The sequence below is a fragment of the Spermophilus citellus genome (assembly GCF_964194105.1).
Source record: "Spermophilus citellus genome assembly, chromosome: 16".
NCBI classification, from domain to species: domain Eukaryota; kingdom Metazoa; phylum Chordata; class Mammalia; order Rodentia; family Sciuridae; genus Spermophilus; species Spermophilus citellus.
The window spans coordinates 73,828,873-73,970,158 of record NC_138196.1 but is presented as its reverse complement, the minus strand read 5'-3'; the positions used below and the strand labels follow the sequence as shown (position 1 = coordinate 73,970,158).

Genomic DNA, 141,286 nt, shown 5'->3' with positions numbered 1-141,286 from the left:
CAGCCTCGCATCTGGGCACACTTTTTATTTTGGAAAATTTGGCGCGTAGAGACATTCCTATCGGGAACTCCTCCTCTGGCTTAGTTTGTTGGGCTGCTGTAATAAAAATGCCTCACACTGGGTGGCTGGGATGACGAACATTCATTTCTCCCATTTTGGAGACTGGGAGGCCCACGATCAAGGCGCTGGCAGGTTTGGTGTCTGGCGAGGGCCTGGTTTTTGATCCATGGATGGCTGTCTTTCTGCTGTGTCCTAAAGGGAGAAAAGGGGCAAGAGAGCTCTCTGGGGCCTCAGTGTAGCCCCTCCCCAGTGTGTCCTCCTTAGCAGGAAATGGAGCAGTTTAGAAACATCCCAGAAAGCAGAGAGAGGCAGCCCACCAGCCCCTCTGTGCCCACCCCTGGCCACACTGGTTCCAGGTCATAGCTCCAAGGAGGAGCCCTGGGAGGGGGTGATGGTGGTGAGCGGGTAGGAGAGGAGCCCAGAGGCTCCCCTGGCTTAGACTCAGAGCTTATTTTGGCTGCTGGGGTCAGGGTCTGGAGATCTGGTGGCCCATGCAATCCTGGAGAAGAAAACTGAGATTTCTAGCTCTCCCTTGGGGACACTTGGCTCCCAGGCAATGCTGAGACAAGGTTGCAAAAGCAGGTCTTTCCCTTCTTAATTTTTTTTCCCCTCCATAGTGACTGTTTTTGTAGATGCCTGTAGTCACTCTGGTAGTCTCTCTATCCAGGGCTTACTCTGTGGTTGGGAAGCGCTGTTCGGGGACATCGGCATCCTCTGGGGTGGGGAGTGACACTTAGGGGCTCAGAGCACTCCTGGAGCTACCATCCACTCAGTCCCTCTGGTCTGAAGCCTGTGCTTGGTTTGTGAGACCCAAATGAGAACTTGTGTCTCTGAGTTCTCAGTCCCTCTTCTGGCTGCCTAAAGGTGGTGGCCACTGGGTGGGAGAGGGAGAGATGGACAAGGAGGTGATGATAATAGCTGGTGATGCAGGATCTGCCAACACAGGATGGAAAGGTCATTCAGCAAGCTGTGTTGACTGTTCCTGAATCATTCAGTCCTGGAGAACAAGCTCATGGGGTGACATGCCTGGCAGGAGCACCATGGGGGCAGGGTGAGAGTTGGAGGTTTTGACCACGAGGCTAGAGACAGAGAATTCCCCTTCCATTGTGACCATTATGGATTGGGAGGATTGGACACTCAGCAGAAACAGGGCACAATCCTGCTGCCACAGTTTGTTTTCCGTTGTTATAACTGAATGCCACAGACTGGGTAGTTTATAAAGAACAGAGGTTTATTTCTCTCAGGGTTCTGGCTGGGAAGTGCAATGGTAAGGTACTGGCATCTGTGAGGGCTCTCACTGCACCATAGCATGGTGAGACAGAGCCACTGTGCAAGCTTGGGTCTCTCTTCTTTTAAAGCCACAAATGTGATCATGGGGGCCCCACCTCATGACCTCATCTAACCCTAGTTACCTCCCAGAGGCCCCCCTTCAAATATTACCAACATGTGAAATTTGAGGGATAAATTTCCAGTGCATGAACTTTTGGGGGACACCTCCACACCATAGCACCTGCCCTCTGAGGTTTATAATTTAGTGGCACATACACACAGATACACAGAAAAACAAAGACACATGCAAAGGGACAATTAAGCCCCTGGACACCGTGAGTACAACTGAGGTGGGAGCAAAGGAAGACGGTTTCCTCGTGGAGGTGGATGTGTTTTCATCCTATCCTTTGAAGCTTGCAGGAAAAGCATCTCAGGCAGGGGAACTGCATGAACAGAGGTGTGGAGACTTACAGGAGCCTTCTTTGTTCAGGGGACCCTGAGGAAGGCCTGTCTGCCCAGGATCGTGCAGAGTCTAGCACAGCAGAGAGCCCACCCTGGAAGGTGAGGGCAGGCAGAACGGGCTGCCTTTGCATCTGGGGGAGACACTGGGGGGCCAGTGCTCCATGCTTGTTAGTCCAGGCCTCCAGGGGTCAGTTCTGAATAACCAATCAGGTCTGGGCTGGGAGCCAGTGTGGAACGGGGACCAGGGCACTGCAGGGACCCTGCGTGAACTATCAGATGCTCTTTTCCCTTCTCCTGAACCTGAGATGCCTCTTCCCACCTTCAGTGCTTGATAGCACCTTTCCCAGTCTGCCCCACTCATGAAATAGGGATTATGGCATGGTACCGCTGAGGGCTGTCATGCAGATTAAGTGAGGGCATCTCACTTCTGAGCATGGGGCCCTGCATTCAGGGGACCCCTGTGACTGAGAGCTCTTCTTTGCAGTCTCCTTGTTTCTTCTTAGCTTCCTCAAAGCTCAGCACCACCACTGGCTCAGGAATGATGCTTCTCTGTGCTCCAACCCATCCTGGGCACACTTGTGACAGCACTAGGAAGGGACACCAACATGGCTAGTTGAGATTTGTCCCCTGGTTGATGGGGAGCTCCTCACAGCGTCAGGAGCTGTGGCTTCATCGTTTCCCCAACACTTAGCGCCTGGCTCATAGGGCAGGCTCCAAAGGCTTCTGAAAGAAAGAATGAAAATGCGTAAGTGCTTCGTAAATTGGAAAGAATTTACAAAAGTTATTTAATATGCTTCTCCAGAGAGTGAGCCTTGGGCTAACACTTAATGAAGTAAACAGAGCTGGATTTCAAGGTGAAGGCCAGATTGGAGCGAGGCCTGTGGGGGTGGTTTGGGGAGGTGGGGGGCCACACCTGCCTCATCCTCTCCTTGGAAGCCCCTCTGCAGCCAGCTGCCGGGGCTCCCCCAGCCCTGCGGTGACTCAGCCCTGTAGCAGCAACCCCATCATCTTCTTTTCATGGAAAATTTGCCGTCCCCCAGCCCCCAAAATTGTTTTTCTGATTATAAAATCAATCATGGGCAAAATGCTCAAACTTCGAACAGCCAAGAAGTGTTTAACATGAAATGTGAAAATTCCCTCCTCACGCATCCTCACGCCCAATGAGACAGTCGCTATCAGTGGATGTCCTTACAGATGTTTTTCCTGATGCATGCGCTGACTTACTTCTTTCCTTTATTTATTTGTTTTTCAAAGGCAGAGCTGCAATTTCCTTACATCACCTAGCAACACATTATGGACATTGTTATTTTTTAAGTCTATACCACATTCTTTTTCATGGCCGTGGTGCTCTGTGGAGGGAGAAGGCATCACTCACTTAACCAGCTCCATTGATGGGCCTCGGCACTGTGCGGAATGGAAATTGCATTTTGAAGGAGGTCTGTGTGCTGACTGCGATGCTGGCTGTAATGAAGGAAAGATTCCAAGCACTGCGCTAAGAATCTCTCTTTCCTTCCTTCTTGTGTCTCCTTCTCCCTTCAATGTGACGGCAAAATGTCCTATCCCCGAGCCCCCTGTGCCCTGGACTCAAGCACTGCCCTGTCCCTGTCCACTTCGTCCAGCCCACCAGCCTGGAGTCTGACCTCCTTGTTCGTGGTGGGATCTGACTACCCACCTACCTGGCTCAGACCTTCTTGTTTGCTCAGCTTGGAGTTTGGCAGCGGAGGGTCTTGACACATTGGAGCTTTGGGGAGGGCCTGAGTTAGGGCAAACAGTGGAAGAGAGGAGGAGGCGGGAGGGAGGTGGTGGTTTGCAGGAATGATAGTGATCAGAGTGCAGGTCATCCCAGGAGGGGGGCAGTCAGAGAGGACAGCTGTTTGTCATGGCATTTGTCATTTGGGAAATTCGATGAAACAAACAAGGCCTCATGCTCTAGTGACTATGAATATTCATGAGGCGCTCTCCCCTAGGAGCAGCTGGGAATTCCTCCAGGCCCCGTTCTGGAGTCTGGGAGGCGAAGGGTGGATGTGGTCTTTCTCATTCTGCCTTTTCTCTCCCGTCTTCCTCTGGTCCTTCTGACCCTGGGAAAGTGGCAGAGGGAGAACCAGGGGGCCAAAGCCTGGGATCCCCCGTTGGTGGGTTTTGGTCCAATTCTCTGGGCCTTGAATTCTGCCCCATGTCTTTCTCTTCCTCCATGTTAACTCATGACCAAGGCCACGTCCAGGGAAGAGGCTGAGGCAGAAGCAGGGAGCTGGATGGAAGCTTAGATATGGTTTGGATTGGGTGGGGAAACTGAGGCCAAGAGCATCGTTGACCGGTCATGTCAGATGGCAACTGCGTGACAGAATTGGAGCTGAACTCAGGCGATTGCGTGGGAACCCTGACGGCTTACCTCTCTGATCCAGAGTAGTGTGTTCCCTGGGCCCCCATTTCAGAGCCTGTACTTGGGTCTAAGTCACTTTCTTCTTGGAGTCTGCCCCAGGCACCATGGCCCCTTTTGCTTCCTGGACCATGCAGTCCTTCATGGCTAAAATGTTCCTGCTACACTGGACCCAGATGTCCTCAATGGGTTATGTAACTTTCCAAGGGGCACCTGTTTCCTGAACTTTAGGGCAGGGGCTGTGTCTTCTGCATCCAGCGGAGGTGTCTGGGGATCTCCTTTCCAAACCCAGACCGGGGCCTGGTTACTATCATTGTCATATAGGGACCACAGAAAAGGATGAGCGAGGACCGTCTCGGCCAGCATAGCCAGGCAGAACATTGGGTGTGGATTGAGTGAGAATCAGACGCAGAGAAGAAAGGACTTGCAGAGGTCATTTCTGGGCCAATAGATTTTAGAATTTTTTTTACAGTCACTAAACTTGTTTTTCAAATGAAAACTTACCCAAGGCCTTACAAATAAATCAGACGAAAGTGCCCTAGTACAGGGTGATGAGGGGCCTGGAGAGACTTACTGAGTTCCATCCTGGCTCCTCAGTAACAACCTAAACATGTGGCTCCCAAACCATGTTGTCCCCAGCTCACTTATTACACAGATAAAGGAAAGAGGCTCAGACAGGATAGGATTTGCTTGCAGTCAATAAATTACTTAGTGACTGGCGTGGTACCGCTTGTAGGAACAGAAGAATTGGAAATGGGATCTTATGTGCTCTGTTGGGAGTTCTGTTTTTCATGTCCCTGAGTCTTTCCGTGCCCCTTGGCTAAGTTCCCAGGTCAGCCAGGCCGGTGGGTCTCCATTCCCCTCTACTACCCTCCACAGCCTTTTTGAATGTAGTAGGCTCCACCTCTTTTCTCTGCTGAGGTTTTTAAGGTGGGGTGGCAGAGGATGGGTTTTTCTGAGCTAGGTGGGCACAGTGGAATGGAGGAGGAGAGAGAGAAGGTTCCAAGTGGAGTCTTCTCTGGACAACAGTGCCCGGCCTCTGGACGTTGTCTGTTCAGGATGAGGGGTGGGGAGGGGCAGGGCGGGTCCTGCAGCTGCCTCATCTCCTTGAGGGGCGGGGAAGGAGCTCCAAGCCTCTGCAGACTTCACTGGGACCATTAGTGCCGCTGAGGACGGTGGGCCTGGCCTGTCTTGTGGCCATTCTATTATGCTCTTAGCGGGCTTCTGTGGCCATTTATAGGACCAGACCTGCAGTTTACTCTCTATCCCTGCTTTCTATCCCTCCCATGTCTTTGATGGCTCTTTCCAGAAAGGGCCCTTTGAAGCCTCTCCCAGCTGCTCCCCACCTTTCAGGGGTTTGGGGGGATTCCAGCTTATGCTTGGAGATGAAAATCAGTGAAAAGGAGAATGTGAAGCTGGAGAATGAGGGGAGGAAGGGCGTACATGGGCTCTTGAGGGAGGATTTGCATTCAGCTTTAGCTGGGCCTCTGGCATCTGTTGAGACCCAAGAAGGTGGACAGAGCTGGCTCAGCGGAGACTGAGGGCTACAGGAGTCCTGGCTCTGCCCCTGCTTCCTGTGTCAGCCTGGGAAAGTTGCCCAGAGCCCTTCAGTGCCTCAGTTTTCCCATCTGGAAGAAGGGTGGTATTTTCAGCTTCTTCTCCTGCCTTGCCTGTCCACCCCCGGAGGGTGACTTGTTCTTTATAATTAGACCACAGGGGCCTGAACAAAGCAAGGTGTGTTCGCATCCCCTGGAGCAAAGGGGAGGGTATAACCACATGGTGGGGGAGGCCCCTTCCCCTCCCAGGGAAGTTGCCCTGAGATGGGCACTGGGTTGGCCTGGAGAAGCTGTTGTTGCCGTGGCCTTTGAACATGGAGGCAGGTGGAGAGGACCCAGAGCCTTTGGCATCCAGAGTAAGAATATGAGGCTGCATGCGGTTGCCTAAGCGGGTGCACTCCCAAGCCCCCTGCAGCTGGGTGAGGATGCCAGCAGGGAGGGTGCAGCCCCTTTCAGAGCCCTGGCCTTGGTGGTCAGTAGCCCTTGCCATTCAGGGATTGCCTTCTCACACACTTTCCCAAGGTGTCCTCCAGCAGAGGCTCCTGTGCATCAGGACGTGGCATTGAACATCATCTAGCATCCACGGACCGCACCCCTGCAAACAAAAAGTCATTTTGTTTCTATAGAAACTGAATTTCTAGAATCATCCAGCTGCACAATACTGCATGCCATTTCTTCTCCCTTAACCTTAGTTTCTTTATCTGTGAATCGGGAGGGTGGAAGTGATGAGAGGTTGGACCTCATTATCGCCGAGGATGCTGTGGTTCAGCACTGATATTTCAAGTCTCTGGATATCCTTGCTGAAGTGGCCCTCTCCTGCTCTGACAGTGCAGCAGCTTCCTACCCACTAATTTCCAAGGCAGCCCCACCAGCTCCTCTTTTCTAAGATGCTGCTGAAATACTGCTAGTAGCTGATCATGTTTCCTGGAATGGTGACTCACCCTGCTGTATAGATTGTCATTGCCCTTCAAGTGGCCCCTGAGAACAGTTGGAGATGTCATACTTCTATTGTCCACTTCCCAATCATCATCCATCCACCCACTCATCCATCCACTCATCTATACATCCTTCTACTATCTAACCGCTCATCTATCCACCCCTCCATCCATCCATCCATCCATGCATCTACTCATCCATCTACCCACCCACCCACCCATATAGTCATCCATCCATCTATTTCTCCATCTGTCCACCCATTCATCCATCCTCTCATCCATCCATCATTCCACTTATCTATCTATTCACTCATCTAGCCATTCATTCCTCCATCCATGCATTCCTCCTCCATCCATCTACTTATCCATCCATCCACCCATATAGTCATCCATCCACTCACCCAACCACTCACATATTCATTCACTTACCCATCCATCCGTCCATCCGTCCATCCACCCACCTATCCACTCATCCACCTTATATGGTTATTTGAAGTGTCCATAATGAACCAAGTGCTCTTCTAGGTAGTAGATATACAGAGCGAGGAAGGCAACACTGCACCATAAAAGAATTACTGGGGCTGGGGTTATAGCTCAGTGGCAGAGCGCTGTCCTCTCACACATGAGGCACTGGGTTCGATCCTCAGCACCACATAAAAAAGAACTACTTGCCAAGAGTTTTTGAATGGGCAAGATACAGCCACTGTAATACAAAGCACAACAGATTTGAGTTAGCCCAAGATTTGATTTCTGCCTCTGCCACTCACTTAATAATTAACTGTAATCTTGTGAGAGTTACTCAACCTCTCTGAATCTCTTTCTTCATTTGCAAAGTGGAGATAAAAATACAGGGCGCATTAAAGGTGAAACCAAATCTCAATAAATGTTATTCTTTCTCTCCATAAGAGGTACAAAAACATGGTATGGCAGTATAGGTTAGGGAAGAGTTCTGAGGCTGGGGAATCTCAAGGAAGAGCTCTAAGAGTAGCTGACCCGGGAGACAGGAGGTGGTGGGAGAGGGATTCCAGGGTGAGCCACAATGGGGGAGTGCCGGGTGTCCTGTACTTTGCACCTTGAGGAGAAGGGCGAGGTCGGGAAGGTGTGTGGAGTGCTAATGGAGGCAAAATGGAGGCCATTGGAGCTAGGTGGGGAGGGCATTGGCTTCTGAGCTCAGGAAGGAGCTCAGTTTGGGAGGCTGTGGGGTTTTTGAGCAGGACACATGGGCCATTGGCTCCTGGGGCTGAGCTAGACTTCCTGGGTGACTAAGCCACAAGGTTCCTTTTGGAACCATAAAGGAGGACCTGATGCTGAGATGGCTGTGAGAGGACCCCATTCAACGCCAGCCCTCCTGAGTGACCTCAGCGCATCCTGTAATTCTTGGAGTTTAAGGGTCCTTGTCTGTAATAGCAGGGGCCCTGATATAGTGGGCCTTCCTGCTTTGGGTCCCTTTTTAAGTGTCTTGTCTCCAGTCTCTTTTCGTGCCTGCCCCTGCCTGCCTGCCCTCCTCCCTCCATACCTCTCCCCACAGAGTGGAGACACCATCCATTGCTGTCTCTGAACCTCCTTCCCTCTCCCTGAGCATCCCAGATTTGCTGTTAGGAAACTCCGCCCGTGAAGGTGAGCTGGCCCCGCCTCCCTTCAGGCTTCCCACACAGCTGTTTATGAGCTGGGATGGGCACCTTCTCCTTTGCCCACAGAGGGCAGGGAGGCTCTGGGCCTGGCCGTGCCAGAAGGTACCCAGCAACCCCTAAGGTGGGGGTTGTCCCTGCCTGAAGCCCTCTGAACCCTGCAGTGTGTAGCCAAGAAGGGTGGGGGAGCTCCTTGAGACAGTAGGACAGATGTTCGGTGGTCCCCACCAGAAACCTGTCCCCTGCTCCTGGAGAGAGTTTGGTCTGACTGGCAGAGGCTTCTGGGCTGGTGCCTGCAGCTGAGAATGTCTGTAGGGGTTTGGGATGGGCACCCAAAGGCAACAGGAGATGAGTGTCCATTTGCCACCCCCAACCCTGGACAGAGCGTGCCACATGGCCAGGATGGGCCTGCCGAGAAGTCTGGAGGACTCTGTCCATGGTGGATAATGAAAGCTCACAGCAAGGGACTACCTGCCTTTCCCCCCTATGTCCCTCTTGCTACATCTGGGGCCCCCATTAAATGATGTCACTCCCGGCAGAGGCCATGCCTTCAATGTGACATTTTCCTCTACTTCTGTGGAGATTCAGCTTCACCAGTGGCAGGCTGGGAGTTGGAGAGGCCTGTGCAGATGCAAGAGGGAGTGCCAGGTGTCCCAGGGACAGGGGACCAGACCAGGCAAGGTCAAGAAGACACAGCCCCATGACCACATCCTTGTCTGCAGCCCCAGGAAGCCTGTTCTTACTGGGCTGGGACAGGTTCCCCTGTGGCTGGCCCAGGAAAGGTCCTGCTCATGGCCATGAGACCAGCCTCACCGGGGTCCACCTTCTGGTTCCTTCTTTCTAGCTGGGTTGCTTGGGCAGGTGGCTGATCCTCCAGCCTCTTTCTCCAGCTGTAAATGGGAGCAACCTCATCAACCCCATCAGGGTGCAGTGAAGACCCAGTGGCAGTATTAGAAGAGTGACTGTCACACAGTGGGATCAAGGAAAAGGGGGCTACTGTCCTGTGGAAGAGGGCTTCAGGCTGACGTTCCGTGAAGCTCCTATCATCCTGCCCATTCCTTGGGCTGCGGATCAGTCTAGCTTTCTTACTAAGCTTCTTCTTATCTCCTCTCTGTTCCCCTCATCTCACTCGTCTCTGTATCTCTGGCTGCTGTCATCTGTTATCTTCTTGTCTATCTGGCTCCCATCTCAGGCTCTCTTCTGGTCTCCACCCTTCCCCACCCCCATTCCCCTCCTCCCTCCTCCCCCTGGCTACCCCCTTGCCATCTGTCTGGCCAACACCCGGTGCTGTGGTTCTCTGCTCCCGCCCATCACCACACCTTGGACCCCAGGGTTTCCTGGACAAGGCTGCCTGCCCATCTCCCTTCCCTCCTCTCTCTTCCCACAACCCTGTTCGGAGCCCTTTCCCAGTACCCTCACCCCACCTGCACCCCGGGTCGCTGGGTGGCTGTGGAGTGCAGCAATGCAGGCAGATGGGGGTGGAACGCAGTCTCCCGAGGCGAGGGTCGGGACTGCTAATTCCCCGGCTCTGGGTGGAGGATGCGGAGGCCTCATTCAATTATGTCACATCCACTCAGCCGCTCCACCCAGATGATGCAGAGCAGCCCGCCCGCCCTTGCCTGCCAGGACCTAATGGAGAGAGATCTCCTCCAGCCTGGCCGACCACAGGGTCCTCCTGGAACAGGACTGGGCCCAGCCTGTCTGGCCTTGGGGTTCTTGACCAGCTGTGATTCGCTCTTCACTCTAATTACATCCAGCAGTTGGCCCCTGAGCTTCTCCCTCTTTCCTTAATCACTGTGGAATTGGATCTCGGTGGCCCTCATTCCCTTGCTGCCCCCTCCCCACTTGGCTACTGCCTCAGGAGCCAGACTGGTCCTGCCTCTCCTGGGAGGCCCAAGGGCGAGTGGACCAGGGAGGTGACCAGAGGGACACAAGAGTTGGAACCCAGGCCAAGGCTGCTTTTCCCTCTGGGGATGGGAGGGGTGGAGTCTTCCCACTCTAGCTGTGCCACCTGCCACATTCCCGAGGAGCCCCAAGCCCCTTCCCCTTCCTCAGAGTGCTTAGGCTGGGGAAACAAGGCAGCAGAGCCGAGCAATCACATGCAGCCCCGGCCACAGGGAGAGAGGACCGAGGTGGGGGTCAGATGCCCACACAGCACACGCCTACTGGGAGTTTGTTGGAGGGCGGCTTCTGTCATGCACATGGCCATTCAGTCCTCACCGATCCGCGAGGAAGGGGTTGTCTATGTTTTCAGGTGGGAAACTGAGGCCCAGAGACATCAAGAGGCTCAAGCAGCTGGTAAGTGACAGAACCCGTTCCCAGAGTCTTGGCCCAAGCCTCTCCTTCTCCACGGGCTCTCGGGGAGGGTGTGGTCAGGGACGGTCCCTGGCAGAGGAGTCCGGGAGAGCTTCAGGTGGCTGGAGCGAAGTTTAGAAAGGAATGGGGACATTGAGAGGGGCAGGGTGAGAAGGCTGCCACCAGGGTACACTGAGGGACATGGGAAATGCACCTGTGGAGCTCACAGCAGAGTCTGGTCCTAATTCAGTAGAGGGGACCGCCGCAGGAGAATGACCAGGAGAAGGGTACAGTGGGGTGACTTCAGCTAGGCTGAAGTCCTGACACCCAGGACCTGGGAATGTGACCTTATTTGGAAATGGGGTCTTTGCAGATGGAATGAAGAATTTCAAGATGAGCTCCTACTGGGTTTAGGGTGGGCCCTGAATCCATGACTGATACCTTTATATGAAAAAGGAGAGGGAGAACTGATGGGGGGCGGGAAGACAGCCATGTGGAATGGTGGCAGTGATTGGGTGATGCAGCCCAAGGAATGCTGGGAGCTACCTGAAGCAGGAAGGGTCAAGGAAGGATCGTCCCCTGGAGTCTCTTGAGGACACTCAGCCCAGCCCACATCTTGAGGTCAGACCTCTGGCCTCCACAACTGAGGAAGAACACATTCCTGTTGTTCTCAGGCATCGAGTTGGGGATGATTTGTTATGGCAGCCACAGGGAACTCATACATGCAGGAATTCATGTGTTCAGCCCAGGGAAAGTGAGAGCAGGGAGGCCGGGGGGAGCTGCTATCTCAAGGGAAGCCTGGGCCCCACTCTCTGAAGACCCCAGTGCCTCCTGGGCTTCCGCACACACGACTCATGGCAGAAGGACTGGCCCGGGAGAACTCATTCTCTCGCTCTTTGCCATTGGCCAGGGAGGATGTGTGCATCCCAGAGTGAGGGCCCTGAGTATCCGTGGGAGCCATTGTTAGGCCAAAGAGAAAGCAGACCCTACTTCATTGTGTGGAGCAGATATACGGGACACACCACCCCTGGAGAACAGACCCTGCTAGAAATATGCTATGGTTTGCATAAGTCCTGAGTGTGTCCCCCAGAGATTCACTGTTGGACATTTGGTCTCCAGTGGAGTGACGTGAAGAGGTAGGACCTAGCAGGAGGACAATGGCAGTTCTGCCCTTGGAGGGGAGTGATGACATTTTCCTTGCGAAACCCCAGTCTTTTGACTTTCTGTGTCATAGGATCTCTTCATTTTACACATTCTCTCATCATTGTGATGCCATCTGCCATGAAGTTCTCTCTAGAGCTGAGCTGGGGCTGGCACTGCCATTTGAACCTTCAGAACTGTGAACTAAATAAACCTCTTTTCTTTACAAAGTACCCAGCCTCCGATATTTTGTTATAGTAATAGAAAAGGGACTAACACAAAACATAAACCTGTTCTATTTGGGACTTTGCTGATTTGGTGAATGGTGGCTCCATGACAAAATATTAAAAGGAAGGAAGGCTGTTTCAGGATGAGAGCATAGGAAGACAATTTCCTTTCTCCTAGTAGTCATCCTGTGAGACCACTTCCTAAATGTAAAACCTATGCTTTGAATACAGTAGGGTTTTGCTCCAGGTGAGAGATTTGCAGGCCCTGATAGAATAATTAATCCAGGGCGGCTGTTCTGTAATAATTGGCTGACTTCCTAGTCTCACCCCATCTCCACTGGCCCCAAATGACAAATGGGACTCATGTCTGCAAGTATGAAGATGAGTGTCCCTGAGTGAAGTCATTTCCAGCTTGAACCTAAAGAGCAGAACTAAACCAGGTAAGTGTGGGTTCTGTTTCAAGAGCTTATGGCGAATTGCGAGATCTTGGTGAATGGACGACAGGGCACGAGGCCTGGACGTGTCTGGGAGTTAAGGGAAATTTCCTTAAAACGGGTCAGGAGTGCAGAGCTCTAGGGCTGAGCTATTCTCCAAGCCTCCTCCTCTGGAGGCTGGGTGTGCAGGCAGTGGGGGGGGGGGCAAGTGGAAATGTACACCAAGGCGGGGGGACGGGAGTGGGGAGGCTTTCACTTGACCACAGGCCTCCATGCCCGGAAGGTTCCTCTCTCCTCCCTGCTGGTCCCAGCTCTGTTTGCCGGTGGCTTTTTCCTCAGCCATCCTCTCTTGCCACAGCCTCTCCCTGCCCGTCCCTCCCTGCCAGCCGGTTAGAGGGAGGCAGACAATTGCCAGGGCCTGAGGCCTCTTCTTGCTCCTGGTGAGTTCTTCAAGGAAATACTGCACTGAGAGCAGCCTCTGTCGCTCTTTTCTTCTTGGTGGCTCTTTCTCCTTGCTGAACTCCTTCATCTTCAGCTGGGACACACACAAAGCTGACTCTGTGTGTGGGTGTGTGTGTGTGTGTGTGCACAGCTGTGTCCATGCACTCATGAGCTTTGGGCCATCGTCCTTCCTCTTGCCACGTGCTCTTTTTTATTTATTTATTTATGTATTTATTTATTTAATTTTTTTCCCCTGAAGGGTTTTTTTTTTATTTTTTTTATTGGTTGTTCACAACATTACAAAGCTCTTGACATATCATATTTCATACATTAGATTGAAGTGGGTTATGAACCCCCAATTTTACCCCAAATGCAGATTGCAGAATCACGTCGGTTACACATCCACAATTTTACATAATGCCCTATTAGTAATTGTTGTATTCTGCTACCTTTCCTATCCCCTACTATCCCCCTTCCCCTCCCCTCCCATCTTCTCTCTCTACTCCATCTACTGTAATTCATTTCTCTCCTTGTTTATTTTCCCATTCCCCTCACAACCTCTTATATGTAATTTTGTATAGCAATGAGGGTCTCCCTTCATTTCCATGCAATTTCCCTTTTCTCTCCCTTTCCCTCCCATCTGATGTCTCTGTTTAATGTTAATCTTTTCTTCCTGCTCTTCCTCCCTGCTCTGTTCATAGTTGCTCTCATTATATCAAAGAAGACATTTGGTACTTGTTTTTTAGGGATTGGCTAGCTTCACTAAGCATAATCTGCTCTAGTGCCATCCATTTCCCTGCAAATTCTATGATTTTGTCATTTTTTATTGCTGCATAGTACTTCATTGTGTATAGATACCACATTTTTTTATCCATTCATCTATTGAAGGGCATCTGGGTTGGTTCCACAGTCTAGCTATTGTGAATTGTGCTGCTATGAACATCGATGTGGCAGTATCCCTGTAGCATGCTCTTTTAAGGTCTTCAGGGAATAGTCCGAGAAGGGCAATAGCAGGGTTGAATGGTGGTTCCATTCCCAGCTTTCCCAGGAATCTCCAAACTGCTTTCCAAATTGGCCGCACCAATTTGCAGTCCTACCAGCAATGTACAAGTGTACCCTTTTCTCCACATCCTCGCCAGCACTTGTTGTTGTTTGACTTCATAGTGGCTGCCAATCTTACTGGAGTGAGATGGTATCTTAGGGTGGTTTTGATTTGCATTTCTCTGACTACTAGAGATGGTGAGCATTTTTTCATGTACTTGTTGATTGATTGTATATCCTCCTCTGAGAAGTGTCTGTTCTGGTCCTTGGCCCATTTGTTGATTGGGTTATTTGTTATCTTATTGTCTAATTTTTTGAGTTCTTTGTATACTCTGGATATTAGGGCTCTATCTGAAGTGTGAGGAGTAAAAATTTGTTCCCAGGATGTAGGCTCCCTATTTACCTCTCTTATTGTTTCTCTTGCTGAGAAAAAACTTTTTAGTTTAAATAAGTCCCATTTGTTGATTCTTGTTATTAACTCTTGTGCTATGGGTGTCCTATTAAGGAATTTGGAGCCCGACCCCACAATATGTAGATCGGAGCCAACTTTTTCTTCTATCAGACGCAGAGTCTCTGATTTGATATCAAGCTCCTTGATCCATTTTGAGTTAATTTTTGTGCATGGTGAGAGAAAGGGATTCAGTTTCATTTTGTTGCATATGGATTTCCAGTTTTCCCAACACCATTTGTTGAAGATGCTATCCTTCCTCCATTGCATGCTTTTAGCCCCTTTATCAAATATAAGATAGTTGTAACTTTGTGGATTAGTCTCTGTGTCCTCTATTCTATACCATTGGTCCACCCACCTGTTTTGGTACCAGTACCATGCTGTTTTTGTCAATATTGCTCTGTAATATAGTTTGAAATCTGGTATCACTATACCGCCTGATTCACACTTCCTGTTTAGAATTGCTTTTGCTATTCTGGGTCTTTTATTTTTCCATATGAATTTCATGATTGCTTTATCTATTTCTACAAGAAATGCTGTTGGGATTTTGATTGGCATTGCATTAAACCTATAGAGAACTTTGGGTAATATCGCCATTTTGATGATGTTAGTTCTGCCTATCCATGAACAGGGTATATTTTTCCATCTTCTAAGATCTTCTTCTACTTCTCTCTTTAGGGTTCTGTAGTTTTCATTGTATAAATCTTTCACCTCTTTTGTTAGGTTGATTCCCAAGTATTTTATTTTTTTTGAGGATATTGTGAATGGAGTGTTTTTCCTCATTTCCGTTTCAGAAGTTTTGTCGCTGATATACAGAAATGCCTTTGATTTATGCGTGTTGATTTTATATCCTGCCACTTTGCTGAATTCATTTATTAGTTCTAGTAGTTTCTTTGTAGACCCTTTTGGGTCTTCTAGGTATAGAATCATGTCATCTGCAAATAGTGATAATTTAAGTTCTTCTTTTCCTATTTTTATGCCTTTAATTTCTTTCGTCTGTCTAATTGCTCTGGCCAGTGTTTCGAGAACTATATTGAATAGAAGTGGTGATAGAGGGCATCCCTGTCTTGTTCCAGATTTTAGAGGGAATGCCTTTAACTTTTGTCCATTCAGAATGATGCTAGCCTGAGGCTTAGCATAGATAGCTTTTACAATGTCAAGGTAAGTTCCTGTTATCCCTAGTTTTTCTAATGATTTGAACATAAAGGGATGCTGTACTTTGTCGAATGCTTTCTCTGCATCTATCGAGATGATCATATGGTTCTTATCTTTAAGTCTATTGATGTGGTGAATAACATTTATTGATTTCCGTATATTGAACCATCCTTGCATCCCAGGGATGAATCCTACTTGGTCATGGTGCACAACTGTTTTGATGTGTTTTTGTATTCGATTCGCCAGAATTTTATTGAGGATTTTTGCATCTAGGTTCATCAGAGATATTGGTCTGTAGTTTTCTTTCTTTGAGGTGTCTTTGTCTGGTTTCAGAATCAGGGTGATGTTGGCCTCATAGAATGAATTTGGAAGAGCTCCCTCTTTTTCTATTTCCTGAAATAACTTGAAAAGTATTGGTATTAATTCTTCTTTAAAGGTTTTGTAAAACTCCGCTGTATACCCATCCGGTCCTGGGCTTTTCTTGGTTGGTAGTCTTTTGATGGCTTCTTCAATTTCATCCATTGATATTGGTCTGTTCAAATTGTGTGTATCCTCCTGACTCAGTCTGGGCAAATCATATGACTTAAGAAATTTATCGATGTCTTCACTATCTTCTATTTTATTGGAATATAGGTTTTCAAAATAATTTCTAATTGTCTTCTGTATTTCTGTAGCATCTGTTGTGATATTGCCTTTTTCATCCTGTATGTTAGTAATTTGAGTTCTCTCTCTTCTTCTCTTCGTTAGCATGGCTAAAGGTCTGTCGATCTTATTTATTTTTTCGAAGAACCAACTTTTAGTTTTGTTAATTTTTTCAATAGTTTCTTTTGTTTCAATTTCATTGATTTCCGCTCTGATTTTAATTATTTCTTGCCTTCTGCTACATTTGCTGTTGTTTTGCTCTTCCTTTTCTAGGGCTTTGAGATGAAGTGTGAGCTCATTTATTTGTTGGTTTTTTCTTTTTTTGAGGAATGACCACCAGGCGATGAATTTTCCTCTTAAAACTGCTTTCATTGTGTCCCATAGATTCCGATATGTTGTGTCTGTATTTTCATTTATCTCTAAGAATTTTTTGATTTCCTCCTTTATGTCTTCTGTAACCCATTGATCATTCAGTAACATATTGTTCATTTTCCATATGATGTAGGATTTTTCCTTCCTTCTTTTATCATTGATTTCCAGTTTCATTCCATTATGATCAGATAAAATGCAAGGTATTATCTCCACCCCTTTATATTTACTGAGGGTTGCCCTATGGCATAATATATGGTCTATTTTTGAGAAGGATCCATGTGCTGCTGAGAAAAAAGTATATCCATTTGATGATGGTTGATATATTCTATATATGTCAGTTAAGTCTAGGTTATTGATTGTGATATTGAGTTCTATAGTTTCTTTATTCAACTTTTGTTTGGAGGATCTGTCCAATGGTGAGAGAGGTGTGTTGAAGTCACCCATAATTATTGTGTTGTGGTCTATTTGATTCTCGAACTTGAGGAGAATTTGTTTTATGAATGTCGCCGCACCATTATTTGGTGCATAAATATTGATAATTGTTATGTCTTGTTGGTGAATGGTTCCTTTTAACAGTATATAATGTCCTTCTTTATCCCTTTTGATTAACTTAGTCTTGAAGTCGATTTTATTCGATATGAGGATGGCCACCCCTGCTTGCTTACGAGGACCGTGTGCATGGTATATTTTTTCCCATCCTTTCACCTTCAGCCTGTGTATGTCTTTTCTAATCAGATGTGTCTCCTGGAGGCAGCATATTGTTGGATTTGTTTTTTTAATCCATGATACCAGCCTATGTCGCTTTATTGGAGAGTTTAAGCCATTAACATTCAGAGTTACTATTGATATATGGTTTGTACTTCCATCCATGTTTGATTATTTATCCTTTTTAAAAAAAATTTAGTTTGTTTCTCCATGATTATCTTTCCCCTCGCCCTCTGTCTTTACCGAGGCACTTCCTACTGATGGTTTTGGTTATTGTTTTTCATTTCTTCCTCGTGTAGTGTTTTGCTCAAAATGCTTTGCAATGCTGGTTTTCTGGCTGCAAATTCTTTTAACTTTTGTTTATCATGAAAGATTTTTATTTTGTTGTCATACCTGAAGCTTAATTTTGCTGGATACAGAATTCTTGGTTGGCATCCATTGTCTTTCAGTGTTTGAAATACATTGTTCCATGACCTTCTTGCTTTCAGTGTCTGTGATGAAAAATCCTTTGTTAACCTTATTGATTTACCCCTGAATGTAATCTGCCTCCTTTCTCTTGTAGCTTTTAATATTTTCTCTTTGTTCTGTATATTGGATATCTTCATAACAATGTGTCTTGGCGTTGGTCTACTGTAATTTTGTGTGCTCAGTGTCCTGTATGCATCTTCAATTTGTATATCTGTTTCCTTTTTTATTTCTGGAAAGTTTTCTGTAATTATTTCATTCAGCAGGTTACTCATTCCCTTGGTTTGAATCTCTGTACCTTCTTCTATCCCGATGACTTGTAAGTTTGTCTTTTTTATGTTATCCCATAACTCTTGGATGTTTTTCTCGTGATTTTTTACCAGCCTTTCTGAGTTGGCTAGACTGTTTTCAAGATGATATATTTTGTCTTCATTATCTGTCGTTCTGGCTTCTATTTGCTCCACTCTGTTAGTGGTACTCTCAATTGAGTTTTTAATTTGGTTTATCGTTTCCTTCATTTCTAGAATTATTATTTGATTATTTTTTATAATCTCTATCTCCTGATAAAGATGCTTAACTTCTTCTTTTATCTGTTTATGTAATTCATTCTCAATGTGTTCTTTTGCTGCTTGAATTTGCTGTCTTGTATCCTCTTTAAGGTTCCATTCCATCTGTCTAAGGTGTTCCTTGAGTTCTTTATATGACCATTTTTCTGATGACTCTAGGTCCTCCTGAATATTTAGGCTGTCCTGCATTGTTTGTACTCCTTTTCTTCCTTGCTTTCTGAAGCTGCTCATGTTACTTCTTGTTCTGTTTGACTGATGAGTTACTGTTTACTTCTATAAATTTATTAGATGCTTGGGAGGAAAGGTATTAGAAGGGAAGGGAAGAAGTCACTAAGGAGAATGAGCGTAAGCAGGTAGAATTCAAGGAAGGGGGGATAAGATAATTGAAAAGAAATGAAAAGAGAAAAGAATTTGCTTGCCCTCAGGTAGCCACGCCCCCGGTAGCTGGTGCAAGAGACCTCAGCTGTCAGCCTTGGTGGGAGCGGTAGTCCCGCGCCACCTCTGATTCCCTGGGTCTGGCTATCGTGCTCACGGGAGAGCTGGGAGGGGCCCTTACGGGAGAGCTGGGAGGGGCCCTTAAGGTTTCCCCGTTGTGTGGAGAGGGAAGGCTAGGGAATTACACACCTGTAGCCGCAGGTTTCAATGAAGTTATCTCCTCCGTAGCAGTCTGATGACGTCAGTTCTCTGCCCCATTTAGATTTGTGCCCAGGTGACCTTCCCCTTAATGTGGCATGATGGTCCAGGGGCCCAGGTCCTGGCCTCACCTTTCCAGGGTCGTTCCCTTAATCCCCCGCATCTCACTTAGCACTCTGGGACACTGTATGTTGTGAGGGTCCTGCTCTCCAGGAGATGCCACAATGATCCTGTGCTTACTGTAAGCCTCCTTCCTAGTCTCTGTCTCCTGGTTTTCCTTCTTGTCTGGTCCTCCTCTGCTCAGGCTCTTCAGGGCCCTCTGCCTCTCAGGGGCTCTGGCCCAGCATCGTCTGGCAGTTTTCCTCCTCAGTGTATCCCTGAGGCTCATTCCTCCGACCTGTCCATACTCAGAGCCCTGACAGCTGCATGCAGGTCTCAGTCCCTGCTGTGCTTCCTATTCCCAGTGCTGACTCTTTGGGCCTGTCACTGCCAGACCCCACACTCAGCCTTGAGTGAACAGAATGTGAGGTTACTGGATTTCTGCTCAGGTCCTCTGTCCACCCAGGGTGTCTCATTCAAGGCTCATTTCTTTGGCTTAAATGCAAATACCCCTGGGAGTGGTCCCATGCAAAGCCATGATCAGTAGTGGTGTCTGGAAGAACACAGAGAAAATTAGCTAGATTTACCCACCTACAACGTAGGCACATTTCACAACACTAGGCTGTATGTATCCCATAAGTGCATACATTTTTAATTTGTCAATTAAAAAATAACAAATAGGAAAAAAAATCAGAAGGGCTTTGTAGGTGAAAATGAGAGGCGTTTAAGTTGCTGCTTGAGTTCAGAATTAGGAAAGTGAGGAGTGACTCTTGAGGAATCTGTGGCAAGCGGGTTTGTCCAGGGTAGAGTGCGGCAAAATTTTCTAAAAAGCCAGACAGTGAGTGGAGCATCAGCAGTAAAAGACGATCTGTATTGGTCTTTGTGGACCATGTGGTCTCTGTCACAATCATTCAATTCTATTGCTGGACTGCAAAAGCATACACAATGGACTGAGTTGTGTCACCCCAAATTTATATGCTGCAGTCCTGATCCTCAGAATCTCAGAGTGTGCCTCTATGTGGAGACAGGGCCTTTAATGAGTAATTAAGTTTAAATGTGGTCACTGTGCTGGACCCTAATTCAATGTGACTTGTGTCCTTATAAGAAGAGAAGATCAGGACACGAACACACACAGAGGTAAGGCTGCATGAGGACACAGGGAGAAGATGGCCACCTACAAGCCAAGGACAGAGGCCGCAGAAGAAACCAGCTTGGCCAGCTTCTTGATCCTGGACATTCAGCCTCTAGAACTGTGAGAGAATACGTTCTATTGTTTAAGTTGCCCTGTCTGTGGCATTTTGTTATGGCAGCCCAAAGACATAGAAAAGAAAGAAAGAAAAGAAAAAGAAAGAGAAACCACAACAAGAAAAAACCAGGTGGCTGAGTTCCAATCAAACTTTACTTATGAACATTGAAGTTTGAATTTTGCATTATTTTCACATGTCACACAATATTATTATTTTTTGGCCATTTAAAAATTCAAAAAGCCATCCTTAGCTTGTGGGCTGCGCAAGACTGGTGGCCAGAGACACTTGGCCTGTGGGCTGTAGCCTCTGACCTGGCCTGGGACATGGTGTGGCTGGGGAAGGAGAGAGGGAGGGGGGAAGGAAGGGAAAGAAAGCCTCGCAGCTCCTTGGACAGACTCAGTGCAGACTCTAGAAAAGGCCCTGGGTGGGGTGGGGTGGTGTGGGGGTGGCCAAGAGGAACCCCAGCTTTGGACGGCAAGGAACCCATCACACCCTGGCCGTGCAAGTGTCTGAGGGCCTGAGGGGACCAGGGGAGGGCGGGAGAGGGCGGACCGGGTTCTGCTTCCCTCCTTGTATTTCTCCCAGCGGTGGTGAGTGGAGCCCCAGGGGCAGAGGGGTGGTGGCAGGGGGTGGCTGTTGATGCCTTTGGTGACAGGAGATAAATGAATCTATCCCAGAGAGCAGCTCCTTTTCTAGTACTGTAGCAGCTCAGCTCTTGACTTCACTGCCTTGGGGTTTTAATTAAATGTCAAATATAATTTAGGGCTGCAGCGATGATGGGTGTGTGAGCACCGAGTCCGACGCCTCATCTTCATGGGTCTCCCTGGGACCTACCTAATTTGGGGGTGTTTAGTTGATCGCTCTTTATTTGAAAGCCATATGAGAAAATATTTGGTTTCCCCTCTCCTCTCATCCTTGGTTTTTTTTACAACACCCCAAAACTTGTGCATATATGTTATATATAAAGAAAGATTCAGATTGGGACCTGGATAATCTGGGACCTACAGAAATAGCCTACATTTTGGTCTGCAGTCTTTCTTCCCGAGTCAGGTTTAGGGTGGCTAATGGCCACCCTTTTGGCCACAGGATGGCTAGTCCAGCTCTGGGCATCATAGTTGCATAGAACCCATGTTCTCTAGGGCTGGGGATGTGGCTCAAGCGGTAGCGCGCTCGTCTGGCATGCGTGCGGCCCGGGTTCGATCCTCAGCACCACATACCAACAAAGATGTTGTGTCCGCGGAGAACTAAGAAATAAATATTAAAAAATTCTCTCTCTCTCTCTCTCTCTCTCTCTCTCTCCCCTCTCTCACTCTCTCTTAAAAAAAAAAAAAAAAAACGAACCCATGTTCTCTGCTCAGCGTTTGGGGGCGGAGGGCCTTGATCAAGCCATCCCTGCAGCATCTCCTGCACATTTCTGGAAGTGAGGAGGAGGGAGCGCAGGACAAGTCTCCTGGGTGTCAGAGGGTCAGTCACAGGTAAAGTTCCACAGTGTCATGGTTTACACCGAGGACAGAGAAGGTCACTTCCTCATGAATCCCAGTTTATGGCTGAGCATGAAACACCCCCAACATTTCTGAATGGCAGTTGATGAAGCCCAGCAGATCATGTGAAAATAATTAGGGTAACTTTGTTTCAATTCAAGCCAACAAGTCTTTCAGGGCAGCTCCATTGGAAGCTACAGATGCTACAGAACACCACTGGGTCCTACTCACCAGATGTCATCTGTGTCTTTAATGGGGTCTTTCCTTTATATCATGGATACAATTATTTTCCAAACACAAATACGATCATCTTACTTCCTTGTTGAAAGCTCTGCAAACCTCTCCTCTGAACTTTTCACGATGGAGTGGCCTTCTCTATTCTGTTCTCAGCCTTCCTGGGAAGGCTCCCCCGGTCCCCACCCCAGGATGCACACTGTCCCCTCTGCCACATGGAGCCTCTCGCTGTCCAAGGTACAATTTAGGGCACGAATGTCCGTCTGCCTGGACTCTCCCTGGTGGGTTGGTAAGGAATGTGTTGGGCTGCAAGGAGAGGACACTGCAGTCAGCAGAGCTTAAACCCCTAGGGCCTCCTGTACCCTGTGTGATAGGGAGGCAGGCAGCCGCCAGGTGTGGCTTGGCCGTTCAGGAATGGGCCAGAATTCCAGATACTCTGCACCCGATTCCACCCTCTCTGCTGAGCTTAGCTTGTTGGCTTCCTGTTCTTGTGCTCCACCCCTAATGGCCACAGGATGGCTAGTCCAGCTCTGGGCATCATAGCTGCCCTCAAACAGGATCAAAGGGAGGACGGTAGCAAATCCACCTGCTCGTCTGCTCAGGGAGCAAATGCTGCTCCAGAGCCCTGCCTTCAGCACGTGTCCTCTTACTCCCCTGGGTGGGGACCTGCCCGCTGTCAGGCACAGGAGAGGCGGGGAAACCTGCGTGGTGGTGCGTGGGCATAGGGTTTCATAACTGGCACAGACCAGTCCTGGAGGATCACCTGGCTGAGCACCGGGTAAGAAGTGACCTGAATGGTCAGCAGGGAAGAGAGGGGTGATGCGGGTCATGAGAGGCAAGGGACAGTCTCCAGTGTATTTCTTGTCCATCCTAAAACTCCTGCTTGCCTTCAGCATCTGGCCCCAATTGGGCCACATCTAGGGAGCATTTTGGGGCCTCCTAGGTAGCTGGGCTGACCTCCCCAATGCCCTAGGACATTCTGTTGCTTCTTCAATTGGGACCTCCTTACCTTGGCATGGGAAGGGCAGGGACAGCCCCTGGTGGCCGAGGCTGAGACAGTAGCTCTCTGCCCCTTCCCCTCAGACCTGATCCTCACTGAAAACTGTGCTCTGGGAGCTTCGCTGCCACCTTTTGCATCTCTGTCCCTGAGGGATTCTCTGGAAGTTTCTCTGCCTTCATGAGCCAGTGCAGCAGGCTGGAAGGGCAGAGAGATGAATCCCTCGGGAGCAGCCTCCCCCAGTGCTGACGGGAGCCGGTTCATAAGCCCCTCAGCTCCCCAACCCTGAGGTGGGGCTCTTTTTGTGGTGTGCTTTATCCCAGAGTGGCTCTGTGGATTCAGCATCCTCTGACGGTAGCTAGTTTGACAAAGCACACCTCCTGGGCCCCTGCCTGTCTGCCATGCTGGTGTTCCCTGCAGCCCCGTGCACTCGGCTCTGAGGAACTGCTTCTAGGGACACCTAACCTGGGGCAGGGCCTCCCTGGAGTGGTGGTATCAGTATCAGGCTGACCATCATCTCGGAAAGGGGAAAGGTAAGTGGAGGGGTTAGAATATGAGCAGGGAGGGGTGGAGCTGGGAATGGCAGGCTGGGGTACCAGAAGTTCCTGCAAAATGGAAAGGTTGCTCTGCCTCATGCTCCTTTGAAAAGAGCAGCCTTGGGGTCCTTGCATATCCCCTGGGGGCTGCATAATCACTGTTGGGTTCATGGTGGGCTCTAGAGATCAGAGGGTCCTTGCTGTAGAGCAGGCCACCGGAAGTCCTGTGGAAGGACCAGTGGAGAGGCGAGGTTCATGCTCAGAGTCAGTCAGAGATAAGTACAAGGCCGTGCTGTGGTGGAGATGCTTACTTCTCGCCAAACAGCAAGACGAGCCTCTGAGGTTGCCATCCTCCTTGCAGTTAGTGGCAGCTATGTGACCGGGCTGACTACCTTGAAGCCGCATATGTCATCCATGCGTGCACGAAGCAGGGAGTGCGACATGGTGCAAGTAGTCCAGATTTCTGATCCACTGCGTGGAGGACAGAAGCCCTGGAGAGTCACAGTCCCACAGCAGAGGTAGGAAGTAAACCAGTGGGGAGCCAGGGAGAGTTTGATTTCTCTTTTGTTATTTCACAAATAACAAAATTTGATTTTTCTTTCGTTATTGTAGCCTAATCCGTACCACCCGTTCATCAATACTTACATTTAAAATTTTTTTTTGTCGTTGTAAATGGATAGCATACCTTTATTTTATTCATTTATTTTTTGTGGTGCTAAGGATCGAATTCAGTGCCTCACACATGCTAGGCAAGTGCCACTGAGCTACAGCCTCAGCCTAATACTTAATTTAAAAAATTTTTTTTGTAGTTGTAGATGGACAGCATGCCTTTATTTTATTGGTTTCATTTTTATGTGGTGCTAAGGATCGAACCCAGTGCCTCACACATAGTAGGCCAGTGCTCTGCCTCTGAGATACAGCCCCAGCCCCAATACTTACTTTTGAACGCTTGCTATTTGGTTCCATGTGCCAGGGACTGAGGTATGCAGAGAAGCCCAGGCCCTGCCCTTGTTCACTTACTGACTCCTTTCCCCTGCCAAATTGTGGGTGTTCTGACAAGGTATCTCCAACTCCAGCTTTCTCCCCCAGGCAGCTGGGCTCCCACCGGCCTCTCTTTGGTGGAGACACTAGGCAGTTTATACGTTCATGGTACTGTTTGGGACAGAGGCACTAATATGCAGTGTTTTCCAACTCAGTTAGGAATATGTTTTATATCCCATCAGTATGCAACACATGGATATGTATATGTGCTGCTTAGAATCAATATTTATCACTGGTGATATATTCCAATATTTTATATTCCATTTTATTAAAGAATGTTCATCATGACCCACCAAATTGATTTCCGTGACCTTCTAGTGATATACAACCTGCAGTTTGAAAATGACCCACATGGACAAGAGGGACATTCAGGAATTAGAGAGCAGAAGTAAATATCGTGGGCTTTAGATGGTCCAAGGAGGCTTCCAGGAGGAAAAGGCTCTTGAACACCCACCTGGAGGAGGGGTAGGGGCTGGATCAGTAAAGGAAAGTCATGGAGAGAAGACTATGGGCAAGGCTGTGGAGGACAAGCCTAGAGGTTGAGGGGTACGGTCAGCCTCTCTGTTGGGAGAACAAGTGGGGGATTTGATGGGGAATGTGGAAACAGGTTGGCTCGTGGTGTGGCTCTCATGCTGGGAACGGTATGGACTCTGACCAATCAGAACATGCACCCTGCTCCCAGGAGTGATGCTACCAGTATCAGGCTGACCATCATCTTGGAAAGGGGAAAGGTAAGTGGAGGGGTTTGAATATGAGCAGGGAGGGGTGGAGCTGGGAGTGGCAAGCTTGGGTACCAGAAGTTTCTGCAAAATGGAAAGGTTGCTCTGCCTCATGCTCCTTTGAAAAGAGAAGCCGTGCAGTCTTCGCATATCCCGTGGGGGCTGCGTAATCACTTCTGGGTCAATGACGGGCTGCATATAGGACGCCGATGGTCTGGTAAGGTTGTGATAGAGCTGAAAACTTGTTACCTAGAGGCATCCCTGCTGCCACATCCCTGCTGCACGGTGCGTGACTCTTGTGCTAGTGGTGACGCTGGTGCCAACAAACCTGGGCTGCTAGTCTTATAGGAGGACTGCAATCACGATTAGACACAGTGCATGTATTTGATAATGATAATAAATGACTATGTGACTGGCTTGTGTATTTACTACTCTATGATTTTTATGGTTATTTGGAGTGTTCGCCTACTTATTAAAAAAAAAACTTTACTGTAAAATAATATCATGTGACGCCAGCAGCAGCCTCGCGGGGGGTCTCCTGTTTATCACATCTTGTGATTGCATCAGGTACAGCGACTGACTCGGGCACGTGGGTTTGTGGGAGCACACTCTACGGTGCTCAGGCGGGGATGAAATGGCCCACGACGCACTCGTCAGACGTGTCCCTGTTAGTAAGCCACGCATCGCTGTCATTCCACCCCCCCAAGACTCTGTGCAGCTCATGCCCATGGTCCTGCAGGCTGAAGCCCAGGAGAGTGGCAGGACTCAGCACAGAGACCCACTGTGCAGGAGGGGTTGCTCAGGCAGACGACAGCCTGCCCAGCCATCTATGCCCAGCACAATCAGACCAGGGGCAAGAGGGGCATGGGTCCAGCTCCTGTACCAGGAGTTTCAGAATCAAATAAAGGAGGAATCACAACACCTACCACCCTGGGGATTCAACTGTGAGCGTATGCTGAGGAGCAGGAGCAATGGCCCTGGACGTGGAGAGTGTTTTATGGGCATAAGCACAGTCTTGGGGGGCTGTAGAGAGCACTTTCCTCCCAATTTTCCTGAGAAAGGATATTTTTGTTGTTGTTTAAATAACACAAATGTAATAGAAATGTCCAAAGTCATGATTTCAGCAATGAAATCTCTAGAACTTAACTCGGGTTTTCTTAGTTTTACGACAGTATAAAAATAATACATTTTTCATCAAGAGAGAAATAAAAACAATAATAAAAATCTAACATTTATTGTATGCTGATTATATACCAGAAGCTGTACTAGGTACTTTGCATCTCATTTAATTCTCACAGCCATCCCGTGTAGTGCATCCTATTATCATCCTCTTTTGCAAAGAAAAACAATGAGGGAAGTTGGTATAACTCAACTGACAATGACATTCCAATTGTTCTACCACATGGAGAGAACTACCATTACAGCCTATAAGAAAGCAATGCCACTCCTCCTCACAAACACTGTGGTGCTGTTTCCAAGTCCACAAAGGCAAGGCATTATGAGACTAGCCCTTCTTCTTCCCCTGTATTATCAGCTTTTCATTACTATAATGAAATACCTGACACAGGATACTTATGAAGAAAAGAGGTTTATTTAGCTTACAATTTTGGATATTCAAAGTTCAAGATCTGAGCTGGGCACTGTGGGGTGCATTTGTAATCCTAGCTGCCTGGGAGGCTGAGGTGGGAGGATCACTCGAGCCCAGGAGTTTGAGATCAACCTGTGCAGCACAGCAAGGTCACATCTCAAAAAAAAAAAAAAAAAAAAAAAGGAAAATAAAAAGTTCAAGATGGACTTTTGGTGAGGGTGGTGAAGGTGGTGGGGTGGTGAGTATGGGCATTCCTTGAACTAGGAAGCAGAGGGAAGAGGAGAGGCCAGACTTGCTGCTTCTTCTTCTTCTTCTTCTTCTTCTTCTTCTTCTTCTTCTTCTTCTTCTTCTTTTTTTTTTGACACTGGGGTCGGACCCAGGGTCTGGTGCATGCTAGACAAGTGCTTTACTACTAAGCCCAGACTGGCCTTGAACTTGCAATCCTCCTGTCTCAGCCTCCCAAACTGTTGGGATTCTAGGTGTGTAACCCTGTGTATAGAAAGTCTTGCTCCTTTGATAATCACTCTCTCTTGAGCACTAACAAGAGCCTTAATCCATTTTGGGGGGTGCATGGCCCCAATGACCCCAGGGTCTTCCACTAAGCCCCACCTCTTAAAGTTTCTACCACTTCTCAATACTGCCACTCCGGGGACCAAGCCTTTTACACATAGTCCCTTGAGAGACATTCAAGCCATATCCTTACCATAGCACCCCTATTGCCACCTTGTGTAGGGCTGAGTCTTTCCCGCTAGTATGGCCATCTTCTTCTCCTTGTGCACATTTCCTGTACCTTGATTTGTTGCTGCCAAAGCCTTTTGCCTTTTCAAGAGCTGAGTAGGAGTGTGGTGTATGGAGCTAGTGCTCAGAAGCAAAATAATCCTGTGACTTTCTGTCTTGGTTCATCTTCCATTGCTATAACAGGACACCCAACACTAGGCAATTTATAAAAAAAAAAAAAAAAAAAGAGAGGCTTATTTTGGCTCGCTGTTCTGAAGGCTGGGAAGTCCAACAGTCTGGTGCCAGTGTGTGCTCAGTTCTGGTGAAGGCCTCCTGTGCTTCATCTCATGGCAGAAAGTGGAAGGGCCAGTGGGACCTGGCTGTGGGACAGTTTGGCTGAACTTGAGCAAGTTACTCCTGTTTTTGGAGTCTCAGTTTCTGCCTGCGTGGAATTGACAGGTCTGGATGGCAGTGAGTCCTCCCAGTTCCAATATTGTCTCTGACCTAGTCCCCAGTCTCATAAGTCCTGGAGGAAATGCTTCCCTGCTGGAGACCAACCCTGTGGGGCTCAACTTGAAATTCCAAGAACTGGATTTCCAAGATGCCTGCCTTCCCAGGGGTCTCTTATTTGTGGCTAGGGAAGGATGAGCCCTGGGCTGCCTGAGGCCTGGCGTGGACAGGAGAGAGGGGCAGGAAGGAAAGGGGGAAGGCCCCTTCGGGGGAGGGCAGAAGGACCTTGGAGCTGGAGCTGGTCATCAGCCCAGAGATGGGTTGGGACGAGCTCTGGCATGTGGCTCTCCTCAGCATAATTACTGTAATTCCGAGAAGACCCACGTCTAAGCCTGGGAGTCCTCTGTGGAAGATGGTGTCTCCGCAGTGTCCGCAGACAAGGACATTAGTAAGCTGGCCGTCAGCGCTCCGTCACTTGCCATGTAGGGAGGGCTGCACTGACAGATGGAGGTGAGCTGGCCGCGCAGGTCAGAGCTGGCCAACACCCTGCCCATGTGCCCAGCTCCCCTTGTCCTGCAGACCCAGCATAGTCACAGGGACAGAGCCATGAAGATGTCTGTTACCTCTAGGGAGAGGGTGGAGTGGTGGGGAGAGAGGGGACACCAATTCTGAGAGAGGCAAAAAAGGATGGGAAAGAGCCAGGGATGGTGCCTTTGGCTGTCCTTGTGCTGGGTAGCGCGTCCGTGTTAGAGGGGCTTCTGAGGGCCCTCTCTGGGGGTGCCAGGGTGTGTGTGTGAGATTATGATGGTGAGTAAGAGGACAGCTGGCAGGGCCTAGGGAAGCCTGCCCTCCACTTAAGACTCTTGCCCACACATCACTGCTAGCCTGGTACCACCCTGAGTCTGGAAGTGATTACCCAGGAACTTCTGTGTTGATTCTTGGCAAAGTGCCAACGCAGATGACTGAAACTGATGATTTGCGAGTTCTTGGAAAAGAAAGGTGATTGCTAGAAGCCAGCATGAGTTCACTTAGAACAAAGCAGATCAACCGACCCCCCTTTTGTCTCTTTGATAACTCTTTGATTGGTAAATCAGTGTAACTGGGCACTTCTGCTCAGCAGGGCTGCTGGGGGTGGTGACCCTTCTCTTGCTATGATTCACCTGCATGTGGGAATCAGGCACCACAGGGCAGCGTGGCTGAGCATCCCTTCCTAAGGTCTCTGTTTTTATTCTAGACTTGCACAGGAGAAGGGGGTCCTGTGAGTCTAGGGACTGGTCCCCATCCCCACTGGATGACTGCAGCAGAGGCCAGCAGGCAGGAAAGGACAGCATGCTCCTGACTGCGGAGAAAGGGAGTCATCACAAGGGCCAGGCCAGTAGGGGTGCCACCCAGTTCTAGGTGTTAGCCACCTAGCCTTAGGGGAAATGTTATAAACTTCTATTTCTTTTTCTTTTTTTGGCCACATCCTTAGCCCTTTTTTTGTATTTTATTTAGAGACAGGGTCTTGCTGAGTTGCTGAGGCTGCCTTTGAACTCTCAAACCTTTTGCCTCAAACTCTGAGCTTCTGGGATAACAGGTATATGCCACTGTGCCCAGCAAAAAAAAAAAAAAAATTTGGTACCGGGGACTGAACCCAGGAGCATGTAAACACTGAACCACATCCCCAGCCCTTTTGTAATATTTTATCTAGAGACAAGGTCTCAATTGAGTAGCTGAGTACCTCACTAAGTTGCTGAGGCTGGCTTCAAACTCGCAATCCTCCTGCCTGAGCCTCAGCAGCTGCTGGGATTACACGCATGTGCCACTGTGCCCGGGTGCTACAAACTTTTGATTAAAGGACAAGCACTCTGTGGCAAGGCCCATCAGCAAGGCTAGTTTCTGAGTTTCTGCTTCCTTTGCAGGGAGTAACCAGCCAGCTCCAGGGAGGGTTGAGGTTTAAATGAGTGAGTACAATCTCTGGATTCTTAAGGATATCTGGGAATTAGATCCTTAGTGAAATGCATGGGGACTCAAAGCCACTGTAGCTCGGATATGAGGAAAGGTGACCTCTTTATACTTAGAGGCTGATGAGACCTGGTGATTGGGGTTGGCCAGTCATGAGCAGGCAGTGTAAAACCACTCTTTGCAGCCTTGTGAATAAATGGAAAAATGAAGTCCGGGTGGCAGTGTACCCGGGTGGACTAAGAGCCACTGAAATTGTTCTCTCTAAAGGGGGAAACCCACCTCCCACCCCTCAGTCGTTACCATTGAGAAGGAACCCCCATAGTGTGCCACAGAACTCTGTCCTAACCCTGTCCAGCAATTTCATCCATGACGTGGATGAAGACACAGAGAACAGGATTATTAAATTTTAAGATGACAGTTAGAAGGGATAATTGAGGTCCAGAGAGATAGCTGAGGGTTCGAAAACATCCTGACAAGCTGAGATGATGCCTCTAACAAACAAGATGAAATGTAACAGGGACCAATATTAAGCCCTATATTTAGGTAATAAAAATGAATTATGTAGGTTCAGGATGGGGGAAACATGACTTGGAAGAATTTCAAATTAAAATTCTGCGTCGGGTTGCGTGGAGCCTAGACTGCCTGATGGGGGAAGCAGAGAGCAAACTGCTTTATCCTATGCAGGAGGGCAGTGGACCAGGCAGGTGGGCAGCAGAGGTCTTGGGGTCTGACCGAAACAATGAAGAGTTTGGGGGGGGGCCCAAAATGGGCAGATGAGGACTGAGTCATGGCACATGCCAGGTATGTGGGTTGTCGGCATCCACGGGAGGCTGGGCTCCCTGTATCCTGGGTCACTCTGTCCCAGGCTGCCTGCTTTGGTCATTTCTCAGCTGGCATATGCCTAGTCTGTAAGCTGGTTCTTAAGGGCCAAAGCTCAGTGGGTCAGAGACCAGAAATAACAGCACGATAGAGGTGGGAAACAGATGAGTGACAGCTAGGGGTAAAGGATGGTGAAGAGGTGGTGGGGGGCCTTTGTGGTGATAGAGCCGTTTGGGATCTTGATTTCAGTGGAGGTTACATGAGTCTGTACAGGCGGAAATGGCAGAACTACATACCCATGTGCAACATGGATTTCCTGTTTTCTACTATAGTATAGTTACATAAATTGTAACTATTCAGGGAATCTGATCAAAGGGTCTATGAGGCGCTCTGGGCTATTTTTATAACTTCCTTTGAATCTGTATATATTTTAAAGTTTAATTAAAAACAAAACAAAGCTAAGGCCTCCTCTGCAATGAGTGTGGTGTGGGGGCAGATCTCTTTTTACTTCTGGGGAACACCAGCTGTTAGGACAGCCTGGGGGAGGGAGAGGGAGAGGATTTGTAGGCAGGAGGGCCCTAGGGTCCCAGGCTTTTGAAGAGCATGTGACAAAAGGTCTAAGACATTGGGAACTATGAAGATTAAGCAAGAGGGCTGGGGTGGTGACTCAGTGGTGGAGCACTTGCCTGGCATATGTGAGGCACTGCGTTCAATTCTTGGCACTGCATATTAAAAAAAAAAAAAAGATTAAGCAAGAAGAAGACAAGAGCTCTTCCCAAGTTGACCTTGAGGACCCCCAGTGGATAGCAAGAAGACCCTCCCCCCAACTCTAAGCATGAGTTCGTGCAGCACGCTGGTGGGACCAGCCTTGTGCCTCACAGGGAGGCCAGTTCTTGCTTCTTTTCAGAGGTGGGAGGCGTGAGGCAGAAAGCACTGAGGGACACTGCCAGATGGGCCCCTAGAGGGACCCTGTTGCCCTCCAAGGGGGTGGCTGTGCCTGCCTGCCATGCTCTGGCTCAGCCAGTAGTGCTCTTCTCTCTGCATTTCCTGGGTTCCCCAGGGGCCAGCCATGGGCCTGTTTCCAAAACCAGTGCAACGTGAGACTGGATTTTGTGGACAGCACAGAAGGGTTAAGTGCTTTCACAAGGCAATGGGGAGGCGGTTCCTTTCCAGATGTGCGGACCGGAAGCCAGCCAGTTTTCCAAGTTTCTTTTCTCTCAGGGTTGCAGGAGGTCTTGGCCGGGTCCCCTCAGCCCTGGCTCCAGGACATGTGATTCACTTGTGCCTCAGTGCACCTCTCAGCTCATTCCCAGGGGCTCCCTTTCCTGAAGCTCCCTTCTCCTCTTTCAGAGTCCCTGAGAACTCAAGCTGTGCATCTGACATCCCTGCAATAGCCACTGGCTTGGTCAAGTGGCACAGTCCACCGCTGCAAAGGCATTCATCTGGACCTTAGCTGCTGCCTCCGTCCTGCTCAGAACAAGTCTCTGAGTGATGGCTCCTTTGACACCTTCATTTCCTTCATCCTAGCTGGGACCTGCCATGTTCCTGCTCTCCTAGGGACCAGTTCTTTTGCACCCTGGGCAGGACAAGCAGCTGGTGCCAAGTGGTTGTAGAGTTTGATATAATCTGAAACAAATATGCAGGAAGGGAGCCGAAGGACTTGAAGAGATTGGGGAATCGTAGGGAGCTGGAGCCTCAATTAGGGAGGAGGGGGTGGACCACACCCCAGCTAGAGACTTGGCAGGGAGGGAGGGGAGGAGGATTATATGTAGTGGGTCACTTCCACTCCCCACGTCCAGTGATGTGGATGTGTCTGAGGATGTGTCTGGCTTTGGGACACCTGTGTTCATCAGAGGAGAGCACAGAAATGAGGCAGTGGTGGTACAGATGTGGGAGGGGTGGGAACCATCACGAATTCTCATTGCATCAAACTGGTGAGAAACTGTGACTTGTTTGTTCTGCAGCCTATTTCTGATCCTATTGGGGGATGATCAGATAGGGTAACAGATGTGGCCCAGTTGTGCCCAGGACTCAGGGGAAGCAGCACGCTGTCCCCTCGTGCAACGTGAAGCTGCTGGCTGAGGAATGCAGGAGGGCCACATTTGCTGGTCCTTTCTCTCTCCCATGGGTGTCTCTGGACTTCCCTAGAAGACACTGCAAAGCAGCTGTTCACAGGGATGAAAAGCTCAAGAGCCATTTGTGACCAGAAAGCCATGTCAACATCTGGGTAACCAACAGGGAAATGAAGAAGGGGGCATGGTAGGGCCCACTCGGGGAGTGCATCTCTCACTTGAAATCATTGATTAAAATTGTTCAAAATATGATCGTCTGCTGAAGGAGGCGCAGCTGCAGTGGAAACGGTGTTTCTTTTCCTCCTGCTCTCAGAAGGGGTCTTTCCTGGCTCAGTTCCTCAGGGTACCTCCTCCCCCGCCCACTGAATCTGGAAACAAAGAGGAGAGAGTGTGGAGTGTAGGACGCTGAGCACCCTTGCCCCATGCTGGACAGATGCTGGATCTTTCTCTCTTCCTTTACTCATCTGCCAAATGGGTATAAGGTTCTCCTTATCTACGGTGAAGCCTTGCCCTGAGGGTGAAGTGAGATAGTGTATTCTTACAGTTCACACCCTGCTTCATTCCACAGTGTATTTGAGGCAGGTTCTAAAAATAAAAAGATAAAAATAAATACTATGTGAAATGATTTTGCAATTGTACTCTAGGAACATTTTTCTTATTGTCACTCATAAAGGTGTGGAAATATATTTCCAGACGTATCTTCAGTTTAATCTTGGCCTTCCGGGCCCTAACTGAACAGCTGACCTGGTAGGGGATGTCAGGACCTGAGGTTGGCCCTTCACTGGGCCCTCGGGCTGGTTTTGTCTCAGAGGATTTGGGTGGCTCAGTCCTGACTCTCAGGCTGCTCTGGGTAGAGGCTCTGGATTCTCCCTGATAAGTAATGTCCAACTTCCTGGTGACTGTCTCCTCTCTGCCTGGCCCATGCTGAATGAAGAAAACCTCGGAGTCTCTCCTACAGGGGATCCCAAGGAAGGTCCTAGGAGGGTAAGACCTGTATCTGGTTAGCTTGACTTGGAGAGTTGACTAACTCCTTCTTATTTCAATTCTTGGTCCGTAAGCTGGACATTAAGACACCTCCTCTTCCTCCCTCACAGCAATCCTGAGAGGATAAAATGAGACTGTGCTCTGATAGGAAAAATTGCTATGCAAATGCAAGAAATCATCATCTCTATTCAGTGCAGCTCGAAAGTGATTTCAAAAATAACAGAGCCATTAGGATTGGGAAGCAGCTATGACCAAGAGGGTTTGCCTTAAATACTCCACAGAGTTTTTCAGGGGTCTATGCAGAACTGGGAGCCCAGGCCACCAAGAGGAGCCATTCTAACAGAGGAAATGGAATTCCTGTCAACTCCAGAGCATTTATTGACTATGAAATATGTGCCCAGCACAGAGATCAGTGTTGTAGGGTGAAAGGTTGTTGTGGGCTGAATCACGTACCTCAGATTCACAGGACTTAAACTAGGTATGTCAAGATGTGACCCACTATATTTGGAGATAAGGTCTTTAAAGAAGTGATTCAGTTAAAATGAAATGGTTAGGGTGGACCCTAAATCAATGTGACTGGTGTCCTTATAAGAAGAGGAAATTTGGACACACACAGACACCAGGGATACACATGCAGACGAAAGACCATGTGAGGACACAACAAAGAGGCAGCATCTGCTAGCCAAGAAAAGAGGCCTCAGGAGACACCAATCCAGCTGATACCCTGATCTCAATCTTCCAGACTGTGAGAAAATAAATTTCTGTTGTTTAAGCCATCAGGCTTGTGATATTTTGTTATGGCAGCTTGAGCAAACTCATACAAATTTATATAGAGAGGTAGAGTTATTCCTTAATTCCATTTATAACTACGTATGAGCTGGGCACTATGTTAGTATAGGAGACTCAAGGTAAATGACAAAGATGTAGTTTCTGCTCTCAGGAAGCTTAAAGTCTGATGGGGACAGCTGCCTTTGTGATGGGGAGATGGGACCAACACTCTGAGAAAATAGGGTGGCATCACATTATATGTCATACATAATATGAGATAACTTCATATTAAACTGACTAGTGCTGACTTCAAGTGGTGGAAGGTCAGAGAAAAATGAAAATAGGAGGAAACGAAAGAGACGGGTTTGAAGAGTGGAATAGATCAGAGGGGATGAAGATCCGGGCTGCAGGGCAGTTTAGGTCCAACACGAAGAGAGGGCTGCATGGAAGGTGCCCATTCCCTGGGGGCCCAGCTGTGCTCCAGGGGACCAGCCCTGACAGGCTTCCCCCCAAAGGGAGCTGCCACCCTCTCGCTCTTGCTCTAGAGCCACTGGGGCTTGGCCGGCCCTTCTGCGGTTATTTGCTGCCATTTCTCCAGGCAGATGGGGACTGCTGGCTGTTCATCAAGTTAGCAATTAACAAGTAATTCATTAGGCGCCTAATGAACAAATTATTAACCTGGCAAGCCATGTCCAGCCACCGACTGGAGGGAGAAATGGCTATTAATAAGGTCTTGGAGTGGCAGCTGTGGTTTAGTGGTTAAGGTGCTGGGCAGAGTGACAGGAGATGTGGGCTCTGGACTCGAGGGCCGAGTTGCTTTCCCTCTCCAGGCCTGATTTCACTACTCATGAAGTGGGGGTAATAAAACCCAATTAGTGGGCAAATTAAGTGTCAGAAACCGTCTGCATGAATGTAGGGCATTGGATTATATAAACCCTAAGGCTGCTTGGTCCTAACTTTCACGACTGCTCCTCAAGCCACTGTGTGTCGTGCCGGCACTGCCACCATAATGCCCTAATTGGTCAGTACAGTCGACCCTCCGAATCCACGGGTTCTGCGTCTGCAGTGACACCCAACCCAGAATAAAAATATATATATATTTGAAAAAACCCATTGTGTCTGTGAATTTGTGCAGACATTTTTCTTGTCATTATTCCTTAGAAATACAGTGTCACAACTCCTTACACGACATTTGCATGGCATTAGGCGTTGTAAGTCATCTAGAGCTGACTTCAAGCATGCAGAGGGAGCTGTATAGGTTCTAGGCAAACGTGCCATATTCTATAAGGCCCTTGAGCATCCTTGGACTTTTGGTATCCACAGAGGTCCTGGACCCAATTCTTTACAGATATCGAGGGACAACTGTATGCATACAGTACCTCAGGTACACCTGGATCCTGTGCAGTACGGGGAAGATGTGGTAATGTGTCCCCTGCTCTCATGGAACTTACGATTTGGTTGAGGATATCAGATGTTCACACACAGCAAACTAACTAGAGCGTACAGCAATTTAGAGTAGGGCTGAGAACTATAAAATTTCATGGGAGAAAAGAGAAGCGTCTACTGGGATAAAGGGGAGGGGTCTCATAGGAAGGCAGGGACTTACAGCATGACTTCATTGTGTTTTTCTGACTATAAAAATAACACGTGCTCCTTCCCCCAGATCTGCAAGTAGAGAGAATTGGGAAGAAGAAGGGAAAGCTAATCCGTCATCTCATCACCCTCAGATAGCTGCTGTTGGCATTTTCATGTGCATCTGGAGGGGTTTTGACAGGCAGAGAGACCGCGGAGGCTGTTCCAGGTGGAGGAAAAGCCATAGGTGAAGGGTCTGCCGGGGGAGGGGAGGATGTGTGATGGATGCTCTGGGGGACAGACGCGTGGACTGGGAAGACTGGAGCCAGGCTCCCTGAGCATAATGGATGGAGGCTGGCATAGAGGGGAAAGGGCTGGGAGGGGAAGCCGAGGCTAGACTGCAGGAGTGGAAGGGGGTGGACGGAGGGGCTGAGCCCCAAAGTCCAGCCAGCAAGCCAGACCCTCCACTCTTCGATAACACCCGTGACGCAACGGGACGTCCTGCTGTAGATGTCCCACTTAGGAGAGACACTGCAGAAGCCTCCACAGGAAAAAGGAACGTGAGGCTGTGGCAGAGTTCCCAAAGAGAGCGTGGCAACGGAGGAGGCCAAGAGGGCCCCCTTCTAGTTGTTGGCGGGGACCATGTCAGGTGTGTTAGCAAGACCTCAGGTGACCAGGGATCGTGTCCTGTTTTGTCCCCCAACCAGCAGGTGTGACCTCCCTTCAGACCCTTGTCTCATCCCTGGGGAGTGTTGGATCCACATCTATATTTTTGGTCATATAATAGCAGAGGAGTTTTAGCTGACCAAAGCTCTGTTGTGTAGGATCATGAAAGGAGAGAATAGGTATTTCTAGATCTGTGTCTTAGAGATGAGAAGTTGAGGTTCAGGGAGTCGAAGTGACAAAGTAAGGCTGAGAATACAGATCTTGGGACTGTAAATTGTGTGTGTGTGTGTGTGTGCGCGCGCATGAGTATGTGTGTGAGAGAGAGATGTGTGTGTGTGTGTGTGTGAGAGAGAGAGAGAGAGAGAGAGAGAGAGAGAAGAGAGAGATTGATTGATTAGTGAGCCCATTCAGCTCTGGGAAGCAGTATAGCTTGGTGGTAAAGTGAATGGTTTTTTGGAGATGGGGTAAGTTGTATGTTCAATCTTCTGCTCTACTGTTTTACTTATTGAAGAATATGAAAAACCATTGCACCTTTTCTTTATCTCCCTGGGCTATTGCAAGGTTTAAATGAGATATTATGGGTGGTGTGGGTCTAGTACATAGTCCATGTTCAGTTAATGTTGATTATTATTATTTTTGTGTTAATTCTACGCTCATTGGAGTCTCAGAAATAACTTGAGTCTTGTGGTTTACCTCAGTTCTGTTCTATGGCCAGTGACTTTGGAGTTAGGGAGAATTCATGTCCAGTCCTGGGCTACAGAGTTTGCTTGATCTCGAGGGAGCCAGATGCAGAGTCCCCTAATGGACCCTCTAATTAGTCAAATGCCCAAGTTTTTCAGGATGAAGAGTCCTTCTTTGGTCCCTGTGACAGAGAAGTTGAGACTCACCAGACAGTCCATCTGTTTCCCCACATCGGCCAGTCCTGGTGTTTTTAGACAGGACCATGTAATTGGTTCACACCAATGGGTTGTGGGTGAAGATGACCCGTATCACTTTTGGCCAACTCTCTGTCTTCCAGCTTTCTCTATTTTTGGTTCAACAACTGAGGAGGCTTGTGTTCCAGGTGCAGGAGCTTCAAGATGCTGCTGCACAAGTCAGCCTTGATCCCCGAGTGACTGTATGGGTCAGAGGCCCCTGCCAATTACACTGAACATGGTGCATGAAGAAGAAAAAAAAATTTGCAGAATTTATCCTCTGAGACTTTGCAGTTGTTTGTTGCTGTAGCAAGAAACCCAACTTAGCCTAGCTTAACTAACACAGCCCATTTTGGTTGGCCAAAGTCTAACATTTTACATGAATACCTTGAATTGCTTGCCACAGCTTAGCATAGAGTAGGTTCACAATCCTCACCTTTTTTCATCCTTAGAGAATTATGTATATGGAAATGGCCCCTGATAAATGGACTTGGGCCAGTGTTCTTTCTTTATGAAATGACATCTCAAATCCTCATTTTTACACCTACCCATTATATAGTCCATCCCTCTCCCCCACCACACCCTAATTCAATCACGGTAACTCACAAATTCCATTGCACTTATTTGCTCATGTATTTGTGTCCCCTGCCAAGCTGTAGCACCACCCTCCTGCCTTACTGAAGACAGAGGCAATGTCTCGCAGGTGTTGTGTCTCTATTTCAGAGCCTAGAGCCTAGTAAGTGTTCAATACACTGCTCCTTCAAACAAAGGGAAGGAGCCGAAGGACAGGGAAGAAGGGAAGGAAGGTTGAACTTGAACTCTGAAAGGATGGGACTCTGAAGGGGGCTCCTGGGGTGGGAACCTCCCAGAACCCCTGTCAGCAAGCGCAGCATCAGCGTGCTCTCCTGCTCCCCACTCCTGGCTGACCCTGGGGGCTGGGTGGGAGACTTTTCTCCTTCTCTGGGTCTGAGGTGGATGGGATGGAGTATCTGGTGTGGAAGGCGTGGCGAGGGCAGTGAGGGACATCTTGGAAAGAAAAGCCTGCTTTTCTCTCACAGAAGCAGAGATCCAGACCTGGAGAGGACTGGGGATCCATGGAACCAGCCCCTGGAAATGGATTAGATGAACTTGCATGCCCACTCCAAGTGACTGGCTGTGGCTGCCCGGGGCTCGTCACTGAGAGGTCCTAGCTGCGATCAATGAGCAATCTGTGCCTTGGGTAGGGGTGGGAGTGGCACGTGAGTGCCACAGATGAGGCTTCTCAGACCTCATTTGAATCCCTTTCTCCTGGTGCCTGATTTCCCCGGTAGGGAAACCATTACCTGGCATTAAGGCCCATGTCTCTTTAAAACGCGGATGTGTCAGAGAGAAGTAATAAGAAGGTACTGAAGAATTCAATAATTGATTGAGATTGATTACCAAAAAGAGACCATTATCAGTTTTTCTGGTTCTGGAGTACACAGTGCACTGGCAAGTCAAACTAGATTATTATTTCACTCAGGGTCTGTTTGCCAGACCATCTTCCAAGGCTGCAGCTGACCCAGAGGAGATGGGAGAGCGATCCATGTGGTGGAAGGTCAGTGGGAAACTTGAGGTAGCCTCCCCCAACCACCAAAGTGTCCCCTGCCATGGGGACTCTGGGGGACCAGGAAGTATGGAGGTGCTGACCTCTGTGGTGGGCACCAGATCAGCTCTACTCCTTCCTCTGTTTGTAAACAGCCCTCAGTCCCCACCTCTGTCCAGTGCTGTGGTCGTTCTGTCCATAGAGAGGGGCGGCTCCTTGTTGGGGTGGGAGGGCCCCATGTTCTCGCACTGTGGCCAGTTATCCATGGGCTGTCCCTCCCTCACCCACTTCATCCGGTGGCCTGGGGGTAGAACTGAGCTTGATGCTCCTTTGTTGCCTCTTCAGACTAAAATATTATCGGGGTCACTGGGCCATAGTGGGGTGGGGGTCGGGGATTACACTGCTAACAAGTAAGAACAAGGCAGTTCATTGTGTCAATCAGGAATTCTAAAGAGTCTGACTCCTGTTAATGTGCTAAATCTTTATAGAATTAGACTTTAAAGTTAAGAGCATAAGCCAATCTAGTTTGAATTAAAAGAACTTAAATGGCAAAAAAAAAAAAAAAATCCTCTGGTCAGATTTATCAGTTTTTCCTAAGAGGAATAGAATGGGCGAAGGTGAAACTATTTATTATAAGGGTCAGTAGGACCCCAGGAAGTCCAGGAGCAGGGGATGAGTAATGGGAACTAGGCCAGGGGTCCCGGGCCCACATCCCTCTGCTAATGTCATATTGGGTGAGAGGCACGGCTTGCTTTATTCACTCATCGAACACTTACTGAGCACTTAGGTAGCAGCCTCCAAGTACATGATGATGATGAAGATGTGGGTTCCATCTTCTAGAGCTTTGGGTTGAGTGAGGGGTATGGGATATGAGGAGTGCTAAGGGGTCTCACCCATGAAGAGGGAATGTTCCATGTTCCTCTTTACCATGCAGCTGCAAATCACTAAGGCAGCTATGTCAAGTAGTTTAGTGAGTCTGGGGCACTCATTCCTAAAACAGATGGTGAGGGGTGGTCTCCAGAACTCACCCTGAGCTGTGGGCTGCCTAAGAAACCCACAACAGTCATTGGCACAGTGGGGAATCTCAGACACTTCAAAGTGCTGTCATGTTCAGTATCTCATTTGATCACCCTGTTCCGGGGTGAGGTTGGAAGGGTAGAGAATTACTCTCTCGGAGACCTAAGGTCACATGGTTGGCTGGTGGCGGAGCTGGCAGCTAGAACCCAAGTCTACTTTCCTGGCTCATTCCGTGGAACGAATTGGATGGAAGATGAATCGCAGGAGTTTGGATGGAGCACAGAGGACAGAGATTCCAACAGTACACATCTCTTTCTCCCTCCCTGCTCTTTCCCTCCCCACCACCTCTTCTTGCAACTGGGAAATCCTTACTAAGGGCAGATCATGGCACTGTGCTACCCCCAAACAGTACCAAGCTCTTCCCTGGCTTGGCAGCAAGTCCAGAGCAAAGCTGGAACTCAAGCCCTAGTCTGGGCCTCTCGCCACAATGCCACACTTGCTGGTTAGGGTGTTGTCTTAGGAGCCAGGCAGCGAGAATATAAAAGGATGGAGTCACTCCAGAGCAAATGCTTATCTTCTTGGGGTGGCTGGGAGGACTGCAGAATGAGGAGTGCAGGAACCCCTTCCCTCATAGGGAGAGGAGACTCCCCCATTTTGGAGTAGGGAGCAGCAGGTGCCTTTCCTCCATGGATGCCCACCTGGGGCCCACCATGTGAATACAGTGACTTGGACTGGGAGTGGGAGGGGATAGGAGCAGGCCTCTGTCTGCCCTGCTGAAAGCAGATGGCATCCACACCCGGCCAGCACCTGGGGAGGTTGGCCGATAGCTGTCTGCCCCAGGGTGCATGCAATCTGAGGAAATTCTGGGATACTCACCCCCGTGACAGATTTTTGGAGGTGTTTGTAATTGTCTCCATGGAAGATTCCTTCCAGCCCTAAGAGTCTAGGGCAGATGATGGTCAAAATTCTACCATTAGTGATTCATTCTTTCAGGTTAAACTTTGCCCCTCCCCCGGATTTCCTACTCTGATGAGAGTGACCAGACAGCAGGAAAGCGCTTGGACCCAGAGACCGCAGGGTAAGGTGAGAAAGTTCTGAATGATGGGAAAGGAAGACTCCAGAGCAAGAGGTCAGGGTGATGGGGCAGGCATTGCAGGTAAGTGTGCTCATTTGGCCAACTCCACCTTGGGCCCAGGGAAGGCACAACCGTTTAGAGACACTGGTCCCTTTTTCTGTTCAAAACCCCTCATGAGCAGCCTTCCAGGCCTGGAGATGGACAGTCCATCTCAGACCAGGCACTGATAGTCCACCCACCTTCCAGGGCCGGCTAAATAAAGACATGGCCTCAGTGGGGGGCTGCTGGGCCTGAGAGCTCTCCTGGGAGGTGCCAGGCAGCGGGAGCCTTCTCCCTGCAGCTTGGCAGAAGCAGTCCCTGCCCCTCTCCCTTGGTTCTTCTTGACCTTGAGTAACCTGGCAGATGGCCAGTGCCAAGAGCTGGGGAGGGTGTGTGTGCTCAGGAGAGAGGCCGTGGGGTTGTACCAGGCAGCTGGGGGCTGCCAAGCACACACTGGCACCAGGACAAGGCTGGGCGTGGTCAGAACGGTGCCAACCACAGATGGAGCAATGTGGTCAGGCAGTGGGGGAGGCTAGGCCATGAGCTGAGCTAGTGTAGGCTTACAATAGTGTGACAGAAGGGCCATTTAGCAGCTCAACCCTGCTGCTGTGGGGAGGTGTGAAGGGACAGGTGAGGTCTGGGATTGTGGTCCTCTCTAGAAGTCTGGGATGTCTGGTGAAAGAGAGATTCAGAACAATACCTCTTCCCATGCCCCAAACAACCTTGGGTGCCTTCTCCCTGCCCACCACAGCTCCCTGGTGTGGGCACTGCAGCCGGGTGGATGCTTCCTGCCCTCTTCATCTTCCCTTTCCACTTCCAGGAGGGGTGCAGGAAGCTCACTGGCCCAGTAAGGATCCTTTTTGAGTCCTGGCTCTGCCATTTGCTGGTCCTAACACGACCATGGCCATCTTTGAGCCTGAGTTTGTTCACTTAGAAGGGAAGCTACTGTGGTCACAACTTCCTGCTGGGGATCTTGTGAGGACACGAGACGGTGAAGGTGAGCTTTGTGCAGCTGTGGGGTGCTGTACTCACCTCAGGTGGTATTGATGGCTTTCTGTCCAGCTGCTTCCCATCTGTATCCCTCTCCTCCCCTCTAAGCTGCTTCCTCCTCTTCTAATGGGCTACCCTGGAGCTTAGGGGCTCCCCAGGATGGGTGGGGCTGCAAAGATGTCTCTGGGGCCCTGGGGAGAGGCTTAGTAAAGCCAGATACCCCACCTCCTGCCTGTGCCTCCATCTAAAGGGGATGCTGAAGCACTGAGAACATTGACCAAAATCAATTAGAGAAATCAATGCCCCTGAGTGCCGCGTGCATTTCTTCCCTTCTCACCCTGTCTCACCCCCTGCCCCACCCCAGCAGCTCTGTTCACTCTTTGGGAATCAGATAGATTAGTTAAATCCTTGCTGATCTCCATTCCCACACTAGCTTGCTCTTTCTGAACTGGCCTCAAGGATTAAAAGTGGTCCTGTGTCAAGGAAATGATGGCAAGAGAGCCATTAGAGGGAGACAAGAACCTGGAAATGGTCTGGGAAAGTCCAGGATGCTGCAGGCCTGGGCTGCAGAGCTGGGCAATGTGAAGCTGGGCCATGCACACAGGACCCCTTCTGGTCTCCAGACTTGAACTCTAAGGATGAGGCCAGAAAAAGCCAAAAGGAGAGAGAAAGAAAGGAATTTTGATTCTCAGGAGTTTTTCACCCCGTTGCTAGACAGGGCTGGAAGGCAGGGGTCATCTCAGATGTTCTTAAGGCAGATGTGAAATGGACAGGCCTGGAGAGCTGTCACTTTGCTTATTTACATGTAGTGCGGAACTGACCAATGCAGGAGGTTCGATCTCGACTGCCTGAGTTTGAATCCTAATTTGACTGTTTAGAATATGACCTTAGGTGAGTTAAATCACTTCTCTTGACTCTGTTTTCTCATGTATAAAATGGGTATGTCATACCTAGTTCCCATCTTGTTATAAGAATTAAAGGAGGATCTACATGTATTTTGCCACAATTTTGGCTATTTATTTTTCCCAGTGGCAAAGCCTCAACTGTCAGGGCTGGTCTTTCTATCCTGGCCTGGTCCTTATATGAACTGAAGGGCCGTTTTCCTCCCCTCTTCTCCGTGTTCAGTCGTTAGCGACACCCTGCTGGTTCATCTTTCAATGCAGTGCCTCTAACAGGCATCTCTTCCTGTCCATGCTCATTGCTGCCTCCTGTTTGGGGGCCTCATTACCTCAGGCTTGGACTGTTACAATCAACTCCCAACTGATCTCTGGTCTCCATCCTTCACAAGACTGTCAGACTCATCTTGGCAAAACCATTTCACTCATTTGCTCAAAGCACCTTCCTTGACTCCTGGTGGCCCAAGTCTGAAGCCTGCAGTGCTTGGTCCCCCACTGTGCATCTCAGGTGGACCTTCCAGATGTTCTCCCACTAGGCTTTTCCTACATGTGCCCTTGGCTCTTCCCAACTATGGGATGTTCCTCAAACCTTCCTCCCCACGGTTGCCTTGGTGAGGCAGTACCCTTGCCTGGAATGTCCTCATGCTCTGCTAAATTCCACTCATGCTTCCAGGTCCAGAGTGAACCCACTTCCCACAGCAGCAAGTTTTGGGTTGCTCACTTTCTTTTCGTGGGTGCATGATTTAACTCCATCAATAGATGCTTCCGTGGCAAGGGCACCCTGTCCCTATTCCCTACAGCCTTTGGCGTCATGCTGAGCACAGAGAAGACGTTCAATAAATTTGTGCTAGTTGACTGGTGGTGGGATGCCCTGGGTCGGGCTGCTGTCCCATGGCTATGGACACCTCTCCCTTACCAGCTTTGTGGTTCCTGATGGCTTCTCAGGACGGTAAGACACTGTTTTCTTTTCATTCTTGAATTTTATCTCTGGGGCAAGGGAACTCACAGCCTTCTTCTTTCCAATAAAGTAAATACAGTGATGAGATTCCGGTCACTGAGCAGGTGGCTACACTGTAAGGTCAACACATGTCTACACATGTGTGGGTGTTCAGGGGTGGGCTATACCCTTTCCCCCGAGTGGAGCGGCTGGGCTGGGCTTATACTTGCTGAAGGAGGGATGCAGGTAAGGAGGGTGTGTGAGGTATCCTCAGGGCTTATGTTGTCATCTCTTGAGGAACAATGTCCTTCCCCCATGACTCCTTCTTGTAAGAGCTCCTTCTATCTTCTAGCAACTTCTTCTTTTTTTTTTTTTAAATTTCTCTTGAACCCTGGCTGTTTTTTATTGCCTGTCAAAGGTCCCTCTTTCTCCCAGACCCCCTGAAGAAAGGGTGAATGAACATCTGTGAAGAATTCTACTAGCTGCTTTGTGTTCAGTGTCTCTTTTGATTTCATCAAGGTTGGTGTTCTTTTTTAAAAAATATTTATTTTTTAGTTGTAGTTGGACACAATACCTTTATTCTATTTATTTTTTTATGTGGTGCTGAGGATCAAACCCAGGGCCTCGCACGTGCTAGGCGATCTCTCTACCACTGACCCACAACCCCAGCCCAAGGTTGTTGTTTTTAAAAACCCCATTTTGTAGATGAGATAACTGAGGTTCAGAAAAGTTCAGGAGGTGGCTCTTACACATAGGAGATGCTCAGGAAATAATGGTGTGATACACGGACTATACCATATCTAAAAGCAGCTCAGGTTGAGGACTGGGGTTGGCAGAGGGTGTGAGACCCCTGAGCAGACAGAAGGGAGGAGGGAGTCCAAGGCCAGAGTGCCACAGACAGAGTGGTCCTGAGTTCCTGAAGGGTCCCAGCTACTACCCCCTGCTACCAGAGTCCCCCTGTGTCTGTCCCCATAGGAACTCTGGACGCCACCCCTGGGTGTCCATTGCTGCTGTCTCAGCCCACTTCACTGGAAGTGGCGGGCAGAACCCTCATGTCCTTCAGAGTTTTCCTCCTTATACTTAGCTGGGAGACACATAAACGCATGCACACACATACATACAAACACACACATATGTGTACATGATTTTACTTTCTTTTAAATATATAGTTTTCCCCCATCCAGGGGGAAACAGAGAGAGAGAGAGATGCTGAACTGTAATTTTGGAGTCTGGAGGGTGTCTAAGAAATGCCAGTGTGGCATACAAATGGATGTTGGAGGCGGTGACTGGAACTCCTGAAGGCCTCGGAAAGTAGGGATGGGAGGAAGTACTTTTTAGCTCCCAGCCTGTGGTCCAAGGCTCCCCGGCTGTGTGACTCCTGTCACTTTTCATCATTTTACCTGCACTTGTCTGAAACCAGTTCCTTAAGTTCCCTGATGTTTTGGAAGGAAGCTAGGAGACCTTGTCAGGTGCTAAGTCATTTCCTAGAACTTGAGCAGCTTGAGGATTGACGGGGAATCTTTAAGGGCCTCCAGTTCCGGAGGCCCTCTGCCTGTACCCTCCACTACCCCGCTAGAGAGGCGTCTGTAGGAGACACTACTCACTGGCAAGGGAGACGATGCAAGGTCGAGGGCCATTGCCCCACAATAGGCCAAATGAAAGGGGCATTCGGAGGAGACCAGCACCCTGCGCTCCGGGGAAGTCGCATTCCCGCCTAAATCCACAAGATGGAAGTTGCTCCCTCTAGCTTTCCCACTAGCTAAGGCTGCTGCTTTCGTGGGTGACCCCTCCCTTCGCGCAAAGTCGAGTCTAGCATTTTTTTTTTAATATGCCTTCACTGGCACTCCCAAATACACCTTAGATGCAGTCCAGATCCGGTTTTGGGCAGCGCAGAAAGTTTACGAGGCACTACACATACCCCACCCCAGCATCTCGCTTCTGCGCGCACGGAGCTGCTAGCAAGGAATGTGCGCGCGGAAGCCCAGGGACTCGGGGCAGCTCTAACACAGCTGAGGGTGTGTCAGGAGGCAGTGTGAAACTGGGGTGCCCGGGGTGTGTGGGTGTGTGCTCCCGTGCGCGCCACGGCGTGTGCACCGTGTGTCTGCAGCCCCGCCGCCTCTCCCCGTCTGGTCTTGCCGGAACATGTCAGCAGCCTCACTTCTTCAACCCTTTCCCAGCCAGACGCTTTCTTTTCGGTGCTTCTGGGCGTTTATTGTAAATTCCGTGACTAAAACACGCCGGTGAGCCCGGTCCACCGACAGATGGATTAATCAGTTGGCCCCTTCCCGGCTGGGGGATGGGGTCCCCAACCGGAGCCTCGGGAGCCGGGAGCTGCCAGCCGTTTCGGGACCAGCTCCCGGGAGTCCGGCGGGCCGAGTGCGGGGGGCGGTGGCCGCGGAACCTGGAGCGGAGCCCCTGCCCGGGTTGGTCTCCGGGCGCTCCCGCTGCGGTGGGATGCGAATCCCCGCCCGATTCTTTCGGCGCCGTTTGGGCAGGTTCTCAGGCCTCGGTGGAGGCGGCCAGGGCGCCCAGGCACCGCAGCCTTTTCCCGGTTCCGGAGGAGGGGAGACCAACGGGGAAAGGGACGTCTCGAAGGGCTGAGAAGCTGGGGCGTGCGGGGTACAAGCGCCGCGGTGTGCGGGGAAAGTTCTCGAGCTCCGCGTGGAAAGCACACGTGTATGGGCGCGCGGGGCTAGGCTGGGCAGACACGCTGCACCGGGGCTCCCCGGCTTGGGGCGCTGGCGCGGGAGGGCGTCCTTCTGTTCCTTTGCACCACCTGGTAGACGCTCCGCTTTGGCTGCCCGCATAGAGGGACACATCAGCCCGCGGAGGGAGGAGCCCCCTTCCCGACCAGACCGCTTGGCCGGGGTTTTTCTGGCGCCCTGCCCTCAGGCCTCCGGGATGGCTCGGCGTCCCGGACCCGCGCCCTCCCACTTCGCTCAGCCTCCACAGGCCTCCGCGACCCGGCGGCCGAGGGTCCGGGGACAGTGGCAGTGGCAGTGGGGGTTGGAGGGCGAGCCCGCCCGCGGCGGGAGGGGGCTCTGCGGGTAGAGGAGGAGGGCTTGGAGCTTCGGTGGGTTTGAGCAGGAGCTGTCGCCCAGGGAGCCGGCCAGTTTCCGGCCAAGGCAGCAGGTCAGTCCGGGGAAGGGCGGGCGGCTGAGCAAAGGGAGACAGCGGCGGAGCTCTCCCCTCGGCCAGCGTTCCTCGGCGCCAACGCCACCGCCGTGTCGCCGCCGCCGCTGCAGAGTGTCGCTGCTCCGCCGCGCTCCCGCGCCCAGCGCCGCCAGCCGCCTGGGAGCCCAAGCGCCGAGCCCCGGGCGGAGGAGAGGGGCGCGGGCGCGAGAGCCGCGGCGAGGGAGCCGCGAAGGGGGAGGGGGCGGGCGGAGGGAGGAGCAGGGAGAGAGGGAGAAGGGAGGGAGAGAGGAGAGCGAGGGAGAGCTGGAGAGAGCGAGAGCAAAGAGCGAGAGCGAGGGAGAGGAGAGGAGAGGGAGGGAAAGGAAAGACACACGCACGCAGAGACACACGGCCACTGGAATTCCATTAGAAAAAAAGTGAGCCGAGAAAGGGGTAGCGGGAGAAGATTTTTTTGAATCTTTTCTTCGTCTTGGTGCGAAAGAAGCGACTCGGCTCTTCTGTCCTCGAAGCTCCGACTGGATCGTTCCTGGGCACTCACACCCGTCGGTGGATTTCTTTCCTATTTGCATTTATTCTGACTCCCTCCCTCGCCGCTTCCTACCAGCCCTCCACTCTCGAATCGCCTCGCCCCCACCTCTCCAGTCCCCTCTTGGGAAGCGCAGGGGAATTGGACCCGCGGGGACTCGCGCCTTCCCGGACGAGCGGAGGGGAGGGCTGACCTCAGGACCTGGCTGTTGGCTTATAAAGCGGCCAGACTCATTGCTACGTGTGTGTTTGATTTCGGTGGGCAAAGGGGGCGTCAAGAGGCAGCCCACCGCCCGCCTCCCACCCCACCCCCTCCAGCCAGAGGCGAGAATCGCAAGACTCTGGATCCTCATCGGGCGGACTAGCTGGGATCTCCGCATTGGATTTGGGGCTGATTATCACTGCTTGGCTAGTATTATTTTATTTCATTTTTGTTTTTTTTTTCCACCCAAGGGAGAAAGACAAAAAAAAAAAAAACTGTGGGATTTATTTAACATGATCTTGGCAAACGCCTTCTGCCTCTTCTTCTTTTTAGGTGAGTACCTGCGGGCGGCGAGCCTGGGGGGGCAGCGCGAGGCCGCGCATTCGGGCGCCGGAGAGAAGCCGGGGAGGGGGGCGGGCGAGCGGGGCGCCACGGGAGACTGGCGGAGAGAGCGCGCCGCGGGGCGAGCCCGGCCCGGGCACCAGCGAACCGGCAGGCTGGGCGGCGTGGACGCGGGCGGAGGGACCCCAGCCACCGCTGACTGCAAGGGGGGATTGGGAAGGAGACTTAGAACATCCAAACCATCCCCATCCATATTCACTCTCGCATGCCGTGATGGCACTCATTTCCCTCACAATAATGGGTTCAAATTGCAGCAACTTAAGAAAAAAAAAATAATTCCAACTCTTGATCTGGAAGAGAGCAGGGAGAGGAGAGGCTGGTGGCTGAGAGAAAGAGACAGAAATGCCAGTTTCACCTTTCCAGATCTGCTCCCGAAGTGGAGGGTCAGGGTTTCTGCTGGAGCTCCCAGTTGGACATCTATGGGGAGCCCTGGCAGTCACTCCCCACCTGCCAATCAAGCTCTGCAAATGCACCCTACCTCCTCAGCCCTGAAACACTTTGCAAGTTTCTCCTTATCCTTTGCCCAGACCCCAGTCAGAAGGGTGGGTGGGAGCAGAGGATAGTGAGAGCCCTAAGGCCTCCCCTGCTGCACCTCTGGGGCTCAGGGCCCAGTGGCTGGGGAGAGAGGGAGGGAGGGAGGAGGCCAAAGTTTGCTTCTTCAGATGAAGAAGGTAAGGGGTGGGGATGTGGGGGAGGGAAGAAAAGGCATCTGAACAAAGACCACTGTTTATTTTGTAAGCCCCATCCCTCCAGGACAGGAGGACAGACTGCCTGGATCCCCACCCCAATCCCAGCAGTTTCTTTCCCACATCTCTGCCCCTTTTATGCCATGTGAAATCTCAGCTGCTGGGGTAACTGGTCTAAAGAAGGCCATTTCTGGGTGCAGTGGAGGAAAAGAAGGTGTTTGCAAGGCCAAGTGCTCATCAGGAGTCCTAGGCAGGGCTGCGGGTCAGGGATGTGTGCTCCATGGAGAGCCTGGTGTGTGTGTGTGTGTGTGTGTGTGTGTGTGAGAGAGAGAGAGAGAGAGAGAGAGAGAGAGAGAGAGTGTGTGTGTGTGGACATAGGGGCACATTTCGGCCTCAGTGTGTTGTTCCAGTCACACTGCTTGCTGTGTGGGAGTGGGAGCCAGGCTGCCTTGGTGGGGTCATGGGTGTGCCCTTTCCCTCCAGCACGAGGGCTCTGGGAAGGCCCAGATTGGAAGGTAGATGCTGGTTACAGAGAGATGTGTGAGGCCCAAGAAGTGCCTTATAAATTGGGATTGGGCTTTGGAGTCAATGGGAGTAATGTTGGCTGGGTCAAGGCAGGAGTTCCCCAGGGGGCTGGCACTGCCCTGGGGTGTGGCCCTTACTGTCTGCCTCCCTAAGCCTGTGGTGACTTCTCTCTGGGGTGGGAGGGGCAGAGCAAGGAAGCGGGGAAGGTGCTCGGGCCCATTGCCATCCTGCAGTCCTTCCTGGCAATCCTTTGGAAGTGGACTCTCATTCTGAAGGGACTGTTATAAAACCTGACCTTTTCTCCCATTGCTGGTTTGAAAACACAGCTTTCTGGGGCTTAGAATGATCAGGGCGAAGAAGAAAAGAAAATTGTATTTCGGTCAAAACAGCCAGATTGCCTGCTGCTGAGCTGTGCACCCCCAGGCCACAGAGCTCCCAGGTGTGGGCACCTTCTGAAGGCTGGTGGTGGAGGAGAGCAACCCTCTCCAGGCCCAAACCCCTATGTGTGTCCCCAGCTGAGGAAGCTGAAGAGTCAGCTCTCGTCTCCTTCCCAGAAGTGGCATTAGGGATCCTGCTCACAGTGGGTGTGTGTGTGTGAAGGTGTGTGTGGTTTATAGGCAGAGGTGCCCAGCAGGTGTCTGCAACCTAGGCACTGAGTGGGAGGGTTCAAGACCAGGAGGGGAGAAGGTGGTCACCATCTCCCTGGGTCACAGCCCTTCAGTTTTCTATCCCTTGAGGAGTCCTCTTCCAAAGCTGGGCTGAGGGCTTAGCTGAGTAGCCTCAGGATATTGAGGGGCTCCCAAAAGGATGGGCTGGGGTGGTGGTAAGGACACTTTAGCCTTAGGGTCCTTTTCCTGGCAAGAAGATTGTAGTTGGGGATTGGTTGGAAATTGTGCTCAGGGCAGAGGGTTTTCAGAAACTTGACTTAGTAGGCAGTTTAGGCTGAGGATGTGCTGAAGGGTGCTCCTGGAGCAAGGGCCCAAGGATCTGTGTGAGGTCTGGGGCAGAGGCCTGTGGTGGAGAGGGAGGCCTTTTTTTGCCCAGCCATGCTAACCTCCTGTGCTGGTATAGAGGGAGACAGTGTGATAAGGAGAGTGGTTGGGGAGGGGTGGCCAGAGGCTCACTCCTGAGTGGCATTCAGCACACATCTGGCTCTTTGGGGGGACATTGAATTTAGGAGGTCAGTTGTGTGGTCTCTTGATCCCCCCCATGTTTCTGGAAGCTGCTCCACATGTCTCTTGATGGATCCCACTTTCCCCCATCTAGGGTTTAGAGACATCCCCAGGATACCTCTGCCCTTTCTTCTCCTAAGATTCCTGGTGGAAGGTTCTGGGTGGCCCCAATTCCCTTCTCTGGCTGGGCTTGGTTGGTTCTGGGGGTCGTGAAGAATAAGGGACAGTTGGTGAAAGGATCAGTCCTTTGCAGAATGTGCCCCTGCCCCCATCCCAGGGGCCCTTGCTTTTGGAATGGGAACCTCCCGAGGATTGTGTAGAGACCATTCACTGTGGCTTGTGGCCCCACATGCAGGACAGGTGGGGTGCGTGTTCTTAGTGGCCCAGTTCCTGAGACTAATATATTGATTTTTAAGCCTGCTGCGGATTCTGAGCTGACTGAAGGCTGAGGATACCAGGACGCCCCTTTCTTAGTACCCCTGGGGCGGTGTAGTCAGGTGAAAGATGAACCACCCACGGGAACACTGGGGAAAAGTCAGTGGAGATCCCAGGCCAGGAGGGGGCAGCAGGTGCAGGTGGTGGTGGTGGGGTTGGCTCAGCTGCTCCTGGTGGCCCAGAGGCACCCGGGTCCCGCTCAAGGATGTAGGAATCTGCTGAAGCTGAGAAGGAAAGATGCCACCTCAGCTGGTGTGGAGGACACGTCTCTAGCTGGTGCCTGGGCTGATCCCGCTGCTGTACCTCCCACTCTGCACTGGCTTCTGTTAGGTTCTTGTCTCAGTGTGGCCACAGCTCTTCCGTTTCTGGGGCTGAGGTGTGGTCAGTGTGAGAAGGAAGCATCTTTTGCTCGGGTCCCTGAGGCCTTCTGCAGCCCTGCCTGCCCCTGTTCCTCTCCTCCACTGTCTCCTTATGGGGTAGGCCTCCTGATCCTGGTCCTCTGGGAGTGATTCCTTTTCCCTCTTGGCTCTGGGGAGTGACAGGCTTGCTGTGCAGTGATCTGCCTCTAGGTGTCGCTGTCCCCCTGCAATAGCTCCCCCCTGAGCAGGGCCTCCTAGGGGGAAGGCTGGAAGAGTGGCTGCTTTGGGCAGGGAGGGGGGATTATGCAGTATTCTGAGGGGGGGGGTAATGACCCAGGATTTTATTATATTTTGGGGTGGAAAGGAGTGGAGAAGCCTCCAAAATTATTCTTTGGGCCTTGGAAAAAGCAGTGGTGGCTCTGACCATGGTATAGGGCTTTTCTGGGGCAGAGTCTGGAGTTAGGGGCTTAGCAAGGACAGGGAGGTGGGAAGATGTCCACAAATGGAGGGAACCATTTTGGAAGCTTGGTTTTGAAAGGGACAGGCCAGCCTCTCCCTGCCTGTTACCTCTAAATCTTCTTCCCCAGTTTCCTCCCATATGAGGGCACTGGGGATAGGGACAGAGGGTGGACTGATGGGTGGTGGTTCAGTTTTGGAGAAGCAAGGCTCAATCTGCCAGTCAGGGCCTGAAGGAGGGAAGTTCCATCCTTTTTTCAATTGATTTATTATTTGGATTTTGAAAGGAAGACAAAAAAAAAAAAGAAGTGGAGAGGGCTTCAGGGGAGTGAGGAGAGGAGAGGAAAGAAAGGCAAGAGAGAGAGAAGGAGGTGAGAAAGCCAGGTACTCCAAGAGAGAAGGTGATGAGGCTGCGAGGAGGCAGAGAGCAAGAGAAGCAGAGTTGGAGGTGGGAGAGGCAGGTGCAGGGCTGGGGAACGGAGGGGTGGTTGCTTCTTGGCTCACCTAGCCTGTTCTTTTGGAGGGGTTGGGTGGATATTGATAGTGTCAGGGAGGTTTTCAGACCTCCGTCTGGTTGGAAGTTGGACTAGAAGCCTTGGGGCGCTGGGTCCAAAGGGGGTGCTCTTCCTTGGACAGCCTCCACCACAGGGTTAGTTAGGCTGGTCTATTCTCGCTTCTCACAAAGTCTAGCAACTCAGAGTGAGGAGACTAGTATTAGAGGGGCCGTTCCTACCTCTTTGCGTGATCTGGAGTTGGCGTCTCCCTTCTTGGGCCTCAGTTTCCCTAGAGTAAGATGGGGGTGGTGAACCACAGAGTGTGGATAAGGCCCCGAGAGGTTCTGAGAGTCATGACTTTCTGGTACTTTCCAGGCTTAGCACAGTGCTTGGATGGGCCTGTGGCTAGAAGTTTGTAGGGGTCCTGGGTGAAGTTCAGGTGAAATTCCTCTGCACCCCAAAAAGCTCAGGTGGTGACAGTCTCTCTGGACCTGTGGCGTCTTGGACTGCCTTTGGTCCTGAGCCTGGCTCCCAGGCCCAGGGCCTGTGCTGAGGACGAACACAGTGCCCATCCTGGAACCAGGGAGAATGATGGCCTGAAACCCTTGGGTCTGAGGAGGGCTGTTCCGCTGAGTTGGCCTTGGTGTGCTTTGGTGTAGATGGGCCAGCGGTCCCCAGGAGGGCCCAAGTCCAGGCCTGCATGTCGAGTCAGAGATTGTGGTGGCCTTCATTCATGCTTGTCTTCCCTCCCCACCAACTAGACGAGACCCTCCGCTCTTTGGCCAGCCCTTCCTCCCTGCAGGGCCCCGAGCTCCACGGCTGGCGCCCCCCAGTGGACTGTGTCCGGGCCAATGAGCTGTGTGCGGCGGAATCCAACTGCAGCTCCCGCTACCGCACGCTGCGGCAGTGCCTGGCCGGCCGGGACCGCAACACCATGCTGGCCAACCGGGAGTGCCAGGCGGCCCTGGAGGTCTTGCAGGAGAGCCCGCTCTACGACTGCCGCTGCAAGCGCGGCATGAAGAAGGAGCTGCAGTGCCTGCAGATCTACTGGAGCATCCACCTGGGGCTGACCGAAGGTGAGGCCCTGGGCCCCAGGGAGGGCGTGTGGTGGGCCAGGGACTCGGGGGCTTGGTGAAGGACCAGTGGGCCCACCCTATGTCTGCCCACCAGCAGAGCGGAGACCTCAGAGGAAGTAGGCACCCCACTTAGGAGGGCAAGGGTGCCAGCGGAGGAGGAGGTGGAAGAGAATGGGGAGCTGGAGGGACAGAGGAAGGGCAGGAGGGGGACTCAAGCAAGGACAGTGTGCAGTGGCCCCTTTTTAGTGAGAAGTTGAGGCAAGAGGTGCCAAGATGAAGAAGTGACAGCCAGGAGAGGGGCACGGTGAGTCACATGTTGCTGGCCTGCCACTTTCCAGTCACCTCCCCTGCTGCTAGGCCCAGAGCCTTGCTCCCAGGAGGTTTGGCCTTCGTGGGGCTTCTGGACCTCATGGCCACTTGCACACCTTCTCCAGGTCTCCAGGCAGGTGTGGGTAGCAGGCCCTATGTTCCTTGGCAAGACTGCTGGAGGCAGAACCTGAGAGCCCCCCCTCAGTGACACCCCTTATTTGCTCCATACTTGAATGTGAGGAAGTTGCATGTGTTTTAGGGGGCGGGTTTGACTGGAATTTAATTTATTGATTCAGCAGTATACGGAAGAACACTGGAGATTTACTGCCTGCTGGGTGTGGGAATCATGGAGAGAGCTGGTGTGGCCTCCGCCTTCACCGAGCTCATGGTCAGGGGTGGGGGGCTTCTGTGTCGGGAAGTCACAGGGTGCAGTGGTAGCACCTTGGAGGCCATCTCTATTACAAAATCTAAAGGGCCTCCTGGGAGAGGCAGCCTCCAAGCGGAGAATGAAGAGTGCGTCAGGGTTACACAGGGGAAGGTGTAGGAGGAGTGGGGTGGGTGGGTGGAGGGAGCAGCACCGGCAGGACCCCTATGAGGGTCTGCACCCCATGCAGAACTGACGTGATGGGACAAGGTAGAGGGGGGCATGGGGAGGGTGGGGAGAAGGAGGGGCAGGGAGCACGAGATCTGATAGATCTGGGGCAGCAGGGGACCCCACAAGGTTTGGAGGAAGACTGCTGGATGAACAGGTCTGTGCTTCTGTGGTTTTGGTGAGGAGAGTCACCAAAGGTTTGGTAAGGGCTGTTCAGGAGCCATAGGAGACACAGGCCAGGAATAATGTGAGGGGAGCGCCACAGCGGCAAGAAAGGGGAGGAGGGAGGCAGAGCTTTTCAGAAGGTGGAATCAACAGGTCTGGCGACCGATTGCCCTTGAGAGGGGGAGGGAAGAGAGAACTCGAGGGGGTACCTGGTTTCCGGTCTTGGCCAACTGGGTGGGTGATGGGCTCCTCAGAAGCAAAGGACTTGAGTGAGAGGAGGGCGGTGGGGGTGGTGAGATTATTTGGGGCACGTGTCTCTCTCGTTGGCCATCCCCCACACAGGCAGAGGCGGTGGGGCTGGAGAGAGACTTAGGAGGGGGCATCAGCCTCCGGCACTCACTGGAACCCAGGGAGTAGGGGCAAGCATGGTGGGAGGAGGGCAGTGGCAGAGTCCTGAGGCCGTTGGCCCACTGACTTTCAAAGAAGGGAACTCTTCAAGGGCGGGCAATTGAGAAGGCTCAGGGGAGAAGTCAGAGGACCAGTGGGAAGGCATGCAGGGGCTCATTGTCAGAAGGAAGGACTGTCAACAGTGGATCATACTTTAGGTCAGGTGGGTGCATTGTCTCTGCCACCCTTGGGGTAGGTTCTTAGGTGGATGCTGCAGGCAGGAGCCTGGTTAGCTCATGGATGGGAACAGGGGTGGACAACCTTTTTCAGATTTTTGGTGTATTTATACCTCTGTACCTGTGTATGTGTACATATACAAGTACATACATTTTAAAGATAGGTGGAGAGGGTGGAATTTAAATTTTGGGTAGGACTGCAGTTGTGGAGACAGGAGGGTCTCCCCAAAGGGTGCAGAGGGTTGGCCCAGGGCCAGGAATTAGCCTTAGCTCTGGAAGGAGCTCCCTCTGGGTTCAGGAAGAGAAGGAGGATTCCAGGTGCAGGTGTGGTGGCTAGAGAAAAAGGGATCCCTGAGTGGCCTCTAAGAGGGCTCAGGTGTACTCTGAACACTGGAATAGGAAGTGCATACAGCTATGAATAATATCACTGTCATTAACAACAGAATAATTCCTCATGCATCGGCGGCCACTTCTCCCTAGCAACCTCCATCCCTGGAACTAGAGGAAGCAAAGAGGGACTGCTGACCTATGGCACGTCCCCTTTGTGCATGAGACAAGGAACTGTTTGCCCAGAGCCCGACTCTGGAAGGAAGACTCCTGGCTCTGGAACAGTAGAGTGGCTTTGCTTCTTGTTTTCTTGCTGGCAGCCTTGACTTTCAACCTAGAGGACAGTGGGCAGCTGGTTGGGTGGACGTGCTGGGGTTGCAGAGTGGACAGAGGAGGGGAAGCCCTACTGCTGGAAGAGCATGGGGACCTCCTGGTGCTTTTAGCACATAAGCCCTGCTCGTCTCAGGGGCTCTTTTGGACTTCAGCGCCTTTACAGGCTTTGGAGGCCAGTGCTTTTGGAGCCTGGAGAGGGAGGCATTCCTCGTGTCGTGAGAGTGGTGGGCGCCATGCTGGCGCACTGCCCTTGGTGCTGCTGTGGGGTCTTCAGGACCCTTTAGACCTGGGAATGTCTCACTGCAGGTGGCCGTCTCTGGTTCTGGACCTTGAGGTAGTGATTTTGTTCATTTACTCAATGACTGTCTGTCAAGTACCTACTGTGTGCCTCACAGGATGGTGGCCCTGCAGGAGCTGTGGCTCCTGTCCTGTGTCCACCCTGACAGATTTTCCTTTGGACTCATCCAGGAAAGCACCTCCAACTTGTCCCCTTCCTCAGAAGCCTGCCTCCTCTCCCCAGGGGGTGTCACCTCCTTTTGGGTCTCCGGGCTAGATATCATTCTGGGCGAGGTTGACAGGGGAAGCCAAGAGGCCTTTGAATATGTCATTCACATGTCCCTCTGAGTGACAGAATCTACCTGAGAGTCAACTGTTCCCAGCTGGGGTAGAGAGGTTTCCCTGGGGAAGCTTCAAGAACCTCTTCCCTGCTCCTTAGGAACACTTAGTCTCCTGCTTGCTTGGGCCTGGGCTGAGGGGAGGGCAAGACTCTCCTAGAGAGGGGAGGTGTGTGTGTAGGTTGTATTTCCTTCTGATTCCAGTGGATTCCGGGCTTCTGGGCCGTGTGGATGGGTGGAGCCCCAGGCCTTTGCTCTGCCTTTTCCCTCTACCTGGGCTGAGCTCGCGGTACCTGGCCAAGGCCCTCAGCCTGTGGGGACAGCTGGCGGTGGCAGTGGAGGAAGGGGAGCAGGTTGTGGCAGGCATGTGGCCTCTGAAGGGATGGCCTCAGAGCTCCCGGAGTCTGAACTGCAGAGGGCCTGGACATGGCTTGGGCCACCCCTTGATTGGCAGCCACAGTGAGGTGGGCGTGGAACCCAGGTTTGGACCCAGGGTCCCTGGCCCTTCTCCAGGTCTTTTCCCACTGCTCTGGGGGAGATGGCATGGCCTGCTGCCTCTTTCCTCTCTGTCATTACCACCTCCAGTGTTTACACAGTGGGGCTGTCCCTGTTGGTGGCGTGGGAGTTTGAAACCAGGTTCTTGCCTTTTCCAAAGGCAATACTGAGATCCAAGGTGTCGTCGGATCCTTTGATCGTGAAGAGCAGAGGGCTCTTCCAGGTGTCTGTTCCCAGGATCTGACATCGGTGGCCCAGGCCTGGGATTTCCCACTGGTGCATTCTGCTGTGGGAACAGGCGACTTAAATGAATGGACTTGAAGAAGATGGCCCTCCAAACTGGACCTGGGGAGGCCGTTTCTCTCAGGGATGCCCTTTAGTCAAGGCTGCTGGTTGACCTGTCCCCAGGTGGGGAGAGCACACCATCAGTGCTAGCTAAGGGCCACTGGTCTCAGTCACACTGTCATTTTGGAGGCTGTGTGCATGGTGGTGACGCCCTTGGCTTCTGGAGCCACCTACCTGTGTTTGAAGCCTGGATCTGCTGCTTACCAGCTGCATGGCATTAGCAACCTTGGGCAAGTTGCTGGATGCCTGTGTCCCTTGTTCCTTGTCAGTGCAATAGAGGGGACAATAGTACCTAGCTCACAGAGTAGTGAAGAGGAGGGAGTGAGTGAAGGTGTGGAAAGCACATTCTGGGGAGTGGCATGTGGGAGGCACAGTGACTTTAATTATAAAAGGGACTCCTGAGCTCTTGTTGGCCTCAGTACACAACCATGGCTGCCGGCCCCTCCACTGGGAGTTCCCTGGGTGGGGGAGGACATGGAGATCATGCAGGCTGCTGATAGGCTGAAAGCCCAGCGGGTGGGGACTGGACAGGGTCCATGGAGAGCAAGCTGACTGGATAGGGTCAGGCAGTGATTCCAGAGGAAACCCACTGCCCATGCTAGTGTTGTCCAGCATGCGGGGTGCTCCTCTGGGGGAGCTGCAGGGCAGAGGCTGCTTCACCGGGAGGGGGGGTGCTTCCTCCTTGTGCTGGGCCCTGTGCCCTCTCCTGGGAGCCTGGGGACTCAGCAGTGGCTCTCTACACGGGGCGAGCTGCACCTCCAGTCCTGGCCTCAGAGTGGCCTCCTCCTATAGGACCATTCCCAGGCCCCTCTTCTGGGTGGGTATGCCTCCCTGTAGGTGGCCTCTGGATGCTGCCCCACCTGGGCTCTCCATGGGCAGGGGTGCCTGCCTGTGGCATTGGGCCAGGTGGGGGGGCAGTGTGTGAGCTGTGGGCTGCCCCTACCTGCTGCCCCTCACCGCACGCACAGTCTGAATGAGTGTGCATCGATTTCTCCTCCCTGCCCAGGCCTCCTGAGGGTATTTCCTTCCTGAGAGGCACTGGCAGAGGCTGCAGGATTCCCGTGAGGTGGTGGGGTCTCCGGGGCAGCCCGGTGCCATTTATCTCCTGGCATGTCTTCCTCCTGAGCTCTCTGCACCCTGAAGCCTGAGGAAAGGTCTGAGGAGGTGGCAGGTGGTGGTGGGGAGGGGAATCAAGCTGACAGGAGCAGGGAGTCAGGCCTCCCTCCCAACAACCTTCAGCCCCTCCAGCCAGATGCTTCTGATGACCTCAGGGGAAGCAAAGAGGAAATTCTGTCCTCCTGAGTGACTTGGACAGAACCACAGTGAGGGCCAAGAGACTGGATTCTAGTTGTAGCTCTGCCATAAGAAGCTGTGTGACCTCAGGCAGTTGGTTTTGCCTCTCTGGGCCACCCCAGAACCCTCTCTTGTGAAATGAGGAAGTGGTACTGAACCATTGGCTTCAGATTTTATGATTTGTGCTTGGCCTTCTGGGGATCATTGTCTGACTTCCTTTGTCCTTCTTTCCAGTGCATTTGGAAGTCCTTCAGAGAGGGCTGGCTGTGAGGGGAGATCACAGGAGAGAAGTGCCGGGCAGTGCTACCTGCCTGCTCTGGGGGAGGGTCCACCCTTGGAGAGAAATAATATGCCCACTGACACGTTGAAGGCTTCATTTCTAACTGGCCTGCATGGCCCTTTTCACTCAGGGAGGGCTGCCGGTCTCTCCAGTTCCACTAGCCCTCACGGTGGAATGTCCTTGGACAGAGTTTAGGCACCGGAAGTGCTGTGGACAGGAGCACCCTGGGTCTGATGCTGTTCTCTCTTCCAGGTGAGGAGTTCTACGAAGCCTCACCCTACGAGCCAGTGACCTCCCGCCTCTCGGACATCTTCAGGCTTGCTTCAATCTTCTCAGGTAAGTGGCCCTTGCTGGGAGGTGGCCCTGGAGCTCTGGGCCTGGATGTAGGGGCCTTGGGCTCCCCTGGCTGTGTTCCTCCTCAGCATGTCCCTTACTGTCCCTGAGCCTGGATTCCTGGTCTGTAAAGAAGGCTCACCTCCCTCGCTGGTGGTCTGGAGGGGAGATTTGAGGATCTTGCCTAGCATGGTGGCTGCCACGGGCAGGTCTTGAATCTGAATCCTGATGTCACTCTCCTATTTTGTCACCTGTTGCGCCTTGGTTCCTTCACTCCAATTTTCTGCTTTGGAGCTCTTCTCCTTGATTAAGTTGCTACACCTCTCTGTGCCTCAGTCTCCTACCTGGTTGGACTGTGTTGACGTCTGAGTTAGTGAGGACTGGAAAGTGCTCACGTGCTGCAGGGCTTGTGTGAGCATTTAGGAGCTGTTAGGTTGGTACAAGTTAAGCATCCTTAATCCCCAAATCCCAAATCCCAAATCTGAAATGCTCCCAAATCCAAAATTTTTTGAGGACTGACATGATACCACTGTGGAAAATTTTACACCTGTCCTCTTGGGCTGGGTCTCAAAGTATAAGCACACTATAAACAGTGCATACAGTTACTCTCAGGCTGTATGTATAGATACGTATGAAACGAAAGTGAATTTTGTGTTTGGGTCCCATTCCCAAGACATCTCATTACATAGATGAAAACATTCCAGAATCCAAACAAGGATCTGATAGCCAAGCACTTCTGGCACTACGCATTTCAGATAAGGGAGACTCACCCATATTATTGAGGTCTGGTCTGTTCTGGGTTTTCCCTCCCTGAGGCCTCTGTGGCCCCTGGGCTGTCCCCCACCCCATGCTGCCCTGGGGAGTGAGATCCCATGTTGGGTCTAGCTTTGCATCCCAGGCCAGGCCCAGAGCCGGATGAGCTTCATGGTTCCTTCTTGGCCTCGTGAACACCTGGGCCCAGGGCAGCCTGCCCTGCTCAGGCACTGAGAGGGGACTTCTATTTTGGAGCTGCTTTTGGGGGAGGTGCCTCTTCCAAGAGCCATTGTGCTTGGATGGCCAGCACAGGGCTTGTTCTCAGGGGTTTCTGAGGGTCTCTGGGAGCTGCAGGCCTCAGGTCTCACAGGAGCTTCTGTAGCTGTCTTTGAAGTCTTCTGAGGTTCTTATCTCTCTAAACCAGGGTTCTCAACAGTAGCACAGTCAACACTTTGGCCTGACTTCTGTCCTGTGTGCTGGATGTCTAGCATCTTCCCTGGTCTCTACTCACTCAATACAGTAATATCCTCAAGTTGTGGCAACCAAAAACATCTCCAGACATTGCAAATGTCCTGAGGTGGGGACCAGTTACTGCTCCACACTGTGAGCAGAGGACTGTCCACTGGGATCCTAAACCCTTCAAATGAAGAACTTTCTAGGATAATGTTTCTCAACCCCCTTCCCACATATGACTTCCCTAAGGAGAAAAGCTGATTCTCCCTAGCTAGAGAAATTAAGTACCAAGAAGAAAAATTTTGTCACAGAAGATTGAATTTTGGATGACCACAAACCACTATAATATCTACTTTTTTTTTTTTTGTCTACCCAAGAACAAACCTTGCTTCCTTGAGGTGACAGCCTCTCCCATTGAGAATGCCTGGTCATTGAGAATGATAGAGATGGGGAAGGTATGCATGTCCTTGGGAGAAACTCTGGACCCGTGTGAGAAGTGAGGCACTGGCCTCTATGTTAGTCAGCTCTCCATTGCTTTATCGAATACCTGAGATAATCAGCTTATAAAGAGAAAAGGTTTACTTTGCCTGAGAGTTTTCATTCCATGGTTGGTTAGCCCTGTTGCGTTGAGCCTGTGGTGGCATATCATGGCAGGAGTATGTGGCAGAACAAAGCTACTCACTTTGTGACAGAGGTAAAATTGAGGAAGTGCCTGGATTCCCACAGTCTCCTTCCAGGGCATTCCCCCAGGGCCCTAAAGACCTAAAGATGTCCCTCCTAAGTTTCTACTGCCTCCCACTAGTGTCAAGCTTGGGACCCAGCCTTCTACACATGGGCCTTTGGTGACATTTGAAATTCAAACTGGAGTAGCCAGAGAGTGGGCCTTGGCAGTGCTGGGACGTGGTAGGGAATGGAATGGAGACCTCAAAGCTGGTCAGTTACATGGAGCGCTCTGCCCTCGACTCCCACCATCATAGCCTCCCAGTGGGGTCCCAGCATCAGCTTCCATCTTGGTCTGCCTGTGGGTACTGTGATAGCTCTGTGCTGTCTTGCCCATCCCACATGGACAACGTGATGGACTGACGGAGGTCCTTCTGAGTGACATTCTGAGTCTCCTGATTAGCTTTGAATAGGAATCCACCTTGGGTTGGTCCTTTGGGGATTGTTGGCATATATATGCTGTGGTGGGGGTACCCTGGTTACCCCAAAGGCTCTCAGGTTCCCCTTACCTGTTGCTCAGGTGCCAGCTGAATACCACCGTGTGGGCAGGTGCTGTTGGGTTTACTCCTGTAAGTAAACAACTTTGGCTCCCGGAGTACAGGAGCTCGAGGTCCTCAACCTCACCCCGGCCCCTGCGGCTTCCCGACTCAACACTGCAGTGTCTTCCTGGTAAAGGAAGTCTTCCTGGAGTGAAGGTGACGCTCTTGGATGAGGGTGCTGCCTGGACAAACGAGGGATGTGCACTCAGGGACTCAGCTTCCTGGCACTTGTTGCCCAGAGATAACGGCCCCACGAGCTCTGGGCCTCTGTGCTCTGGGACCACTCCCCACCACGAGGCCCGGGTTTTGGGAACGGTGATGATCTCTGCTCTCTGCCCCTGTTGATTCTACGGGACCCATAGCAGTCCTAGAGTTGGGTCTGTGGGTGGCTCTGTGTGGGGAGACTTGGGCACAGCTGGGAGGGGAGGCCCTGCCACCAGGAAACTAAGCAGCCCATTGTGGGGAGCACAGAGAAGGGGGATCAGGAGCCAGGAGGCTGGATTGCAGCTCAGTTTCTGCCCCACCTCACCTGGGCAGCCTTGGGCATGTCACTTCCTGGCTCTAGACCTCACGTTTCCTTTCTGGTGATGGAGACGTGAGCTTAGAGCAGTGCTTTCCACACTTGTCTCTTGAAGGCATAAAGAAAATGGCAGAGTGGTTGGGTGTGCAGACCAGCTCAGAGCTCCGGCCCTCATGGCCCCTGTCTGGCTCCCTCTGGGCCGAGAGATCAGTATCTGGACATGGAACACACAGACGGGGGTCTTGCCTGGGTGACTTAAGACCTTGTACTGCTGCTTTGGATGTGTGAAGCTACACCTGTGGGATTGCAGGGGACCCATCAGGAAGCTCCTGCTGCCTGTAGTCGACTGAGTACTGCCCCCTACTGTCTCTGTGTGGAGAGGTTGGGGGAGGCAAGGTGGAGTCTGTGGTCTCCTCTGAGCTCTGTTACCCGCAGCTGGACACCAGGGATGGGGGCTGTTGTCTCTTTGGGGCCCAATTGCCTATATCTCTTCATCTTCTCCTATCTTCAATTTGGGGCCATGTTTGGGGGCCTCCTGGAGTGTGTCCTTCTTCACCTCTCATCTTCTTTCTCTTTGGGGATTCTTGGAAAGTCCTACTGGGATTCTTTTGGTAAGGAGCTGCCAGGATTCCTGCAATGCCCTTTGCTGCCAGACACCCAGGGCCTTCCCCTCCTCTCTGCCTAATGCCCACCTGGCAGGCCCTGGGTTCAGACATGGGTTAGCTAGTCCTGAGGCCAAGGTCAGGAAGGACAGTCTGGCTGTGTCCTGACTCACAGTGACAGCGATGTTGGAAGCAAACTCATGTCCTGCCCTCAACTTAAACATGGGAAGGGAGATTTCATGGACAAGAAGTGAGGTTCTTGAGAACATGATCTAGAGCGTTAAATGTGGCACCTGGTACATGGGAACAGGAGCTAGACAGTCCTGGGTGTGAACCCTGGCTTGGCCACTTAGGGGTATGTTAGTCAGCTTTCTGTTGCTGTGACAAAATACCTGAGATAAACAACTTGTGTGGAGGAAAAGTTTATTTTGGCTCCCAGAGGTTTTAGTCCATGATCTCCTGGCCCCTTTGCTTTGGGGCTTGTGGTGAGGCAGAGTGTCACAGTGGAGTTGTGTGGTAGATCAGACGTGCCCACCCCATGGTGGCTGGGTAGCAAAAAAAGAGGAAAGGGCTGGGGTCCTGATGTCCCCTTCAAGGGCACCCCCAGTGGCCTCACTTCCTTCCACGAGGCTCCTTCTCCTAAAGGTTCCATGACTTCCTAATAGTGCCACAGGCTGGTGACCAAGCCTTCAACATTTGAGCCTTTGGAGGACATTTAAGATCCATACTGTGGCAGGACATGTGCTCTTGGGCCTTGCTGTGGCCTTTCTCACCAGGGGTGCCTACATTGTGTGATGGGCGTGTGCCCCTCCCTAGGGACAGGGCTGGTAGAGGGCGCTCACTGAGAATGGATGCGGCAACGAGCCCGCTGTGTGTTGGAATCTGAACTGGGCTCCACAGCGGTCATGCTGTCAGCTGCATGTGTGCCGTAGAGGTGGGAGATGAGTGACCCTCCTCAACTCCTGTCCTCAGGCTGACCCTGTGACTGACCCTTTGCATATAGCTGGGGAGGCAGGAGAGGGTGGAACAAGGCAGAGAAAAAATAAGAGATCCTCAGGCAGAGGAGGTCACCCTGGGAGAAGTCCTGCAAAGGTGACCTGGAGCCAGCAGGGGGTGTGGACCTCTGAGGGGTGCCAGGCTGGGGGCATCCAGTGCCTTGGCATCTGATCCCAACCTTGCTCAAGGCACAGGTGTGGAGCACATGGATGGAGTACCTTTTTGTTTTCTTTCTGTAGTTGGAAGGGAACTGAGGGATCAGGTAGGCCCAACCCTTCACCTGATGGTAAACTGAAGCCCAGAGAGATGGGACAGATGTAGGTGAGGTTTAATACCCGGTTGCTTGGCGCATACCTTAGGCAAGTGATTCACCTCTGTGCCCCACTTTCCTCTTGCCCAGCACAGGGGTGGCAGACACACCTGTCTTTGAGGGTTTAGGTGAGGACTAAATGAGATAATGTGGGTAAGTGCTTGACCCAGTGCTGGGCATTTGCAGGAAAGGTATGTTAGCTACTTAAACGTTATCATGGGATGATTTCTCCAAAGTCAGTGGCAGATGGTGGCAGGGCTGGCCTGGAACCTGGCATTTGGGAAATGGCTGCAAGCTTCTTGGTGATATATGCTGACTTCAACTTCAGGTTAGTTCTTGGTGGAGGTGACTGGGTGATTTTTAGAGGACAGTAGTCCTCCAGGGTCTGGGGGAATCTCAAGCAGGGATAACCTTGTTGTGACTGGGTGTGGACAGAGGCTAGTGCGAGGCTTGAGCTTGGTGGCCTTTTGTAGATTGAGCTGGAAGACTGGGCAGGGTCTACCTTGACTGGCCAGCAAACCTGAGTTGGGCCATGTTGCTTGGATGGAGTCACGGGAGGGCAGGTACATTCCTGCTGGAGGTTCCAGTGATCTCTTTTTGGGGGGTTCAAGAGAGAAGGGAGCTAGTCTTTCAGTCCTGCCCCTTGCCAAGGAGACTTGCATGTGGTCCTCTAAGAAGTGAGCACCACCCTCTGTCCTGTGCCATGGTGTGGTGTCCTCCCTCCTGGTGTTCACTCCTGGGCATTGTGGCATGCGTGTGACTGTGGTGCGACTCTGTCTGGGGTGTGCAGTCTTCTCTGTATCTCTTGAGTGTCCCACACTGTCCTTTAAACCTCACACATGTGCACAGAGGGTCCTAGAGCCGCGGATGGGTTGTGGACTTTGAGGCCAGCTAGTCCTTGTCTTGAATCCTGGCCTTGCCTTCCTGACTGTGTGACCTCAGCGTCACTGAACCTCATTCTTCTCCCAGTGAAATGCAGCAGTTCAGCTGCCCGTCAGGGACGGGCAGTGACATAGGGGACAGTGACATAGCTGCGCACATGGTACCGGTGCCTAGGAGCTCCCTAGATGGTGGTAATTGGGGTCACCGTCTGGGGACTAGAAGGAGCGAATGGCTGCGTGGGAGTATTTGACCTTCATAGGAAGAAGTAACGGTGAAGTCCTAGCCGCTGTGAGGTGCATGTGTGCTCTGGGGCGTGGTAGACTCTGCTGGGGTGCAGGAAGTGCTCGTGTGGGAGGCCGGGTGGGGCTGGGAAGAGTGCTTTGTTTAATTCCCATGGAGTGTTCTGGAGATGGCGCCGGCCATTGCTGTGAAGCATCAGACCCACATCAGGATGCACTGAGGTGGTTTATTGTCCGTGTGGTGTAGACCAGGTGACACCATAAGAGTGCAGGGCAGGTGGCAGCCAGCAGCGCTGGGGGAGAGGAGGAAGTGCGAGCTGGAGAGCATGTTCTAGGTGGCATCACGGCTGGGAGGCCTGGCTGAGCTTGGCGTGATGAGGGGACCCCAGTCTTCTGAGCCTGGTGAGCTCAGGGACAGTGAATAGTGTCTCTTGTGGCAGGCAGAGGGGGTGGCCTCTCGGGGGTTCCTCCTTTGTGGCTCCCTCACAGGACTTATTCCCGACAGAGCTCAAGATGAGTGCTTGGGTGAGGGCTTGGGCCCAGGGAGGGGCTGGGCTGCCTTGGAGCAGGGAGGGACGTGCCTTTGGACTCAAGAGTCAGTGTCCTGGGAAAGCTACTCAGTGGCCTTCTGGGGCTGGGGAGAGGCTTGGGCCCGGCTTGGCTCCTGGATGCTTAAGGAAGCCCCTTGCTCTCTTGGCCTGCCCTCAGAGCCCCTGGCCCCACTGAGGAAGGGGCTCTGGCTTTGCCTCTGCACAACCCCCCCAGGACTGTGCCGAGGGTTGGAGAGAGTGGGCTTCAATGTCCGGGAGGCTGGGCTGTGCCTGCCAGAGGCCCTTGTGAGGCAGCTGAGCGGGAAGCAGCAGGAGGAGCTGGAGGAGCAGACAGCCCTTCTCCTGTCCCCCTTCACGGTGGCTCAGGCGATAAACTGCTTATCCTCAGGTTGTTCCCTGAGTCGAATGCAGAAGTGTGTTATTTAAATTTCAAAATCACATTCTTCTCCTAACAGCTGTCAGACACTCTGAGTGTCAACCACAATTGGGCTTTAGCTGCAGCCCGGCCACCTCCTGCACCTCCCCTTTTGGGGAGGACTCCTCCGCTGGCCAGGGGGAGCAGGCAGGGAGGGGCAATGGGCTGTCTGAGGGGACTGGGGCCAGGTGAAGTCCAAGCCGCTGTGGCCACCCTGATGGTGATGGGGAGGGAGTCAGCTCCGTCCCCCGCCCCGGGAGCCGAGGAGCTGAGCAGCTCTTCACTTCCCCTCTACCATTTCTGTTCTTTCTCTCCCCTTAAAAGCAGGACCTTGGGCTCCTGTCAGTGGGTAGCAGGGTCTGTGAGCAGAGTGTTGGTGACTTCATCTTTAGTTGCCTTTGTGTCCAAGGAAGAAATTGTGATGCTGTAGGACCCCTGGAGAACAGGTTTAACCCCAAAGAGAGCCTTTCTCATGGTAGAATTCCAGGTGCAAGGAGTGGGGTGAGATTTTGGGGTGAGGGGATTTCTTGGTTCCCTTCAATAGCATCGTCTGGGTTGCCCGCTATGGCTTCCCCCTCTGTGTGTGATGGGGTCCAGCCCGGTGCTGGCCAGCGCTTCCTGGCTGTGCTGGCTGTCTCCCCAGCTCCTGGGCCGGCAGGATTCTGTGCTCCTGAGCACGCTCCCGGCTCAGCTGCTCACTACCCTCCCTCTCGTGAGTCCTGCAGGAAGCACAGGATGGGAGGCCTCTGTCCGCACACTCCTCTAACCCCAGGGGTGTGCAGAGAAGGGACCACAGCCAGGAGAGGGCTCAGCGTGAAAACGTGCATGTGTGTAGTGGGTAGTGTGTAGTGGGCGATGTGTGGATGGTGCGTGTGCATAGGTGTGTGCACTAGGTGGAGTGTGTGTGGGAGGTGTGTGTGCATAGTGATATGGGGGGCAGTGTGTGTGTGTGCTATAGGTGTGAGTGTACGTGGAGTCTGTGTGTCAGTGTGCTTGCGGGGTGGTGTGTGTGAGATGGTTTGTGGAAGTGTGATGGTTTGTGTGGGGGACGGTGTGTGTCAGTGTGTGTGTGCATGTGACGTGTGTGTGAGTGACTGTCTGCCATTCTTTCCCTTCCCATAAAAGGAAAGGAAGAGAAGAAAGAAAGGGGAAGTCCTGAGTGCAAAGACAGAGGGAGAAGCCATTTGCCCCCCTGGTTGGAACAGAATCTTCATTGTGACCCCACAGGGAAACAACTGGTCCCCTACCATGTTCATTCCCCTAGTCCCTCTTCTTGTGTCCTTCTTATTCTGGGAGGAGTGGTCCAGGCATGGATACGGAGGAGTGTCAGAGGATAGAAGGCCATGGCAGCCTGATTCACAGAAGTAGTGAGCACGCTTGACTTTGTATGTGCAGTGTGCGGCCTCCTTGTCTAGAGGCTGTGTCCGTGAACTCCGGGGGCTTGGTGCCCTCCCTGCAGGAGGACTGAGTGTGAGAACTCATCTCCAGCCACCAAGCATCCTTGGTGGCCATGCCCTATTCCAGGTGCTGAGGACATATGGGTGACCAAAACAAAGGAGTCTGTTGCTCTTATGGGGCCAGTGTTCTATGAGCTGGAGACAGAATAGAACATGAGCCAGTGGACAGATTCCCAAAGAAGATGTGAGATAGTGAGGGACACCAAGCAGAGATGAAACTAGGTGATGGGATGAGGGGACTGGGAATGCAAACTCTGAGGCACAAGAGGGTCCAGCCTTGGGAAGATCGGGGGAGTGGCTGAGTTGGAACAGCTAGGGAAAGACCCCAGGTGGGGACCCGTGCATGGAGGTGGGAGATGAGGGGGCCATGGTGGGATTCAGGGAGCAGCATTGGAGGTGGACGTCGAGGTAGGTGGGGCTGGACCACCGAGCTGCTGCAGGTCAGGGCAGGAGTTTGGATTTTAAGAGTGATCAGAAACCGTTGGGAGATTCGAGACATTTGGGCAGCACAGTGTGATTTATGCCTTTGGAGGATACTCTTGTGCTACAGGAGAATGGATCACTGGGAGGACCAAAACCCCCGTTAAGAGGCCATTGCGGGGCCCAGGTGAGGGTGGTCGGGGAAGAGATGGAGAGAATGTGTGGGCTTGGGATATGTTCTGGAAGCAGAGTTGAGAGGATGCTGAGCTGGAATGATGGGTAACTCTGATTTCTGGCTCCAACAACAACGGTGCGGCCACTTACTAGGAGGGAGAAGATGAGGGGAGGGACAGAGTCAGGGTGGAGCAGGTAGAAATCAAGAGTTTGGTTTAGGCCCTGTTCGGGTTGAGCTGTCAAATAGACCTCCACCTGGAAATGCCAAGGTCAGGGTTGACGTGCAGAGAGTCATTAGCATATAGATGGCATTTTAAGGCGTGGAAGCATGAGGTCACTGAGGGGCAGTGTCTGGCCAGAGACCAGAGGGAGGCTGGGGCTTTCCAAGAAGAGGGGCTAAGATGAGGGTGAGAGGGGAACGTCTGGGAAGCTGAGATGGGCACGAGTTTCAAGAAAAAGGAAGTGACCGTCCATGCCCGGTGCCCAGTGGGAGAAGCTTGGAGGAGCTGCCATCTGACTCGGCACGTGGGGCTGTGGTGGTCTGGGGACCTCGTCCTTGAGGAGGGCGGGGTGAAAGGCCAGTCTGGGGAGTTTGCAGGAGAGAACGTGAGGTGAGCAGGTTACAAGAGCCACCAGAGATGCCCTTTCAAGCTTTAATATGAATGAGAGCAGCCAAGTGGGGGCTGGGGGTTAGTGGTCTAGGGGGAGTGGTCTTGGTTTTGGTTTTGCTGTGTTTTGTGGTGGGCAGTAATGGCGGCACACTTCTGTGCTGTGGGGAATGGTCCGTGAGAGAGGGTGAAATTGAAGGGCATAAGAGGGCAGGAGTGGCGTTAGGAGGGATGTCCTTGAACAGTGGAGGGGGATGGTCCACGTGGTGCACTGGAGTACAAGAGGCAGGGCAGACTTCACCCCCTAATGACAGAGAGAAGGCACGACCCAAGCTTCTCGTACTTGGCCATTCAGCCGCACCTGGTGTGGAGCATCATCTCCTTTTTCTGGACCATATTTGAGATGGTTTGGTTGATGCTGGGTGGGAAGGTGAGGGGATTTCTCTAGAACTCTTCTGTCTCCGGCAACTTGCCCCCAAATTCATATTTTGAAATCTTAACCCCTGATGTGAGGGCATTAGGAGATGGGATATTTGGAAGCTGATCAGGTCATGAGGGCAGAGCTCTCATGAATGGGATTGGTGCCTTTATGAAAGAGGCCCTGAGAGCTTCCTTGCCCTTTCTGACTACAGAGGATGCAGAAAAGAGGGCTGTCCAAGAGCCAGAAATCGAGCCCTCACCGGACACAGAATCTGTAGTTCTGGAGGCTGAAAAAGAAGTAAGAAGTAAACTTCTGTTATTTACAAGCCACCCTATCTGTGGTGTTTTGTTATAGCAGCCTGCAGATACTAAGGCAGTGTAATTGGGGTGGGAGAGACAATCTAGGGAGGCTGAGACAGGAGAAGTATAAATGGTCATTTTAAAGCATTTGAGGCTTGAAGGCAGGAATTTAAGATGACACCACTCATTCTGTCTGTGTGTGTTTCCGGGTGACAGTCAGGTGTTTTCCTGGAGGCCAGGAAGTCTGGGCTGGGGGAGGAGGGCGTAAGGACGGGGTATGGCATGGTTGAGGGAGAACAAGTGCTGGGTCAGTGGGTCAGGGTCTGGGGGAGGCTGAGAAATTGCTGGAGTAGGAGTTCCAGAGAGGGATCGGGCGGTAAGGAGATAGATGGTGGTCTGAGGTTGAGACGTTTGGTATGGATGTTATGAAGGCCAAGGACATGACCACCACAGCCCTGAGGAGCCAGGGCTAGGAAGAGATCACCAGAGTGGGAGACAGATGGAAGGCCATGGTGGGTGGGAGCAAGGGTAGGGTGAGCCAGGTGTGAGACTGCTCCCCACAGGAATGGTGGGTTGGTACAGATAGCCCCACAGGGGAGTGGGGCAGTGGACTGGTGGCATGACCTTCGCATCAAGACAGATGGCACAGAAGTGGGGAGGAGAAGGGACGCTCTCTTACCTTATGGGCTTGGAGGTCGGCTATGCAGGAGCTTCCCAGTGGTCCTTTCTGTCATTGGTGTGTTAAATGATTAGTTGCTAATTTTGCCAAATGCATCGATTTACTCAACTCCATTTTGGAATTATTTAAAAAGTTTTTAGAAATTCATACTGAATGGGTTTCATGTCTTTGGAAGGTTTTTGCAGGTGGACTTTGTGACTGTGTTTTAAGATATATTGAGTTTTTTTTTCTTTTGATTTTTTTTTTTAAATCTAAGTGTCATGAGTTAATATAGACTTCTTATGAGAAAAGTGTATTTCATAGTCGGTAACAAAATTTTCTCTTCTGATTATTGTCCCAAATCCTACAATCACTCACCACAAAAGGAAAAATGTCAAGGAAAGATTTAGGTTAGTCACATCAATTTGATATGCCTCAATTTTGGTTTTTACTTGTTACCAAATACAAAATTAAAACTGACACGCTATTGTGAGGACTGGTTGTGAGAATGGTAAAGTCCCTAAATCAGTCCCTCCAACCCCAAAACTATATGTCAAAGAAAGAGGGGATTCAAATATGGCTGAAAATGTCCCTTCAACTTCGAAAGAATGGCACTTAAATTTTTAATTGTGAGAACCACAAAATTAAGACTCATCTGCCTTTTTGAAGAATTGGAGAAAGAATTTTAAACATGGTTAAAAGTTGACGAAATATAAAATAATATTCAAAAGCATCAAAATTGATTTTTTTCATTGATTTTCAGTGAGTTTTCCATTCATCAAATTGATTTTTGGTGGTTTGGCTTGCTTCCCAAAATTCAGCTTCCCTTGGAGAATGCTTGGGGTGACTGTGGTGTTGCCATGGGGCTGTTGAGGTGAGGGGAAGTTCAGAGAGAGGGCTGAGATAGAAAGGGCTGGGGTTTGCACTGGGATTTCCAGGGCAGGTTTGAGGAGCGTAGAGCCCGGGACACACAGAGCAGTCGGGGATGGCAGTTTGGCTCCCTCTGGGTCTCTGGACTTACCTGAGCGGACAGGGAGCTGAGGCAGTGGGCTTGGTCCTGCCATCTTGGAGAAGCTGAGGTACATACCACTTCTGGCTAGTTGCTAAAGGATCCGGCCCACCACTCCCACGAGAGCAGAGCCCAGAACTGAGAAGGTGCTGTAGTCCTGTTTAAGTAGGCTTCTGGGATGGAAAAGCTCAGGAGCCCTCCTTTGCTCATGAAGGGAGAGACTTCCAACTCTTTTCTCCTAAGGGCATGGTGTGCGGAAGCTGGAGCACAAGGTCCGGCCCTTTCTATGAGCAGGGCAGGAATGGAGAGGTGGGAGGAAGGATCTTTCTAACCAGGGGACATTTTTTTAACAAGTTTTTATTGCATATGCACCGTGATGTGGAATCTTTGAGAGACATTGTTAGTTATCTGTTCATGGCCACAGTGAATGACCTGAGAGCTAATTTACAAAGATAAAAGGCTTATTTAGCTCACAGTTTTGGAAATTTAGTGAAAGATCAGGCAGCCCCATTGGTCACCCATCATGGAGGGAGTAGGTATGGGAGCTGACATCTTGAATCTGAACCAGGAGTGGGTGGGCCAGATTCAGGCTTTGGTGACTATTCTCTCTTGAGAACTACCTTCCAAGAGCATAACCCCAGTGACCTATGACCTCCCACAAAACCCCACCTCTTAAGGTTCCCAGACCTCCCAGTAGTGCCACCCTGGGGACCAAGCTTTTAGCACATGGGCCTTCTGGGGACACCCATTACACCCAGGCCAAGGCTGGTGTTTTTATCTACATCGACCTGTCCAGTCCTTGTGTAGCCCTGTGTGTAGGCGGGTTGGTGTCATGTCCCAGTTTGCAGATGAGGCTCAAGAAGTTACATACATAACCTGTGGACTCTTGCTCTGCCAGTCAGTGGCCCAGCCCCTGATGGTCCTCCATATCCCAAGCCACTGCTGGGACAGAGTCTGCACTCTTAACCAGTAGCCCCAGCTGCAGGGTGATCTGGGCATTTGCTTGCTTGGTTCTGGGCTCTCCCTTCACTGGACTGTAAGCTCTGGGTAGGCAGGAGCCTGTTGCTTTTGCTCATCTCTCCATCAGCGCCTTACCCATGGGGGGAGCTCAGTAAGTGCTGCTTGTAAGAGTGCATCCGAGGTTGAAGGTCCCTGAGGGTGAGATGTATCGGGGTGGTGCCTGGGTGGTTGCAACCCCACAGGGAAGGCTGGGCCTGGAGGTCTCTTCTGGCCTCTCCCTCTTCCTGTTCTTCCTGCCTTCCGTTCCACCCTGGGGGAGTTGGCTTAGTCTACATTTCACTGCCAATACACCCCCAATTATTTGGCTTCAGTTGACCATCATCCTTCTTCCTTTGGGAAACTCTTTGTCTTCAGTTCCATGAAACCAACACCTCTTGATTTTCCTCCAACTCAAGGTCTACTCTTCCTGGTCACTACTAAACATCTGCACCTCAGGGATCTGTCTTGGGTTCTTTTCTCTTCTTTATTTTCACCACAATCTAGGTGACTTTGTTAAGTGGCTTTAAGGAGCCTCTCATGTCAGTTACGCCGGTCTGGTATCTCTAGCCCAGGTCATCTCCTAACTCCAGCCTGCAGATCCTTGGCCTTGTCACCATCTCACCTGGACACCTTTGGGCCTGGTGCACTTACCAAGTTCAGATCAGAACTGTCCATTTGGTTCTTCCCGTCCTTCGGAGGTTTTCCTGTTTCATGAAATGCTATCACCATCCATCTGGTGCTTAGTGCCCAACCCAAGAATTTACCTTGAGAGTTCTCTCTCCTCCCACTCAGCATCTAGCCAATCTCATTAGTGTTATCCCTAAGTTACATGCAGAATGGCCTCATTTCTTGCCATCTCTGTGGGGTGACCACCCCACCCAAACCTCCACCTCTGCACCTGTTACTGCAGCAGCCTGTTCCTCATCTTCTCCTTACCCCTCTCCCAACCCCTCCATGGATATTCTGTCTTCTCTATGCTGGCAAATGAGCTCCTGTGGTTGCCTCCTTCATGCTCTCCAAGTGCTTATTATTTTAGAGCAAAACCTAAAGCTCTTACCCTGTCCTGCAAGGTGTTGTGGCTGTCCCCTGATGGTGCCTCTGACTTCTTTTCTAACTTTTGCCTTGTTTGGGAAATTTCAGCCATCATAGTTTTTTTTTTTAAACAGGGAACATGCCAAGCTCATTCCTGTCTCTTATGCACTTGTTCTTCTTTCTGCTGGGAATTTCCTTACATTGGATTTTGTTGTTGTTGTTACTGGGGATCAAAACCAAGGGTGCTTAACCACTGTGCCACATCCCCAGCCATTTTAAAAATACTTTATTTAGAGACAGATTCTTGCTAAGTTGCTTAGGGCCTTGCTAAGATGCTGAGGCTGGCCTTGAACTTGTAATCCTCCTGCCTCAGCCTTCTGAGGTGCTGGAATTACAGGTGTGTGCCTCTGTGCCAGGCATATTTGACATTTTTCATGTGTGTGTGTCACTCCTGCCCATCATTGTATCTCAGTTCAACATCACTTCCTCTCTTTGTGCCCTGAATTTCCTTATCCTATTCATTGCACTTATCAACCTTAAATTATTTCATTTATTTGTGTGTTTATTACCAGACTCACACAGGAAGAAAAGCCCCTGTAGAGTAGGGATTCTGTCTTTCTTGTTCACAGCTGAATTTCTAGGGCCTGGCATATCATCATGGAAATATGCGGTGACTGACAGCTGCTGGACCGACTGCTAACTGCAGGGCCATGGCTGTTTGTGGTGTGGTCAGGAGCCTCTGTGTGTGTGTATGTGTGTGTGTATGTGTGTGTGCGCGAGTGTGCGCATGCGCGCGCGCACACACGCACACACACACACATACATACAGTGGTGTTTGCACAGGAGCAGGTAGATTCCTTTGAGTCTGCCGTGGTTGACGTGTGGGACAGGGGTGCTCTCCCAGGCCCTCCACTCCTCAGCATCTCACCCTGGTGTGTCAGATGGGTAGGCAGGAGAGTCACCAAATGTGAAAGATCATATGATCAAAACCCATCAATTTTCATGAGTTGAAATGAGACCCAGACCTTGAGAGGGGTAGGGGTTTCCCTGGAGTCTTGAATAACCAGGAGAGGTGGATACAGAGTTAGGACCCAGGTTCTCTGACTCCCACTTGAGTAGCAGAGCCATACAGCCTGGCCCAAAGATTCAGGAAGGGCTCAGGGGCAGATATGGCAGAGCTGCAAACAGGGTCTAGGAGCAAGGGACCAGCTGGCAGTTTCCTGGAAGGGCAAGAAGGGGTCGTGAGACATATGGGTCCCCCATTGGCTTGGGAGTATTATAGAACAGTGACCCTCTTGCTCTCATTCCTGCAGGGAGAGGCCCCTTTGTGGCTGGAAAGTCTATCTGGATGAGTTGGGAACAGAGAGATGGGCAGGGGGAATGAAAATCCCACAGAGAACATGCTAGATGACAGCAGAGGGTCATAGGCGATCTTCTGTTGGGGGTGGATCTGGTAAACTGTGTGCTGGGTGAGTGGGTGGGTATGTCCACAAATGGGCCACGGGCGGCTCAGCCTCACCTCTAGGTGCTGGTTCTTATGCTTTGGAAGGTGGCTTCCAAATAATGGGGAGCTTGTGAAATCCCGTGCCTGGGTGCCAGCCACAAAGTGCCTGGTGCGGCAGGTCCTGCTTAGGGCCAGTGAGTCACAGTTGCACCAGAGTTTGAGCTCCTCTCTCTCGGTGAGCCATTCTCTCTGAGCACACACAGTGGCTGCTGGGAGTGTGAGATGCGTGTGGAAAAAACATTTTTAATTTCAAGAGCAGTGCCTTTTAATGTGCTAGAGGAATCCAGAGAAAATGGTGATATTATCATTTAGGATAAATCTAAAATTTAACAAGTGAGTCAGGGAAATTTTTAAAAATTCATTTAAGAATTCAGGGATTTAAAGAAAATCAATTCAATATTCACACAGGTGGTACTATTAACAGGGCCCAAATTATATTGGTGATACTGGGTAACTGAGGTTTGATCAGCCCAGCTTTATACATGTCCAACAGCTCTTTAGAGAATATCAATCTGAAGGATGCTCACAGGTCCACTGGCCTGGATGCCCCACTGTCTGGGGACAGCCCAGTGCTGCTGATGAGCCATTGGCTCAGAGCAGTATCCCCAGGGAGAAGAGATGAGATGGACTTGGCCAGCCAGGGTGTGGGCAGGGATGCGGGGAGGGGTGCCAGGAGGCTGACTGTGAAGCCCCTCCTGCCCCTCTGCAAGTGGTTGTGGTCCCCTCGCCTGGCTTTCACAGAGGGATGAGAAAAGAAGGGGATAAAGAAGCTAGGACATGTCCCAGGGGCTGCGGCTGGCAGGATGAATTTGCTGAGGTTTGGAAAGTGCCAAGGGTCATTAAATCCCATGTCCCCTCTCTTGGGCAGCTGTTGCCATTTAGAACTTGGCCCATCTCTGCTCTTCTCTGAAGGCCTGGGTGACCCACCACGGCCAAGTGGCACATGTGCCGGGGACAGGCTGTCCTGGGTCAGCCAGGCCTGGCGTGTATTTCCAGCTCCCAAGTCCCTCAGTTCTCTGCAGTGGGAAGGGGTGGGGAACGAGAGAGGCCTAAGGTTCTGGCATCCTCATCCCTGCCCTCAGCACCTTTTGGCTTCGGGCTGGGCCTGAAGCAGCTGGCTGAGGAGCAGCAGGGGTCCTGGAGGGCGAGCTGGCTTGGAATCTCCCACTCCTTTCTGCCCAGTGAGGGCCAGGAGCCTTCCGGTGGGTGGAAAGGCAGTGGGTGGGCTTGGGGGGGAGGCTGTGCTGTGGACGAGCTCTCCACGGTGTGTGTGCACCTGTGCGTGCTGAGCCCTGTCCTGACTGACGGGCTCCTGGCGAAGCTGGATGGGCGTCTTGCTTGGAGAGAAGCTGGCGGAGGTGGGGTTTTTCTCCATGGTGCAGCACAGCCCCATCCTGGGGTTCTTACCTGTGGGAGCAGAGGGCCATCTTTCCTGGTAGCTGTTGGTGTTGCCACATTTCTTTCTTTCTTTCTTTTTTTTTTCTAGGAAATTTACCAAGTTCGGGCCCAGGGGTTTACATTTCCCACCCCCCTAGCAAATGCTTTCACTATTCAGGCTCCAAATGGAAGCCACTGAGGCTATAATTACACTGGCATTAGCTCAGGAACATGCTGAGAGGAGCGGGAACAGAGCACCTGGGGAGCCCAGAAGCAGCCACAGGCCTAAATTAGCTGCTGTTCTGCTTGCGGTTGTCGCCTGATCCTCCGCGGAGTCCCTCCTTGTCTTTCCTCCACCTCGGCCCCAGGCCTCTGTGCTCTTCCCTCCCCACTGCCAGCCGGCATGTGACAGGTGCATGGAGCCGCTGGTTTGGGAGAACCCTGCACAGAGGGCTTGGTGTTGACAGGCGTCCTTGGGTCCTAGCCTGGCCACGCGGAATGGTTTGATGGCAGCTCAGGGTATTGCTGGGGATGCCAAATGCCCCAGTGTGGCCATGAGTCTCTTGCCCGGCTCTCCAGCATTGCCTCTTGTCATTTCCCCCTGGGCTTTTGTTGCCAGGCATAATGAATGCTTTCTGCTCCTCCCAGCCTCTGCCCCTGGGTCCCCTCTGCCAGGGCCCTTCCTGCTCTCTCTTTCTGAGCAGAAGCATTGCTCCTTCCACCACTCCCCAGATCCAGGTGGGTGCTTTCTGCTCTGTACCCCGACTTCTTCAACGCACAGCTTAGCATTAGTATTGGCTCCAACTGCTCCTCTGTCCCCAGCTGGATTTCGTGCAGGGTTTCAGGCCCCCTGGCTGCAGACGTGTCTAGCACATAGTAAGTCTTCAATAAAGATATATGATTTTAGAATTAAGAAAACAATCATTGACTCCTTTTTGGTCTGAATTTCCCTCAACTCTTTTTTGGAGTGTTTTTGGTTCTCAGCAAAATTGAGAGCAGGTAAAGAGAGTTCCCATTTGCTTCCTGCCCCTAAATGCACACAGCCTCTCCATGATCCACATCCCCAGTGTGTCTGTTAGAGCTGATGACCCTACGGCCCCATGCCATTACCACCAGCAGCCCATAGCTGACATTGGGTTCACGCTTGGTGGTGTACGTCCCACGGCTTTGGACAAATGCACAATGACATGTACCCACCATTACAGTGTTGTTTCATTGCCTTAAAAATGCTCTGTGCTGCCGGGCTGGGGCAGGAGGATCGCAGGTTCAAAGCCAGCCTCAGCAACCTAGCAAGGCCCTAAGCAACCAGCGAGACCTTGTCTCTAAATAAAATATAAAAAAGGGCTCAGGATATGGCCCAGCGGGTAAGCACCCCAGAGTTCAATCCTTGATGCCAAAAAACCTCCCAAAACCAAAAAACCAAAAAGCCTCTGTTCTTCACATGTTCATCATCTTCTTTCCCCTGAGTCCTAATGACCACTTTTTTTTTTTTTCTGACTCTGGTGTGTTCCCTTTTCCAAAATGTCATATAGTTGGAATCACATGTTTGGCTTATTGCCCGTGAGCCGCCTCCATGTCTTTTCATGGCTTGGTAGCTCATTTCCTTTTATTACTGAATACTATTCTATTGTCTGGAGGCACCACCACTGCCCCCTTTATTTTTCCAACAAGGTAGAGGGACTTTTCCTTTCCTGTCTTTGTAGGGCTGCTGGCCAGCCAGGTGTTGGGGAGAGTGACTCAGTCTCCTTCTGTCAGTCATCCCCCAGCCTTTATTCTGAGCCGCTTCTGGCCCCACATTGATACTTGATTACACCTGGTCTTGTAGTGACCTCTGTTGCCTGCTCCGGGCCAGTTTTGCTTCCTTAATGCTACTGGTAACTTTTTTTTTTTTTTTGAGGAACTTGCTATAAAGTAGACATTGTTCTAAGTACATTTATCCTTTTGCTGATTGAATACTTGATCAGCACCCCTGTGTCGGACACATGGTGTACGAGCACAGCATGCCCACCCAGCTCCTGCCTTTATGGAGCTTGCATTTGATTCAAACAAGCAAATGAGTGAGTATGTACTGTGGCAGGTGGTGCTGAGTGCCATGGGAAGATAGATCCGAGTGGGAGCGAATGCAGTGTAGGGTGGTTTTCACGTGCAGTGTGGTCAAGGAAGACTCCCCGATGAGGTAACATTTGAGCAGACACCTGAGCCAAATGAGGGAAATTGCTGTGTGGTCACAGGGAGGAGGGAAGAACCTTCCAGATCTGGGGAACAGCAAATGCAAAGGCCCCGAGGCCGGGACACAGTGACATGTTCCAGGAAGATCACAGAAGCCAATGTTGGAACAGAGTGAGCTGGGTGAAGGGAGTAGGAGGCCAGGTTCCATAAAGCAGTGCAGGTGAAGAGATCTAATATGCATTGCTGACAAGGAATTCGAAGTGTTCAGTACCAGGTTAAAAAGTGAAGGGAGATGGGCAAGATTAACTTTAATACTACGTTTGTCTAACATATCTCCAAAACATATATTCCTCCAATGTGTAATCAAAAGTAAAAAAAAAAAAAGGGCTGGGATTGTGGCTCAGCGGTAGGGTGCTTGCCTAGCACGGGCAAGACCCAGGTTCGATTTTCAGCACCATATTAAAAAAAAAGATTCATTCTCTCTCTCTCAAAAAAAAAAATAGTGAGATACTTTTTTTCCTTATTAATTTTTCATAATTTCGTATTTTGAAATCTTGTGTACACATTCAAAATGTGCCAGCTACATTTCAAGTTCAGTGCCCTCTGTGGCTTGTGCTTGTGGACAGCACAAGTGTGGAATCTCACAGGTCACGCTGAGGTCTGGAATGAGATGGGGAAGCCAATGGAGGCTCGGAGCCCCAGGAATAATACCTGTCTGCTGTAGGTTCCGGAAGGTTGTCATTCCAGCTGCTGTGAGGAGAGAAGGCTATTCTGGGTGGGGCAGAGGGCAGAGAGGGGACCTGCAGGAGGCTTTTGCAGGCACAGAGTGATGGCAGCTTGGACTGTGGTCGCAGTAGTGGTGGGTTAAGGGGAGGACGCTGGACACTTGCAGGCTGGGCCTCTGGGTTTTCTGGTGTGTGTGCATAAGAGTCCAAGGCGAGTCAAGAGCTTTGGCCCTGGCTACTGGAGGGTGCAGCTGTTCCCAGCAGGATGAGGGAGACTGTCAGGGTGGGGGTAGCCTTGGGGGTCTGGGTTTGAGGTGTGGGTGTTGGGCTTTCAGGCAGAGTTGTCGGGAGGAGTTGGACGGGTGAGCCTGGGCAACACAGCACTCAGTAGGAATGACCAAGTAGCTGACACTAGTCTGTCTGCTGCAAATGCTCAGCCTCCTTTGGCTATTGCTGGACCATACATGGGTGCCAATCTGCAGCCCTAAGCCAGCGGTTCTTCCTGGTAAAGGTGGTGATCGGATTCCCTCTCTGTCTTGCTGCCCGTGTGCTGGGTGACCTGATGGCCCCTTGCCCATCAGGGCTTCAGTTTCCTTGTCTATAAGATAAAGAGGTTGGGATGGAGGATCTGTGCCCTGGCTCTCGGGAGGGCATGTGCTGTCTGAGTCCCACCCTCTCCGTCTGCCTGTCCACAGGCCAGATGGGAGGTGGTCTGTAGGAGGCAACTGGTTGGCGGGAAAGGGTCTGGTGGTCTTGAGCCATGAGCCTCCTCGGAACAACTGAGCCTTGTAAGGAGGGGCAGGACCGCAGAGGCAGCGTAGCGATTCCTAAAAATACTGCTTTGTGCCAAGACATTTGGTCAGTGGCACAAAACTCAGAGGTCACTATACTGAGGTGGAGTCCAGCACACCTGCCCTGTGGCTGGTGGTGCACAAGCTCCTCACATCTGCAGGACTCCCAGCTCAGGGCTTCCTTTTTAGGTGGCAGTAGCAGCCACATTTCCCTGGAAAAAAGGGGGCATTTGAATGTCTAGGGGCAATTTCTGTGGTCACAGTTGGTGGGTTTGGGAGGCTGCTTGTGCTCTGGCTGCTGAAGACCCTTAACCAGCACTGTGCCCCTCTAAGTGGTGCCCTTTCCCTGAGGCACTGATCAGGTGTGCTGCCGAGGGCGGTCAGGGTCCCCTTAGTTGTGTGACCTTGAGCCACTCACCCTGATTCCTGCGTTGGTGAACATGGCCATGCACACTTTATTTTGCTTGCCTTTTACGCTCGAGATGGGACTTTGGACTAAGTCATCCTAATAGCTGCCCAGCACTGTCCTGAGTTATTTCTGGATGTGATATTAATGCCTTCAATTCTCACCACGACCTCAGGAGGCAGGTCCTGTGAAGCGATCGGTTTCACAGGAAACTGAGGCAGAGGGGGCTTGGGAAGCCGTGCTGATCTCGGGGCCTCTGACCTGTGCTGTGCTTTCCCCTCCAGGGACCGGGGCAGACCCGGTGGTCAGCGCCAAGAGCAACCATTGCCTGGACGCTGCCAAGGCCTGCAACCTGAACGACAACTGCAAGAAGCTGCGCTCCTCCTACATCTCCATCTGCAACCGCGAGATCTCACCCACCGAGCGCTGCAACCGCCGCAAGTGCCACAAGGCCCTGCGCCAGTTCTTCGACCGGGTGCCCAGCGAGTACACCTACCGCATGCTCTTCTGCTCCTGCCAAGACCAGGCGTGTGCCGAGCGCCGCCGGCAAACCATCTTGCCCAGCTGCTCCTACGAGGACAAGGAGAAGCCCAACTGCCTGGACCTCCGCAGCCTGTGCCGGACGGACCATCTGTGCCGGTAGGAGCGCTCAGCGCCTCTGGGGCGCTGGCTTGAGGGTGCTGTGTCGCCGCCCGGTTTTTCCCCTTCTCTGCATTCCTTGGGGTCCACTGACAGGGGCTGAGGTTAAAGCCAATGTGGACACGTGCAGAACACGTTACCGTGCATTCTTTCCCTTCCCTCATTTCTCTGTTCATCCACAGATTCATTCATCATCCGTCATCCACTCCCCCGTTCACTCATTGGTTCATTCATTCAACATGGGTTTCTGTTTTTGGTATCAGGGATTGAACTCAGGGGCACTCAACCACTGAGCCCTGTTTTGCATTTCATTTAGAGACAGGGTCTCACTGAGTTGCTTAGCACCCTGCTTTTGCTGAGGCTGGCTTTGAACTCTCGATCCTCCTGCTTCAGCCTCCTGAACGGCGGGGATGACAGGCGTGTGCCACCATGCCCGGCTTCAACATGGGTTTCTTGTTTGCCTACTCTGAGCTCAGCCTCAGAGGAAGCCAAGATGAACCACCCAGGAGCTAATGATTTAAAATCCTAGAATCCTAGAATCTTGGAAGGAAGGACCTTCAGAGAATTTAGTTCTACTTCTAAAGGAAGCCCCACCTAATGGCCCAGCAGAGGAGGGTGCTCTTGTGGACCCAAGAGGCCACTCCTGGTGGACTGCAATCTGAGCTGGGCTAATGCTGGGTGAGAAATGGGTTCTGAAGTCTAATAATGCTGGGTTCAAATTCTGACGGCACCACCTCCTAGCTGCGTGACTTTGAGCAAGTTTTAAGGATTTCCTTAGCTTCCGTCCCTTTACCTGTGAAACAGGAATAAAAATACCCACATCTGACATGATCCTTGGATTACATGTGTCCAAAGCTTAACACAGAGCCTGGCACATAGTACATGCTTAATAAGTGTGGCTTAATTATTAGGAAGTGCTTCTTTTGTTGTTGTTATAGTGACTTGAAATTTGCCTCTTGGCAATTCTTATGTTTTTCTTGTTTGTTATGAAGTGTTTCTCCAGCCCCCTGTTGTGGACAAAATGATTCTAAGGCCTGGGCATACAGAGGCGAACACAGTGCTCTCCAAGGAGTGGGGAAGCACAAGGAGAGAAGTGGTCCTAGTTCATAGGGATGAGGCTGGGGTCTTCTAGAGGCGGGAGCACAAGAGAGGGGCACTGGCCTTAAATTGAGGCTTGGGAAATGAGATGGAGAAAAGATGTCTACGGGCGAGTCAGTCAGAAAGGGCTGGAGACAGGGAGTGGCTCGTGGGGACAGGAGGGGTGGGTGCTTGTGGAGTGGGCCATACCCGGGAGGCTGTTGGATTGGCAGGGATTGCGATAGTTGCAGGTGTTTAGAGATTGTTGGCTGTGTTCTGGACACTGTTCTAAAGGCTTCGTGTCTCATTTAATCTTGCAACAAGGCTGTGAGGTTGGCATTGCTATCATCTTTATCTGTCAGGTGAGAAAACAGAGAAAGTGTCTTCCCAAGGTCCCACAGCGCACATTTCAGAGCTGGCATCCCTGTGGTACTGCTTTCTTGCCCCTGTGGCATACTGTCCTGGACTCGGGCAGTGACCATGGGAGTGGAGAAAAGTCAAGTGTTTCAGAGGAGGGTGGCAGGTAGACTTGAAAGAACTGGGTGACTGAATGATAGTCCCCTGGAGGCAAGATCCATTTCTGCTCTGTTTACTCTCCACCTCCTCCTGCATCTGGACCCTGGTGCCTGGTGAGCCCTCCATTCACATTACTTGAGGGGATCAGTGGGTGGCCTCTGCAGGGTTTCCTGGGTGAATAACTATGGAGTGATGGAGCCTTTCATGGTGTTAGACTCCTAGCATTAGAGGACCCTGTGGACTGTTGACATTCCCACATCAACATCTGGGGGACTCGTGGGTCTGGAACTCAGTCCTAAGGCTGGAGGAGGGATGGCTGAGGAGTAGGATCTCGGGCAGCTTGTTGGTGATGGGAGCTGCAGCAGGGGGTGGTGTAGGCGGGTTGGTGGAACACTCTAGGGGTCCAGGCTGGACATGCCTGCAGGTTTGGGGATTTTCAGTGCTCAGGTGAGGAATGCAGCTGTTGGTGTGGGCGGCCAGGGCAGAGACTTACTGGAAACACGAGTGCTTGCGTAAGAGAGGGGTAGAGGAGATGCAGCATGAGCTGGGAGGCCAGGGAGGGTGGAGGACAACCAGAAACCAAAGAGAAGGGGACTTCAGAGGGAGGGAGTGGCCAAGCCTCTGTGTCTTGAAGACTACGCTTATGTGTGTGTATGTGTGTGTGTGTATGTGTGTGTGTATGCGTGTGTATGTGTGTGTGTGTGTGTGTGTGTGTGTGTGTGTGTGTGTGTGTATGTAGTGAAAGCCAGGTTGCTGTAGCTGAGGCGTGGCAGAGAGGCAGAAGTGTAGGTATTGGGTGCAAACTACCTTCTTCAGAAGGAAGCAGGGCTGGGGCCGGGGCCTGGAGATGGACTGGGGGCAGGCACTGCTGCTTTCCAATCTGTGGGAGCTGGACTGCGTGCGCACTAAAGGGGAAATGCCACTTTGGCTGGGAAACAAGCTCTGTTGGGGTTCCAAGATGGAGCAGGGGTTAGCTACAGGCTCAGGAAAGCCCTGGAGAGATTTTCTGCTTAATTAAAACGCTGCACCTTATATGCAGACTGATGGAGGTGATTTGAAATATACCTGTGCCTACAACCCAGGAGGGTTAGCAGAAATGGAGACCCTCAAAGGCAGGAGCTAGCAAGGGCCTCCACTGGTGGAGTGCTGATCTGAGGCTTTGAGCTTCATGGTCCCTGGATTGAGGGGAAGCCGGATGGGCCACATGAGTCCTGCGACATGATATGGTGGGTGCACTGATTCTTACATCCGGTCTCTTCCTCTCCCTGGGCTAAATGCGGGAGTAAGCTTGCCAGGCTGTGTCATACACAGCGATGCACAATGACAGAGCATGTGGGAACCAGGCTTGAAGGGGCTGGTAAGGACCAGCGTGACCCCAGCTCAGGATCCCTTGCCAGAGGGCAGGCCAGGGGAGCCTAGGAAGCCAGGAGCTGCAGGGGCCCTGTGACGGGAGCCCAAGGTTCAGCCACTGGGATGTCTGAACAAGGAGTCTCAGGCAGAGAGCAGGATCTTGGCACTTGCTGATTGTCACATTTTGAGGAAAGGTGGACGATGGACTGTGCAGTTCCTGTGGGGTCTGTGCCCTGTGTGGGCTGGGGGGAATTTGGAGCAGGGAGAATCTGGTGGCTTGGTCTGCGTCTGTTTAAACAACAAAAAGGTTTTTTTAAAATATTTATTTTTTAGTTGTAGTTGGACACATACCTTTATTTTATTTATTTATTTTTATGTGGTGCCAAGGATCGAACCCAGGGTCTCACATGTGCTAGGCGAGCGCTCTACTGCTGTGTCCCAACCCCAGACCCTAAAAGGGTTTTTTTTTTTTTTCCAGAGATGGGGAAGCTGGGAACAGGAGAATCGGGTGATAAGTGTCACATCATGGAACCAGAATGGGTGTTTGGCTACGCGTTGGGAGGGTTGCTGCTGAGGACTCCCAGGAGCGGTGTGTGGACAGGTTCTGAGGGCTGAGCCAGGCATGCTGGCACTTGTGTAGGCATGTGGATTTCAACAGCAGCACCCCAGGGCTCATGGACAGTGTTGTACCTACACTGTTGTTTCAGGGACTCGGCTCGCTGAAGTAGAAAATTTGGGTTGCCTAGGTGTGGTGGGCTCCTGTCTTGAACCAGGGCATTCCTCCAACCCACGTCTGCCCAACTCCCACCCACTGTGGTGCCCACACACATGCAGATTGAAAGTTCCCGCCCAGAGGAGGGAGGGGAAGAATGAGGACGGACCCCGCATTTAGGACGAGTCTGGCAGGGACCTGGGGGATGTTGTACCCAGCAAAGTGCCCTCTAGAGGACTTTACTCATGGCTCAGAGCTGGGGTTTGAGGTGAGCTGGGAGACTTATGTTAGGGAGCACCAGAGATGAGATGCAGAGATGACAGGCAGAGGGTGGATGGAGGTGACAGGCAGAAACCTGCCTCTTTTCCTTACTGTGCCTGTGGCCTCCTCAGTGGCCCTGAATGGACCATTTCACTCCTGTGCCCACAGTTTTGTCACTGATCAGACAAGGATGCTTAACCAAGGCATCTCTGAGGACCCTCTGTGGTCTTGCAGTTGGCGGCTTTGATTCTGTCCACGTGGATTTCCAGGCTGCCTGCTTTGATTCTGTCCGCGTGGCTTTCCTGTGCCTGTCCCCGCCACTTGGGGTCATGCTCCTGGAGACATGAGCTTGGCTTAAGAGGAAATTCCAAACCCTCCCCAGGGTACGTGGTGTGGAAGGGTGGGTTTGAAAGGCCCTTTTTACCAGTGTTTTTCCAAGAGTGGGCCTGGGAGGAGATGCGACATCTTTCCAGCTTTTGCAGGCCTGACCTGTTGACCCTTGCCTCGCTCACCCCAGCAACCATGGAGATGACCAGATGGCACCGGGAGGTTCCAGGTGGCTGGAGAGGAGCCTCTGCAGGGTGGGAAGTGGGCTTGGCTCTGCCTTGTGCATGGGAAGGGGTGCTGTTCTCTTCCTTCCTTGCTGGACTTGGCCTCCTTCACATTTCTGCCCTCCAGGTGGGCTCCGCGGCTAGAAATCTTGGGAAAGCACAATGTTGGGCACTTGGAGCAGGAACTAGAGACCCCTCCAGTTGTTGGAAAATTTAATGAGCAAAGCTGGCTTGATGGGGTCCAGGAAAGCCTCTTTGGGACTGAGAGTCCTGAAATGAGGCCTTATCTTTAGGCATCTCCCAGAATATTTCCCATGCTGAAGGGCTGTGGTTCTGGTCCTGACATAGCCAGGCCTGCCTGGCCCCTCTGGCCGTTCCTTCTGCTTGGGAGTTGACCCAGTTATGGCCAAGCTTCTCATGGAACAAGTCCTGGCCCAGGAGTCTTGGGGCAGCTCTGCCAAAGCCTACCTGGCACCTCATTAAAGCCAGTCCACTGATGTGCTGTGAGGCGCACCTTGTGGCAGCCCTGTATGATGTCACCTGTGTGATGTGCTACAGACTCTGCTGTGCTGTCTTATTAAATGTCACTACTGATAAAGTGTTGAAGGTTTTCCTTGATCTGGGTTTGAAGAAACCTTGTTTAAACAAGGATATCTGTTCGCTGGGCCTTGGGGTTATTGGAAGCACTTCTGAATTCTCCCACATCCTTTGGAGCAGGGTCAGAGGCGCCTTTGGGAGGGGTGCTTGCTGCTCCACCCCCAGTTCCAGCTGGCTTAGCAGTAGCATGCCAGGAGCCCCAGCTCTGCCTTGTGCTTTGCCCAGTTCACACCACACCCTCTGAGCCCTGGGCTGTAGACTTCAGTTAACCAGAGATCTAGGAAGACGGGATAGGCATTTCCTTCAAGACATTCGGATATGGAGCCAGGAAAGCCCTGGAACTTGTTGGAATGAATCTGTGGAGTTTGGCTGGATTCTGTTTGGTTCCCCAGTGGGCCATGATCTGCAATTTTTTTTTTTTTAAAGCACGACCTTTCAATTTCTATTCTCTCAGCTGTGCTCTTTGCAAAGATGTTCTTAGAGAGTGGTGTGTATATGTGTGTGTGAGAGAGAGAGGAGAGAGAAGTGGTGGCCGTGAGGAGGAGGATTCTGTTGCCCTGTAAACTGTGTCCCTTATAGGCCACATTTGGAAACAGCCCTCTTCAATGTCCTGTTCTTCTTCATCTGCCAGGAGGATATAAATATTTCCTTGCTGGCCCTGTGCCATCTGTGGGGCTGTAATTTAACCTCTGGGTTCTGGGGATGTGTATAAATAGACTCCAGCCTGGAGCTACCCCAGCAGTCCAGCCCCTTTGTGTAGTGATGCTGTCCTTGTCTGCAAGGATCATTGGGCTGCAGAGGGAGTTGGTCCCTCCCTGGGGGCTGTCTTGGGGTGTAGAGAAGTACCTCCAGCCAGCTCTCCTCTTGCCTGGTAGGGGATGAACAAGTCTGGGATTTGATTCTTGGCTCCTTGGGACTGTCACTCAGCTTCTTTTTGACTCTGTAGGATTTGTTGGCTCGGGTTTGTAGCAGATCATTTCTAACTGGCTTTAAGTCATTGTTTACATACGGGTGGGTGACTTTGAAGCGTCAGACATTCATCTCTTTTAAGGGAGAATTCTTGAATACCTTGAAATTGTACACCGAGTTTTGGGTATATCTTTTAGAGAGAAACTTGTTGCATCCATTAGCTTCTCCAAGGATTCCTTGGTCTCCTAAAGTTGGAGAACCTCTGCTTTCTCTGAAAGATGGTCTTGGACGGGATCCCTAGAGAATGATGTCAAATCTGCCTCCTGGCTCTGTAAGCAAAGAGGACTGTGATTGATTAGTGCTGCCTGCCCCAGGCACCCGGAAAGGCAGGATGGATCCTCAGCAGGGGTCCTGTCTGTCATTCCTGGGTGCAGTGGGTTGCCTAGAGTGGGAGACTGTGGGTCTCATGATGATTCCTCTTAATCTCTCGGTGGTTTTCTGGTCCCTGGCATTGGGTCTGGCATTGTGTTAGGGTTGAAGAGTTAATGGAGAAGGATCTGGAGGTCCCTGTCCTCCTGGGTGTTAGAGTCTAGTGACAGGACACTGTGTTTATCACCTCTGTGGTGCAAGAAGAGCTACATTATAGTTAGAGAGCATGTTTACTTAGCTTCTCTTAAAATCCCACTTCTACTCTGCCACCTCCTAGGTCCACGGTGGTGGCCTTGGAGGGCATTCCTTTCTTGGGGGCAATGAGCCTGAAGCAGATAAGTCTCTGAGAGGCCTTGGTGGCCTCTGCTCAAGGCCAACCTCAGAGCAGAGCTGTTCCCTGGAGCTGCCATGCTGACCAAGGGCTCTCCCCGGGGAGCTCTGCCCGTGCAGGCTCCTAAGCCCTGTTGGAGATGAGAACTGCCTTCCCCGTGCACCCCGCGCTGGCCCCTGTTGCTACTCTCACCTTACACTCTGGGCCAAGGGCATCCAAATGGCTCTTCCTGGAAGTTCTGTGCATGTTGAGACAAGGCTGGCGTGTGGAATATTACTTTCCTGAAGGCTCTGGGGAAATAAGCTCAGAAGGAAGCCCCAACCTAGATACCTACTTTGCAAGAGAGAGCTTGTGCGTCTTGCTGCGCCTTGCCAGCTCTCCAGGCATTGCCCTTGCAGATGAGGCACAGCCCTTCCTAGTGACATGGGGCTGTGGTTAAGGACCCATCTTGTCCTTAGGGGATGGATAAGAGTGATCCCTTCAGTGAGATGTCATTTATTCAGAGTGTGGGGATTAGAGCCCACACAGTCTGTTCCCCTAGCAGCCTTCACCTGTGGCTGGCCTGTGTGTTTGCTCACACAGGGCAGACACACCTTCAGTCACCCATCATGGGGGCCCCACAGTCATGATCTCATCTAATCCCAGTCACCTCCCAAAGGCTCCATCTCCCAATACTGTCACATTGGGGATTAAGATTTCAACATTCTGTCCATAGAACTTGCACTTGCCCTTTATCAAGTCTGCCCCTAAACCTGTCTCCTGGAGACTCTTCACACAGATGCTCGCTAGAGCTTGTTTGTGTAAGGCACGTAATATTTTTCTACCTGATTAGGTTTCTGCTTTTTATTCTTATATTATACTGGGTCTTTTTATTTATTTAACAGTTTTTTACTGTGTGTGCATTCCTTGCCAGGTACTATGTTAAACATTAGATGAATCTTAGAGACACAGTGGAGCTGGTTCTTACCCCCTTGGAGCTCACAATCTGATGAAGGACATAGATGGTAGACTAATCAGCAGATAAGTTTATCCAGGTTGAGCATCTCTGATCTGAAAGTCTGACATGAGGATGCTCCAAAATCAGAAACTTTTTGAGTAGTAACAATAACACAAATGGAAAATTCTACACCTGACCTCATGTAATGAGTCACGGTCAAAATTAAGGTGCACCAGAAGTATTGCATAAAATTATCTCCTAGAGATAGGTTTAAAGTGTTTATGAATAACATCAGTGAATTTTGTGTTTAGACTTGGGCCACATCCCCAGGATACCTCATTATGTACATGCAAATATTCCAAAATCGGAAAAAAATCCCAAATTAGAAGCTCTTCTGGTCTCAAGAATTTTAGATAAAGGACACTTGATCTTAATTAAAAGGGCTGAAATGAGCAGGCTATAGAAATCAAGAATAATAGCGGGGCATGTATTTGCACAAGAATCAGGAAAAGTTCATCTGAGGAGTGACATTTGCACTGAGACCTGAAGAAGGAGGAGCCTGTGTGAGCCAGATGGGAGAGGGGACATTTCACCAGAGGGTCCAGCATGGGCATGTGCGGCCAGAGGGGAAGACTTGGCGTTGCTGAAAGGAGGCAAGTGGCTGGAACAGAGGAGGTCAGGAACAGAGGCACAGGACATGGCAGGCAGGGCCAGATCCCACAGGGCCTGTGTGCCTGGTGAGGGTTTGGACTGCCTTTGAGCATGGTGGAACTGAGCAGTGATGTTATTAAGCCCAATAGGAAGAGATGACATCCTCTACTGTGTGGGGGTGGAGGGCAGAGGCCGGAGCAATGGCACGAGATGAGGGAAGTTATTGTCGTATCACTAGATCAGAGATGACAGCAGCTCAGCCCGGGTGGTGGTCGTGTGGAGAGAGAGGAATGGATGAACTGGAGAGACTTTGGAGATGGCAGCCATCTACCTTGAAGGTGGGAGTTCGGGGAAGGAGGGGCTCGGTGATGACTCACAAGCTCCTGGCTCAAGCAATTCCCTAATCGATGGTGTCAGTTTCTGAGGTGCTGAAGACTTGGGTAAGAAGAGAGACCCGGAATCCCACATTGGGCAAGTTAGTGTTCGTGCCTTCGAGACTCTCACATCTGGGGCTTGACTGGGGCTCTGTGTTCTCGGGGTCACCAGCATGGTTATGATAATGAAAGCTAGGGGCTGTGACGGTTTTCCTAGGGAGGGTCTGGCAAGAGAGGACTGAGAACAGGCCAGGCATGCTGGAAGTGCCTGGTGTCTGGCATGGAGGGCCCAGGAGTCAGAAGGATGTGTTCTGAAAAGAGGGAGGACTGCTAGCTACTGTTGAGAGGTCCAGGGAACCACTGGGCTGGAGATGTGGAGGGCTCTGGTGGCTCTTCCACAGTAGTTTGGATGAACTGGTGATTCCAGAAACATGACAAGTGCTAAGGAAAGGCGGATCAGTGGGTGGGTCAGAGTTTGGTGGGAAAGATGACAAAGGAGAGGGAAGATGTTTGTCTATCAGCATAGGAGTGGCCAAGGACAGCCTAGCACTCGCATGACTTTGGCAAGTGTGGGGTGGAAGTGGAGGCAGGCAGGTGAGAGGGTGTCCATGACACTGGGGACAATCCCAGGTTCTCTTCCCTGGCACTCTGTAGCTCCCAGGACCCTGGCTTTGGCCAAAGTTAGTCTGTGACCCTGTGATCTCTTAGCTTTGGGATAGCTATATGAGTTTTTGACTCTCTAGTGGCACAAAAAAGTGATATGCATTCAGTAGAAACTGTACTTGACTTTTGAATTTGGATTTTGTCCGGGGCTGGGGGATGTGTGCATTTGGATTTTGTCCGGGGCTGGGTGATGTGTGCAGGATCCTATCTGGTGGTGCAGGGCACTGATAGCAGAGCTGAAGCTCCCAGTCACCAGGGAACCACGAGGGTGAACAGCTGATCTCTGCGGTGTCTGGATTCAATAAATTGCGTGAGGTGTTAAGACTTCGTTATAAACAGAATTTGTGTTAGATGATTTTGCCAGCGGTAGGTGAATGTGTTTCCAGCATGTTTAAGACAGGCTGGGCTAAGCTCTGCTGTTTGGTAGGGTAGCGGCATGAAACGTGTTTCCAGCTTAAGACATTTTCAGTTTATGATGGGTCTCGCGCAGAACTGCATCATAAGTAGAGGAGCCTCTGTGCAGTGATACAGACCCCCGTGCGCCACAGGCTCGCCTCGGACTCAGCTGCTCCGGCTCCCGCCCTGAGTCCTTAGCATGTGAGAAGAGCCTGTGCTCTGGGCCACCGTGCACAGGTGAGCAGCCAGGAGGCATTTAAAGCAGTGCTGAGGGGTGGCTGAGGGAAGTCCCCGGCTCCCGTGATGGGGTCCCTCCATGGTGTTTCAGGGTTGGGTCGGGCTCTCCTGTAGCCAGCCTCAGGGTGCTTGGCCTTCTCCCTCAGCATCCCCGGAGAGGAGGCAGCCCTGCTTGCTTTCTGGTGGAGCAGCATGGGCTGTGGTCCCCTCAAGCCAGCTGCTGGCTTCTGGGTCCTTCCGGGGCCTTTCTCACAAGACTCAGAGGCCTCCTACGGGCAGCACCTCAGGCCACCACAGGTACCTTCCCTCCTGTAGAAGAGTGGGGACATTGAGTTATGCTCAAAGGAACAGGAAACACTTGCCGCTTGTTGAGAGTGGCAGGGGAATTGTGGGATAGCTGCTTCTACCCTGCCTGGCCAGGGGCCTCCTGAGCTGCCAGTTCTCCTCTCCTTTCTTGGGGACTGTATTCTGGGTACCATGACATGCTCAGGAAGAGAGCTAAGGACAGCCTGGTTTCAGAGGGTAGGTTGATGAGCCTGGGCACATCCTCTGTTTTCTTCATTAAGATAAGGATGGTGGCATCTTCGTGGATGCTTGGTAGCCCATTCGGGAGGACGTGTGGAGCTTTCTTCCTGGACGCTGAGCTCTCCCAGAAGGCTGAGATAAGCCTCCGACGTGCCCTGCGGTGTCCCAGGCTAGCCCTGGCTGTGAGGTGGAGGTTAGCCCTGTGGGTTTGGGTAGGGGAAGGCCTGCTGAAGGCACTGTCTGTGCTGGCTCTGGAGGAGGAGTAGGTCTGTGTGACAGGTGTGACCAGGGAGAGGAGGGGCATCAGCTCACAAAGCCCTGGTACCTTTTGTCAAGGACTTTGATTTTTCTCCACAGACAGCGGGAAGCCATTTTTAGCAAGATGGTGAACCGTCCAGCTGCTATTTTAGAGAGACCCCTTTGGCCACTGTGTACACAGGGGTTAGAAGAGAGGAGGCTAGATAGGGAGGCCCTCTGGGAGGCCACATTTGTGATGGACACCGAGATAAGGCCAACACAGAGCACAGTGAAGAGGCCTGATCAGAGGCAGAGAACTGCAGAGGCCAGTTCCTGGGGACTTCATGCAGGTGGATGGTCAGGGCATATCCAGGACAATGTCAAGGTCTCTGGCCTGGTGACCAGCTGGTGGCAACACCATTGTTTGAGAGAAGGAGATGGAGGGCTGGGTATGGGCGAAGATGTTTGGACTTCAAACTTGTTATTTGAAAGCCTTTGGAACAGGCCAGTGGAAATGTCAAATAGGAGAAGGATTTGTTATCTGGGAGTTCCGGAGACAGGCAGGACTTGGGCTAGAGATGATGGGGTTAAGGCAACGTGTGGAAAACAGGGAGCGGCAGACTCATCTGGGGAGACTGGGAGAGCCAGGGTCCTGCAGCTGGGGCAGGAAGGAGGGAGAATGTCCTTGGGGCAGAAGCTTCTGGGAAGAAGGGGGTGGAGGAGGAAGCTGGACCAAGCAGTGACTTGTCCCCAAAGGGAGGGACTGTCACGATCAGAGCGGAAGGTGCCAGCTGACGGGGGAGAGTTTGCGCATGTGGGGTGGCACAAGGGAGACCCTGAGCGGAGGAGATCTCCTTGCCAGGCCTCTGCCTGTCAGTGTCCAGTTCCAGCAGGCTCTCGGGTCCCTCAACATGTTGTTTAATAAGAAGACGAAGTGGACAGGCAGGACAGGCCCTAGTTAGGGATTTACCTAGTCCTAATTAATACATTTGGCCCACTGTATCCACAGGTTCCACATTCATGGGTTTAATCAACCATAGATTGGAAATATTACAAAGAAAAACCACTATAAAAGACAACATAACCATAAAAACAGTACAAATAAAAATACAGTCTAATAACTATTTACATAGCATGTGTGTTGCTAGGTATTTGAAGTCTCCCAGAGATGACCTGTCCTATGCAGAGGGATTGCGTAGATTATGCACAATATCTATACCTTTTACAGAAAGAACTTGAGCACCCTTGGAGCTTGGTGTCTGTGGGAGTCCTGGAGCCAGTCCCTGAGGGTACCAAGCGAGGACTGGATTGCCCCTGTGATCTTTGTGGAAATTAGCACGGGTGGCCGTGGGTGGTGCAGGAGCAGAGGCAGGGACCCTGGATGCATGGGATGAGGCCTGCTCAGATCCCTTATGAGCGTGTGAAGCTGGGGCTTCCTGTCTCCAGGCCAGAGGGGGAGTAGACCCCGTGTCCCTTCCTTCTGTCCTCTCTTCTTTTGCCCTCCTTCTTTTTCCCTCTTTTTTTTCCCCCTAACTCTCAAAATGAATTTTGCTTTACGGTTTTTACTGATTATGAAAGTGGTATGTGCTCATTAGAAGAAATAATTCAGGCAAGACTGAAATGTGTACTTTTTTGGGAAAACATCCCAACCCAGATGCCCTGGAATAACCCCTCCGAGTGCTTTGGAGAATACATACTTTCAGACTTTTTAAAAATCGTGCAGTCACATATTTTAACAAAATGACATCTTGCAGGGCGTGCTATTTGGTAAGCTGCCCTTTTTCTCTAAATACACGGTCAGCGATCACCCGTCTGGGCACATGCAGGTGTGCTGGTTTTAATGGTCATCTGTTTCCCTCTGTGGGCTCTGTCCCTGTGAATGGTCCGTGTGGCTTGTCTCTGTGCACCTGTCTGTCCACTCTTATCTGAGAAAAGTGTCTCGGTCCCAGCTGCCTGATGATGGGTGACAGCCACATTCTAGGCTTTCTGGGGAGAGGGGACACTCAGGTAACTGACCCTCAGACTTTTCTTGGGACTTTCCTGGGAGGGTTGGTGGGAGTTTCCCCAGATGAAGGGGAGGACAGGAAGCTGGAATGAGTGGCCCTCTTCACAGGGGGAGGGGAATTTCTGGGTCTTTCACAGCTGTGGTTTGGCTGTGCTCTGCTGGGTGGCCATTAAGAAGAATGGTCTGGTTCCCTGTAACTGAAGGTGGTGCTCAGGGTGAGGACTCCACCAGCCAGTGGGTTTAGGAATATGTAAAGGCCTCTTTAGCCACCATCCTGAGACTAAAGGAGAGATGATACCTAAAGCAGAAGCTATTTTAAAAAAAATTTTTATTTGCTTTAATTAGTTATAATGACAGTAGAATGCATTTATGCACTTTGATAGATCCTACATAGATGGGATATAATTTCTCATTTTCTGAGTGTACATGTTGCAGAATCATATTGGTCATGTAGTCATATATATACATACAGTAATAATGTCTGTTTCATTCTGCTATCTTTCCTGTTCCCACATCCCCTCCCATCCCCTCCCATCCCTTCCCTCTACCTAATCTAAGGTAACAGTATTCTTCTCTAGTGCCCTCCCCTTATTGTGAATTAGTATCCACATATTAGAGAAAACATTTGGCCTTTGGTTTTTTGGGATTAGCTTATTTCCCTTAGCATGATGTTCTCCAACTCATAACCATTTACTGGCAAATGCCATAATTTCACACTTCTTTAAAACTGAATAACATTCCATTGAGTATATATACCACATTTTCTTTATCCATTCATCTGTTGAGGGACACCTAGGTTGGTTCCATAGTTCATCTATTGTGAATTGAGCTCCTATAAACATTGATGTGGCTATGTCCCTGTAGTATGTTGATTTTAAGTCCTTTGGGTATAAACCAAGGAGTGGGATAGCTGGGTCAAATGTTGGTTTTCTGAGGAATCTTCATTCTGCTTTCCATGGTGGTTGCACCAATTTGCAGTCCCACCAGCAGTGTATGAGTGTACCTTTTTCACCACATCCTCAACACTCTTGGATAGGCAGAATTAATCTTGTCAAAATGGCCATACTACCAAAAGCAGAAGCTTTTAGGAGTCAGCATGTGTGTTGGCATCACTAAAACATAAGCTGGCTGGTAATGTTGAGAGTGGGGTCCGAGGGACACATGGAGAGGGCTGGAGACTGATGGCCAGGCTGGGCCTTTGGAGGTCTGAGGTGGTTCACTTTCTCCACTGTTTCCCTCAGGGTTTAGTTTCTCTGGGGTGAGGGGGGGGAGGGGCATTTTAAATAAACCAAACAAAGGTCATGGCCTGCTTCTAGCTAATTCTTCCCTGGTTCCTTCAGGGACAATTTGAAATCCCTAAAAAAAATCTACCAAGTGACAACTTAGGATCTCAGAAGACACAAGAGCTGTGGCAGTTACTCAGTCTTTTTCATGGCAGGATAGAGCTGTGTGCTGGATGGAAAGGTGGCAGGTGGGGTGCCAAGGAGGCCACTGTTGTGCTTGAGAACATGACTGATAAAGCCCCAAGGAACCATGACCACACCTTAAAATAGAGGTAGAGGAGACCTAACAGATCATCCCAACGAAATTTCCATTTTGCAGGTGAAGAAGCTGAAGCCCAGAGAGATAAAGTTATTACCCGAAGTCACACAGCTACAGTGTGACAGGAGCCAGGTGAAGGGTCAGGTTCCCCTTGCTGGGCAGTGCCCTACTCTGGGAAGCACTTGGCGTGGCAGAGGGTGAGCTTGCACAGGGTCAAACACCTGGGCCCCACGGTTAGGACATACAACATTTCTGAGCCTCAGTTTTCCTCATTGAAAAAATGGAAGCCCATGCTATCCATCTCATGATTGTAGACAGAGAGAACAGCTGTGAAGGGTAGTTCACAGTTATTGAACTTGCTTATCCCGGTTGTTGGGGACCAGAAGTGTTTCCAATTATGGATTTTTTTGCATGTTGGAATATTTGCATATACTCAATGAGGTATCTTGAGGATGGGACCTGAGTCTGAATGCGAAATTCATTTGTGTTTTATTTGTGCTTTATGCACATAGCCTGAAGGTAATCTTACATGTTTTTACAGTGCTGGGGAGTCGACCATAGGGCCTTGCTTGTGCCAAACACTCCACCACTGAGCTACCTCTCCAGTCCAATTTTATATAATATTTTACCCAATTTTATGCATAAAACAAAGTTTCATAGGTGGTCTTTTTTACATATGGTGTCATGTCAAGGACTCAAAAAGTTTCAGATTTCAGAGCATTTCTGATTTTGGATTTTTGGGTTAGGGAGGCTCACTTGCACTGGAATGCTGCAAAGTTTAAACCTGGGCTGTCTCTCAACCCACGTTCTGGCCTGCAGACCTGGCTCTGTTCCTGCGGGAGCAAGGGAGGGCAGTGATGGGGCTGCTGGGCAGATCCTCCCAGGAGGGGGCAGGGGCAGAATGGCAGGTAAGACTTGGTGCTTGGACATGCACAGAGCCCTGGAGATGGCTGTTGGCTTCTAGCAATGGGCAGAAGGTCTAAGACCAATTGGACCTTGCTCCAGCCCAGGCTTGGCAAAAGGGATATCATTTCTGCTTCCTTCTCTTTCCTCCAGCTCTGTCCCAGAGTGCTTGACCGACTGTCCCAAACCCCTTGCCAGAAGCCCACCAGTCCACAGGGTGCTGAAGCCTGGGTGGGGAGGGGTGGGGCAGTGGAGGAGCCCAGGCTATGGGGTCCCCAGCCCACAGCCCCTTCCCTTTCTCCGTGTAGGCTAAGGTCTGCATCACTGTCATCCCCACACCCCTCTCTCCCCTTTGGATCAACCTCCCAGAGGTCAATGGCCGAAGGGACGGGGAGAAACAGAAATGATGATGACTTTGATTTTTTTCTTTCTTCTGTTGGAGCCTGGGGAGGGTGGTTGTTTTGCTTCCTGGACCTCAGCAGAGAATTCTCTGCCAGACAATCATCTCGGCGCTTTCATTGCTTTCTGATGCTACTCTAACTGCGCAGGGTCGGCTATTAAATGGTCATCAAACCTCAGCCTCTATCCCATCAATAGTCATAAAGTTGGGGAGATAAAAGCCATCAGTTTTCCATTATAGCTGAAAGCAATACTGTAGATAGCTATTTTCTGAATGCAGCAGATAGATGTATTTTAACTAGAGCAGGGTTTCCAGCACCCCCCAGCTCAGATGCGGGCCCTGCTGGGCCCGGGATAACCTGCCTGGTGGTTAAAATGGAGGCGTGGCTGGGGCTTCTTCTCCCTTGGTCCCCTCTCTCCTGGAGAACTGAGTGGACAGATCTTAGACTTGGGGTGCTGAGCGGAGACCTCGGTGGTGGTGCTGTGGCTTCAACTTTCATGCTGATCAGATACTGTGGGTAGATGTGACGCATTGTGATCGGCTCATTCTAACAAGAAATCGTCCTCCTCTGCCTGATCCTGGGCTTTGAGAAGGCCAGGGGCAAGGCTCAGGGGAGTACCTGCTGATCTGTGGGGAGTTTCAGGGTTGAGGGAGGTCAGGACCTGTGGGCTCGGCCATGTGGACCTCAAGCTGCCTCAGAGTCAAGAAGCTGGCACTGGGAGGCAGAAAGTTGGGACGATAACTGTTCCCAGTACACCATGCTTGTAGCTCCTCAATAGCTCGTGTTTCCTCAGCCCATTTGGAAATGGATTTTGCAGCCCAATGGCCTGGCAGTGAGCAGCCAGCAGGTAAGCATGGACTTTTCAAAGCACTCAAACCTCAGGACCTCCCTGACTCTTGTTCCAGAAGAATCTGGGCTCTGAGACCCCCTCCCTGCCTTGGCTCTCACATCTGACTTGCTTCTGCTAGTCTTGCCTCTGGGGTCTGGGGAAGTGCCTAATCACATTAGAAGATCTCTGCGGTCACCTCTTTGTGGTATCTTGGTCTTTTCCAGAAAGTTGCCTTTTCTGTTTCCTGTGCTCGGGTTCCGCTTGGTTCCAGCCCCAGTCAGAGCTATTCTTAGGACGCCTCTCAGTTGTTGAGTGTGTGGATTTTGCTTCACAGTGCTCTGGGGTCAGTTTACATTTCCTGGTTGTCTAAATCAGCTACAAGTTCCCCTCCCTGACCTGGCCAGCGGGAATGAGTCCCCATCTGCCTGAGCTGCCTGTCTGGCCTTCAGGACTCTGTGGGTCCAGCTGGTCGGTCAGTTTGTGGTTTAGACCTTCCTTCCAGCCTCTCGCTGGGGATCCTCAGTTGGGCCGTTTAGCAATGCTCTGGGTGGCCATGGTTGCCCCTTAACTGTGAATTCCACTGACCCCAGACTCACACACAGAGACCCCCTCCTGCCCATAGGCACTCCCCAAGGCCAGGGGCTCCCTGGGCTGCAGCTCTCAACCTCCGTCATTTGGGTCCTAGGGCAAAGGAGCCCAGGTCACCAAGATCGTGAGCCTTCTCTCTGCTCTAGTGAGAAAAACTCAGTAAACCCTGGGCACTCCCAGCTCTTGGACTGTCTTCTTGAGACTTCTGAAAATGATGCCTCTTCCCAGTTTCAGGGACATTCAGGTCTCCCAGCTTCAAAATCCTGTCTGCCCCTTGTAAAGGGGCATCCATGGCGGATGGATGAAGGGCAAGCACATCTCATTGTTTTTCTTTCTTCTCTCTCTGCTGTGCCCTCAGGAAGGCAGGAACAGCTGCCTTCTCCACCACATCTGCTCTCCCTGTGGAGACACCGTGGGCTCCAGGTGTTCACTCACCCCTGTACCTGGCCCTGAGCCTGATATGGTGCAGAGGTGCAGTCAGTATGTGGGGAGTGCCTGGGTGCTCTTTGTCTCCTAAACCAGAGGTTGTGGCAGGTGCCTTAACCTTTTCTTGATGACTCTGACTCAATCCTGACGGCCAGGTAATGTCACAGATGGTGCTTGGGTGCCTTCAGGTCTACTGACTTCTCTGGGTTTGTTCACCCCTACACTAATTAGTCCCAGATACTGTGGCTTTTGAGTGGTTGCAGTTTGCTTGTCTGGTGTTTCTGTCTCCTCCTCTGTGTTTGCTGTCACTTCTTGCTGAAGGTTGTCTGCCCCTGTGAGCTTCTTTTTGTCACCTCTCACCTTTGCTGGTTTTCAGAGGAACAGAAAACCAGACGACCAAGGGTATTTGAATTACAGATGCACCAGGAGGCTATAAGTGGAGAGAGAATGAATTTTCCTGGTGTAAAAGACCTGTTTTAGTGCACAGACCCTATGCTGCCTATCTGGGCGACTTCCTTGTTCTTGGCAGGCTGCCAGATGAGTGACCTACAAAGGTGCTGTTATGGCAGAGCCCTTTTTGATTAAAAAATATATTTTAAGATGACTTTGGAAAAGGGACAAGAAAGCATGGGAAGGCCTTTTGGAGTTAGGCTTGGCCATTGAGATGGATGGGGATATGGACCTCCAGAGAGTCCTCTTGTTTCTCTGCAGAGCGACCACACCCTCCTTGTCTTCAGTTTCCCTGAATGAGCGGCCCCAAATTAATTTTATTGTCACAGACTGGGAGGAGGATGGTTTTGGTCTCCGTGAGTGGGATTGTGGCATCAGCATGGAAGGTGACTTAGAGGGTGAGGCTGTCATGCTGGCGCTGTGACTACCTTACCATGTGACACTGAGACCTTTGGTGAGGGACAGTGATGCCCAACCCAACTGGGAGTCAGGTAGGAATGATGCCCTGTGAGCTTCACCCTGCGGAAGCCTCCAAGTTAGTGTCAACAGGAAGGAAGGGGAAGAGCCCTGGCCCAAATCCCAGTGTCCTGCCTCTTAGTCAGGCCCGTCTCACCATGAAAACCTCAGGGAGTGTGTGTCACCTCTGTGTTTGCTTCTTTATCTGACAACAAAGGGATTGGATTTAAATATCCCCATCTCAAGTTTTGTGTTTCACGCACTATACTTTGCCTTATTTCTGGAATTTGGGGAGCAGAGTATATGATCTAAGGAGAACTATGGGCTTAGGGCATTAATAATAAAGTTCTCACCATTCGGCAAGGTAGAAGAGCCAAGGGTTTTGCTGCCATTCTGCATGTCTTGTAATTCTAGAAGGTTTTCATGAGCAAATGCAGACCATGTGCATTCATGAGTGCTGTGCATACGTGTATGAGTGAGAAATGCCGAGGGAGGTGCAGGCACGGAGACGGAGACGGAGGGCTGAGCTGTTGGAGAGGGCACCTGGCTTTGCAATGCAAGACGCAAACTCTTGCTCACTCTGGAGTGCAGATAGGCGCTGAAAAGCAGACCTTGACCAGGTTACCTTTCCCTCCAGGCAGCCCCTGCTTCATTTCCAGAATGAGAGTCTGGGCTAGCTGGTCTCTAAGGTCCTTTCTTGTGTTGTAGCACCGAGAACCCAGGAAAATCACTTCATAATGCCCCTTCCTCCTGCAAGAGTGCACCCTGAAGCTCCACCTCTTCCTTGGAGTTGTTGGGGAGGCTTGGCTATGATAAGAGGTCATCTCTCTAGAGCATCCTGGGCCCTGCTGCGCTAATTCTAGATCTTGCAGGTCCAACTGCAGGTCCTCAGGCCCACTGCCTCTCCTATGTAGGGCCAGAAACATGAGGTCACAGAGACGTCTTCTCATAACATTCATAGGCAGGAAAGCAGAGAGGAGAGTCATTCCCTGGTGGCTCCACCCAGAGTCACAAAGTGTGTTGCTGTGGCTGTCGGGGGAAGGGCAGCATCAGCAAGCTTATGCCTTGAGCTGTGAGTGTGTATTCATGGGAGTGATCCTGGGTGAGCCAGTGTGTGTAGCTAGCAAGAGGGACTTTCCACATGAGCGTGTACGTGTGTGTCTGTGGATTTGTCAACATGCCTCCCTAAAGTGACTGTGAACTGTAGGTGCCACTTCTGTAAGGAAATTGCTCTCTTTAATAGTACCCGTCATGTGTTCTGAGAGCTGCGTCACTAGGTGATTTCATGGTCATGTGAGCATCAGAGAGTGTACTTACCCAGACTAAGACAGCTATGATGTCACTAGGTGACAGAACCTTAGGGGATCACACAGGTGATCCATTGTTGACTGAAACATTGTCATGTAACACGTGATTATAAGGAGAGCTGATTCTCCATGGTTGTTAAGAGAAAATCAGAGGGAAATCTACAGGCAGGAGGGGTAGTGGACTCCTAGACCCCAGTTTCATCTTCTGGGACCCTTTTCCTCTTGGGATTGCTCAAGATGACCATGTCACTCCCCATGGGCCTGAAGGGGAACCCCTGCTCCCTTTTAGCTCTCAGGCTCCAGGGGCAATGCCTATTCCCTCTAATGTTCCTCAGCATAGCTGAGACCAGCTGAGAGGATTATTATCGCTACATAGACTCAGGGGAGACGAGGAGATAAGCACACAGAGCATCCTGTGTCTGAGAGGACTCCTGTTACAGGTCTTATTTTCTGAGGCTGCCAAGTTCTGTTCTTTGGTCTCAACCTGCCCCATGTGGTGGGCACCATTGTAGAATCTGCCACCTGGCCATAGACTCTGCTTTCCAGACCCCGGACAGTGGGCTGCCAGAGGGAACCTGCCCAGATGTACAGTTCTGAGGTGTCACCGATTGAGTTCTTGTGTGTTAGGAGCCATGTCACTGTGTTAGAATCTATGACTCCTCCAGGCCTTGGAAGTGGGCATTCTTATGATCTCTGTTCAGATAAGGAAACTGAGAACCAGATATATTAAGAGACCCACCCAGGATCACACACTAATAAGGTGTGGCAGAAACCTGAACCAGTGTGGGCTCCCAGGGCGGTGCTTCTCACCCTATCCTGCATTCTGTCTCCAGATAGTCTCTGTGGACCTTCCACCTCAAGCAACTATGGTATAAATTGCTGGTTCCTGAGTCCCTGAAACCTATGGGAATCCCTGGGTGTGGGGCCCAGAAATCCATTTTTTTCTTAGTTCCTGGGGTGATTTTCTGGGGGAGGGCTAAGATCTGCTGCAGATAGGGACACCCTGTCCAGCCAAGGATTCTATATCCAGGGGTCAGTGCTGGAAGTTGGCCAGCAGGTGGGGGATCTCAGGGAACTCATTCCTTTCCATGGTCTGCCAGTATCTCCACGGTCTCTGTATCTCCTAGAACTAGGCCAATTGTAGATGGGATATGCCTGGCCTGGAGAGTCGCCCAGACTCACCTACCACCTACCTGCCTGTAACGACGACCAACTTTCCTATCATCTAGCCCAGCCTACATTTTTTTTTGCTATTAAAATCACCATGTTTATTCTTGGGGAATTAATTCAAGCGTTTCTTCCTGAGTCCAGGCAGTTACTGGAAATGGGCTGTCATTGCAGGAGACCACTGTGGCATGAACAGAACAGATGGGTTGGCACCAGCTGTTTTAGTCAGCTATCTCGCTGCTGTGACTAAAGGACCCGACCAGGAGGATTGTAGAGGAGAAAAAGCTTATTTGAGGGCTCACGGTTTCAGAGGTTTTAGTCCATAGAAGGCCAGCTCCATTCCTCAGGGCTCAAGGTGAGGCTGAACATTGTGGTAGAAGAGTGTGGCAGAAGGAACCAGCTCCCACAGTGAGCAGGGAGCAGAGAGAGAGTCCACTGGCCAGATACAAATGTATACCCAAAGCCGTGTCCCCAGTGCCCACCTGCCCCAACCACAGCCCACCATTCAGTTACCACTGTTAGTCCCTATGAGGGATTGGGTAAGACTCACAACCCAATCATTTCTCCTCTGCATCTTCTTGCACTGTCTCACAGGTGAGCTTTTGGGGGACACCTCACATCCAAATCATAACACAAGCCATGGAGACTGAGGAAGGCCCAGAATGGAGGCTGTTATCTGTGGCCAGGCAAGCGGTGCTCCCTCCATAATTCTGACTGACCACTGTTACAGGGAGTTATCTGCCACATGCAGTGTCCTGCGTGGTCTGTGTAACTGTGGGGACGGAGCTCCCTGGCCTGGGGAGGGAGGGTGGCAGTCTAAAACCTGAGAAGTACACATGGTTTTTTTCCATCTCCTCCTGCAGGTGGCTGCAATGGGATGCAGGCGGCATCCAGGTGTGGAGCCCTGGGCCCAGGCTGTACAGCGTCCTGCCTGGCAGAGCGCAGGGAAGAGGGGGACAATGGGCCAATGTGCTTCCCTGGGACCTTGCTGTAGGGTACAGGGGTTCCGTGGGAGGACCTGGTTCAGTGAGGCCTTAACCTCTTCCTTGGGGCAGCTCCTTAGAGAGAGGCAAGTGAGGCTTTTTCTGACCCCCATGTGGAGTGGGGCCCAGCCCAGGTGGGCAGCAAATACTGGGACCCTGGAGAGTTGAAACCCTGTTCTTGGAAGGGTGACCACCCAGGCTGGATACACAGAGGGTTCAGCTTGCATCTGATTCAAGTGGAGGTGGGAGAAGTGAAATCTCCTGGAATTAGGAGGACATTGATAAGGGTGGTGGGAAGATGATGTCTCCCCAAGTTCATGTCTACCTGGAATTTCAGAATCTGGCCTTGTTTGAGAATATGATCTTTGTAGAGAATCAGGTGAGATCATCTGCATTAGGATGGGCCTCAAATCCAGTGACTGGTGTCCTTATAAGGAGAAGGGAAGATGCAGAGGCACACAGGGAAGAAGGCCGTGTGACATGGACATAGGGAATAGAGTGATGCTGCCGTAGGCTAAGAGATGCTGGCACCGCCAGAAGTTGGAAGAGGCAGGAAGGACCCTCCCTGGGGCTTTCAAAGGGAGCCTGGCTCTGCCAACATCATGATCTTGGACTTCTAGCTCCAAAACAGGGAGGGAAAAATACCTCTCACTTTTTAAAAAATATTTTTTTTAGTTATACATGGTCACAATATCTTTATTTTGTTTATTTATTTTTATTTGGTGCTGAGGATTGAACCTAGGGTCTCACACGTGCGAGGCGAGCACTCTGCCGCTGAGCCACAACCCAGCCCCAGATACCTGTCATTTAAAGCCACCTAGGGGGGCTGGGGATGTGGCTCAAGCGGTAGCGCGCTCGCCTGGCATGCGTGCGGCCCGGGTTCGATCCTCAGCACCACATACAAACAAAGATGTTGTGTCCACCGAAAGCTAAAAAATAAATATTGAAAATTCTCTCTCTCTCTCTCTCTCTCTCTCTCTCTCTCTCCTCTCTCTCACTCTCTCTTAAAAAAAAAAATAAAGCCACCTAGGTTGTGGTAATTTGTTAGGGCCACTCTAGGAAACTAATACTGAAAGGCAGGGTCTCATGCACTTCTCCAGGGCACAGAAGGGCTGACTTGTTGTCACTGTGCTGCTCCAAGGCCAGCAGGACTTGGCAAATGTGATGACAATTCATATGTCTCTGAGAGGCAGATAGGAAGGGCTCAGATGGACAGGTGTGGCGGAAGAAGGCTGGGAAGGGCTAAGGAGGGCTTTCAGGGAAAGGGGTGCTGGAGGAGGGGGGTGAAGGGCTGCTGGGAAGAGGGAGGAGCTGGAGAAAAACCACGGGTTTGAAGGTAGAGATAAAGTGGACTGTCACCCTAATGGTGTCAACTTTCTTCAAGGCACCAAAGCCCATTTACTGCTGGGTGAAGCCTGGAGGTGACTCTTAAAGGGAGAGGCTGCTGCATTGGAGGTCAGGCAGCCCTGGCTCTGTGCTTGTGACCATCACCCCTGTCTTGGACTCTGCTGTCAGCAACCTATGTCTATCATCACCAGAGGGTGATGTCCAGCACACGTTGTAACAGAGGTCCAAACCCACCCATCCCTCTGAGAGGACTGGCAATCATGGCCTTTTCCATCAACAGGCCTGAGTTCAGGTTCAGCTTCTTCCTTCCCAGCTGTGCCACAAGTCATTTAGCTCCTCTAAGCCTCTGCTTCCTTCTCCATCAAGTGGGGAATTTTGTTCTACCTGTTTGTCTCAGGGTGCTTTCAAGGATTAAATGCATTAATGCTTTCAGAAGTGCTTAGCAGATACAGAGTAAACACTCAAAATTGTTAGCTATGATTATTTATTATTAGTTTGGTAGGTCTCTTAGTAAATGCAAAGGCAGGGCTAAAAGGAAATAATTATAGAAAACATAAATAGCATAAAAATACTAGTTTGCAAAGTACAGGTTTCAGCCCAAGTGTCTGGGCTGGCTCAGCGTCCTGGTGGCTGTCCCCTGCCTGGCCTGGGTATGGGCTTCTGTGAAAGCTCTGGCCCTGGCCCCCTTGCTCTCTTGAAGCCACTCAGCTCCTTGAATGTCCTGTCATTGACCAAAGCAGCCCCTTGCCTTGCAGCTGGAGCTGGTCTGCAGGCCTTACTCCTTGTCTGAGGTCTCGGTTTCGGCAAGAACTCTAGAATCTTCTTGGAGATGAACTGGTATTAGTCTTTAGCTCTTTAACCTCTTCAGACTGACTGGCTGTCCTTAGAGGTTGGATGCTTGGGTGGCAGCCTGGACTCTGCATCTGTTGCTATCCGCATCTGCTCCTTTTCAGAGCAGGATCAATCAGAAAGGATGGGTTTCCAGGACTGGGGTGTGGAGATGAGTGGGAACAAGCACCAGCCTGGAAAGACCAGTGCCTGGAGTTGTGCCTGGGCAGTCCTCCATTTCAGTGGCCATGGGAGCTGACCAGGAGGTCAGCTCTGAATGTCCACCTGTGTTTGAGTTTGGAGTGAGAGCCAGGAATGGGGGGTAACCTAAGGGAGCTATTGCATTCTCTGCCAACTGTGGATTCCCATGATATGAGATTATTCTTGATTGAATTTGTGTTCCATTCTGTGTATAAGGACTTACCATCATGGTCTTGGGGTCCTTCATTAAAACATCAGTCTTTACCCCTTCAGATCCTTTCTAGACCACCAGCCACCTGATCCCAAATTGCTGTTCTCAGTTTGTCTCCTGCTTTAGAATGGCTCTTTTTTTTCTAAAGGACTTCCAATAGTATATTTATCAGCCCAATAATTGCATACCTGCTGCTGCAGAGAAAGGTATCATTTAGGTATTCAAAGAACAACTTTCTTATCAACTGTACAACTGGTCTACCTTCCTTATTGCTGCAGATTCACATATATCAAAACTCATTGCACTCCATGCACACTGATGATAGGTGGAATCTACTCTTGCTTTCCAGTATCCTCACCTCCAATAATACCCACCTTAAGATTCTGCCTCCTATTTTGTACCCTGGATGCCTACCAGAGAAGTGGGATTAAGGAACTGGAGGCCCCCAACCCCCTCTCCCCTGGAAGTGCTGGATGTCCTGTGGTATTAAGGCTAACCCACTTTCCAGCTACTGGGAAGAAGACGGAGTGAGCAGCCTTGAGGACCTAGCTTCTGCTTCAGAGTTTCCCTTGGGGGATGTAAAGCTTTCCAAGTGGGCTGGGAAGACCTGCCCTTTAAGCCCCCTGGAGAGAGTGGGAGGCTGGTGGTGGGCCCCTCAGGAACTTCCCTCTGCTCTAGGATAGTAAGGGGCCCTGGAAAGGTTTTTTTTTTTTAATTTTTTTATTGGTTGTTCACAACATTACAAAGCTCTTGACATATCATATTTCATACATTAGATTGAAGTGGGTCTGGAAAGGTTTTGTTCCTGCACCCCCAGCTTCTGGGCCCTCTCCAGATCCTGCCTCTGGAACCTTCTCATTTGTGCTTTCCCCTTCCTGGCTCCCCTTCCTGCTCTCTGGGGCACCACAGGCTTGGCTGGCCTGCCTCCTCTTCCTGGACCCACCTTCACTGTGTCTTGATTTTAACTCAGATTTTTCCTCCTTCTGGACCTTGTACTTCAGTGTCTTGTTTCTCATCCCCTGAACCTCACCCTCGGCAGAACCCTGCAGGACATGTGTGAGGCGCTCCAGTGGAAGCAAGTGAACTTTGCCTAGTGCCCAGCTTTGCTGGCATTGAGACCTACATTCAAATGTGCAGTGAGCTAAGAGCTTCCTCGCTCCTTCTTGCTTGGTGTTATGTCATGATAAGCTGTCACCGTCTTTCTTCTGCTCCATGGGAATATCCACCTGGAAACTTTCCCTTCCTCTTGTTGAAGCTAGAGGCTTCAGTGCAAATTCTGAGAGACTGCATGTTCCTGCTGAATAGTAGAGGTCACCTCTCTGTAGTAGAGGTTTCTGGAAGTTTCTGAAATTGTCCATGCAGTTTGTTTTAATCTATTGGGGCCCAGTGACCACCTACTCTCCTGGCCTGAATTGTCTGCAGCATCCCCTCTGATTTGCATGTAGCCCACTCCACATGGGGAGGCACTGACAGGAGCTGGCCCACTGCCAGACTGTCACTCCAGGTAGCCAGCACTGTCTCACACTGCCCATGGTGGAGACTCTTGCTTGCCATCTGGGTGTGCAGCCTCCTGACGTCAAGAGAGTGGACTAAGTCCCTGTTGTGTCCAGCACTTCTTTTAGAGATGTAGCATTGTTGCTTGTTGAGTTGAAGGGTAGAGACAGAGAGAGAGACAGGACCCAAGATTCAGGGAAAGGGACTCAGGGAAGAGGACTTTGAACCTGAGGCACAGTGTGTGGCCTCATATGTGTCTGTCAGGGTGGTGGCACCTTCCTGCAGGTGTGCATGTGGGGAGCTCATGCCTGCAGGTGAGAGGAGAGGCCTGGACACTGCACTCCTCGTGCCTGATGTGATGCTGACAGGTTGGAACCCCCCAGTTTATAGATTTTATTTTTAAGCTCTTTTTGTAAAACACTAACCTCAGCGAAGGAGAAAGAAGGAAGAAAAAGAAAAAAGCTGAGTTCAGCAGCTGCAGTTTGCTGTATTTTTCATCTTGCATCAGCAAGTTGGGACCACAAATAATCTGGTCTTGTATGCTCCAGTGACGCTGCCGCTTAAGACTTTGCTGCCCCCCCCCCCCAAAAGGCAGCACGTTCCCCGGAGCTGACTGTGCTCCCCTTCCTGGGCTCTGGCTGGTAGGTGTGTGGGCAGCACAGGGCCCCCAGGGGGAGGAGGAGAACAGAACGGAGAAAGCACCGGCCAGCAAGGGGGTGGGTAATTAACTTCTGGATGGTTTCTGGAATCAGCTAAACATTTCCTTTTAACCAGGTTCCCCAGCCTCATATCCTTTGTTAGTTCAGGAAAAATGTCATTTATAATGGATGTTGCCTTGATAAATTGCTCCTGAGAAGCACAGCGTTCTCATTAGTCTATATAATGAGAAAGACTCCTAGTGGTGGCAGAGCTGCTCCGATATTTGCCTGATAGGAAAAATATTTGTCCACGCAGTTTGTTTCCGAGGCCTGGAACAGGGGCTTGTGGGGAGGGGTCAGGTGGCCCAAGGGCCCTGTACTTTCTCAGAGCAGCCCCTGACCATGCCTGCTCCTTTCTGCTTCCTGGTGAGTCCAGGCTGCAGTGTGCTCTGCCCACACCTGTCTTCTCACCTTGCTTCAGCTCCTGCACCTGCAGATTGTCTGTCAAGCCAGGCAAAGGGGAGAATTAGGGTGCAATTGAACCGCTATACACTCTTTATTATTTCTAAGAAGAAAAATAATAAACACAAATATAGAACCTTCTAATTTTCAGAAGTACTTTAGCATTGAGTCCCCCAAACAGTCTACTGTCTCTGTGTGTGTCAGAGCCACCTAGGCACTGAGAGGTGCGGTAATGTCTCCAGGGTTCCCGACATGTAAGCAGCAGGAGTTTTGACCCCGGTACTCTGCCCTGTCACTGGCCCCATTAGCCCTCTACTTGTTGGAGAATGGACACTTTAACCAGCCTTTTTCCATAGGGACATATTGGCTTCTCCGCTCTAGGTCCCCAAGGCACTTCTTCATGCTAAGAGTGGTGCTTAAGGATGCGTGTTAATTCTTTTAGGCCACTGGGGCCTCCTTTAGTGAATGGCTATTACCAGTGATGGCAGAGAGACTTTTCCAAGGTCCTAACAACCAGGCAGTATCAGAGGAAGGCAGAAAGACACACCCAACAGAGGGCATTTTTTTTTTTTTTTGTCTGAGCTATCTTGGTGCCCAAGTAAATGCAGCATTGACACAATTTGCTGTGCCTTCGGCTGGAGATCTGCTTGTGATTTATTTTTCAAGTGCAGGTGTTATTAGAGTTCTCAGATTCCCTGTTTCTTAGGGGAAAATCCTCCTTGCTTCCAAGGCAGTCCTTATTTACTGATCCATCAATTGATTCATCCATCGGTCCACCCATCCATCCAACTTTCCATCCATCCACCCATCCATCTAATTAACCAACCTACCTGTCTTCCTTCCTTCCTTCCTTCCTTCCTTCCTTCCTTCCTTCCTTCCTTCCTTCCTTCCTTCCTTCCTTCCTATCCATTTATCCATGCACCCATGTACCTACTCATCCATCCATTCTTCCCTCCATCCCTCCTCCATCCAGTGGACTGAGTTCCTGTTGTGTCCAGCACTTCTTTTAGCACTGAAGATTCAGACGTGAGTAAGATAATTTCTGCTCTGAAAGAATCTACAGTTTAGGGGGAAGCAGATATCACTGATGATAAGATCACGCAGACCCAGTGATTGGAGTCTGTGAAATGTTTTCGCAGTTGGGGGCAAGACGTTCAGGGAAGGTTTTCTGGAAGAGATGGCATGTGAATTGAGTTTAGATAGTTTGGAAATGGAAGAGGTTTTGAGGAGGTCGTGGTTGGGGAAGTCATTCTTGGCAATTGGAGCAGCACAGGAGCAATTATGGGTGGGGCTCAAGGTGGCAAATGATGGGCTGTAGAATCCCATGGAATTCTCCTTTGGAGGACTTAGTCTAGAGATACAGCAGTTCCCTCATGAAAGACAAGTCTAGCATGCCCAGTACGGTCCTGGGCACTCTGTGGCAATCTCAGTTACTCTTCCCAGAATCTATTAGCTACCTTCTATGGATGAGGATGCTCAAAGAAGGGTCAGTACATTGTCTAAGGTTGTGATTGACAGAGCTGAGGTTTGGACCTAGGTGATTTAGTGCCTGGGATTTTGCTCTTAACCAGTGCTTCTCCACTTGGTCTGCAGTTAAGGCAAAACACCCACCTCTGGATGTTTCTTTGCAGAGTTATGTGATTTGATGTAAGAAAGTATCTGTCTTTGTAATAGTATATTGTAACAGTATGTCCTGGTAACTGTATGTTGTGGAATAAAATGGTTTACATAGATTGCAAAGATGGGGAAACATGTTCTGCAGAGGCTGGTGGGAGCAGAAATGCTACAATAACAAAACTGGAGAAGGGTCTTTGAGCAGGAGGCCCTCAGTCAGGATGGGAAGCTAAGCTGAAATTGTTGTACTACAGACAGAAGAACTAACCAGGTGAGAGAGAGGTGTCAGGGTCTTGGATGAATGGCTGATCTTACGAAGACCTTTGGAGAGGTCACCCACTCAGAGTCACCTACTGCCCTCCACTAGAGGGAGACTGAGCTGGAGCATTTTGCTCTGCAGCAGTCGGGAGAGAGAAGAGGGGAAGGAGAGAGGAAGCCTAACCTCACACCAGCAGCAAGAACCATATCAGCATTCAGAGAAAGTTGAAAGAAATCTTTCAGCTGGCTGGCTACCTAGCTCAAGGCTAACCACACTCTTAACACAATAATAAGTCAATCCTCACTGAATAATTAAATAGAGAGCCTTCATAAGTATTGACTTAATGTGACAGCAAGTCTATAGTGACTTGGGGTTTGCTTATGTAAACACAATCTCTTGTTCAGCTTACTTAGCAGTTCAATGAAATAGAACAGTCCTTCAATTAAAATCAAATGATGCATACGTTTAATTCTTTTCTCCTCTTACCCGGTAATAATAGGTTTGGAACGTAGGTGGAGGGATGGGAAAGGTGGAGACAGGGGATCTATTTGGGGAGGACGTGAAGGAGCGTATTCGGTGATGGACTCTCAGAAAAGGAAATGGCCTTGGCTCTCATCTCTGGTTTCTGTGGGGAGATCCAGGTGGACTTGGGTCGGTCTATCCAAGCCTCCCTGAACCTCTCCCGGAGCAGGTGTGGGCCTAGCACTGTGGTTCGCTGTCAGGCTTGTGGTTGTGGACTGGTCGGATTGATCGCTTCTGGTCAGCCGGGGTTGAGTGGCTCAAGCCACAGTGCTCTTCCAGGTTGTTATTTCCATGTTCACCTTCATGGCTCACCTGGAGGAGTGAGGGGGTGCTGGATGAACTGCAGTCTGGTGGACTGGTGGAGGACATGTCCAGGAGGAAGGTGCACCCAGTGATTTCCTTGGATGGCTTCAGAAGAGAGATAAGCCTCCCCTGGGCTCTAGGATGCTGGGAGAGGGGTGGGGAGTAGCAGGCCAGAGAAAGTGGGGGCTGGGGACAGCATGGTGGAAGGGAAAACCCACTGGTGTGGGAGCTGGGATTTGAACCTGTCTTCTGGTCTTGTGTTTGTGGGATCCAGTGGGTTAATTAGCCTCTCTAAGCCTCTGCCTCCTCATCTGTAAAGTAGGGTAAGGTACTGACATTGGAGAATTGTCAGAATTCCATGGCAGTGTAGGTGAGGGAACTTTGTAGGACCCTGTGCTAATGTGAGAGGTGCTTGTTAGGTTAATGGTATTATGTGCTGTTGGCTTGAAGGGACAGAGCTCCTGCCTTCCAGGATGTCGTGCTAAGGAGTGCTTAGCAGGGCTTCCAATATTAATCCCAACATCACACCTTGGCAGAGCACCCACTGTGTTGGGCACTGTCCAGACACTAGGTCCCTTCCCTTGTTGGATATTTCATTCTGTCCTCATAAGGACCACATGAGGGGAGTACCACTGTTACTTCCATTTTGCAGGTGAGGAAATGGAGGCCTCTCTTAATGACCTACTCAAGGCCACACAGCTAGTGAGTAGCTAAGCCAAGGTTCAAATGCAGGGGGCATGTCAGCTGTTGGATGTCAGTGACTGGTGTGCTTCTGTGGAGGAGCAGGGAGGGAGGTGGGGAGTTCTTGGAGAACTCGGGTCCTCTGTGGTGGGAGATCAGACATTTCTACTTGCAGCAGAGCCCTGAGGCCTGTGTCATGTCCAGAGGGTTTGGTGGTCAGTTCCCCAGCCTCATGCTCCCAGGAACTGGACTCCCCAGGAGTGAGGAGCCAAATCCCCTGAGACGGGGGCTTTCCTCACTCAGCCTGTGTGTCTCAGAACAGAGAGTCAGTTGCATTTGATGATGCTTCTAGAACCAGTGACATTTTCTCTAACCAAAGACTTAGAAAAATCGTTGTTTATAACTCAGGATTCCTGAGGCCTTGTTCAATTAAACTTCAAGAAATAATTACAACCTTCAAGCAACTTTATTGAAAGAGAACATAATCAACGGTGTCTTCTGTTAGCATCTTTTGAAATTTCCTCCTGAATCTCCTTGGTTCATAGCTTAACATTTTTCCTTGTTTGTGACCAGGAGGCATACGCTGTACTGGCTTCTGATTTTTAATCCCTTAACATGACTCCATGTTTAAATTTTCATATATTGACACAATCTACATCCTTGTCATTTTTGATAGCTATGTGGCTTTCCCTGGCGTCAACAGCCATCTGGCTGTTCCTCCCCAGGTAAGCTGGAGACAGGCCCAGGCAAGGCTGTCTTCCTGCAGGAATTTGACCGTCGACTGTTTTCACAGTTGCTCTTCTGGAAGTGCTCCTGCCATCCTGCTCTATGGATTTGATTTTGGGGCCTGTGGCCTTTTCACAGTGTGTTTTTTTTTTTTCTTCTTCTGGTTGCTTAGAACGTGGACAGAGAAGGTAATACAATATCAGAAAGGGAGACTAAGTAGTAGTCAATATTTTGCTTTTGTTTTAAATGATAGGGGCCCAACTAGCTTAAGAAGAAGAGAAGAATTGATTGGTTTATATAATATAGAAAAGGCAGGGGTATATTCCAGGGACTTAAGTACAAAGAGGTTTCTGTCTGTCTGTGTGTTTTTCTCTCTTTCTCTCCTTGTCTCTTGTTCTGTTTTTCTATTTCTCAGTGAAGGTGAGATGTGTGTATTCTTATTGCAACCACAAGGCCAGAACTATGGTCCCAGCATATCCACACTCACACCTGGGTGTATCATAACCAGAAAAGAAAAAGAATGCTCTTCCTTGCCTGATCCATTAGGTGCAGTTCATTGCTAGAGCATGGCGGCCAGAAGGAAGGAGTTCCATGGTTGGCCCTGCCTGGGTCAGATGTCCACCTGGGCTCAGGACGTGGTTTACAGCCATTATTAGAGCTGCCTGACCTAAGGAGGAAGTCGGCCATCGCCAGGGGAACTGTTGTTCTGGGCAGAAAGGATAAATCTCCACTAGGTGGTTACAGAATAAACAGAAAGGACAGAAGCTGGTTGATCCTTGATTTTATGAAAATGAGGGTGGTAGTGTCCAAGAGGTGGCACGGGAGGATCAGGCTGTCCATCATGATCCCTGTGGGTGTCAGAAAGCAGTCCTGTGGGTGAAATCCATGCTCCTGTTTCTCAGTGTCATGTCACATTGAACCCACTTAACCAATCCCTGGACCACCAAGAAGACCTCAGAAAGTCAATCCAGAGGAAGTGTTAGAGAGTGTTATTGGCCAAATTATATTGTAATAATACGTGCGGGTATGAATATGTAACGAAACAAATCCCGTCATGTACAACTATAATACACCAATAAATATTGTAGAAAGAAAAAAGAAAACTAATCTAGAGACACTAGGGAGTACTGGAGTCACTTTCTGTGTTCCCACAAACTGTTCTTGCAACCTGTCATCCGTCATTTACACTTCCTGGGAACCTTTTTTCTCCTCCACGAAATGTTCAAATGCCCCATGCCTTTGCCCTGGTCAGAGCTGATGGCTTCCAGCTCTTGTTGGGAGCTGTCTGTCACGGTGTGCTAGCTCTAGGGTGTGTAACCACGCCAGCTGGCCTGAGCTCCATGTCCTGATGGTGAAGTGTGTCTCTTTGGGATTGTTCAGAAAATTAAATGAGATAACAGAATTGGGTACACATAGTAGGTCCTCAATAGATGTGAACTCCTTTTTCTCTGCGTTTGCTTATGCTATAACCAGTAGAGAGACTCGTTGGTTTCCATGGCAGCCACAAGGTACAACCAGATAAGTGGGAATTTGGGAAGGTGACAAGAATTCCGGGCCCAAAAGCCACGTATTTGCCAGCTTTGGAAAGTTTTGGCATCTTGTGGGAGTAATTCACTCCAGTTTTACTCCAGGCTGAACAAATTTGGGAAAGTCTATGTCTAGGAAGGTGTTCATAGTCCAGGCAGGGAAGGGTCCATTGATACTGGTACCTGTGTGCTTTCTCTTGGCTGAGAGAAGGGAATGTCCACACTAACTGAGTATCTCTGTGGGGACAGGATCGTGTGTGTGTGTTTGTGTTTGTGTGTGTGTGTGTGTGTGTTTTCACATGTACTCTTACATGTAACCACAAATCTCCTGGGACCACAGGTGAAGCATTCCTTTCTTCCATGGGTGGCTATAATATAGTGGGGGGTGTTTAAAGCTGAGACCAGGGGATGGGGTACCCCCAACTCAGCTCTGAAACCTTGGCAGATTCCCTCAATCTTTTGCCTGCCTCTGAATCATCTGGAGGCTTGTTAAAGCAGATTGCTGTCCTTGCTTCTAGAATTTCAGGTCTTATACGTCTGAGCTGAGGCCTAGGGAACTTACATTCCTAAGAAGTTCCCTTTGATGCTGATGCAGACCTCACTTTGGAAACCATTAGCTTTTACAGGAAGTGCCTCCTCCCCTCTGGGTGGGTTCTACTCGGGTGGTGGCTCTTTGCATGTCTAGCCCTGATCGTTCCCCCTTTGCTGGGGACCACCAGTGCTCATCAAATAGTGTTGCCAGAGATACCATAAAAAATAGGATGCCCAGTTAAATTTGAATTCCAGATTTAGAAAACTGTTTAGTATAAGTATGTCCTACTTATACTAAAAAAGTATACTTAGGCTAAAAAAAAATCATTGTTTATCTGAGATTCAGATTAACTGGATGTTGTGAATTTAATATGGCAACTTTTTCATCAGATTGGGGGTCAAGTGTCTCTCTCGTCCGACTGCTTTCCTGTGATTGAATAGGCTGCTGCTGCTGCTGATGGAATAAGCCTGAAGAGGGTTTGTGTTTCTCGGACTGATCCACCTCTGCCGGGCACTGGGGTGGGGGTCTTCTCTCTGCCTTGGCTGTGATGGGCTTAGCTGTGCGCATTAGGGTTCTCTTGCAGGATTTCTGCTTTTCTCCCTCCATTTGTTGGTTGATCTCTCCCTCTCCTGCATTCTTCATGCCGTCTCTTTTCTGGGGCCTTTAAAAGGCAGAGATCTGCGTGGAGATGGGGCTGGTCCAGGAAAGGTCTGTGCTCGGTGTCAGGAGTGGAGTCCAAGAGACCATTGGCCTCCTGGAGTATGGGGGAGAGTGACATCTGGCCTGGAGATGGTGCAGCATGACCAGCTGGCTCATGCATTATGAAAGGCTCACGTTGACCTTGGACAGTGTTGCCTACAGGGCCGGGCTGCTGTGTTCTTGGGGCTTGTTCTGTCATGGTGGGAGTTGGAGTGTGTCATGGGCCAAAGGAAGTTGACACCTCTTGATCTCAGATGCTGGCAGAAGGACCCACTACCGTTGAGTCGACTCTATCTGCATTGAGAGGTGACAGGAAACTTGAGCCATCAGAGGCCTCCTGGAGCCTTGGACGTGGCCAGCTCCTAAACACCTCTATTTGTCACCTCTGCTTGCCAAGGTTGACTTGACACTGAGAATGGAGAAATGGACGGACAGACGGCCCAGCTGCTTTGTTTCCCTTTCCTTCGCCTTCCCTTTGCTCTCTGCTGGCCCACGCTCACGCCCTTTCCTCCCTTTGCTCTGAGCCTCCTCTCTGAGGCCCTGGGCACCAGCCATTGGCCTGCTGTGAAGGAAGTAGGCTGCAGCCACAGGGGACCTGGGGGAGCTGTCCCCGTAAGTCACCCTGGTACCTGCAGAAGGGGCTTCGTGCACATTGCCTGGTATCTGGTGTGCCTCCTCCTGTGTCCTCAGTGTGGCGTGGAGAAGCATAGTGATGTCTGGAGGCCAGGGTTTGCCTGGAGGCTGGCAGGCTGCCTCAGATTCCTGATGGTGATAGAGCGGGAGGGAGGAGCTGTCCCCCCGCCCCCCCCAGAGGTGCTCCCATGGCCCTGCACAGGACCCAGACACACTCCAGCACAGGATAAACAGGTATCTTTTTTTCCTTCCATGTAAGACACCAGGACAAACTGCTTTCTGTTTGTACTTGCCAGCAGCAGGCGCAGTGCTGGGGCTCAGACCTGCATAAAGAAGGGAGACGAGGGCGGTGCCTCCTGACTACCCCAGGTGCATGCTCTTTCCAGGTTCTCTCAGGTGCTGTCTTATTGATGATCCTATCCCTGTGAGCGAGACACGCAGGCGCAGCTCTCCCTGCTTGTTAACTGGGGACATTGAGCGTCAGAGATGGGCTACTCAGCCCAAGGTCACACAGCCAAAGTAGGGGGCCAGTCAAGGCCACAATGATGCTCCTCCTTCTCCTAGCAGCTGGGTAGGCCCCTTTGAGCTCACTGGAGCCCCTGGCTGGCCCACCTGGGCTTTGCGCTCCTGGCCTGGTGTTCCTTGGCTGGCTTCCTTCACTCCCTCCTCTCCTCCTGATGCCTGGCCTCTCACTCAGGGAGACATTCTGGTTCCCCAGGGGGCCTTTGCCATGGTCCACCCATTCATGCTCCAGCTCCTTCTCCAGTCTGTGGATCCAGTGACATTTTGAGAGGCCCTGTGGATGTCAAGGCCAGCCATGAGCCCCAGGGTTCCCAGTGTCAGTGGACTGCACAGCTGACCTTGTCAGAGAGCACAAGGCACCCCTGCGCACTGCACACTGCTAGGGGTTGGAGCTGTCTGGGAAGTCGAGCTGGAGCCCTGAGGTCTTCTATGGCTGCCATTGTCCTCAGGAAGGAGGCTGACAGTGACTTCCCGCCCCAGCCTTGGACCCCAGCCTGTAGGCACGGTGCCCTGGCCCCATTGCTGGGATCTCCCTCCTGACTTGTGTTGACATGTGTGCTGTCCCTGTCTTTAGTCTGCCAGTCACATGGCAGGTGTCTGTACCTATTTGGAGCAAGGATGAATGGCTGCCTACCACCCCAGGGTGGTAGGGACCCTGGAGGGTATGGATGAGGAAAGCTGTAGCATCTGCCATTCTGGGGATGTGTGCTCCAGTTGCAGAGACCAAGCAAGGCCATACCGTTAAGTCCCTGTACCATTAAGTTGCTTGAATGTTGTGATTGGAATGCAGAAATGGGAGGAAGTCTCTTGGCTTCCTGGGGAGGGACAGGAGGTGGCCTTGGGAGATGGGAGGTGTATGGTCTGATGGCATTGGAATGGACTCTTGTCTTTTAGCTAAGAGATGGTGCTTGGGTACCTCTTTGGCATGAAGAAAATGGTAACTAGAGACTTTGCTTGGGGCGTAGCAGTCTCCTTGGTCCACACCCTGTGGGCTTTCTCTTGCCCATCTGCAGCCCTGTGATGCAGCCCGATCCTGTCCCCTTGGCTTCTTTGGATTTTGCCAGAGCAAGCAGAGGGAAGAATCTTTGGAAGTGCTGCATTGTTTCCTGGAGTTTGTAACCAAGTAGCAGAATCTGAGTGGCTTCAAATAGCAATGTATTCTCAGGATTCTGAAGGCCAGCAGTCCGAAGTCAAGTAGTCAGTGGGCTGTGTTCTTTCTAAATGCTCAAAGAACCTGCTCTATGATTAGCCCAAAGAATCTGCTCTCTCTTAGCTCCTGGTGTTCCCAGCCATCCTTGGCTCATAGGTGCGTCGCTCTGGTCTCCCCTCTGTGGTACGGTCTCCGGCACGTCTGTGTCTCTGCTCTTCTTATTCAGATTTAGGACCTGCTCTAATCCACCATGACCTCTTCTGAACTTGATTACATCTGCACAGACCGTATTTCTGAACAGTTGCATTCAGCTACTGGAGATGAGGACTTCAACATATTTTTGGAGGGGACACAATTCAACTCCAAACTGACTTGTTTTGGTTTGGTTTGATTTGTCTCCAAATCCCATCTACAAATTAGAGCTTCTGACCCCTCCACCAACCTCTCAGGTCTCTGGAGGTGCAGGGTGTGTGCAGAGGCCCCACCTCCCATCTTTCTCCACTGCCCCCTCTCTGAATTGCTGGCTTGCAGAGTGGGACAGATGCTATCTTGACATGTAAGGCCAAGCTTCATCTTGCAGAGGGTAAGGGCGTGGTTGGGAATGCTGCTTTCCCTGTTTTGGGGGTGGTGGTGAGGAAATAGAGGTGCACTGGTGGATAAGAGGTCTTCCTCTGGAAGATGATGTTACTTTTACAGAGACGCAGGGTGCAGGCTCCGGAAGGACTCCTAAGGACTCACCCATCCTGCACTGGGGACCCACCAGAAAGGGCAGCCACTTGCTGTCAGAGTTCTGGGTTTGAGTCCTGGCTCCGCCGCTCAGTAATTCTGCAGTCTTGGGCTTATTTAGCTTCTCTGAGGCTCCGATTGCTCATTTGTCAAATAGAATAATAATAACTGCTTGTCATACCTCACAGAGTTTCTTTGAGGATTAAATAGGAAAGGACTGATATGAATGTACCTTTTTAAAAATCATGACCTTCTACCAGCTTCAGGGGCCTGATCTCTCCAGAGGGCTTCTTACCTCTCAAAAACATCTTTCGGGCCCCTCCAGGCAGACTGGAATTTGTGTGGAAGCGGGGTGCTCTCAGCCACCTTCCTCTGATACTCCTGGACCTGCGTGGCAGGAGCCCTCCTTAGAAGGCTTCTCTCCTCCCTCAGGCTGGCTCTGCCTCTCTTGCCTCCCCCTCCCTCTTCCTGTCCTTTTCTCCAATGGGACAAAGTTCCAGTGGAGAACCAGGGCAGCTAAATTTGGGGTGCACCTGGGGATGCCTATGCCAGGGCCTTTGTAGTGTGCCAAAGCATGGCCAAGGAGCAAGGTGACATGCGTTTTAGCCTTTTCTGTAGCTGGCTATTGGAGTCCCCAGGGAATCCTGGCTGGGCACCTGGTTCCTGAGGTCCTGTTCTGTGCTCATCATGGGGAAAATGCCACTGAACAAGGCCTCATCACTGCTTATAAGGACTGCTATGAGACTTGGATGAGTGATGTCTGAGACTACCTGGCCAGGAGCCCCCACCTGCCATGGTGGGCAGGGAAATGTGCTCCCCAGCCCAGGCTGATGGTTACCTGTGGCCACTGATGGTAACCACTGGAGCAGAAGGAAGACGTAGTGGGGGTTTCTGTGTGTGTTAGATGTGGGTGCCTCTGATCTGTGCTTCCCCAGAATGCTACCTTTGGGGCTGGGGCTGGGGCTGGGGCTGGACCTGGTCAGACAGTGCCCACCTTTACGCAGCTCAGGTCTGAGAGTGGAGCACAGGGCTGTGCTTCAGCAGTGATGAAGAAGCATCAGAGACGAATGGGTGATGACGTGTTATGTCCTCAGGGGAAGAAAAGGCTGCTTCTGCTGGTGGGACTGGGGTGGCAGTGAGGGTGACTGGGTGGGGGTAGTTGTGACATGATGCAGAGAAGCCCAGGCAGGAATGTTTTGCCCTAAGACATCTTTCCCCTTGGTGGGGGCTGGCCCTTTGAGCTTCAGTCAGATCCTATGAGCGTCTGGGACAGGGGTTATTGAGCCCATTTTGCAGGTGGAAAGATTCACGTGTTGAAGGACTTGGGTAAGATCGTTCAGGTGTGTGGTTGAGCAGAAGGTGGGGCCCAAGTCTCTGGCCCTGGCCTGGGCCACCTCCGTGCACCCAGCCTGTGTCCTCTCTGCATTCTTCTGGTGGACAGAGTCATTGAGAGCGCTGCGACCCGTGGTTCTGAGCTGGCACTCAGTCACTGGCCTTTCCTTAAGCTGTATTACGTGCCCTGTTCTCTAGGAAATCTGTCCCCAAGTTGCCCCCAGCTTGAGGCCCCAGTCTTGGTTCCCCGCTCTTACCCCCTCCCTCCTCCTGACTTCTGGCCCTGGGGAGCTACAGGGAGGAGCTGCTGTGATGTGCTGGCCAGAGGAGGCCAGAACGCCAGACTAAACTGTTTTCTCCGTTGGGTCTTCTCCTGACACCAGGTCCCGGCTGGCGGACTTCCACACCAACTGTCGAGCCTCCTACCGGACCCTTACCAGCTGCCCTGCCGACAATTACCAGGCGTGTCTGGGATCCTATGCTGGCATGATTGGTAAGTTTTCTTGCATTTCTTGGGCTCATGGTGGCTCCTTGCTGCCCCAGCCTTGTGGGGCAGGGGCTACTACCCAGGTCAGGGCTTCTCTGGGACAGATTCAGATAGAACTTTGAGGGGAGCCAGAGGGGATCTAGCTCTTTATGGAGGAGAGCCCTGGTTCTTTATCATGGGGGGAGGGCTCCAGGCACCTATATAGCTTTGGAAGTGAGAAGAAAAGGTGACATTTGTTGCATGGTTCTGACATTCTAAGTACTGTCTTCTTGGGCCTCTCTACAGCTCTTACTAGGGAGGCATTGGCATCCCCATTCTACAGATGAGGAAACTGAGGTTAAAAGTTGGGTGGCCAGCATAGGCTCACCCAGCTGGCAAACCAACCCAGGAAGTAGGCCTTTGTTTTTCTGGTTCTAGAAAAGAGGCTCTGCTCATTGGTGAGGGAGAAAACAAGGGACCCAGTCTTGGACAGAGCTGCTTGGCTCTTCCCTGCTGTTCTGGTGATTGGGAGCTTGGTGTCCTCTGTGCCTCTGGACCCTGCTAACCCCATGGTCACAGAGTTGGAACTTCGAGGTGGGGTGTATGTGCCCTGCCATACCTGGGGCCTGGGGGCCCAAGGGAAGGCCTGACTGCTCATCTCCCCTTCCCTCCTTTCTCCCTGCCCAGGGTTTGACATGACCCCCAACTACGTGGACTCCAGCCCCACGGGCATTGTGGTGTCCCCCTGGTGCAGCTGTCGAGGCAGCGGGAACATGGAGGAGGAGTGTGAGAAGTTCCTCAGGGACTTCACCGAGAACCCGTGCCTCCGTGAGTCTGGCGTGTCCTTCCCTCCCCCACACCCCTGGCTCCCCACCTGCCCCTTGCCCCGGGACCAGGGGCCTGCCTGGGCCTCTGGTATCTCCTCCCTGTGGGGTGGCCAGCGACACACATGGGGCTTCTCTGCCATAGTGCGGCCTGCAGAGACCCCGAGCTCTTGACAATCAGAGCTGCCAGTGGGTCAGCCTCAGTTACCACCAGTGACCTTGAACCTGTGTCGGGTCAAGGCTGAAGGTTTCTGGTCTGTTATCCTGACTGCTTCAGGCAGGTTGCTCTGGGACAGACCCCTGTCATCCCAGGCCTCTGTCATTTCCTCCTTTAATGAGTGTTTCCCCATTGGAACTGTGACTTTAAGTCATCTAACTCCTAATCCAGAGGCCACAGAGAGGAGAGCCGCCCGTCAAGCTCAGTCTGCCTTTGATCTTTGCACCGTGACACCTGTTGCTGACCACCACCTGCAGTCTCCTCCCTCTTTCCTCCTTTCTTCCTTCCATGTGTCTGTCTGTCCATCTGTTCTCTTCCTTTCTGTATGGCACCGGGAATTCAGAAGTAGAGATCCCAGTGCCTGTCATTCAGGAGCGTGCAGCCAGATGGAGGTGAACTGAGAGGCCAAGGTGCAGGGTGAACGGTCCTAGGGTAGAGTTTTGCACAGGGTGTTGCAGGAGCCTGGGGTGGGGACATGTGTCATCCAGGAGGAGGGAGGCCCTGAGGGTTCTCAAAGGTGTCTCCCTTGGTGGATAGTCAGTTGAGGAGCAGAAAGCACCTGCTATCCACCCTGGCAGGGGCCCCAGGCTCCCCAGAAGACCCCAGTTTGTTAGGGAGCTGCACAGCCTGGCCTGAAGCATTGGAGGTGACCACAGTAGGCTGTCTGCCAGGTGAGAGCATCCTCCTCATGGAGGGTCCTGCAGACCTGAGGATTTGGGGTTTCTTAGCCTGCAGGTGGCATGGTGGTGGCGTGGGTGGTTGAAGGAGGTAGGGTAGAGAGAGGATCCACTTGGTCGTGATGTGGAGGTCATGGGGGGTGGGGACATGATTCTGATGGGTGAGGCAGTACAGACAGGACAGTGATAGCTAACTAGAGCGATGGGAGGGGGACAGTGACAAGAGATGGAGTGGAGAGGTCTTTAGGGGTCGGCTCAGCTGGCTGCCAGTGGGCCAGTAGGGAGGCACCACAGGGTTCCTGCATGGGTTTCTATCATGGGGGACTTGGGGACATAGAGGTGACACCTTCATGACAGGTGACACAGGGTGGGGGGCGAGGAGTGTTGGCAGTGGTAGGAAGAGATGCCTGGTGTGGGCTTAGACATAAGGCCTTGGAGGTGCGTTTGGGGCACGGGGGTAGCCATTTTCCTGGATGCTTGGCTATGGGCTTGAGTCTTGGGGACGGAGTCCTGCCTAGGAGCTCTGATGGGTCGGTCCCCAGGGAATTAGAGCTGGTTAGCAGTGTGGGTGGGAGGCCGCCCATGGGAGTGTCAGGTGTGGAGAGGGAGGAGGGCTGAGCTGGGCCCTTGGAATGCCAGCAGCAGGGCTGGAGCATCTCAGTGGCAGCAGAGCCCCGGAGCCTGTGTCTAGGTATCTGCAGTGGGGCCACCTTGGCACCGCTCTCCTCCTGGCTCCCACATGCCCACTTCCTCCTTCTCCTCTGCTCTGAGCCGTCCTGGCCATCGCGTGCGTTTCCTTCCATTCTGGCTTCTCTGTCTCCCTCCAGCTGTTTTCTTCTCTCAGTGTGACTTCGTAGGTCTGAAAGAACCTGAGCTGAGTTGAATCCCTCTGTTACCCTTCGTCCCCAGCTTGGGGCTCTTCCAGGGAGGGTAGTGGTCAGGGTGGGGCGAAGTGATGGAAGTGATCCTGATTTCTATGCACCTACCTGACCCCCACCCCCCAGGGAACGCCATTCAGGCCTTCGGCAACGGCACAGATGTGAACGTGTCCCCCAAGAGTCCTTTACTCCCGGCCACCCAGGCCCCAAAGGTGGAGAAGACTCCTTCTTTGCCAGATGATCTCAGTGATAGCACCAGCCTGGGGACCAGCGTCATCACCACCTGCACATCTGTCCAGGTGAGGGCGTGGCTCTGCCACTCAGGGACTCGGTAGGGGGTGGGGAGAGCAGCAGGGTGTCACCTCAGTGTGGGAGACCACTCACTGGGACCAGTGGGAGCACTGAAGGTCCTTCCTGTAGGTCAGGGGCCCACGAGGCAGGGAGGAGCTGGGAGGTGGTTTTCACCTGTTCGTTCCTAGGCCTTCATCTAGCAAATGCGGGACACTTGCTCATCACAGTGTCACACTGGACACCGCGAGGCACAAGAGAAATGTAGCAGTTACCATTTATCAGCCTTCTGCTAATCACCAGGTCGCATGCTGGGGGAGTCTCTGCTTTTCTTATTGAATTCTCACACAGTCAGGTGTCGGCGTTCTTGTTTCACATGTGGGAAACTGACTAGAGGGGTCCCAAGATCACGTAGCTGATTGGTGTGGAGGATGGCCAAACCCACATCTGACGCCAGAGCTCATGTGTTCACTTGTCCATCCATCTGTCCATCCGTCTATCCATCCATCAATCCATCCACCCACCCAGTCATGTATCCTCTTACCTGTGTGGTTACTTGCTAGGGATACATTGATGAATGAGGTGACAGTCTTATTTTTTGGTCCCATGGCCTTATTGAGGATCAAACAATGAAACCAGCATCAGATGTAGACTGCAGGCAGTGTCACAACAGGGGACACATGGCACTCTGGAGGTGCCATCACTCAGCATCTCTGCTGAGCTACCCTCGTACCACTGCACCCTTCACTCCAGGAGGCTCTTTGCTGAAGGGGTCGGTTCTAGACAGGACAGAAACACACACACACACACACACACACACACAAAGAACAAAGGATTTAGAAGAGAACCTAGTGCAAAATACTAGGGAGGACAGAGGAGGGAGGGAATGATGAGGGTGTGGCTGGTGGGAACAAGGGATGTCTCAGGCAGGAGTTGGCTCTGGTTGGCCAAGAGGTTGGTGGGGAACATTGGCAGCAGCACAGCCCAGATGAAGGTGCAGGAGGAGCGAGACTTGGTGGGAAGGGTGAGGACACCCTCTGAATGGGGTCGCAGTCTCCTGGGATCCCCAGAACCTGGCATTCACAGTGCTGGGATGAGGACTTGAGCTGGTCCCTCCTGGATACCCACCCACCACACCGGGACATGTGTGCTGGTGCCCATCCTGGTCAGAGGCCCAGAAAAGACCACCTCTGACTTTGCCAGCCCTCTCCAACTTCCAGGGAACCCCATATGGACAAGACCACCAGAGAGAGGGCCACAGCCAGAGGGAGAAGTTCGGAGAACAGGACCCGAGGTTGTGTCAAAACTGGACAGAGTGTCAGGGCCTCACCACCCCAGGCTCCTCCACAGTGTCCCTGACACCCACGTCTCTGCCCGCAGCCCTACAACAGGAATGAAAACTCCTCGTTCCCGCATCCACTCCGCCATGGGAAAACCCTGGTGGGGAGCAGATCTGAGAGGGAGTCAGCACAAGGTCGCCGGGGCTCTGTTCCTGGCCCTGCTCAGCCACCAACAGGTTGCAGGGCCCTGGACAAGTTCTTGCCCACTCCAGACCTCTCGTCCCTTAGGTTTGGGAAGGAGATCTTGGAACATACTTCCCGTCCAGACACCTGTGTGCATCCCCAGTAGGCTGCCATCTCTGGAAGCTAAGGCTTCCCCAAGGAAAGAGGAGAGCGAGGAGGGCAGAAATAAAGAAAATTCTCTTCTCTCTAGGATGTACGTAGAGCACACAGCCTCCTCCCGACCAGGCTGCAGCTTCCTGTCCACATTCAGGGACCCCTTTATAGTTATGGGTTCCCATGATTCCCAAGAGCCCCAGCAGGGCCACCACAGAGCCATTCAATCAGAGGTGATCCAAGCTAGCAAAGCTGATGGACAGGACCGAGGTGCAGGCTGGGTGCAGCCATGCCAGCCTCCCGCTGAGCCAGGGACAGGGTTGAGGGCTGAGTCACACTGTAACCCCAACCTGGCATGATCATAAAAGAGACCACAGGGAGACAGAATCAGTGGCCTTTCCCCTCCTGTTTCTGAGAAGGAACCTAAGAAGTGATAGTGGGTGGAGCCTCTTTTGAGGATCTGCTTCTCTCATTTTCCTTCTGAGATAGCTGTCCCAAGTTGTCCTGCCCAGAGTAACTTAGCCAACAGGCCCAAGGAGGACAGTTCCTGGAGCCAGGCCTGCAGGAGCCACCTGCCAGGCAGCATCCCCGGCTGCCTGGTTGACAGCAGCTAACATTTGGGCATCATTGCTCTGTGCAAAGCACTTCCACACACAGCATCTCTGTTCCCCGTGTGAATGGTCCAGCATCACCCCTGGATCCAAACCAAAATCAAGACAAGCCCCCAGATCATAGCCTGCAGAAAACCAGAAGGTAGAAGAAACAATCAGTGCCTGTGTAGCCAACTGCTAAGGCAAGGCAGGGGGTGGAAGGGGATTCAGTGATCGGGCACTGAAGGGTGGGGGCACGGTGTCATGGCTTCATGTCTGTGTCCACAAAGAATCATAATGAGAGTGAGGGCAAGGTCGGCTGTGTCCGCATCTTCCTAGAGGATGCCCTACTAGGACCCTGGTAAGGCCCAGAGGAACAGGAGGACCACAACCAGAGCACGGTCACGTGACAGGCGGCACAGCCCTGACCAGCCAAACTGCCCACGGCTGTAATATAAAATTGAGCCTCTGACCCTGCCATGCCTGCACCGTGTGTAATGTCCTCGCCTTGCCCTTCACCCCACTGGCTTGTGGAGCAGGGCACCTGGCAGGCAGGCCAGTCTCGGACACTCGTCCAAGGCCTTTGTTTCTGAAGCCTTGGACGCTTCCCAAGGAATAGGCCCAGAGATGAGTGAGCAAGACGCTGACCCTGGGCACCTTCCAGCTCCTCTGAGTGACACACTCCTTCCCCGCTCCGCCCCTTTGCCCGGTGAGTCCTGGTCACATGTTCCCTCTCGGGGTTGTCATCCCTGATTCTGTCCATGCAAAGTTGCCCTCTGCCTTACTTCGGACTCCAGCTTTGCCTCACCAGAAGATGTGTTTCCCTTTCTCCTGTTGGACCAGTGTCCCTGGAGGCCTTGATGGCCTTGCCATCCCCTTTGTGCCACCTTGAACAAGGAGTGCACAGGATATGGCGCGGAGAAGGGGCTCCACATAGTCTGGAGGAGTCCGCAGTGCATTTGGTTTGCTGGGCTTGCTGCTGTCTCGGGTGGAGGGTCTGGGGCTTTATGCTTCATGCTGAGCTCCACCCACTGGGTGCCTCCAGGTACCTTCAGGTGGAGGGGTGGAGGAGCAAGATGGTTTGCAGTCCAGGGTGTAAGAAGATTGGTCACGAGGCTGTTCGGTCTTGGGGACCAGAGCAGTGTGGTGGGGCCTGGGGAAGGCTGGTGGAGGGTTGGGGCTCTGCCAGGCTGTGGCCCATTCCACCATCCCTGACATTCCCCTGGGTTGCTTTGGGCCCAGAATGACGGTCTCATCAGATTCGCTGGACTCTCCCCTTTCCAAGGGCTGAGGAGGACTAGCGACATGAGTCCTCTTTGCTCTGCTGGTCTCTGCCAGCCACTCTCCACTCTTTCCCTTGATGCTGCCAGTCATCTTGGGACAATAGAAGCGAGTTTGAGGGTTGCCCTAGGGATTGCCTCACACTGAAGCAGACTTAGCAGCCAGAAGCCAGTTCTCTCCTCCGTCCTCTACTGCCTGCAAAGGCCTCTTACCCAGTACACAGACCTGTGGATGCCAGAGCAGGGGACCGAGTGGCCGATAGTGCATGCATTCTAACTGCGTGCCACTCTATCCTGGGCACTGAGGTCAATAAGCTCAATCAGCCAGTTCCATCCTTGTGCCAGGAGGATGCCAGGAGGCCCTGCTCAAGTGATGGTGAGGGTGAAGGAGATTGGCACCAAAAGAATGAATAAAGTGAGTCTCAGGAGGATGGGGTGGCTTCAGCGGGGAGCAGACACCAAGGGCTGATGGGCAACGGAACCTGCTGCCAGACCTGGGAGAATCGCCTTGACTATGTGTAGGTGGAGCTGGGGTTGGAGTGGGCGAGGGTGTCCCAGGAGGAGGGCCAGCAGGAGCCAGTGCCTGGAGGCAGATGGCAGAGCCCTCTGTGGAAGAGTCACCTAGAGTAGGTGGGGGCTGGCTGGCCAGGGAGAGCCACTGGAGGGTCAGGGTCCCGATTTCAAAAATTGAAAAATATTTGATTTTTGGATTTGAGTGTGGGGACGGGAAATGGAAGTGGAGGGGGAGGAAGAGGTGACAGTCACTGGGGGTGGGCATGTACAGGAGAGATGGGCTAGGGACAGGCTCATGGGGTATAGATGAGGGCAGAGGCCAAGGTTTGTGGGTGGGGTCAGGGACAGAAGCAGGGGACTCAGGAGAGATCTGGCCAGTGCTGTCTGTGCAGCAGGATAGCACTGCTGGACTTCAGAGCACCTGCGCCAGGCCAGTGAGATTCTGGGACTGCCACACCAGGCTTTGGGGGCAGCGTGGGGAAAGAGGTGGGCAGGGCAGAGGAGGAAGACTGCTTCTTTCAAACTTCCTGGCTCAGGACCTTTCTGGGAAAAGCTTCTAGAAGGGTGAAGCTTGCCTTGTGCCATCCTGGTTCATGGCCAGGCCCCTTCCCTAGTGCTAACTGCTCCTGTCACTTCTTTCATGCTTCTGATGCCCCACAGTGCAGCCCACTGGGGCCAGCTCTTCCCACACTGTCCCTCTACTGGCCTCTGTGTCACAGGATTGCTGTTAGAAGCCCTGTGTGCTGCCGTCCCAGCAGCCTGGGCCTGTTGCCTTTGGAATCCCGTCATTCACACACCCCAAGTCTGTCTCAGGGGTATGAGTGGCTCAGCACAGGGTCAGGGACTAGAGTTACCCATGCACAGCGGCACAGGGAGAGCTGGACACTGGGGTGGCCTTGACAGGGGCCGTGGCCCCAGAAGACTGCCCCCGGCCTGGGGGCTTGGGGAAGGATGGCAGCCTTCTCTTCTCTTCCTGGGTATTTAATTGGCCTGGAGGTGACTACAGGGAGGTTTATTTTTCTGTTTGGTGTGAACCCCTCAAGGGCAGGGTTGAGACCTGCTGGTGAGAAGGGCATCCCCAACTGGTGAGGGAGGGAGGTAGAGGTCTGAGCATCTGGTGTTGGGGCATTAGACGGCAGACTTTCTTTCTGCACCTCCCCACCCACGTTTCACTTTCAGAAAAGTCAGTTGCTGGCTGGACGCCCCTACTGTTCCATGTCTAGGAGTGGCCGGGGTCTCCGGTTGGCTGTGGGGGAGGTTAACACAGCCTTCATGTCTGCTCTGTTTCCTGGAGTCAGGTGGGATGGGGACTCCTAAGGCCCTTTGCTTCCCCCACTGTCACCTGCTGCAAAGAGGCTGGAGGAAGTGGGGGTGGTGGGGGGAGAAGGCAGGAGGCTGCTCTGTCACCTCTCCTCACTGGCAGGCCCCAGGCTGCTGGCTTGCCTGGGTCTCACCTTATCCCCTGCCCCCTTGATTGCGTTGCTCCTGGGCCCTGCCTTGGGGTGAAAGCTGTGCTTGGCTCACTTCTTGCTTTGTGTAGTGAACAGTGAGCCTTGGTTTTGTGGGGAGCCTTGTTGTCCTATATGCCCTTTCTCTGGTTTAGTGAGCCACGCGTGCCTCCTGTCTTGTCTAGCTGAGGAAACTGAGGCACGATAGACTTACCCGGGTGACTGGCAGGACGGGAACTTGGGTGCAGGGCTCTGGCCTCTCGAGCTTTTGCTTTTCATTCGGTTTCCGGGCTGCCTTGGATCAAGGGGTTGATCTGTGGGTCCAAGGACTAGGACCCTGCACTGAGGAAATTCTATAAACTAGAGGTCACAGTACTTGGCGAAGCTGTTCAGGGCAGTGAGGGGAAGCCTGCTGGGTACCCTGAGCTTCCTGGGTGTGGTGGTCAGCCCTGGGGGCCTACAGAACTGGACATCCATAGGTTCAGAAGGACTCTCGCTCTCATTTTTCCTGTGTGGTATTTGTGGATCCCCACTCCCCTCTCCTGTCACTGGGGGACCTGACGGGGCCTGCTCATTCTGGGGAGCAAGATCCAAGCCCAGGCCGGTGCTCCAGAGGGCGTTACCATTCAGATTTTGTCTCACACACCTGGCTGGGCTTGGGGCTCAGAGGCTTTTCTGGCTTCTGTGTTCAGGTTGACCTTGACATAGGAACCTGCGGAACTGACATTGTCTGGGTCCATCTTTGACCTTGGGCCTGCCTCAGAGCTCATGTCCATCATCACAGATTGTTGTACTGGCTTCACCTTAAAGGACATCATAGGCAATCGACCACCCGGACATCTGGTCAGCTAAACAAGGCCCCAGCTTTAAAGCAATAGACTTAAAATATAATTTTGCATGTCACGATAGTACATAAGACAAGTAACAGCAGCTTTGATTGGGAGTGGGGCTGTCTGCCTCTGTGATTCCCACATGGACCCGGGGACTGGGACACAGGGACAAACCAGGGTCCCTCAAAGGGGACAGGACAGAACAGCCACCCCTGACACTTACAGAGGAAGCCATATTGGGTATAAGTAGCTGCTGGACCACATGTATCACAGGCGGGGATGGATATAACCGACTGAGGATTGGTGCAGGGGTCGGGGAGGACAGGTGGGACACATGATAACAGCACAGCCTCCAAGCTGGGGCAAGCGGTGTTCTGTCCCTGCAGTGGTCTCCCTGGAGTGGTATAATGTCCCAAGGAGGAGAATCTAGTGGTTGGTCTGGAAGGACCGAAGGGAATATGTCCCATGGAGGAAAGCAGTTGGTACCACCTCTTGGCACCTGGAGACACAGGTACCTGGTCTTGAATAGGATCCTCTTGGGTTGAGTCTGGTTCCATTCCTGCTGTGCTAATCACCACATTTCTGTCTCTACCACTGGCAGTGACTGCTTTTGGCCAGGGTCTCTGTGTGACAGCTGGGGCCTTGTTTAGCTGACCAGATGCATGGGTGGTCGATTGCCTACGATGTCCAAAGAATTATGGATACTTTTGGCCAAGAGTCGTGATTTAGGCATAATTTCTTGGGCTTCCCAGTTGCTCCTGGCAGCCAGAGCTTCCCCACAAGTGCCTTGGGAACTAAGCCATCTGAAGGGCCATATCCCCCAGCTGGTTCCCATGGGTCTCTCTCATGATGGTGGTAACAAAGCACTGTTCTTCATGCACACTCTGTGGTCCTGCTTCCAAGTAGTTATGCCAGGGCAGAGAATCCTGGAATGACCACGATGCCAACCTGCCCTTCTCATTCTTCATCTTGTCTACAGAGTTCCCAGGTGCTGCACATCTGTTTGGGAGTGAAAATGGCCTGGCACATTTTCTAGCTGTCCACCTAACATGTACCAGTGGCAGACATCACTAATCAATCACAATTTTTTTTTTCTCTCCTGAGCCCAGATGCGGGCTCATGATCTTTGTCCATAGAGCCTTCCTGGAGTGATGGCAAAAATTACAGGAGCTGGCTCTCAGATGCCATCTCTGGTCTGATGCATTAATTCATTTATTCATTCATGCATGCATGTGTCTACTAAAACACTAATTGAGCTGTGAGCCAAATCACAGCTCAGTGCAAGGAAAGGAGATCTGGTCCCTGCCTTTGAGGAGCTCTGAGTAGGCAGACAGACATGCAGACAGCTAGTTCTTACAGAATGCTGCAAACTGGATAGCAAGGTTTAGAGCTCAGTTTCCCAGGAGCCCTGAGGAGCCAGGAGTTAATTGATGAGGACTTCAGGGGTGCAGGGGCTCAGTAGAGGTCTTTATTATGCACCTTCAGCTTAGCAGTGCTAACAGTGATGGCATTGTTATAGCAGGGCCTTATTGGAGTCGCTAGTGGAAGCCAGGCCAGAAAAAGCATGGTGCCTTCTCCTAACTAGTGCTTCTCTCCCACAGGAGCAGGGACTGAAGGCCAATAACTCCAAAGAGTTAAGCATGTGCTTTACAGAGGTGAGTAGGGGCAGGAAGGGGGTGGGTAGGTGCAGGAAACTGGGGGTTGTTTTCTAGGCGAGCCTTGAACTTAGAACTCTAGAATCCAGTTGCTGGGCCAGCTGATCTTCTGACCCCTCCTGGACTGAGTGGGCACTCCCTTTTCTGGGGTGGGCCTGGGGAGTGCAAAGGCTTTAGTCAGGACCTGTGGCTATCTCCTTGAGGGAGAGACCCTCCCATACTTTCCTTATCTTTAAAGACAAACATATTGAGCGAGCACCTGCTCAGCACTGGTCCTGTGATATTTATTAGATACAGAAATGAAAAAGGACACGGTCCCTTCCTTGAAGAACTCCCCCCCCCCCACACACACATAGGAGTGCATATGCCACCATGGTAGCTTAGGTGAGAAGATGGTCAAAGATTCTGCAGAAGGAGAGAGTGGCTCAGTCAGAGACGCGTAGGGAAGGATTCGTGGAGGAGGAGTTTCAGAAATGGGGAGAAAGTGGCTTCCCTTTCGTCTCCTCTCCAGAGGCAAGTCCTTGTGGACCTTGGAGCTTCTCCTTGGGGGTCTTTATGCCATCTCCCTCCCACAGGATGTACAGCATCCTCCGCCCTGAAGCAGGGAGGTGCAGCCTGTTCTCTGGGGACTTCTGTTCACTTGTCCTGACCTGAGGGCTGGGAGCCCAGAGGGGACAGAGCATCACTTTGTTCCTGCCCTTCCCTTCGAAGCCTGGCTCTGCCTTCAGAGTGCAAGGGAGGGTGTCCGGTGGCCAGGGAGGGCAGGGCTGGAGGAGGCTGGAGCCGAGGCCACTGACGGGATTTTTGTTGTTTTCTCTGTCTTCCCTTCTGCCGTGGACTCAGCTCACGACCAACATCATCCCAGGGAGCAACAAGGTGATCAGACCTAACTCAGGCCCCTGCAGAGCCAGGCCTTCGTCGGCCTTGACCGTGCTCCTGCTCCTCTTGCTGAAGTGGGCCTTGTAGGCCCTGGGAACGCATCTCAAGATCTCCACCCACGGCACAGAGGAGAGCTCCCGCCGGGCAAAGTGGAAACGCTCCCAGACACACACACACCCCTTGCAAAAAAATCCCCCCACCTTGTCTCTGAACCTGTCTCCTCCCAGGTTCCTTCTCTGGAGAAGTTTTTCTAAACCAAACAGACCAGCAGGTGGGGAGCCTGAGAGCTGCCCAAAGGTCCCCTGGCTTCAGGGACACTCGGCCCTGAGGGGCACAAGGCTCTAGAAATGCCCTTCACTGTCTCCTGGTGTTTTTCTCTCTGGACCCTTCTGAAGTAAGAGACCAAGCTGAGACCCCCACTGCCGAAGGGACTTGTGCTGTGCCCAATGCAGGCTGGGGACAGGACAGTGGCAACTGCTCTGGAGCTGCCCACTCTGGGGACCTGCTGGGGGACCAGCGAGGGCATCGGTCAGGGGGGAAATGGAGCTGGCCACGTGCCTCCAGTTGGGCCCTATCAGCCCTCCCCTTGGCTTCAAGGATGGAGATAGCCTGTCCTCCCCCACTGCCCTCAGGGTGGGTCTGTGTGTGCGTGGAGCCCCTGTGGCAGCGCTGGGTCCTCCTGGCTGTAGGGCCTGTGGGGCTGGGGCCTCTCGGCCTGCCTGGGAGTTCCCCTGCAGGGAGGGAGCAAACCCTGGGCACCAGGAAGCCGCTTCCTCCTTGGTGGCAGGAATTTTGAAGTCAAAGAGAAATGATGCTTCGGTGGCTTCTCTGTTTCTTGTGGGTCCATTTGGCGAGCCTTCCCCTTGGGGACCGCTGAAGTGGGCAGAAGAGGCCACAGTTGGACGTGTGTCTGCAACACTCTGGTCTCGAGCTCGCTCCTCCTCTCTCCTGCCCCTCCTCATTTCCACCCTCTTTCCTCATTCTGGAGACATCGTCAGCTGTGTCCACTAGGCCCCTTCTCTCCACATGTGTATATACATGTCCACGTACCTATATCCTGTGCTTTCCTTTTTCTTTCCTTTTTTTAAGAAACAAAACTATCGAAATAATACCCCACAGATGAGCGAAAATGTATTATTGTAAAGTTTATTTTTTTTAATAATGTTGTCTATAAAGGAAAAAAAGGAAATCGACCCGGGAGCCCCGCTGCGGTTGGGCTCGCGGGCCGTGGCCGGGACTCCTGATGCGCATCACGCTTAACCAAGGCTCCAATAAAATACTAGGAAGCAAAGTTGCCTCATGCCTCACTGCTGTGTGCCTTCGCCCCCCCTGCGTTCCTGGCCCCTGCTGCCTGCTGGGTGTTCCTAATGGGGCTGGGGACATTCATGTGTATGTGCATGTGTGTGTCCACTTGGACCCCAACAGGTCTTGCCCGTGTGTCCCAGGGTCGGTGGATGATGATCCCATGCAGTGATTTCATACTTGCAGGTTTGAGGGTCTCAGCTAGGCTGTTGTGGGGTCTTGTTCTCTCCTACCTCGCCTTCCCGGTTAGTTAGAGTGCTTGTTGCTCCCCGACAGGGAAAGGAGAGGTGGCCGTTAGCAGGGAGTGGTGGCTTGTTGTCACCTTGGGTATGGTTTGCCTTGTGTAGAGTGGAGGGCGTCTCTCCCTGGGACCCCTGGGCTGATCCAGGTGTGTCATGGAGAAGGCAGGGACCTGGCCTCCTGGTTCCCATCAGAGAAGGAAGACCACTATCAGTGTTTGAGTCCAAGAGAACAATCCATCCATCCTTCTATTTGCCACCCAGTCTTCCCAGACACTGGGCCTGCCGTGTTCTTCTGGAGATTCTCCCTGGAGAGCAGCAGGGTGTACTTGTGTGTGCACACATGTCTGTGTGTGCCCGCACAAGGTGGCAGGAGGGAGAGGGGAAGGCTGGCCTGTGCCTTCAGGGCTTCCTGTGATCCCGTCTTGTCACTCCTGGTGCTGGGATGTCATTTTCCAGCCTCCTGACCCTGGGTCCAATCAAACAGCTTTGGTTTCTGGTTGCACATGTGTCAGAAACATCTGCTCACGGTGGTCACGCTGCAGCAGATTGTGTTCCAGCCTCTGCCTGGAGGGAGGACAGTGAGCAGCCATCTCTCTTCCCAGCCTCTGCTGGCCTTACTGCAGGACAGGATGACTGATGTCCACCTGGAATTCTGTGTTCCTTGCAAATAGGAGAGACTGGCTAGTTCAAACAGGGACTTATTGGGAGGTTTGGGAGGAGGTTCCCAGAGGGAAGGACCAGGGCACAGCTGAAGGGTTAGAAGGCAGGATCTACAGGGTCAGTGACCAGTGACCAGCAACTGTTGTCTACTGGCTGGATGGGGCCTTACGCCTTCCCCCCACTATTCTTGGGGGGGAGAGGGGGGATGTGTCATGACCGACGTTCCTAACAGGAAGTAAGCCCTTGGGCTAGGTAAGGGGGCAGGTATCCCACAAGGAAATTGAGGCACCATCATGACGGAGGAATGGACACTGGGCAGCTCTACTCTGGCTGACAAGATTTCCTCATCCATGCTGACAGTTTATTATTAAGCAATTATTCCTTTGCTTGAGAAGATTGCCAATTTTTGTGTTCCTCTAAAAATATGTAAATAAGTCTGGGAAGAATCTAATGTCCCTATCTTAATGTTAATTGATTTAATGATGAGAATGACCCTTAGTAACATTAGGACATTTGGGCCTAGAAGTTGAGACTGGGGTTGGGGAACAGACAAGGGCAGAGAAACAGGAGTGGGACCAGGAGCAAATTGGCAGGGACCACCAGGGATAGATTTTAATTGGTAGTTATTTTGGGCAGAACACACCCATGTGCAGTACAGACTCTGTGCACTGAGCTCAGTCAGCAAGGGGTGTAGGCTGGCTTCCTTCGCTGCCACGGCTCATCTGGGGCGTTCATCTGTCTGCCAGGCCATCTTAGCTTGTGCTCTGGCCCCAGTACGTTGCCAAATCAGAAGCCACATAGGAGTGTTCCTCTCTTTGTCGGGGAAACGTCCAGCATGGGCAGTTATGCCCAGGCAGGAGCATAGACAGCTTTCTGCTGGCCCTTGCCTCCATGGCCCTCCTCTTAATTCATGGGGGCCACTCAGGCCAGGCCAGGGAGATCTGCAGTGGGAGGCCTAGGGAGGTCCATGGAGGACTTCAGAGTTCTGGACATGAAGGGAGCAGGGTTGCTGTCCCCTCGGTGACCTGCCAGTGGTTCCCATAACCAAGCCTCTGCTGTGTATTGAGACTAGTCACAGGGGATCATCTTAGTTCCTGGCACCCTGGCCCTTTCTAATGTGCATGGCAACACAGGTTTCCCAGACCTGGGCCAAGTCCTGCTCTTTCTGGCCATTCTGGGAAATAAGCCCTGCTTGGGATTCTCAGTCCCTCGCTGGGCTCTGCTATCTCCTCCACCAGACCTTCCTGAGGTCAACCAACTCTGGACCTACCAGGATGGTTACCATTCCCAGACTCCTGTCACTGTTCACCTCTTCACTGAGGTACCCACCCAGCAGCCCTGCTTTACGCTCCTCAGGGCTGGGCCTGCTAACTGGCTCCCAGAGTCTGATGGGCCACCTGCTACGGTTAACCTCACGCCAAAGGGTCTTTGTGTGTGTGTGTGTGTGTGTGTGTGTGTGTGTGTGTGTGTGTGTGTCCCTAGTTTCTGGCCACTGACCACCAGAATACCTGTGTGAAACATGGATTCCTTACTCACAGGAGAGCAAAGGATCAGTGTTGCCTCCTGGTTGGAGAAACTCTTTGCCAGCATTTTCTGATCTGTGAGGTGAGTTTGAATCAGCCAAGGGGCTGGGACATCAGAGGATAAAACTGTCCACGTGCTCCATGCTAATACAGGGAATGTAAATAGATAGCATAGTGTCCATTCTTTTGAGTCTCCCTGGGAGTAGGTAATCGTCTTTTGGAACCCAAACTGGTAAATAAGGTGTTCACGTTCTTTGTGGTGGGGCTAAATGTCAGGAAGACTGGCGTCTAGTCACATGTGGGAAATTTTGTCACCTTGTTTGACCTTGGTTGGGTCACCTAAAAAGTTGCATTAGATGATGACTGAAGTGCTTTTTGACTAAACATGTACTGAAGAGAGGAGAGGGACACTGAGATGAATTGAGGTGGGAGCTAAGCCTTCTGCCTGGTTTTCCTGTCCAGGGTGTCCACCACTCTTTGAAGTGTGCCTCCAATATTCTGGACAATGAGAGAGTGGCCAGCCTGCTGGGTGTCAGCTTTGAATACTTCAGTTGTGATGAGTTTTCTAAAAACCCAGTTGTGCTACTTCCTCATATACGTTGAAGCAAGTAAGTAAATAGAAAGGGCTTTGAAACCTTCACAAAGATCTGAACAGAATCAGGGCCCTGCAGAGCATCACCTGCCCAGAATGTTCCTTGCCACATCCCACAATTTTGTGTGAAATGGGTTTTTGTGCCAGGGCTTTGATAGTTTTACTGAAAAACAAAAACAAAAAACCCAAACAAAAATAAGGCCAGGTGCAGTGGCACACACCTGCAATCCCAATGGCTCAGGAGGCTGAGGCAGGAGGATTGCAAGTTCAAAGCCAGCCTCAGCAACTTAATGAGGCTCTAAGCAACTCAGCAAGACCCTGCCTCTAAATAAAATATAATGAGGGCTGGGGATATGGCTCAGTGGTTAAATGCCCCTGGGTTCAATCCCCAGCACCAAAACAAACAAACCCAGAAACAATTGTTTTAAAATGTGTATATCTTAAGGTTTAACTCATGCTCACATCCCTCACCATATGCTACATGCTCTTCTGAAATTGTATGAATATTAATTTATTAGATCCCCACCGGGACTCAGAGGCTGGTGCCACGTCCCTTTCTACAGATGGGTAGACTGCTGCAAAGCGAAGCGCCTATCTTGCCTAAGATATTGCAGAGCATAAGTGGCAGTGCTCAGGCACACACCCAGGTGGGCTGGCTCCAGGGTTTGTGCTGGGATGTCCTGTCACCCTGAATGTGTGTGTGCCCTGCCCGTGCTAGTCTGTGGCTGCCCAGGCGGGTAGGGAGGGTCCTGTTAACCCGGGCTCGTTGGTGCTTCTGCACTCTCTCCAGCATCTTCCGTACTTGCAGGGTCAAAGGAACAGGCCATCAAGAGGCTGAGTGTACCTTTGGGAGCCTACAGGGCAATGGGGAAGGAGTTCTGTAAAGGACTTTGTGAAATCAAGGATGGTGTGGACTTGGAAGAAGGGCCAAGGAAGGGGAGGGAAGAGGCTGCTCAGAGACAGGCCCCCCCCCCAGCTCAAGGCGTTTCTGGTGGGGCAGGGCAAGATGGAGGGGGGCATTCTGCTTCAGCACCTGCCCCCTAGTTTTGCTGGGATGGCTGATGACCTTGTTGGGAAATGGCTTTGGCTAGGAGGCAGCCTTTCCAGGAAGGAGACTGACCAGATGGGGTCCTGCTGGCTTGACCTTGGGCTGCTCTTATCTTGGGGACCTCCTGACTAAAAGGAGAGAGAACAAATTTAGGAATGAGAGAGACCTGATTTGAATTCCATATCTGCCCCCGACCAACTGGAAGGTCATATCCAGTGCGAGCTTCAGTTTTCTTGTCTGTGAAATGACGCTGGTCCTACCTCTTAGGAGTGGTGTGGAAATCCCATGGGATATCCTACTAAGCATCTGGCACACAGTGGGCGCCCAGCCACGACACTCCCTCACCCAGTGCGCCCACTAGCCTGGGCCTCCATGACTCCTTAGCACCTGCTCTGCAGAACAGGCTCCTTCTCTTAGATTCATCCTTGAAGCTTCTCCCTTCCTCCCCCTTTCTGTGTCCTAAGAAGCTTTTGTGGATTTGGGGCAGACAAGAGAGTACGGTTGTCATCAGCCCCCTGGGCTGCTCTCTTGGAAGCATCGCCAAGTGGAGCCGAGAGGGCAGGAGGAGTGGGGAGACAAAAAAGGAAATGTCCTTGTGTTATTTGTAAATCAGAGCTGATTTGATCTGAGAGTCACCAGGGATCGTGGTACAGAACATCCAAATGTCATGCTCTCTGGAGTACCTTTGATTGGCTGTCCCCTCTCCATGCGTGAAGGCAGAGGACGTGCCACTGGAGAAAGTGCACCAGCTCAAAACTGAGGACAGGAAGCATCAATTAGTCACAGGGGCTGAACTGAGGGGAATGTCAGCACCTCTGGGAGAGCGACTGGTGTGCCATTGGCCCTTGGTGGTGCCCAAGGTAAAATAGAGGGGGCTTTGCTACTCCGGGCTCTGAGAGACTTCCTGCAGGAAGGGATCCGGAGCCTGTTTTTGGGAGAATTCTGAGTTACCCAGGGCTTTTTGAAGAGAGCTGTCTTCTGTGTGCTTTTTCCTATAGTAAAAATCTGGGGGTATGCTGGTAGGAGTCAGGGGACCAGGATCAAATCCTGGCTCTGCTGTCTATTGGGTAGTGACATTAGCTAAGTCACTGAACTTCCCTGAACCTCAGAAAGATTGCTGTATATCAGGGATCAGCAAACTTTTTCTAGGAAGGACTACACAGGAAATACGACGGGTTTTGGTGAGCTGCATTATCTCAGTTGCAACTACCAACTCTGCCACAGTGACTAAAAAGCTGTCACAGGCAAAATCTCAATGTCCAGGCCAGGCTGTGTTCTAATAAAACTTTATTTGCAAAAAATCACGTGCAGGCCAGCTTGGCCCATGGCCTATAGTTTGCCGATGCACGGCTCTTTTGAGTCCAAGCTGTCAATCTCAGGCAGTTGGAACATGGAGTGGTGGCAGCAGGGAAGGGTGCTGATGGATGGGGCTGAAATCAGCCTCCAAGTGGAGGGAGAGAGGGCAGGTTAGCCAGTGTGGAAAGGGATTCGAACACACAGCCGAGTTGGTGGTGGAGGAAGCTGGGAGGAATGGACTTAGGCTGGAGCTGAGGTGCAAGAAAGGAACCAGGTAGCCAGGTATTGGGGGTGTGGGACAGACCCCATGGGGTATGCTGGGATGTGGGGGCTGTGTGTGCCACTGTGAAGCTGTGCTCTGTGCAATGGCCAGCAGAGTGAATGGGGTTGCAATCAGCCACACTCAGCTCACCCATCTGTGCCCCTTCTCTGGGCCTTGGCCCTGAGGAGGGGGCCTCATTCCCTAATTGGCACAGACTCTCCTATGTGTGCCAGTGGAGGATCCAAGGCCAAGGACAAGTGGAGCTGCCACTCAGGCTGGAGGGGAGAAGGGTTGGGTGCAGGGAGGAAGCTGGGCCTGGGCTTATCTGCTTATCTGCTCTGAACTCTATTTTCCTTTGTGAAGGGAGAGGGCCCCGGGGCCTCCTCCTCTTCAGGCTCCTTCCACAGCAGGATTCTGTGAGTCCATGTCACCAGCAGTTTCTCAACTCACCAGTCCAGTGCAAAATGACTTGCAAGGAGACAAAATTCATCTCTCTTTCAGCAAATACTGCCACCCTGCTTGGTTGCTTCGATTTTTCACCACTGCCTTGGGCAGAGCCCTGGATGGCTGCCATGGCGCTGGCCCTGGGCAAGGCTGACAACTGCGCACCTCACTCCTTCTAGACGGCATTTCTAGAGAAGCCAACCCTGGGGCCACGAGGAACAATGACCGGTCCCAGCTGTCCTCCCTTCCTAGGAGAGAGCACATTAGAGCCACCACCTTGACCTGGAAACCATCCAGCAGCCAGAGGTCATGGAGAAGTCTCAGGAGAAAGTGATTCCTTCCCTGAACCAGTTCTGCAGGCCGGAGTTCGCACAACCACCGTGGTGAGCGGCCGGGGTGTGAAGCTCCTGCTGCCTCTGGCAAAGACACTTCCTTGCTTGTCCCCAGGCTGCACAGTGACTGCCCCTCCACACAAGAGTTGACAATTTAGGATAAAAGCCACTGCTTTCCTCCATTTCATTGGAAAATCAGAGTCCGGCCTGGTTGGCCAAATAAATTCTGTGGGCTGACACCTGCTGGCTCAGGCCATCGGTCACTTCTATCCCCAGTGGAAGATGAAAGGGCTTCTCTAGGGTTCCCAGCAACCTCCAATTACTCTTAATTCTCATTTTGTCAGAGAGCTGGCTGAGTGGGGCCAGGGTAACAGGAGCGGTCCTGAAACGCTTCCTCCTGGGGGGGACTTAGGGCGTCTCTTGCGGAGTGCCTGGTGGCCATGGGGGATGCTGGGCTAACAGAGGAGACCTGCCCTTATTGATGATCAAAAGTGGCCCAGGGGTACTGTTGTCCCACCACAGTGATGACTCCCCACCGAAATGCTCAAACAGGCCTTCTTGCAATGCACTGTGGCAGCCCCAGGGCAGCCTTGGAGAGGACAGGTCTAGAAAGAACCTGTGGTAGTCCAAGCAGCGTTTGCACACGACAGACACAACTGTTGGGGGACCTGCTGCAGGTGGGAGGTAAGGAGTGAACTAGTCCTGAGAGTGTCACTGTTCTTTGGCCATCAGCTGGCAGAACTAGGAAGGTCACACCACACAGGATCTACCTGCCTCACTGAGTCTGGGCCTGGCAACGGACTCTATTCAGAAAGCAGGGCTAGCCTCTTCCAGGTGCTTCATGGGAAAAGCTGGACCTAGGCCCAGATCCTGGGCATCTCTGTGAGGACTTGGGTATCTAGGACTTCAGAATGTATTTGATAGTGGCAGGACTTAAGGCTGGGTGCAGGGGGTGGGTGCCACCTTGTCCATAATCAACATGGTTGATTGACAGGTTGGTTTCTGGCAGCAAGAGTCTTTCTGAACAGGAGACTTTCCCAGGGGACTCCCTCAGTGTCCTGTTGTCCTCTGCCACTCCACTGACTTCCATCCCTATCCACTGTTGTCAGGCCAGAGCTCCCAAATGCTTAAGCACAAAAGTGTAGGGTCTGGGCCACAGCATGGGACTGTAGGTATGCCAAGTGCATGCAGATTAGGGCACCCCTGGTTCTGGGTCCTGTTAAAAATCTGGTCCAGCATAGACTCTTTGCAGAATTCCCTCTCTCATCTCTGTGCTTTGGAACCTGCCGGGCTGGGGTTTTGCCCTTCTATCTAGCGCAGTCATTGTGTCTGGAAAGGGGTTTTGCTTCAGGTCACAGTCGCTCTTCGTCGTGGCTACCTGGGGGACTGTCCTCCCAAAGTCCCTTCGGTGACTCTCCTCTGATTCCATCTTATATTTCTTGCCTTCTCCCCAATTTTCAGTCCAGCCACTTGGGAGGGTCCTTTCTGCTTCTCGGAATGGAGTGGAGAACAGAAGCCTCCTGGGTACATGCGACTGTGTCAGGCAGCCTGGCTCCCCGCCCCCCCCCGTGAGGTTTGCCCAGGGATTGCAGATGTGTTCCAGTAATTAGCCTCTCCAAATTCACTGTGCATTTTGCACTTCTCCATCAATCTGGGGCAAAAGGCCCTTCCTTGAATTAATTGGGAAGTTCTAAGTGAGATTCCTCCAAAAGTTTATAAAAAAAATCTTGAGTTACAAAATTTTGCTTAAACAAAGAAATGTAGCATGATCTCTTTGAAGTGAGGCCTGCCTTGATGATGACCTGTGGGGCCCTCTGTACACTTGCCTTGGTTACCTCTCTGACCTCTTTTCCAGCCCCCCTCCTCTGCCCACTCTGCTCCACCAGTGGCCTCCTTGCTGGGCCCTGCATGTCCCTGCTGATGCTCACCTCTGGCTGCTCATCTGTCTGGGATGCTCTTCTTCATTATTAAAACCCACTCCCTCGCTTCATTCAGGTCCCCACTCAATGTCAGCTAGTTAAAGAGACCTTTCCTGTCAGGGGCACCTTTCCTTACCCCCCACTTCAGGACTTCCCCTTCCTAACACTTTTCCAAAGCACTCACGACCATGGATGCACACGTGTTCATGTGCAGCATGAGGTGCTTAA

The 141,286-nt window shown here is 51.6% G+C and overlaps 1 protein-coding gene across 2 annotated transcripts; it reads left to right on the top strand.

Annotated features, from left to right (window-relative positions):
- Window positions 1-47,652: 47,652 nt before the first annotated feature.
- GFRA2 (GDNF family receptor alpha 2) lies at window positions 47,653-132,733 on the top strand. 2 transcript variants are annotated; one of them, XM_081269814.1, is made up of 9 exons: window positions 47,653-48,412; window positions 53,370-53,684; window positions 59,313-59,396; window positions 80,707-81,061; window positions 119,661-119,770; window positions 120,431-120,571; window positions 122,466-122,638; window positions 130,506-130,559; window positions 131,403-132,733. In XM_081269814.1, exons 1-9 carry the CDS (start codon window positions 48,373-48,375, stop codon window positions 131,523-131,525), a joined length of 1,395 nt encoding a protein of 464 aa, XP_081125940.1. In that variant the 5' UTR covers window positions 47,653-48,372; the 3' UTR covers window positions 131,526-132,733. The 2 variants fall into 2 exon arrangements, with proteins under 2 accessions (XP_081125940.1, XP_081125939.1); XM_081269813.1 differs by lacking the exon at window positions 47,653-48,412 and having other exon boundaries at window positions 53,294-53,684.
- Window positions 132,734-141,286: the final 8,553 nt, after the last annotated feature.

Coding starts and splice junctions, on each gene's coding strand:
- GFRA2 (XM_081269813.1), top strand. CDS start 53,309: ATGTCGAGTCAGAGATTGTGGTGGCCTTCATTCATGCTTGTCTTCCCT. Junction 120,572..122,465: donor CACCGAGAACCCGTGCCTCC/GTGAGTCTGGCG, acceptor CCCACCCCCCAG/GGAACGCCATTCAGGCCTTC. Junction 122,639..130,505: donor CCACCTGCACATCTGTCCAG/GTGAGGGCGTGG, acceptor TCTCTCCCACAG/GAGCAGGGACTGAAGGCCAA.